This window comes from Colossoma macropomum, unplaced genomic scaffold (assembly GCF_904425465.1).
Source record: "Colossoma macropomum unplaced genomic scaffold, Colossoma_macropomum, whole genome shotgun sequence".
Classification (NCBI taxonomy): Eukaryota; Metazoa; Chordata; class Actinopteri; order Characiformes; family Serrasalmidae; genus Colossoma; species Colossoma macropomum.
In genome coordinates this window covers 7,619,238-7,763,416 of record NW_023494785.1, presented here as the reverse complement: position 1 = coordinate 7,763,416, position 144,179 = coordinate 7,619,238, and the positions used below count along the sequence as shown (strand labels likewise).

The 144,179-nt window shown below is 39.7% G+C and overlaps 2 protein-coding genes across 4 annotated transcripts in view; both read left to right on the top strand.

Annotated features, from left to right (window-relative positions):
• Nucleotides 1–5,597, top strand: part of si:ch73-206p6.1 (phospholipid scramblase 1) — a 9,663-nt gene extending 4,066 nt beyond the window's left edge. Inside the window, exons 6-8 of one of the 2 annotated variants that reach the window (XM_036582198.1) lie at nt 1–160; nt 3,004–3,162; nt 4,454–5,597. The exon at nt 1–160 is cut by the window's left edge and continues 2 nt beyond it. In XM_036582198.1, coding sequence (XP_036438091.1) covers nt 1–160; nt 3,004–3,162; nt 4,454–4,483 — 349 coding nt within the window. In that variant the 3' untranslated portion in view covers nt 4,484–5,597. The remainder of the gene's footprint in view (nt 161–3,003; nt 3,163–4,453) is intronic. The other variant, XM_036582205.1, reaches the window with a different exon arrangement.
• A 33,639-nt stretch (nt 5,598–39,236) lies between these two features.
• On the top strand, nt 39,237–100,322 carry plod2 (procollagen-lysine, 2-oxoglutarate 5-dioxygenase 2). 2 transcript variants are annotated; one of them, XM_036582175.1, is made up of 20 exons: nt 39,237–39,715; nt 59,948–60,039; nt 61,158–61,294; nt 65,286–65,449; nt 72,674–72,786; nt 73,020–73,083; nt 73,380–73,477; nt 76,971–77,072; nt 83,851–83,976; nt 84,084–84,205; nt 85,528–85,632; nt 88,010–88,135; nt 88,497–88,638; nt 92,352–92,414; nt 93,797–93,910; nt 94,180–94,245; nt 94,545–94,649; nt 95,949–96,095; nt 96,610–96,735; nt 98,150–100,322. In XM_036582175.1, exons 1-20 carry the CDS (start codon nt 39,616–39,618, stop codon nt 98,303–98,305), a joined length of 2,268 nt encoding a protein of 755 aa, XP_036438068.1. In that variant the 5' UTR covers nt 39,237–39,615; the 3' UTR covers nt 98,306–100,322. The 2 variants fall into 2 exon arrangements, with proteins under 2 accessions (XP_036438068.1, XP_036438079.1); XM_036582186.1 differs by lacking the exon at nt 92,352–92,414.
• The last annotated feature ends 43,857 nt before the right edge of the window (nt 100,323–144,179 follow it).

Below are 144,179 nucleotides of genomic sequence, written 5' to 3'. Positions count from 1 at the left end.
GGAGGTCCAGTCTCCTCCAGGGAACATTGTGGGCTATGTGCTCCAAGAGTGGCATCCCTTTCTACCCAAGTTTACCATCCAGAACGAGCACAGGGAGCCTGTCCTCAAGCTGCAGGGGCCCTTCTGTGGCTGGAGCTGCCTTCCAGACGTGGACTTTGAGGTACTGTAGCTTTGCCCAAATATCCCACCATCATGCTGGCACTGTGTCTAATTGAAATGGAGAGCGCTCCAAGCCTCAATGGATGAGCGGAGCGTGTTCCATATTTTGTTGAGACCTCAGATGTGTTTCAAATCATGGGATTCCACATCCAAGGAATAGAGGTTAGGTGAAAATGTCTCAATTCAGTGCTGGAACAGCCATACTAGCCATATTAGCTGCATATTGGGTTGGGTTAATTAATAGTCTTTTCTGTCTGGTTGTATTTTTTTTCCTTTGCAAACTGCATCTCAAAACCAGGGGTCATTTATCTCATCTGAAAAATAATATGTGGAGAGTGCAGCAACCATGTGTTTATTCACTGTTTATTTTTATTTATTATATATTATACATTATTTTAGGTGTTGTTTTAGTGTGTAACGTTTGCCGCTGCACTGAATCAGCCCTGATGTGTTGTATGGCTTTACAACATCCTGTAGCTCAAAGCAGCAATTTTGTTCCACCTATTGTCATGCATATTAAACTGATATAGTGATGCAGCAGCCTTCCACATATGGAATGGCTTCACTCACAAACGTACAAATATTTTCACCTTTATATTAGTTCTATTAGTTATTAAAACCAAAAACTCACAAAAGCTCAGAGTTACAGTGATACTTCACACAGTTATATCATTTTTATGTTAACAAGAAACAATATACAGGCTGTATGTCTGTTTCAAACACACTATCTCTGCATAAAATGAGTGACACGGCAGCTTGACTGCTACTGTTTGGATGAACTGGCCATTTATACACACAGCAGTGCAGCGTTTCTGCAAACATCCTTTTATCAAATGGATAAACAATCAAATCAGTCACTTTACTAATAAAAATATAATTTTGTAAAAGAGCACGATACATGTGTTTACCCTCAGCAGCTTTCTGACAGGGCAAGTGTTTCCAGGTTGGCAGACCCAATGGGAAATCTGTGTGCAGAATGCAATGTTTACCTAGTATTTCATATGATAACAGTCATGAAATGATAATGGTCATTTTTTCAAAAAAAATATTTGGGCTTCTGTTTCATTTTTGTTTTTTTTTATAGCTTATTTTAGCATATTTTGTTGTGTGATGTGTGTGGCACATGGACGAAGTAGGCTCCTTACTTATTCTCCTAATGCCTCACCGCTTTAGTGCCACGTCTGGGACGCTCTGCTGCTCTACTCGTGTGGTCTGTGTGAAATCTCCAGTGGTGGACGAAGTGCACAAATCATGTACTTGAGTTAAAGTTGAGTTACCCAAGGTAGAATTACTCCAGTAAAAGTAGAAGTTCCTCCCTTTAGACCTCCACTTGAGTAAAAGTACAAAAGTATTTGCCTTCAAATGTATCAAAAGTAAAAGTACTAAAAGATTAATTATGGCTCTGATGACCTATTATCATTTTTGTAACAAGACTCTGCTTCATTAACTCATTTTAGGTGAAAATTAATTATTAAAATTAAATATAATTATTAATTACTCACTGATGTCTATCAGAATTATCATAAGCACAAAACACTGACGGCAAACAATTTCCATTAGGTGTCCATGAAATAACTTTTTGCAAACAAGCAAAGTTTCAGTTTAAGATTTATTTGCAACTTATTTATAAGTTTAAGTTTAATAAAAACTTGCATTAAACTCAGGTTCACAAATGAGTTTCCTTTACTAAACTGCATCTGTAGGTCTCTGTTAATAAACATAAACTAGCCAAAACAAATTTACTATAAAATGAAAGTGTTTGTATAAATTCAGAAAAAAAGACACTTCAGTCACAACTGCATACAAGTTCTACAGTTACAGACTGTAGTCCATCTGTTTCTCTGCATACTTTGTTAGCCACCTTTTACCCTGTCCTTCAGTGGTCAGGACCCCCATGGACCCTCACAGAGCAGGTACTATTTGGGTGGCTTTCTTCTGGCAGCCGTTCCAAATAACTTGTGTTTATGTAGCCTCCATAATTGTGACACACATAGATTTGAGAAAAATATTTATTTCATAAGATTACATCTTTTTCTTTCAAGCATTGTTCTTCAAACAAACATTAGATTTTTGTTAATACTTTGAGTAAAAGATCAAAAGGACATCCAGTAACAAATGTTTTTCACAGCCTATTTTGTTCATGTTTTGCAGGGGTGCCAGTATTTGTGTAGGGTACTGTATTGGTCTGATCTGTCTGCCAGTGCAGGAATTGTTTAAGGCTTGAATCAGGAAAGCTGGCTTAAAGGCATTGCTTAAGTTAGTTATATTCCTAAACAAGGCAGCGATCATTTACTGTTGTTATCTACAGGCTAACATAAAGCCAGCTAGCCTAGCATTACAGTTTCCAGTTAGCTAAAAATAAACAAACTCTACATATAAATTAGTTTTTATAAGAATTTGAAGCTGTGTCTGCTCCTTCTCAGGTATCTCCTCCCATGTCTCCTATAGCTGTCGTGGGCGGAAGTAATTATACCCAACAAATGTTTGCATGGATGTATATGTATGCCTGGATCTGTCGTTATAGTGTGTTTACAATAATCTTATAAACAGATATTATGACTTTCACAAAAACAAAATTTTCACACAATGTAAAGGACAACGGTTGTGCCCCAGCGACAGAAATAGTGATAAAAAAGCTTGATACTTTTTTTGACAGCAAAGATATTCTTGTTTTATGAAGTGTTTTATGAACTGTAACTATAATGCACATAAACAATTATACAAGCTTATCCCAGTCATTATAAGGTTATATAAATGCTATATGATGCCTTATAAATGCATTTGCAAAGCATTATGAATACAGGATTCATAGGAAGTGTTACCAGTTATCCTGTTTTCTGATAGATTTTGACAATGGATGAAGTCAACATCGGAAAGATCAGTAAGCAGTGGACAGGGCTTCTGCGAGAGGCCTTCACGGATGCGGATAACTTTGGAATTCAGTTTCCTTTGGATCTTGACGTCAGAATGAAAGCGGTGATGATTGGACTCTGTTTCCTCATTGTAAGTGATGATTTCTCTAACACACCCAATTTAAACAACACCAAAATGACCTGCTCATCTGAACCAAGTCTGTAAAACTCATAAAATATGAATCTGTAAATTAATTACAACTACACCCTGGTCCTGGAGAGCTACCTTCCTGCAGAGCCCAATTCCTATCACAATCTGCCACACCTGCTTCAGGTAATCAACCTCTTCCCAAGACCCTGATTGGCTGGATCAGATGTATTAGAGTTAAGTAATGGGTGGGGCAGCTTACTGGATACAGATGTGCTAAACTGGTAGCTCTCCAGGACCAGGGAGGCCACTGCAATAGAGACTTAACTGTGCGTAAATGATTTAAGTAATCCTCAAATTGAGTTCAAATCAAGGAACACGTTAAAAAACAGAACAGTGAAGTCAGTGAATTCTGTCTTTTATTTGGAAACATGAAACCAGATTCGAAAGGTAAACACCAGGGGTGCCCAATCCTGGAGATCCACTGCCCTGCTGAATTCAGCTCCAACCCTGACACACCTGATCCAAGTAATGAAGGCCTTTAGGGGTATCTGGACATTAGAGTCAGGTGTGTTGGATCTGAACTCTCCAGGGTGGTGGATCTCCAGGACAGGGATTGAGAGCCCCTGGTCTACACCATCCACTTTGTGTCAATTCTGACAGCCATTAAATGCAAGTTTTTCATATTTTAGCATTAAGAAAAAAAAGTCAGAAAACGTATTTGACAAATAATTATAGAGGCCAAATATAATATCATTTTTTACTATTTAGTGTTTTCACCCTTTGTTTTTAATACAGCTTCTGTTTCTTTCCACAAGAGTAGCTTTTACTTATTTTATCAACCTCCAAAGTTCAGTCTTAGATATTGCTTGCATTTTCTGCTCCACACAGTTCAAGTGATCACAATTACAAATCTGTACTCATCAGTCCATCAAACCTTGTTCCACATCTCAGATGTCCAATTTCTCTGTTTCAGAGCATTTTTTTTCCTTTTTTCTGTTATATATATCCTTTTCTCAATAATGGCTTCTTGACAGCTACACATTCTTACAGACCAATAGTGCTGAGTTGTTCTCCCACAGTGGAATTAAATATATATAATGCCCAAGGACTCTACATTTAGACTGATTCATTGATGTTCCCTAATCAGAAATGTAATCGTTAAAAATAGTCATATGAAAAACGTATATGTTCTGATTTTATAGGTGAATTGATCTTATTACAAGTACTTCATCCGTGTAACCACTTTACATAATACTACTTTTAATTTGTGCTGTCTAATGTCTCTTTACAGGACTTCATGTTCTTTGAGACTAACAACTAACTGCTGCGCAAAACCATGGAGCCATTATCCTGCAGAAAGGAAGAGAGCAGAAGACCCTCAATCAGACACACGTCCTTGTCCCCTAAGCAAATGCATGCTAATATATCTTGTAGGTGTGATGGCATAACATTAGCTTAATAGGGGTCAGCCTCGCAAAAGCATTGTGTTATTTAACTTATCAGGATAAGAGAAAAATTAAAAAGAAGATTGAAGTGATACTCATGCTGCCACTTCTATGATATTTGAATAGCATTGCTTTTGGTGAACTTGCCACACAAGACCATACACTGGCTTACCCACCCGCCTGGCTCAGACTCTGAAGAAACTATAGGTTTATTTGAAGCCTGTAAGTGTACAGTGTAAAGTGTAGTGTTTTTTTGGTTTGTATCGTCGCTTCACAGAAAATATCCAAACACTTAAAAGCCCCTAATATTTGTGAAGATGCTGATACCGTATAAGTGACCAAAACTACATGGTTTATCACTCATAGTCAAGTGTCAAAGTACGAAAATTAATTTTAACATGTATGTACATCTGCATACATCAGTCCTTGTTTTAGCCATATACAAGCTGTGGAGAAATGCAGTGCAGCAATTCAACATGTCAGAAAGACATTCAAGCAGCCAGTATATACGAGAAAGATGTACACCTGTCGTAATGTATTGATATGCAAATTATTTATGTTTTGTGTTCCATTTAAACACTGTTGGTTAATCACTTTTGTTCAAGCTCTGTTTATTTAAACCTGTTTAACTTATTGTTTTTGGTTGTAGAAAGTGAATTAGCATCACTAGTTTACCGTAAATGTGAACATGTATAGTAGTACCTGATGTTTACAGTAGATGGCAGCAATAGCCTGTTCAACACTCTCTCCACCCCTGTTTTTTTTACACATTCACACATGAATCAATAACACTTTTTTATGACTCAGGAATGCATGCATGTAACTAATGCTTGCACTTTAAACATATCCATAGGACGCTTGTCTGTGAAGCTCTAGTTCAATGGATGCCCGTTGTGGTTGTTGTTTTTACAGTGATATACAGAATGTAGTCTAAGCAATGCCTTGTTCTGATGGTTATTTTTATTAAAATAATTTATTTTCATCTTTCAAGAGACTACGGGAGGTTTTTATCCAAAGATATCGCTGACACAAAGTGAGTACCAGTTCTAAGCACCAGCTTAAAACACATGTATTTATTAAAAAAAGATATACAGCCCTCTGTGAGGTGGTCTTGGTTTAATACTTAATGTATATCAATCATCAAAACTGGAGCCTCTCACAAAACCACTGCGGACTTAACGGCGATAAATTGACTTACATAAGCCTGATTCTGACTTCAGATCAAGGAAAACATTGAGCAGTAGAGGAAGGAAAGTAGCTGTTGAACTGATGATGTCAGTAAAGGATAGCGATCAGTAAATCTTGTATTTTATATAAAACTAGCTCCAAAATGTTGCGCTAATCCAGTATAGCAAAGATGGAAAATGAGCGAAACGGTGGTGGAATGTAATCCAAAATGCTGCTGCCTGAATATTAACTGGTTCAAAGAAACAAGATCACGTTACTCCAGTGTTAGCATCTCTTCACTGGCTCCCAGTTTACTACAGAATCCAATATAATATGGCTTTGTTTGTTTTTAAAGCACCTATATATTATGGACATGCTCTGTTTATATGATCCTTCAAGATCTTTAAGGTCAGCTTCTCAGTTACTACTGATTGTCATTCAGCCTCAGCTTAAACTATTAGGAGATCAGGCCTTTTCTGCTGCTGTGCCAAGGCCTTGCAACAGCCTACCAACTCACATCAGACAGGCATCCTCAGTGACCGGTACTAATTCCATGCTCTAAATGCATTTTTAATGCATTGATTGGCTTTTACTAACTGTTGAATGGATTGATGTTGAAGGGAATGAATTGTGCTGGTTGATGACTGGGTGTGGTAGTGTTCATGTGTTTTATGTGTAAATAAGACTGATACAAGTTGAAAACTAATACTGGGATAAATTTTGTCCATTAATCGTAAAGTGTGTGGGTTTTAAATTTACTGCCTTACTTCAATTTGGTGGTACAAAATATAAAGGTGATAATGGGAGAGTAGATACAGGGGTGAATAATACTTAAGTAATTGTACATTTTTACTGCTTATATTTTCATTTAGACCTTTAGAGAACTTGTTACAGATGTCAAATTATAAATTAATAATAATAATAATAATAATAATAATAATAATAATTTTATTTCTTTATTTTATTAACCAACCAAATTCATATCAATGTAAAATTAAACATCTCAAAATTATTCCAATATAACTTTGTGCAAAGGTGCTACACTTCTATACTCATTCACAGCATTACACCAAAGAAAGAAAACTGATTTTAATTTTATGTTAGAAAAAAATTATATAGTTTGTTTATATATGATTTTATTTAGTTTGCTTAAACATAGATTTTTTTTTTTTTAATGTGACAAATTTTTGACTTTCAGGTATATTTTTGCTCTAAGATTTTGACTCAATACTCATACTTTCACTTAAGGGGGAATGCCACCAGTATTTCAAAATTTCTGTGTAATTAAATGGTGAAGATGTAAACAAAGTCATTCAGAGTGGTTTGATGTAAAATGCATCATACTAGAGAAAGTGAATCAGAATTGTTTACATTGGTGGTGATAGGAACCAGACGTCTGAAGTGTTTAAGGCCTATAAAAGATTTTGGCCTTTTTGTTAATCTAGAGAGGTACATGCAGGTTGTTTGGCAAAACATATTAAACATATTAAAGACTTTGCCAATCCAATTTGCAATAGTTTAACATATTAAAGTCGTTTATTTTGAGGAAAGCAAGATCATATAAATGTTAGTGATATTGACTCTTATTCATCAAAGATGCATACATTCAAATCTGATCATAAAATGAGCACAGAAAGAAAAATCACAGTTTTCTTATTCATCAGTTTCATGTTTGGCATATCTGTACGATCTTAATAGCATAATAGTTTAATAGCTTTAAAATAAAAATGTGTGGTTAACTAACCAAAGCAATTAACTGTATATCTATAATACCAATAATATGAATAGAAATAGAAAATAACAATTATACTAATAGTTTGTGCACAACTAATACAAAAGTGGACATATTTATTTTACATACACATTGGTATAAACAAATGCTGCAACTATTCCATGTTTCATTTGAAGACATTACACTGTGCTTTTGGTTTACAGTTCTGACACAGCCCAAAAAATAAACAATACAAAACACAACTCATACACTGCAACATACCACGTAATCACATTCTACCATCTTAAAAAGAACTAAGATGTTTTATTTATTTCATATTTCTTTCCAGTCATCATAAATTGAACACTATAAAGTTTGGTCAGTAGGGGGAGCAGTGCACTCAGTCATCGACCTCAAGCTTCAACTACAAGAACAGCCATTGGCTCATGAGCTGCCATTTTATTGGCTCCTTACTAAAACTCCTGCATGAATTAGAACACAGTTAATGTAAATGATATGTAAATGAGGTGCTGGCAGGCTGGCACTTGATTTCACACACTGAAGCCATTTCATCATTTGCAGTCGAATCTCTGCTCGTTTCCACGTCATGCAAAAATTTAATGAAGCAGACGTAGAGTAAAGACTAAAGAGGCTGTCACATCTGTACTAGTTTTATATCATATTTTATCCTCTTGTGGGGATGTCAGCACTCAAACCTATCAGGAGTTGCAATATGTGCAATTAACAATAGTTTGGAAAAGAAATCTGTCAAATCATTATTTAGCGGTGTTGAAGATAAAGACTAGCAAACAGCTCATATCTCAACAACACATTTGCGGGTATTTCTTTCTTATTTAACTGAAAAAAACAAAACAAAAATGGTGAAAGTCAAACATTACCTGGAAGACTTTAAGAAAAGGGAAGGTGTCCCCAAACTTCTGCTGGGCAGAGAAGCGCCTCTTCTGAGAACACAGTGTGTCTGTCCTTTAATAAACAGTGCTGAGTCATTCTACTATGCCAGCATCCCCCCTAATGTTATATTGCCTTGTTGCTTATTAAGTTAATTAAGATGCTAAAATCCAGCCAGCGTAATGGAAACAAACATATGGCTCTAAATGATGAAGCGTGGCAATGATGAGGGCTGTTTGGTCCTAATTGCCTTTGGAGAGGTTGAGATCCAGCTTCATCTACACGCTCTGAGCACTCTGTTTCCTTCCCTTCCACAGCAGAGTGTCAATCTAATGCTAATAATAGGCTTTTGCAAGAAGCCATAACTCTGAATTCAATCAGCCATTTTTGCAGAGGGATAAATCTCTACTCCTCAGTACGATCTCTCCTAACAGCCAGGGCCCAATAACCTCTGACTGTGCAGTTCAGGCAGAAAGCTGCGGTTCTTAGCTGGCCGCTGTCGTCCTGGCCGATCTTGGCGAGTGAGTTTTGTGGTCGCAAGTGAAAGAAACAGAAGGAATTGATCTAATGGAGTCCAGACTGCGGTGCCCACAATGTAAAAGAGGAGGCGGAGAAGACAGCAAGAGAAAGGCGGCTTAGTAATGTTTCCTAAGCAGTAAAGTTCATCTGCGTTTGAGAATCTTACCAACCTGTTGATACCAAGCTAATGGTAAGTAAGACATGCAGTATTTTACAATGCAACTGGTACAATAAGACTACTCAAATGAGCTATGAATGGTTTAAAAATGATTAATAAACAACTTATTAACCCCTCAACATTCCAGGCTTATTAATACTAAGGCATATTATTAATTAACTACAGCGTCTTCAATGCAAACTAAAGAAGGGAGCTTTTTTAGGTTATAGAAGTGAGTAATAAAAAAAGTGGGCCCATGGCTTGGTAAGGGGTTAATGTGTGTCATAAACACTTTAATGAGTGGATGACCCAAAAAAAACTATACAAAGCGGGCCAAAATGACCCATTTTGGAGTCAATGGTTTTCTTCAAAGAAAAGGTGTCCTGTTTTTATTTTTACCTTCAACTTAATAACATAAATAATTTAAGAATTTGATAATAAATAAATTTATTAATTTTTATGTTTCAGTCATGATTAGATGATTATCTCCCATGTACATATACAGTACAGAAAGATTCAACACTGGTCAAATGCATTAGAAATTTTCCTAACTGCATTTATTTATTTATTTATTTATGTATTTATGTATTTATTCTCTCAATCCATTAATCAGTTTCTCAATAATATGTCCAATACAGTAGAAGCAACACTCAACATTTGCTAGCTAGCAGGCTAGTGTTAGCAGTTTGTTAGCTGATTTAGAATATCTGAATATCTATGTTTTGAAATCTATCTGAGATTTCCTGAGTTAAAATCAGTGTTGGACAAGACCCTGTAGTAAATGAACTGACCCTTTTACAAGAAGTTGTTACACAAAAATGTCACATGCATTTTTATTAATTCATGGAATATCTTTAGACCCATACTTTGCACAGGTTTACAGGTATGACTGTGTGTGTGTGTTTGAGTGAATGCGTGTTTTATTTTATATTTATTTTATTTTATTCACTACATGTAAAAGTTTGTTTGATACTGTGCACTGTGAGCTCCTGTAACCAAAACCAAATTCCTTGTATGCGTAAGCATACCTGGCCAATAAAGCTTGATTCTGATTCTGATTCTGAAGGATCAAGGAATAAAATGTTTTTATTGATGAAATGTATCAAACCTACCACAGTGAGTCAAAATTCTTATAGATTCCCTTTTTGAACTGTAGGGTTAAAAAGGCATTAATGAACAGTTATAACCTCTGCCAGGTTTAATGCTGACTGATCAAGAAGACAAAGGAAGATAAGTAACCAGCAAGATCTGCGGTTTACTAGTATAGGCGAATGTGGGCTCACTATTTGGCAAGCACCAAGTCACTTAGTGATGATTAAGGTGTTTATGACCTAATTAATAACATTAATTAATTTTAATCTATTTCACTCTTTAAAAGGGTAATCTTGTTGTGAAGTGGGACTGTGCGTTTAAAGCAAGTTTTCCTTCTGAGGATAGTAACACATTTTCAAGGGCTGCACTTATAAGGCTACATGAAACCTACACAAGCCTTTTATGATAACAGATATAAACCTATATCAGGAGTCAGCAACCCAAACGTTAAGAAGAGCCATTTTGCCCTTTTAATAAAATCATACCACCTTGGGCACTACAACATTTAATGTTCATTTTATTGAAGTAACATTTAACGTCATTGGCTGAAAATATGTCTTAATATGTGCTAGCTAATGTCCTAGTATAGACTAAAAAATATAATAACAATGAAAACATTGCTCTGCTTTGCTCTGCTTTAAACTTTAGCTCAGCTATAGCCGCTTTTCTTGCATCTCTGCCATGAAACTTCTCTTCAAAATTAGAATAGTTTCTTGTAAAATGTCTCTCAACGTTCGGTTTTTATGAGGCTGAAGTCGTCTCCTCATTCGCCAAATTCTTGTTCTAATTTTTCCGTTCCACCCTAAATGATGCCTGAGGTGCCAGAATGCAACTGCTTCCCCATTTAAGGTGAAACTGGAAAATTCGAACAAGAAGCTGGTGAAGGAGAAACTCACTTCAGCTTCACGACTTTTTAGTGTTTGACCGTTTCTCATTGCAGATTAAACGTTTCAGAAAACCAGCTGGAGTGATTATGAATTCTATTAGTCTCCAAATTATCGATGGTAGTCTTAAATCTTTCTCTTTGCCTTTTCGTTAGCTACAAGCTAGGCAAGACTTATCTGTGTTGCTATAGTGACCAGCAGTCTTTGTGCCAATCTTCAGGGTTAAAGGCTGAATCAGTAGTTGTACTTTAACTCCAGCATTTAAGACCATTTATTGTTAAAAAGTGTGTTGAACGATCAGCAGAGCTTTATTTTACTGCAAAGGAGGATTATTTTATTTTAATTTAATTCTGCTGTGGAGCCGCATGTTGCCACCCCCTGCCCTATACAGACAGTCATAAAGGCTTATTCCACCAAGTGTCAGTGTCATAACAGTTGCTGAAGTGAAATGACATCAAGTTCAACTAAGTTTCTGAAGGGCTTTTATAGGTGTCTTGTAGCCTATCAGCAAAGTGTTGCTTTAAATTTTAAAGACCGAACTGTCTCAGTGTCAGCTGGACTTTGCTTCGCCCGCTGCCCTTCGCCAACTAAGGAAAAGGACTTGTTTATGTTCAGTCCATTTGTTTTAACGATCTGTAAGGTACAAAAAACATTGAGCTGGTCTTTGGCTTTTGTTGCATGTGCATGCGTGGCATCATGAGGTTTGGTGGGATATTTTTAACATGCGTTTCCGAAAAATGGAGGACAAAAAGAAAATATCTCTAAAGAGGATGATGTAATTGTTCATTCTTTGAACGAGCCAATTTTTCCTGGAAAGGGGCGTTGACTTACCATCTAAGACAAGTCAGCAAGTGTAAAAAAGGTCCATGCTAAAAACTGCAGAACGTTTTAGCCTTAATTCATAACGATGCTTCAGCGACTCAGATTTCAAACAGCGAGCTTTTTTCAGGGCTGAAAATACAAGCATTCAGCCACTGGTTTGAATCCCAGTCCAGTATAGGAGCCATTTGAAAGTATGAAGGTCATCATGATAAAAGAAGCTGAAAGTTGGCAGAGTTGTGAGCTGCAGCCCCCGGATTTGAGGTTTATCCGCAATTCCGCATCATTATTCATAATATTCCCCTACCATTTAACTTTTGTAGGTCAGTATACTGGAATGTAAGTCAATTTTCAGGGTAAGAATAGCTTACATTATGTTTAAACAAACAACTCCAGCACAGGATGGAAATTCAAGACTGAAAGAACAGCAAGAAACAGTTGCAGTGGGACATTTTGAGAACTCTAGTTCATGTTTGAGCCTAAAAGGAAGGTATACACGGACTGTTTGGTGTGAGGACAGCTCGAATGACGTGTTTATTTAAGCAATGATTGTTGGAGAGGAAAGATGAGGCTCCGAATGTCTGTTTGGTACATTACTCCATTTCCAGTGTCCTGAGGTGATGTTCCTAAACAAGAGAATCCTCCTTGGACTCCACTGTACATGGGAAAATGACTAAGCATTAATAAAATTTTCTGCTGTCCAACTCTGGAAGGCCAGATTTAAAGAGATAAACATTACTGTTGACCCTGACTCTTCAGTGCACGCTCAACTAACCATGAACTTATTCTAAGAACTGAAGATTTTCTGACCGTTTCATTGCTCATCCAGATGTATTCAGAAGTCACATTCAAAGGATGCCTTTTCTCGCACTACAGCACTGTGACTTCACTAATTTGAGAGATTTCTTATCGTTCTTGATGCTCTTTGTTTCTCACGCAACAATACCTCTGTTCAGTCAAGTGAAAGCTAATTTATACTGTTTTGTCAAACGCACACTGTATGCATATGCGGCCTGTGCTTACACAGCTGTTGTTTTGTCTTTACTCTAACTTTACTGAGGAAGGCAGAGTTAATCACTGTAACTCCCCAACATACCAGAACCGAAGCCAAAGTCCACTCGTACAGAGCTTCTTTTCCACTGAATACTGTTAGAGAATAACTCCGCAGAGCAGTGCCATGTTGTATGAAGGCGTGCTTCTCTCATATGGTATAACAATATTTTTATTTATTTATTTTTTTAATTGTGTAAAAACACCAGTATCAGTCGTATGCAAAAAATGGGCATCTATGGTCAAATGATGTTTTGTTTATTTTTTAAGTGAAAATAAGCTACACATCCTCTACAGAGAACACACTTCTGCACATCTGATAACAGTCACTGTTTATTTGCTGCATTTAACATATTGGGAAGAAATAAATACTGCAACCTTATCTGGATTAAGCAGTTAAAGATGATGAATGAATGAATGAATGAATGAATGAATGAGTAAATGAAAGAATAAAAAAAACATAAAATGTGGCATGTGCAAAAGTTTTATTTTTTGTTTGTTTGTTTGTTTGTTTTTTCATTTGTTTTTTACTCCACAAATAAATAGAAATTGTGCAGAAAAATGCCATATTTAATTTTGTTCCCTCTAAGGAACATCAACGATAGATAAATAAATAATTAAATAGATACAAATAAATACTGTGACCCTATATGGATTAAGCAGTTAAAGACGGTTATTGAATGCATGAATGAAAAAAAAAAAAATCAGGGATCGTAAGTCTTTTTTTTGTTTTTTTTTGATCAAACAGGGAGGTTCTTTTCACACATAATTTGCTAAAGTTCACACCAGTCTGAGTTTTTGTGACACTGTATTTGTTCATTAACCTCATTGGTTCACAAAGCAACAGCTAAACAGCACCGAATTACAGACGTGGGTTTTTGTTCATTGACCAGAAATTGTGCAGAGAACTTTTGAGCCATGCTACGATACATTCATGCACTAATGACAGTGTTTATGAGTGCACAATCACCCCACCCTCCCCCGACACACACCAATAACATTATTAGTTAATATTATTGACCCACTCATGGGCAAAGGTCATTACACTTTGATCTAAAAGAATTTTGTCTTTTAAATGATTTATAATAAATCAGGTTCTGTCATGTCAGAACATGACAGGGTAAAAAAAGGTTAAAGGTTGATTTCATGTTGGACAGAAAGCCAATCCAGCAAGACAGTTTTTATTAATACAGCTTTGGCTTGTTTCTGCTGTGATGGCTTTGCAGTGTAGGTATGTGTAAATATAAAGGCTCAATATGTATTATTCAGGCTTTAAATACATGTTGGTACTTGAATACTTAAAATCACCCTTAAAAGCAATAACACTTATATTTCATAATCAACCATAATCAACCATAATTCAGAGTAAGCCAAATGTGTCCTGAACCACATCAGCAATTTTGTATAACTTTAATAAAGACCTGGATGTGGTTTGAGAAGGTTGAAAAAGAGGTTTGGTGATGTATTTTTTACAGAAATAATTTGAGCTATTTGGGTGACTACTGACTTCTACTGTTTTTAGCAATGTTAGCCTCGTATCTTCAGTTCTAGACTAACAAAGCAAAATTTGCACTCCACACCGCTTTGGCTGATTGGCACCATCTGTGGTAAATGAAAAAATGGGTAAATTAGATTTTTCACCAGATTATTTCCTGCAATAGCATAAGCTGGTACTTTTTTGCCAAATATATGAGGAACATTTCAGTTTTTGGTCAGGTTTCAAAGTGGCTTTTGCAAATGTTTTATTTAATATTTCTACATTTTTAGGAAATCTATGAATTATTAATTTCTATATTCAATACTTAAAGCTACACCATGAGCAAATGGCTAAGAATCTAACTTACAGGCCTTTTTCACTCTAGATTTTCACAAGAGGGAAAATGATGAAGCAAAGCTAAATTAATAGCTTTCTTGTAAATAGATGTAAATTTGCTTAATGAAGGCATCTTTGTTGTTGTTGTTGTTGTTGTTGTTATTGTTGTTGTTTGCATTGTTATGTATCAGTGTAATGGTAGATGGTAGAATGCATCTTTTCCTGTGTATAACTAAAATTATCCACACACAGAGAGAGATAACATCATCTATTATGCAGCAAGTGAAGCCATTACAAGCTGTAACTTGCAAATTTTCTAAACCCAATTAAACACAGACTCAATAGGTATCACACAGAGACATAGTACAAATATCTACCTATGAAATAAAACCACTGAATGCAATATAACAGCCAGTGAAAAGTACAGAAATGTAACTATTTCAATAACACCTTACTGTTACATTTCAAGCAAATTCATATAATTGTTCTTGGGAAAATATGCAGACAAAATATCATAAAGTTAATAAGGCTATATTTAACAAGATCTGTGGCACTCAGCTTTTTTTATGCAGGACCAAATAACATCTAGATGTGATAGAGCTGTGCTAAATCTACACAGAATCAAAATCTGGTTGTAAGAAAGTGAAAATTAGAGGAGATATTAATTTTTGAATATTAAAAAAGTCTTTGTTTGGGTATCAAATATTTTATTTTTGTAATTTAATTACAGCACAACAATTTACATGGATATATGTTGCAAATTATCCTTAGGATTTTTTGGAAGGTCAGTACAAATTTTAACTCAATCCAGCAAAAAATAAGCAATGAGTGAGGCTAAGAGTGCACAAACAAAGAATAGCAAAAATGATGAAAAGGGCCAGATTTTAAAGATTCATAACTAAAAAAGCACCTGGAGTAGAGCTACAGGATTTTGCGAGGTCAAATGAATTTAATAGAAGTTTTCACAAGATTTTTTTTTTTTTCAAGAAAGTCTATGACATGAACTGAGTTGGTATAAAATAACCCTAATGCTTTTTATTAAAATTTCAAACCCTACAAGATATAAAATACTGATCAACAATTATAACTATGCAATTTGCATAAAATGCTAATCTGGGGGGACTGGGAAGCACTGACCAGACTGCTGACACAGTGCAGGAGAGGAGAGGAAACAATGCCTTTATGACCACTTTTTTGGTCAAATCTTATCAGAGAGTCAGGGGTGACCATTTTTTATATTCTACACCAATTGTTCAAGGTGCTCAAAAAACACTCTATAGCTGAATATAAAGCTCAGCCGTGTTGTTCTTAATACCCTACGCAGCCTGACTAAGTGTTTTTCTCCTCTGGGACAGTTCGGTCGCTAAAGCACTTTTGTTTATTTTTCAGAAATAAGTGCAGTGGAGAGCAGGATAGCCAGCGATCCAGAGTAGTAGGATAAGCATTTAGACTGAACTGGACAATTAAAACAGACGTATATATTAGAGCTCTAATACAGACAGTTAGGCCCTCTGACTGCTGCTGAGACCGCAGCTGTGACAGGACCAGGATGGTTTTACTCACAGGAAAACAAGCAAATCATAAATTGCTGTCATTATGTGCTGGCAGATTGTCCTGCTCTCTTTATATGTACAGCTACTACACACTACTGGTGACTTGCTAGGGTTTAGCATCATAAACAAAACTTTGTTTCCAGTTGGACTTTTAAGAAACAAGGCATGAACGTGCATGCTTCCATTAAAACATGTAAAATCATTGGCTGTTCAAACACCTTTTTTTTGTTTACAGGTATTTTTTAATTACAGATTTATCAGATTTTATAGAATAATCTTTGCAGCCCTAAAATACTGCATGCAAAAATGAATACAGGGAAACTGTATAAAGCCTTCATTTTGCAAAAAACCAAGTTTGGAAACTTAGAAAGATTGCATTTCAAAGCTAAAACACTACACTGACATAAAACAGTACATCCTCCAACAAATTTACATATTAGCATAAAAAATATTGAAATATAATGGTTAGTGTTTTATTTGCACCGTGTTAATATTTCAGCTTAGTTCTGCTAATCTATAATCAGTTAAATGTAGCATTAACTTAAACATAGCAGTATCACAATAAAAACCTACACTTTGGTTACCTTTTCCATTTATATTTTAAAAGGATTCTGGAAGTTCCTCAGGCTTGTCAGGAATTTCAGGAGCTTAGGATTGATTTTGTAGTTCTTTATGCCCTAAGATTCAGCTTTTGAGCCATGTTCAGGGATGATCCCTACAGTTACAAGGAAGCTAAATAGATTTAGTATGATTATTTATTACTCATCCAGAGAATGATTTTTGTTAATTACAGAAAAATAGACAAAAATACATCCAGTCAAAAAAGTGCTGAAATGTCTATCCTGCTCTAACACACCTGCTTCAGTGTGTTAGCTAATTAGGTCACATTTTATTTGCATATTTCTCTATAGATACTTTCTAGTGATAGTCAGTTGATTATCAACAACATTATCATTAAGGGTAGGTGTAGATTTTGCCGTGAGGTTAGGGTTAGGGTTAGGTTTAGGGTTAGGTTTAATAGAATCTTTCACACACAACTTCAAGTTCAGTTGCATTTAATAGATATTTAGTTGAATGTTAGTTAAAGATAGACTGAGCATCTACAAAGCATCTTCAGTGGACCATTCAAATAAAGAATTACTGCTAATGAACATGCTCTGCAATTATAGGCTGTGGTGTCAAGTGTGAAAGAGAAAAAAAAAAACAGAAAACCATTCAAGACTAAAGTCTAAAGGGCCTTTTCACACTGAGTGCGAGTTATTTGGACAACAGTAAATTCATTTGAGCATGTGCATAACTGGTGTCTTGCCACCAAATGTGATTGTTCAGAAGGCAAAAATGCAACCTTATTTTATACACCGTCTGTTCAATTGTTGTGACCTTTTGTCAGCGACATTAACTCTCTTACCAATCACGGTCATCATGGTCATGGTGTTGGCATGGCGACACCCAAGGATGACAGAGCAGTTGTTCCCACAAATAGAACGCTAAAAGGATCAGAATCTCCAAAAGCAGCTCCAACTGGAGTACAAACATCTGTGTGGAAGAACTCAATGTTTAACTTCTGAATGAAGCAATGCTACTTTCACCTTTCCAAAATGGACACTAGCCCAGTATCACCATTTGCTTGATCTGTGGGGATCTTGTCTGCACTTGAAGACATTCAGCCCATTTGTTTTGTGCTTCGTCTCTTGTGGAGATGCATTCCAAAATCAGCTCAGAGTTATAGAGATCCGAGCTGTGAGTGAAAGAGGTCATGAAGTTTTAGCTCCTGAAATGAAGTGGAGAAGCTCTCCGTTCTCCATAATGCTATAGGATGTCTGTTTTGTGAGGAGCAAAGGACCTTCTTATAGACATGCCCATCTTTTTTCAGCACAAATGTTTAATAAATAATGAACAAATAACACTGGCCTTTCATAAATATCTATAAAAAAGTATGTTTTGATAAGTTTATGCTTTGATAAGTCATGTCTCTTCATGCTAATTTGCCTTTTTGCATCATGGAAAGCAGTAGTGAGGGTGACATACAGGCCAAGTTGAGCTCATAGCCAAACTACAGAGAGTGAAGCAGAGGATTGAGGAGCTTTTGGAACTAAAGGCTTGTCTGATATGACAAGGAAGTGGCTTGGCAGTATCTATTCTCAACTCATGCAGAATGACCTCCTGGACTCATAACCGAGAGGACACAGGCTGGGGTGAGTGTGTGTGTGTGTGTGTGTGTGCGTGCGTGTTCCGCTGTAAGTACGCTGACGCAATATGGCTGCCGCTTTACATCGGTTTTCTGTTAGCTTTGTATTGTTTGTGTGTTTGTTTTGATGTTTGCCTGAGAAGTTTGCCATCATATCCACTGAGACAGTGGCTGAGAGCAGTTTTCCAACTGTGGCTTGGGGGCTTATTGGACTGACTGCTTGGGTGGCGCTGCAGCGCGGCTGCGGGGCTCTCTGGACTGGGGACCTGATCGATGTGACATCGCATGACCTGGATTGGCTGCTTAGTTGACGCTGCACTACAGCTGTGAGGCTGCCTGGACCGGTAGTGTTCGGCTGCATGAGCAGCGCTACGCTGCAGCCACGAAGCCTCTCGGGCTGGCCGCTTGGGTAACGCTGTGAGGCTGCCTGGACTGGTGGTGTTCGGCTGCAGGAAAATGCTACCCCTTTGCGGCGAAGGACATCTTCAGTCTTCGAGGCTTCCCGGGCCGGCCTCATGTGTGATGCACCGTAGTTGCAGCGTGAGACTTTCCCCCGCCGCTAACGACTCTTTCCGGGCTAGCTAGCTGAGTGACTCTGTGCTGTGGTCACTGAAATTTCTTCCGCTAGCCGTGGGAACCATGGAGGGAGAGTGTGTGTGTGTGTGTGTGTGTGTGTGTGTGTTCTGTGTTATGTATTGTGATTATGTATTGATTATAAAGCGTCCTTGAGCATGGGAAAGGCGCTATATAAATAAAAGTGATGATGATGGTGATGACAGGCTGCAAGACAGCGACCACTGACATTGTGATTAGTTCCATAGTTCCTCTCTATAATGCAGCTCTTCACCAGGTGAGTGGAGTACCATTCAGACAGATGCTGGCAGCACCAGAGTTCCCTCCTCATCATTGCCAGAACTCACCATAACAAACAGGTTTGAGGAGTTTTACTTGGACTGAAAAGCCAAGAAGTGTCTCACAATGGTCAAAAAGACCTGGGGCTTAAAATAGGGCCATTTTCCATGAGTGTGTATATTGGTTTTTTCATAGTTAACGTCCAACGTTTTCCTGTAATATGTCTCCTTCATTAGTTGCTTTACACATGCCTCAGGTAGCAGATTTCCTCTGTGAAAACTGCACTGCTTAATCTCTTTGTTTTCATTGTTTTTTACTGGGGGTGGCACGGTGGCGCTGTCACCTCACAGCAAGAAGGGCCAGGGTTTGATCCCCTGGCCAGGCGACTGGGGTCCTTTCTGTGTGGAGCTGTGTTCCACATGTTCATGTTCTCCCCTTCTGTGTGGGTTTCCTCTGGGTACTCTGGTTTCTTCCCACAGTTCAAAGACATGCAGTCAGGCTAACTGGACATGCCACTAGGTGTGAATGTATATGGCTGTCTGTCTCCCCTGCGGTGGACTAGTGACCTGTCCAGGGTCTATCCTGCCTTCCACCCAATTACAGCAATCCCCGTGACCCAGAAGCATAAGCGGCTTAGAAGGTGTGTGTGTGTGTGTGTGTGTGTGTGTGTGTGTGTGTGTGTGTGTGTGTGTGTGTGTGTGTTTTCACTGGATGGGAAGGCTGCCATATTTGTCCATATTTGGACTCTCTCACCTGCTTGTCTACTCAAGGTCTGGGCATGTTTGTCTTAGGTAATTTTAAACACAGTTCTCCATTTGCAGCAGCAAAGAATCATAATTGCTTCTTACAACAATATCTCCATTGACATCAGAGAAAAACTTTGGAATCACTCCACTATCCGTTGGGCATCTTGCCTTAATAATGTTATACCTGGATGAGATCCATCACCAACCAAAATGCAAATGATCTCTCTTCTGAGAGCTGGCATTGGCCTCTTTTTTCATTCAATGCCTGGTCAAGTTGGCTGTGTAGATTATACCAGGGAATTTGGAATGACTCACTCAGTGCAGCTGTAGAAGGTAATATGGATATCAAGAAGTCAAACAGAGCTGCATCAAAACCTGGGTGATTACATAGTTCCAAATTACTTTGTGGTCCTGAAAGTGAATAAATAGAATATTTCTCTTACAAACTGGTTAATTAATTAATGAATCTAAACAACTTTAAATGCAATTTTACACATTCAGAGTATTTCTGCTGCTTTTTGGTCAAGTGCAGTACAATAAATCCAGCCACACTCTTTAAACAATTTATGAATACTATTTTTTCATAAAACACAATCACCAATTTTGAGAGATTTGTGCATCAAAGTTTAAGCCCTTTCAGAGCCCACTCAGAACAGCAGCTGGTTTGTTAGCATAAATGCTTTCACCAGGAAAGCATGTATGCCTGTCTTTAAGACATTCAACTCAACCAGTGTGCTTTGGCAAAACCTTGCGGGGACAGTGCCAGACAAAATCAACTACACCCTCAAACAAACCATGGGCAATGCAAGATGGTAATCCAGGTTGACATATGTAAATGTCTCAACCTGTGGGACACTATTGGCTTTAATTCCTTCACACGAGATCTCTTCCTGGTAATCAGCCAAAACATGCATTGACTCATTGTACCTGTTTGCATGTCTCTGTGATGCACAGAAAAGCATTCAGCTGATAGTCCTCTTTTGTTATCAGGCTGAATCTGCCTGAATTTTCTGAATTCTGAAATTTTCAGAACAGCTAAAATGTCTACAGAGGCCACTAAAAAAGTGTGACTCAAGGTTGTCCCCAAACACACAGGCAACTTCTCAATGTTTTGCTGTCCACAGTTGTGTCAGTGGTCTCCAACTCACACCAGTCAGGAAGTAATATTTCAAAGACTTTGTCCACACTAAAAAGTCCATTTCTACACATAGCAATAATAACTGAATCTGACTGACAGTTGAATGACTCAATAGATATAAACTGCACAAAGTATAATACACTGCAGGCATCTTATTCTTTTGTCTAGCTGATCCCAGTAGGTTACAGACTTCAAAAGTATTCTGGAACAACATCATGTTTAAAGCTGGAGTCTGAGCCAGGAAGAGGGCTGAATATTTGCTGATGTGCACTTCTGTCTTTTAAATTTGCTTTCAGGCTTTCCAAAACAGGAACATAGTGAAAATGCATTTTCTTACCTTAGTCATTATGGCCCAATGTAATCTGCAGTGGCTCCACTAAGCTGAAGTTATTCTTATAAAACTGAATCCTCCTATGGCACGTGTCAGGCTCCAGTCCTTGTGGGCCAAAACACTGCAGACTTCAGCACGTTGCTTCATTAAACACACCTGATTCAGCTCGTCAGCTAATTAGCAAGGCCTTCATTAACTGAACTCCAAGCAAAACAGGCCCTCAAAATAAAGCATATTGAAGTTATAGTACCGTTGAGTAAGTCCGAAGCAAAAATGTTTATTAGAGTTAACGCTATCAAGATGTGGCAGGACGTGTGGGATAAGGAAGCAAGAGGGAGAAAACCTTTATAATATTTAAACACAAGTAGGGCGCAGAGTGACAACTGTGAGCAGAAGGAAGGAAGATTCTGTAGTTGCAAGGTTACATATCAAAATAAATCATTCTTGATTCAGGATTGGGAAACAATTAACTGGTCAATGTACACACTGTGAGCAGCCTGAGATGGTGGAGCATGTATTAATACATTGCAAAACATATAAAAACAAAAAGCGTTTGCAGATTATAAGGAAATTGATAGGCTAACAATCAAGAAGTGCAAGGAGAGTTTATAAGGTTTCTGAAAATTACAGGGTTGTTTGATAGAATCAAGTGTGTTTTTTTTTTAATGGATAATTCTCCCATGATGTTAAAGTCTTGGTTTAATGACTTGTTAGTCTACTTTAGGCAGTAAAAGTCAATTCCTGATATCGGTGCTCCATGCTCCAGTCCAGTAAGGGGTGGTAATGCACTACATAACAGGTTTGCCAACCACCAAAAATCTAGAAGTACAAGAAAAAAGGAAGAAGAACTGAATTCCGAGTGTTAGACGAAGGTAAACCCTAAACTCCACAGCACTTCCGCCCGGAATGTCCCCAGTCTGACATGACTGTCCTATGGTGTGTTGCTATTGTGCCATTAGCAGCTAATACTCTTTGCAGAGGACTGTCATCATAAAGCTTTTTGCCAAAAAAGCATGCTGTGGCACACAGTCCTCATATCACTTGCAACGTTCTGTTATTAGAGATGCATGGACCATGTTCTTGACTTGCAAACCCAGAAATAAGCAAAGTTTTCAATGTATTTATTAGGGTGCATCAATACAGAAACAGGTATCAGGTATCGGCATAATACCACACACATTTTCTCATACTGACAAAAAGCTAACATATGATACTGACCTGATACCATGTGACAGATGTTAATATGGTGATTTTTTTTAAAACTGTCTTTGTAAAACAGGCTGTGGAGAGACCGTATTGTCCTACCATGTACATCACTGCCTGCTTTTATTTTTAGTGCATAATGTTAGCAAAGCTGCTCAGTTTCTCAGCATTTCTGCTCATTAATCGGCACACAACGTGTTATTTTGAATGAAACAGCTTTATTGGGAATTTGTTCGTAGAAAGAACTGTCTGTAGAGGCTGCGTTTCACATAACACGTCAATTGCACTGAGTGTTGTCATACAGAGTGAGGATGTAAATCGTAAGCTTTGTCCGCACACAATGGTCTGTTCAAACATACAGTGTGAATCACTGTGTATGCCAGGCTTTAGAGGACATTTAACTGCAGCTCGACCAGCCAAACAAAAGACTCCAACAAGGCATAAAATCAAAATGTGTGCTCTTTGGGTGAAATAGCCTCGGATGTGAGGCAACAACTACACTGTTTTTCAAAAAGACAGATGACGATCAAAACTATGAAACATACGTTACTTACAGCTGTACAGAGGCACTTTTCTAATGCAGAAACCTGCTCTTCTCCACTGCAGCGCAACTCGATTCAAGGTAACTACTGTAGCAGAGCTAGCTAATGCATCAGCTAGATTATAATCATTTAACTGTGATAGTACATTGCATTCATTTATCTAACAAATACTTAATACTAAGTAAGTTACTCAGTATGTTATTGTAACCAGTATCGGCAAGTACTAAAAAACATGTACTGTCTGTAAAAAATGGCATCGATGCATTACTAGTATTTATCAAGGGGGTCAGTCCCTGGTATTCCAAATTCAGCTTCAACACATGGCTGTATTGCTGTTGTCGGAAGAAAACCTTGTATCTCCATTTTTGTCGTTTTTCAGTTTTTGACATAATTTGAAAAGGCTTGTTGCCTTTTACATTGTGTGTAAATATCATGATGATTGGACCAAAAGAAATTGCCAAAAATTACTTTCAAAAAAGTCTGGTTCCATTGACTTACATTAAAAGTAAAGTAGTTTTTTTTCTTCTCCTGTGAAGTTACCATTTTGGAGATACGAGGTTTTATTCTGACAACAGCGACAAACAACTTTTACATCATTTTCACTGATTTTCGGCTAGATGTTCTGTTGTTTTAGCAAGATGAGTGGAAGCAGCTTGAGTTACAGGCCAGTTTTTTTTAATTTTCTTTTGTTTTGTTTTTTTAATAAAAAAGGTTTTGTTTAAAATAAACCTCTACCTCAGGAGTGTTCTGCAAAACTAGTGTGATCTAAATCCTAACAAATGCCTAAGCTTCCCTGTATTTAATAAGGATATGAATAAATGAATGAATGCTCAAATATTCGGGCCAGTCTCAATAAATACGTTATGTATTTATCATGTTTCGTCTGCTTTAGTCACTGTTGCACCCAATTTTCTGTTTTTTTTTGTATATGCTACATTTTTCTCCACCTAGACACAGAGTTGCCACCAATCCTAAAAGTGTGTTTGGAATAACTGGTCTTAAACATGTGTAATTGTGAGCTATTGTTATCTTGTCTTAAGAGGTATTTCTGTTAAGCACTTTCCAAGTCCTTTATCTCTCCCTCTCTTTCTCTCGTTACCAAATAACAGTAGGTGTGTGGGGGTTTGATGAATGTTTACGCTGTTCCAGCTTTCCAAACTGGGAGGGTTCTGGTTGTGTATACTTTCCTCTGACTTATGGGCATCAAGTAAATTATACTGTCTGAGCCTGTCACAGAGTGGTAGTGTGAACGTTGCCGTGTACTGAAAACATATGCTTTCTGCTCTCTTTCCAAATAACTGATTATAAGATAGGACCGATAATGGCTGCCACATTTACATAATGAGCCTTTCTGTCAGTTTTGGGACAGAAGGCTGTTGAAATTGCAGCAATTCTGCTGAAAAATAGTCAAAAGCAGAAAAGTCACCATATACACTGATTACACAGCTCTTTGGTTATAGCATGTGGAATTTCCTGAACCTGTGTGTGACGTTGACACAGTGCTAAACAAAAGTTTCTACAAACATCTGTGCAAACACTACTGTGATGGGGTCTACAGTTCAGGTCCAAAAGCTGGGGGGCTGGGTGGTTAAGGCACTCTGGCATAAGTATTACAGATGTTTTACCCCTCTTTATCTAGGAGTTACAGTTTGATAGCTCAGTGGTAAACAGACTCTCAAAGGGTAATTCCAGGCCTAGAACAAGAGTTTAATGTTATGCAATATTCAGTAATGCAGTATTTTATCCCTCAGCCTCATTGTTTTATTGACGTAGTTCATGATTTTATATTGTTTCCATATTTTTATTCATCAATGTTCTCCTACATCCAGCATGCATTGCACAAATGCATCATGCAGCCACTGATGTCAACAAACCCTGACTGCTAGCCTAGCCACTGATATATAGGATAATAAATACAGCCAAGCTAGCATTAGTGTGACAGTTAGTCAGTCAACAAGATTTTTCTTTTTCAAAGACTCACAACTCTGCAAGGGTGTAGGTCTCCAGGCTTGGGACCCCTGGTCTAGATGCTTGTCTTTTACGTGCCTTGAATGATGGTGGCTCAAGCCGAGCCACAGTTCAAGCTCAAGGGGCTCAAGGATTTGACTACTGCCATCATGTAGAGAGGGCCTGGTCCATTTTTGGCTTTGTAGGCAAGGATCAGGTTTTTGTATTTGATACAGGAAGCTAAAGGACAATAGCAGAGTAACATGAGTGAACTTAGGAAGATTGAAGACAGGCCATTCTGCTGCATTCTGGACCAGTTACAATGGCCTGATGGCACACATGGCAAGACCAGCCAGTCCCGAGGTGCAGTATTCTTGAGGTGACAAGGGACAGGCACCTGGGTGGCCTTTCTGAACAGCAGGAGTCTAATCTTCTAGATGTTTGATTCAACACACCACAAGGTCAGCTGGACAAGACGCAAGTAGGCACCTGAGTGTTTGAGGTAGGGAATAAAAAGGTGAGTTAAGGGTCATCAGCATTGCTATGGTAGGAAAAGCCATGTAAAAATATTACATTACCAAGAAAGCAAGGAAAGGCACATTTCAAGTGGGAATTTAAGGGTCACTTTTAACAAGACCTATAACCCCTCATTACAAGTTCAGCATGTTTTACACAACTGCTACAGCTTAGCAAACACACCAGCTGGAATCACCATTCAGCCCACAGGCTGATGTAGTCAGGATCTCCCATGCTTTCCCATGCATAGCAGGCAAAAATGACCAGAATAGCCTTGTATGCAGTGCACATAGTTTCTACTGCTTTTTTCTTTCTTTTTTTGATCTTGAAGTCAATGATGGCTTAAGCGTATAAGAAGCCAGCTTCTTTATCTCTGTCTGATCTCAGTCCAACTTTCATGGCCAAATGGGGGTATTACTTTAAAGAAGCATTCCAGTCTAAAACTAGCATTTAATTTTATTTGCTGTGTTATGTAGTATTGCATCCTGCACCCTCATTAGTTTGACAGAATTCACAATTCTGTGTTTCGTTTGTTTTTATCCATCAATGTTGTCGCACTACAATAGCCAGCATGCATTGCACAGATAACCATTGGAAATTTCCCCACAGCCATTGTTACAACCCTGCATTTTTTCCTGGGGTGCTGTGGGATCAACAACATGTGGCATTAAAGGCAAAAGGAACAGGCAAATAAGAGCTTAGGAAATAATTTTATTAAAACAAGCCGTGAAACGCTGTGCTTTATCTAGTACCACTCTAGCAGAATCAAACTGTGGACTGCACCAAAGAAAAGAACAAAACATAATCACACTTACTTACTCTGAGTCAAAAAGTACTACAAGCTACAAAAAATGAAACAGAAGCTACTCTATGCTTCCCTGATCAATAACCAAAAATATGAAACTAGATAGTAGAATCCTATGTGGTGCAAATGTATAGGTGAGTCCCTCTTACCCGTTTGAAGCCCCAGTTGGTAGAAATAATCTGGCAACTCTTGTAAACAGAGTTAGGAGTTGGCTGGTAAGATTTGTCCAACAAAAGCACACCCCAAACACAAAAGCCTAACCTAAGCACACCCCTACCATAAGAAAAGCACAGAGTTGGGCAAAATACTTTGAAAAAGTAGATGGCTGAGTACTGAATACACTGTTCAAATGTCCTCAGTATTCCATTCCATAAAAACTCTGCTGTAATTTTTACTTAATTCATGCTGTTCCTCACTGTTACTGGTTGGCAGTTTTTGTATGTAACTGTTCTGTTAACCCTCTCAAGTTGTGACTCTGTTGCGATCATATCCCTTTCAGGTGTTTTGTAATCCGGCCATGAACTGCACTGTCTTTTTGGAGACTTTGTAAAATAAATCCATAATGACAAATCCACCACCGAATGTATGTCTTTAGCATGCAGCATTGGTGATCATCACATTGATTTATCAGTCTACTCAGGCTTTAGCAGAGCTCAGTAATGCTGAGATTAATAACTGATCATCACATTGATTTATCAGTCTACTCAGGCTTTAGCAGAGCTCAGTAACACTGAAATTAATAACTGATCATCACATTGATTTATCAGTCTACTCAGGCTTTAGCAGAGCTCAGTAACACTGATTTATAAGTCGACTCAGGTTTTAGCGTAGCTCAGTAACACTGATTTATAAGTCGACTCAGGTTTTAGCGTAGCTCAGTAACACTGAGATTAATAATTGATCATCACAGTTATTTCCTCTTCAGTGTTCTTCTAATGAGCATGTTTGCTATGCGCAGTGTGCTGATTTGAAAATAGTCAATAAACAAGCATTGATGGTGTTTCTTTTGAAGATGCATTTTTAATTAGTGGGTCAGTACTTAAAGTATTCTCCTAAAAATGTAAAAAGTAAGCAAATGACATCACACATGTGATAGCTGTCCCCTAACCATCTCCTGATGGCATTGATAGCAGGCTACTCCCTTATTTTACCTACCAGGATGGATTCTGATTGGACAGAGATCCTCATCATGTGACTGAGGGCAAAAGCAGGTATACTTGTAAAGAGAGAGAGAGAGAGAGAGAGAGAGAGAGAGAGAGAAAGAGAAAGAGAAAGAGAGAAATATATATGTGTTCACGTGTAAGAATGATGAGGAAATCCAAGGATGTGGCCCCACTATAGGAGGCGAGTAGGCATATTTACAACACCCAGCCTACACTACACAAATACATCATATAACCATTGGGAATCCCTGTGGTGTTCTGACTGCTAGCCTAGCCACTGATATACATGCTAATGTCACGCTACCCGGCTCCTCCAGCGTCTCCGATTAACCTGTAAACCCCAACTGCCATGATTTATCGGGTCCTGACGTCATAGTGACACGCCCACTACCCACCAATCACAAAGAGTTTTTGTGCGTATACATATGTTTATTCACTCTGCTCTCTGGTTCCCCATGTACTTGATTATTGCTCTCATGGTTCTGACTTGTCCTGATTTATTGACTACTCCTCTGTTTTGCCCCTTTGAAAATGAAACACATGTATTGTTTCACTTCCGCAAGCATCTGGTCTGTCTGCCTGTCGTGACAGATAATAAATACTGCTAAGCTAACATTAGTGTAACTCTTACCTTGGTCATCCGACAAGCTTTTTAAAGTTGGAAATCTCTCTAGTCTTTAAACCTGAAAATTTCACTCTAGAAACTAGAGTGAGATGTAGTGATGGTTGAATTTTTCATTTTGCCCCTTTATTGAGAGGCCACTCATTATGTAAACTCACTGAAAAACTGTCCCTCAAAAATTCCACCTACACCCACACTGCATACGCCAATGGATGGCATGGATGTCTGCATGCCTTGCCATTAAATCTGAACTGTTCACCTAAGATATTTTGAGCTATTTCCTTTATTAGAACTTTGTTCTAAACTCTTAGGGCTTGGATTAAATCTAATCTTGAACTAAATTGCAATGTCAACAGTGTTTCACCATTGACATCCTATTCTGTCTAGGTTTAGGCTTAATCTGGGTTTGAGAAACCAGCCATTAGTGTGTGGACAAACTCCACCCTTGCAGTTTGGAACGCCACCATCAATTTGGAATGACTCGTATCTCGGGCACCTTCGCAGTATGGCTGCCTTCGGATGCAGCCTTTCGGGAGGGAGATAAAAAATGCTAATTTACTTGCTGTGGAGGTCCAATCCTGTGACATTGGCCTGTAATTCTCCCATCTCCCAGAAGCTCTCTTCTAAACAGGACAACCGCAGAGGTTACAACTGTGGTCAAGGGAGAGTGAGGGCCAGCAGCGGAACGCCTCAAGAGGGAAGCAACGTGACAGACAGAAAGAGACAGGAGTGTCCTCCATCGGTTCCAGCTTTGTAATTAGCCTAAAGGAAAGTAGCATGATCAAAAAGAGGGACTGTTTGAAAATGAAAAGGAAAAAGCTATTTCAAGTGAGCAATTATGGGAAAGGCTTCATCAGGGTTGTGGTACCTTGGCATCTTGGACGAGTGACTCACTATTGTGATTGAGAAACCATGTGCCATCGACGCTAACCCAAGGGCACGGTGTATTTTGAGTAGGAATAACTAGGTGGGCTATGACTTCAGAACATATTGTACTGTCATCTATAACAAAAGGTTCCATAGCCTCTGGAAATCTCTTGGTGACATTAATTTATTGGACCATATCATATTCTCCTGACCAATACATGCGTCTAATGCCAAAGACATACTCAATCTGTGTTTGACATTTGCAGATGAATGAAAATTAATGGAGACACTAGAGCGTTACAGAATATTCATAGCTGTGGTTTCGTTGAGCTTGTGGTCTCCATATTCTGATTTATTTGGCCTCACAGCATATCAGGACAGTGTTACTAAATATATGAGCACCACTGAGGCAAAAATGAGTAGAATGGAAAATGGGCATAGATGATAATGGAGAGGCTTTTCAGACACACATTGAAACAAATTTTGTGTTCAATTTCACTGTCCAGAAGAATTGTCCCATGAAAATCCTTTCTAGTCTCAAACTAAGCTCAACCCCTTTTATGGCCCTGCCGGCAAGTCCAAACTTACATAATAAACTGACTGAAATTGTTTTCCCAGCTAGTTTGCACTGTAGTCCATGTAGCTAGTGAATGATAAGCCTTTGATCATGTTTACACCTGGTTGTTTCATGCATCTTGAGTATTTGTGCTCAGTTAAATAAAACACCTTAAGTTGAATTTTTCCCTTAAGATTACCCTTAAGTATTTCTTATGGTTAGGTGTGTTGCACAGAAAAAAACTCTTAGGTGGTATTTAAGAGTTTCCTAAAGTGAAATCATCATCCACCCTTACATTTTCCCTTAACAATCAACTTTCTCTTAAATAATCCTTCAAGCACAGCATAGAGTTTCTTCATTGTGATTTTCTTTATGATAATTTAAGGTAAATGCAATGCTCCCTTATTGTTATTGGTCAATGTGAAAAGCTGAAGATATGGTGTTTAAAGGTGAGAACGTACTTGTTCTTCACTATATTGGGCCTCATTCACCAATAAGTTTTTTCTTACATTAGTTCTTGAGAAAGGTCCTAAAAAAAGCTCTATGCCAGATTCATGACATGCTCTTAAAGTGCAGAAAGTTCATCTTCATGAATACTGTGTAAGTATTCTTAAGAATGGTTGGTAAATGAGGCCCATTGAGAAGACACAGATTGTATCTTTCAAAAATGTCCAAATAGCTAGCAAGTTGCAGTATGACCTCAACTGCCACCATTAGCTAATAAATACTGTATTCATTTCATTTTTTTGACTCCTTTCATCAAAACTTTGTACTGAATGTCGGGCTATGTATGTACATCGATCAGGCGTAACATTATGACCACCTCCTTGTTCCTATGCTCATTGTCCATTTTATCAGCTCCACTTACTATATAGGTGCACTTTGTAGTTCTACAATTACAGACTGTAGTCCATCTGTTTCTCTGCATACTTTGTAAGCCCACTTTTACCCTGTTCTTCAGTGGTCAGGACCCCCATGGACCCTCACAGAGCTGGTACTATTTAGGTGGTGGATCATTCTCAGCACTGCAGTAACACTGATGTGGTGGTGGTGTGTTAGTGTGTGTTGTGCTGGTCTGAGTGGATCAGACACAGCAGTGCTGCTGGAGTTTTAAACACTGTGTCCACTCACTGTCCACTCTATTAGACACTCCTACCTTGTCAGTTCACCTTGTAGATGTTACACTAATAATGCATGCTCAAACTGGGTATTGTGAGTTAAGGTAGCCTTCCTAGCTTTCACAGTAGCAACCAAGAAATCAAGGCATTTTTTCCAAAAAAAAATTGTTAGCAGCCATTCCATAATGCAACATATATTTCTTTTTTGAGAGATTTCATTTTAAGCTTTACTTTCCTTTGCTCCACCCACATAGAGACTGGTAAGTTTGAAGATGGTGCCACAGATGGCCGTCTCGGTAAGATGCTCTTAATTTTTGTGTTTATTTTCGTTCATTAATGTCATCTGTTGTACATTAAACTCAGTTAGTTGCAGCAAGGATCAGCTACTGACCAACAGCGGCAATGTTTCATCTGAAATCATTCCAGAGTTTATTTAAAAACTTTTAGAGTTTTTGGAAATCCTTTCAACGAGTGTGATACCTCTGCTCAGCCCGGCAAGGAGACGAGGGAGTGGCAGGCCTCAGATAGTGTGGATTTTGCACCCCTTTACCATCTTTATTATTCTCCAATCTGCCATCTCTAAGCAACAAAGCAGAAGAACTGCTTCCATTGCTACATCGCTAGTAAAAGTGCTTATTGCGCCTCCATGTGTGTGGCTCTTGGGTTTTCTGACCGCAGTTTCATTCACCTCATGTCTTCATACAGGGAAAAACACAAGCCTGTTGTCAAAACAGTGAAGAGGTGGACCAACACAGACACTGAAAAGCTACAGGGCTGCTTTGAATCCACAAACTGGACTGTTTGAAGCATTTGAAGGGGTGACAAACAGGCTAGATGAATACACGAAACAGAGTGACATCATACATCAGTTCCTACAAGGACAGTTGCACTTCAACTACAGTGACAGTGAAATACAGCAACCATAGTTTTCAGCTGAACTCAGACAGCTTCAGAGGCAGCATTCAGGAGTGGGGACAGAATTCTCTGCAAAGAGGCCAAATACAAGCTGGAGAAAGAGATGAAACCAGCAAAGAAAAGATATTCAGAAAAGCTGAAAAGCCACAATCCTGCTAACAACCCAGCTTCAGTTTGGAAAGGCCTACCAGAGACCACCAACGTCAAGTTAAGAAAACTCCCCTTCTCCTGAGTGACCGTCAGCTCATGAATGAATTGAATGAGTTCTAAAGCAGATTTTGAATGCTTCTCCCTCCGTCCCAACCCAGCTTCTCTCACCTCTGCCTCCACTCATCTCACCATTAACAGGCAGGACGTTAACAGGCTTTTCAACAGACAAAAGGTGAGAAAAGCTCTGTGGCCAGACTTAGGCCCCATCCCATTTCAGCGCTCGCCCCTACCACTCAGCGCTTAACCCTCTGTTTTGTGCATTCACACCTAGGGTGTCCCGATTTTTGTTGAGATAGAGGGGTAGGGCGGAGTGTTAGGGCCACACGGCCCTCCAAACAGAGGTTTTTCAGAGGCACACTCCAAATGGAGTGTTATAAGAAAAAACGGCAAGATGGCTGTGCAAGTGACCAAAGAAACACACAAATGTGATTATGTTCTCTGTAAAAATTATGATAACCATTGTAATATCTTAGTTTAATGTCATTTCAATGTATTATGGTCCTTTTCTTCATAAGAAGCATAAAAATCATAGTATGCTAATGTCTCAGTAGCTACCTATGGTACTAAACTGTCACTGGGGCAGGACCCCTCTTGTCACTGGGGTGGTTCCCTCAAGGGTACATCTCAGTACCTTTAGTCAGGGAACATAACTGTACCATAATCCATTGAAATTATATTTTCTGAGTTGTACTGACTCCACACACCCCGTCTCGTCTCCAGGCTTTTTATTTTATTGTTCTGTTTTAAAACATTCGGTTATGAAAAGGTACAAATATGTACTTTTTAACTGGGAAAACTGGGGCACAATTGGACCTTAAAACCACTGTTGTACTTTTAAGGGTATATTTACATTGTTCGTACCTTCATGAATGAAAAATGTACCTGCAGAGAACCTTTATTTCTAACAGTGTAGCTAATTTTCCCATTCCACTTTAATAGGCCAGCAGTACTGATGCCTGAAGTGCCAGAATGTAACTGCTGCTCCATTTAAGGCGGAGCAGGACAACTGGAGTGAGAAGCTGTTGAATAGCTGACTTCAGCTTCACATTACAAACGAATTAGTGGTGAGAGATAATAAATAATTGTCGCACCCCCCCCCCCCTTGAAAGCATAAGACGCCTTAAATTTAACTAAAGATTTAACTAAAGCCCAGCAGCGAGGTTTCTGAACTTTAGGTGCAAGGTGACACTCAAAAACAAGGAGTAGGTATGAAAATAAGAAATGGGATTGGGCCTTAATCTCTCCATTCACCCTAAAGCACTGTGGTCAACTGATAGCACTGACTTTCACAAACAAATCACTGGAATTTTGATCTGTTCCTACATGCCTCAAATCCTCTATAATCATTCCAGTCCCCCCCCCAAAAAAAAGGCCAGTAGCCATGACCTCTGTAGTTATGAAGGTCTTTGAATGCCTGGACCTAGCCCACCTTAAAGCTATTACAAACCCTCTGCTGGACCCCCTGCAGTTCACATACAGAGCAAACAGGTCTGTTGATGATGTCATCAGCTTGGCTCAGCACTTCATGCTACAGCATCTCGCCCGTCCTGGGACCTTTGCTAGAGTTCTGTTTGTAGACTTAAACTCGGCTTTCAGCACCATAGTGCCAGAACTGCTGCAGGTAAAACTGTTCCAGCCATCTGCTTCAGATCCCAATTGCAGATAGATCATGGATTTCCTCACAAACAGGGAACAGCAGGTGTAGCTGTCACAATGCTGGACTCTCACTACTGGAGTACCACAAGGTTGTGTGCTCTCACCCTTTCTTTTCAGTCTCTACTTCAACAACTGTGTCTCTAAGGAACCGGCGGTGAAGATCCTGAAGTTTGTAGATGACACCACCACGGTGGACCAATGGTGATAAGTCTGGTAAATCAAAAAGAAGTCAAGGAGCTGGACATGCAAAAGACTGTAGAGATTGTAGAGATGCCCCCTCAACATCAATGGCTCTGTGGCTTCTACTGTGGAACTTAAGTTCCTGGGCACCACCATATCCAGGGACCTGAAGTGGCAGAGGAACATAATCTCCATAGTCAAGAGAGCGCAGAGGACAATGTTCTTCCTGAGACAAAAATTCAACCTGCTGCAGAGCCTGATGATCCAGTTCTACTCAGCCATCATGGAGTCCATCCTCACATCACCCATAACAATCCGGTTTAGTTCCTCCAAGAAATAGCCAAACGCATAATCCAGCACATAATCAGGACAGCAGAGAGGATCATCAGATGTGGTCAGCCAATGCTATAGGACACCAACAGCAGGGTGACAAAGCAGGCTGACCCATCTCATCCTGGACATCACCTCTTCCAGCCACTACCCTCTTGTAGAGGATTCAGGGCCATCAAAGTCAATACAACCAGACATAATAACAGCTTTTAATCCCAGAGCTGTATAGAATTCTGTATAGAATTCAAGGTGGTCAGAATCCCTATCGATACCCAGCCCTACTACTCATGGTTTTATCTGAAACATGAATACCCTGTCGCTCTTAATAAGGGTGATGCAATATATAGTAAATTAGATTCTATTTAATTCATGTTCATGTTGCCCCCCCCAAAATATCTGTGTACGGCCCTGACTGTGATGATCTTCTAAAAAGTCTTCTTGTAAACATATGGTGTTCAGAGATGAATAATGGCATGCAAAATTGTGACTTTGAAGGCATCACTGATCTTTTGAATACATCAGGAAAAAATGAAGAACAACACAAGCAACTGGTTGTTGTATATGAGCTGATTGCAAATGACTTACATAACAATCAGATTTCAGTTTGTCACACTGAAGATGCAATTGATTACCAAGTATGCATGTGGTTAACATCCAGATAGAAGTCACAGGAAACAACTAGGTGTAAATAGTTTTAGGATGTAAGACTGGGATTTTAAGGAGTTAATATGCATCCAGGCCACTGAGACAATGGTCACGGTGGCTAAATTAACACTCATGCGGCATTTTCTCTGCTTTGACATTACAAAGAATAACAACTAAATCAGACAAGATTTACCCACATCTTAGGAACAGTTAGAAACCTTTTTTTCCCAGCTAAATTATTTGCAGTCTGTCTGTGTGACAGCTCGAATAGTACATAACATTTAATAGCTTCATATTAAATGGAAAAATCTAATAAGGCTGTTTTTATTTACAAGTAATTTCTCAGCAAATTTCTTTAAGCTTGATTTTTAAAGCATCCAATGTAAGTAATTTTATCCCTCATTTTCATCCATTTTCCCACAAGTTCTTAAATTAAGGCTTTCCATAAAAAAGGGGGAAAAGGTTTCCATATAAAACCATCCAACATGTTGCTTCTAGGAATACAAATATAGAACGAACTGTCCTCTTAATCTTTTATTAAGTCTGTGTTCTGTTTTACAGTAGAGTCAGAATGCAAGTTTACATTAACCGCCCACTGACAATGAGTGTGATTTGCACATACATGGCGCATGTACTCCCTCTCATCCGACTAACCAAAGGCAGATGTGGAAGGCAAACAGCAGGCTGTTTGTTTCTTATTGTCTAAACCCACAGTGGATCCAGATGCAGAAGGACTGGCGGTGGCCCCCAGGGGCCAGCAAAGCTGTTAAATTCATTCAGAAATGGGATGAAGTCCAAGAGGACATTTTTGTCATTGCAATGTTTCATATTGTTACAGCACAGAGAAACTGATAGTGTTGCCAAGTAGAGTTGCCTGGGTTCCCAGGAACAAAGCCAGGCCTGATCCATCCCAATACAGCTTGGAGTAATTCTTGACTCCTATAAAGCACTGCACTGTACTGCGCAAGAACAGGCCTGTGTTTAAGAGACTTTCTGTAATGCATAAACAATGACGGCACATATACATTCCGACATAAGCAGCCTCCATTAATGGCTTGGCAAGGGAGTCAAATTACTTCAGTACATGGTTTGCTGAAAAAATACAATATTTCCAAGAACTTGGAATGACAATGAAAAGCGTGATTGGCACGGTCACAGGCCAAGTGTGCTGGAAAACATACGAATGCACTGAGTACTCCCTTTGAGGACTATTTTATCCCAGTCATAAATGTACTGTAAGGCCCACCTGCTTGGGGATGGCTTACATCACTCACCTCAAAACTGCTCACAGGTTTATAAAGACAAAGTGGATTTATGTTTATGTATACTTTCTCACACAAGCATGATACGTAATTCAACTTTTTTTTTATATCATAACTTACAGATGTCCCGCACAAGAAAGGGGAAAGTCAATGGAATAAGAAGTGAAACAACAGGAGGTTCCACATCTGGAGTCCAAAAAAATATTGAAATATACAGAGAAAACAAGCATTCTAAAAAACACAAAGACCTGGTAGACCACCAGAACTGTCACCACCAGATAAACAGCACTCAGCTTTCATCTTTGAGAGAGAGGAGAAAATCAAGCTGCTTTAGACCTGAAAAAAACATCCACAGGGGTTTCTGTCCATCCTTCCACTGTGAGAAGACAACTCAGCGCTATGGGTCTGAAAGGATGTGTAGCTGTCAAAAAGCTCTTACCGAGAAAAGGAAACAGACAAACAAGAACATTGCAACTAAAACCAAGAAGCGGCTGGGGTTCCCAGAACAATGGACTGACCACTCCAAAGTCACGACTTCAACATCACTAAATGTGTTTGGGTTTACTTGGATAGTGAGAAGCAGAAAATGCGAAACCAACTACTTAGACTGAACTTTGGAGGTGTGGGAAAATATCCCCACAGATTTCTTTGAAATATTCAAAGCAAGTCTCCTGAAAACAATGTAAGCTGTAATAAAAAAAAAAAACAAAAAAAACAAAAAAACAGAAATTATATATTAGATGTTGAGATTTCAGTGTTATTTCCTGTTAAATATATGTTTTGTGTTTGTCCATGAAAAATGAATATCTTGTACTTAATATCTGTTATGACACTAACTAAATATATGAATGATGACCTCTGACTTATTCAATCATTTAATTTATAACAACCAAATATCAGAGTCAGTATCTTCCAAACCTGTGTCAGTGAGAACATCAGTAGCCAGAATAAAACCTGTTCTGTGATGCATTTGGTGGACCAGCAATAGTTATTAATGTGCTACCATCAGAGAAAAGTTTATACATTTATATAACTACCATGCAGTACCTTGAGATATTTTTATTAATCTTATTATTACTAAAGGATAGGCTTATTTAGTGCAGGGAATTAAAGTATCTAGCGCTACATAAAATGTAGGTCTGTAAACTGCTGTGTGTCCCACGTGTCCCTCTCTCTGGATGAACATGAGAACCAAATACATTAAAGAAACCCAAGCAGCTTTGATGGAAGGATGGCTAAGGGGATGTGGACACATTCCACTAAACAGAGATCATTTCACTGAATCCTTAAACATACATTATGTGTCATGATGTGTTTGAATAATATGTTAGTATGATTTAGTTTTGGCGGTGGCTTCAAAAACTTTGACAAAGTTTCCCGAAATTATTCCCTTGACCCTATACTGCATGCTGAGAACAATAACTGTTTTTGTTATTACATTTTTTGTCTGACTAAAACATAAAAGTCATTTTTCTTGTTTCGTATTAGTGTGTCACGCACACATTTGCTCATGGCTGGGTGATGAATGCGTCTGTGTCCTAAGGCAGTGCATTGTTTTACTGCCATCATATGCATTGCAGATTGCAGCTCCACTGTCGCAAGCTGTTGCCATTTGGCAACATGCAAATGCAAAGTACACTCTCTCCCATTTGTTCCCCAATTGCAATTAATTATACCATGTTAAATAAGTAAAATCAGTTAACATCATATGTATTTGATAACTCATACAGTAACGGGTGAAGTAAAAGATGCAATAACTGTAAAATAAAAATAATCTACTGTACAGTTGATTAAAGCCTACCTTACCATTTTCAATGTAGCGATGTGAAGGTGGCTTACCAAAGAAGTCATCTGTCAGATGGGCTGAAGGTGGCACAAGATATCCATTTTATATAGGTACAAATGTAAGTAGTGTTTTTTTAGTTAAAAAAGTAACTAAATGCTGATATTAGTAGGGATAAAACACTTCGTATTTTATCAAATTTATCACAGTGTACTGTATTGTGCTGCTATATTGTTTTTTATACTGGGCATTTTAACTTGTGGCTAGGGCATTATACACCGACCAGCCATAACATTCAAACCACCTCCTTGTTTCTACGCTCATTGTCCATTTTATCAGCTCCACTTACAATGCAGGTGCACTTTGCAGTTCTACAATTACAGACTGTAGTCCATCTGTTTCTCAGCATACCTTGTTAGGCCACTTTCACCTTGTTCTTCAATGGTCAGGACCCCCATGGACCACCACAGAGCAGGTATTATTTGGGTAGTGGATCATTCTCAGTACTGCAGTGACGCTTATGTGGTGTGGTGACCACTGAAGAGCAAGATAAAAGTATGCAGAGAAACAGAAGGACTACAGTCTGTAATTGTAGAACTACAAAGTGCTCCTATACAGTAAGTGGAGCTGATAAAATGGACCATGAGTGTAGAAACAAGGCGGTGGTTTTAATGGTATGGCTGGTTGATGTATAGGGACACACACCTGCCCCCCCAAAAAGCAGCTTTTGTTTCAAAAATTGAATGTGAATGACATAACACACTGAAATATTACCATAAGGCACATTTTTTTGCCACTGCACGTTTTTTTGTATCGGAAAATGCACTGAACCAAGATATCAGACCTAAAATTTCAATTTTGTGAGCTATTACAGCCCTAAATATTAGATAAGCGCTACTTAGGCTTGAGTTGTCAGGCTGAGGTTAAATGAGGCAGATTCATTTTTAACTTTCTATGATCCTATATTTGTCAGTGTAGGTGTTTATTAGCTAGCTGGCAAGTTAACCCTGAAGTTCTGCCTCAGTGGATGCTGGTTAGCTGTTTAGCAGCCAGTGACTGTACCTTATGTGCTTATCTCATCCACATTTTTACTGGTTTATTCAGCTCAATTGCACACATTTATATTTATATTGCACATAGACAAGGAGAAGTGAAAGAGTGAAAGAGTGAATTTTTGGGACCTAGAGCCAGTGAACGATGTTGGAGTGACATTAACAAAAAATCCGAGTTAGAAATACTTAAATTTCAGCGGGATAAACGGCGATATTAATTTTATAAATTTAGCGTTGGCTAATCTGTGCGCCGTTGGGGGGCGGGGAGGGCAGCTGAGGGGAGGGGAGGAGGAAAGCAGGGAGGTGAGAGGGGGGGCGTCTCACACACAGCTGTACTTGTTCTATCACACTCACACACTCTTGCCACCTCGGTTTATAGCAGGGGACACTCCGGCTCTCCTCTCCAAAGCTGCGCAGTGAGCGGTGCGGAGAGACATCAGCCGGTCAGGGAGGCTCTCCTCTGCGCTCATTCTGCCTCTCTTGGTCCAACCGGCATTTTCTTCGGTGTTGCTTTGCTTTAAGGACTATTTTGCTTCATTATTTTATTATCGCGAGAGTCAGTGGAGTCAGTGCGCCCTGAACAGCGCAGCTGAGCCAAAGAGAGGAGAGGAAAAAGGAAAGGACACTCGGGGCTTGTTCTCTTGTTCCTGCTCCTCTGCCACTTTCACTCTCTCACAGACGACTGTGTGGACCCTGGAGAGGCGACGATGGAGGGTCTCCAGCGACTGTATCTTCTAGCTTTCCTTCTGATACATGGTGGCCACCAAGCCTGGAGCGCAGGCAGCGATCAGCAGCAAATTCCAGCAGGTAAGGACAATGTGTGCTTTAATTACTCGCTCCTTTCTTTAGGACCTGTCCATCAGTGGAGATACTGAACTGGTTTTTATCACTTGTGGGCAAACAGGGCGAGTGGACGTGTCATTATTCCAGCACTGCAATCTTCTGGCAGTACTACTGTATTTGGAAGTGCCTTGTATTTGGCAGGACCCCTTGTGCTCAGAGAGTTGGGGGGAGTCTGTTGTAAAGTATGTTTGCACAGTAAAACACATAGAGGGCAAAATGACTGGGCTTTGAGTGGTCCAGCTCTGAGTTTCTCCATAAAAAAGAAAGTTTGTGATACAGTTCAGTTCTTTCACAGAGCATCTGGATACTTGGTTCTTCAGAAGAAGCTTGGGCTCCAAATGTTTGAAGAACAGTCTGTGGTACAGTGACTTTTTCTGGAGAGATGCCTGAAGCATAAAAGCAAAATTTAGGATTATGAGAGCCCAGTATCTTTATTATAATGGTCTTTTTTTCAGATAAGGAACGAAATCTGCCCTTTCTGCCAACCCAGCTCTAGCACAATGTAAAAAGGCGATTTTATTAGGTGGGAAAACCACCCCCCCTCCTCATTTTTCTCTGTAAAATCAGAATTACAGCACAGACTGTTCTGTGCCATCTCTGAAAAAAGGGGTAAAGCTGAGTCTGTGGACAGAAGCCAGGCACAGCCCGCTGAGCTGCACTGGAGGTATTCTGTGACATTTGTAGGGCAAATAAAGCCCGAATATTACAGAAGGCTTCAAACGCCCTACCTTCTGAAAAGCCCTTGTTTGGTAAGCATGCCAGTGTGACTGGTTTAGCCTACTTTCTCATTAACTAAACACAGCTTTGTGGACAGTAGAGAGCTGTATAAAAGTTAAAGCCAAAAGCCCACAAGTGCAGCATTATGTTGAGTCTGCCCTGCTTGATTGCTATGTTTTACATCTGAAGACACTCACCAAAGTGTGCTGCGGTTTTCTGCACAGATAAGAGTGTGTATTTTTGAACGTTGTGTACCTTTCGGTGTCCTAAACATGGCTTTTATCCACCCGACGTCTAACGAGCTTGTGGAAGACAACTGTGCTGACAGCGTATTACACTGTATGATGGAAGATATCCATCCTCATTTTGTGTGTAGGAATGTAGTTGTTGTGCTTGTAGTGTTTTTACATTAATTTACACACTGTGTTGTAAAAAGGGGATTTCGAATAGCATTTATTTTCATTTCGTTTTCATTTACACCCCTTAAATGAGCAGTTCACACTTATACCAAATGATCAATGTTCCGGTCTCTCACATAGAGCAGAAGAAAGGGAGGATCACTCCTCCTCATTTCATCATCAGATACCTGGTTTGGTTAATCATAGCTTTTTTAAATTAAATCAGGTGTGCTGGTGATGGAATTTAACAAATCCACGTAATGGCTGGAGTGCAGTGAGGAGACATCTGGAACCAAACCTGTGTTCTCCTAGGTAGCTCAAACTGCTTTTATAAATACAAAAAATCTTGTTAAGTTTCACTATATGTTTATTTCTATGTAATATGTAATTTAATATTATATATATATATATTGGCAAAAACACACTTACTGCCAAGATAAACACTATAAAACTATATATATATATATATATATATATATATATATATATATATAAATATATATATATATATATATATATATATATATATATATTGTTTTATAGTATATAAAATATATAAAATATCGCAGCTGTCGGAAGAAAATCTCCGTTTTTTTCCGTTTGAAAAAGCCTGTTGGCCTTTACACGTTGTGTAAATTCAATGAAGAATGGACCAAAAGAAATGGCCCAAAATGAATTGGGAAAGAAAAAAAATGCATGTTTTGTCCTTCTCCTTTAAAGGTGTATATATATATATGAATCTAAAATTGAAATACATCTCAGCTCAAAGTGCAACTCATTGTTGTTTTAACCAGTCTGAATGTTTTATTCTGCACTGAGACACCTTGACCAATCACAAACCTTTTCAAACAAACAAGTTTTCTATGTTTAGATGAATCAAGGCACTTGTGTGAACATGCAACACATCACATTATCAATATGCTTTCAACATCTTGCAAGGTGTGCTGCAGTTGCAATATGCAGCAGTATGTCAACACTATGCTATTTTGTCCTTATGGTGCAATCCTCATTGCATTACATCATCTTCGCATACGTACTGCTGGGAGTGCTGTTGGTACAGCTTGCGCATGAGCCTGTGTGGGAGAGTTCAAGCTCATCAATCTCAGCGTGTTTTCAGCCTGACACCACCAGCCTCCACGCCTTGTCTTTTCCCTTAAAAGTCTGTGGAAGCAGCTCTATAGGTTTGTGCTGCTCCCTAGAGTCCCAAGTTGCAGTAAATCAGAAGTCTTCATATCAGAGCATAGCCAGAACATAACATTCTCCATACAGCTAAACTGCGGGAGCTGGCAAGCCAACCCTGCAATTGGCTTTTGTGGAACATGGTGATGGACCGCCACGTCCTTGATTGAAATGGCCTGCGTTTGTGTAAACAGCCGCAGCCCAGCAAGGCCCTGTTTGTTGTTCCTGTCGCATTTTGTACAAACATGCACATGATTGCGAGTGGCACTATAATGAGCTGGTCATTCTCATGGTGGTCCTGAGCCAAAAGTCGCAAAACGGCAGACGGCACTACAGTGTTACCATGTAGCGTCAGACCTCCATTTAACGTGCTGCAGTAAAACTTTTCACCTTTGTCCTCACCCTTGCCCCTGTGTCCTCTCTGTCCTGTTCCGAGATAGGACTCAGGAGAGCAATAGCAGCTGCTCAGGCTTGGAGGAAAAGATCATACACTGCTCTATGACTTTCTGGCAGTTGCTTTTATTTCCTATGGATTATGAGCTCAGAAGGCCACTTTAGCATGGCTGCATGAAAGTACATGAAATATAATATCAGTTGAGGCTGAGCAAATCAGCGTTTCCAGAGTATTTATTATTCATAGCATTTCAGAACACAGAGCACTATAGGTTAAAGCTTTTCTGAGATGATATAAAATTAAGATGCAAGTAGAGAGAAAAGTAGTGGTCAGGCTACACTATATATATGGGGTTCTGTTCCATTAGACTCCTGGTAGGTCATTGTGGAAGCTGTCTGAGGTATTAACAGGATTAGTTCAGCAAAAAAATCACTTCGCCTTTAATAAATGTGCCAAGGCATGCAGTGTCCAAGCTTTTTGTTGGAACCAATCATCTAGGTTGTCCCTTAACCATGTTATTCTTCATGTGCGCAAACCTGAGAAAAAGTCAGCTTGATTTGTTGCTTTTCATCTGGTCGCCATGTTGTTTGTGTGCTCCTCTAGAAGAAGACTGGTGGCCTGTTGCTCTGTCACCTCCTAATGTGAATGCAGGGAAAGTGCAGAGCAAATCATCACACCCTTGCCTCAAACACATGTTGACCGATTGTCTACATTTGGAGTAGGGGGGTGGGGGAATTGTGTAAATTTGATTTTCACCAAATTATTACTTTAATAAGATTATACAGGGAGATTCACTTGAAAGAGGCCCCGAATATTCTGTTGTAACTCCCGTTAGGATGAAGCAATCTGAACCAAACAAATATGCTACATACCTTGACATATGTGTAATCAATTGTATTACATGCGATGATGGAAGTGATCTCTGTTTTCTGCCAGACACATGAAGGGGTACAGGGATATGCACCCGGAACCTGCAAACGGAGGTTAAAAGTTGTGACGGCTGTCTGGCACCTACCACATCGCTCCAATGCAGGGGCATTCAGGGCTTGTTCGAAGCTCCATATACTGAGGAGCACATTGCACATTGTTTAGTTCAGATTGCTTCGTCCTAGCGAGAGTAATTACAGATTATTCGGGGCCTATTTCGAGTGAATCTCTCTGTAGTATCTCAGTGCAACTGCAAAAAAGAGAGAAAAATAAGTCTTGGCTGTTGAGCTCTGAGCTGTGTGTTCCATCAAGCTTCTGGTAGATTGTGACGGTAGCTGTCTGAGGTATTAACTTGTTTTAAACACATCTATAACCTAAGAAAAGCTCCATTAGTTTCCATTGAAGTCCCTGTAGTTAATGAATAATAAGCCTTAGTATGTAATAATCCTGGGATGTTAAGGGGTTGAAATGCCTGTTTCTGAGCAAGGTAACACAATGAAAAAGCCTTTGTTTGTTCTGTCCTGCTTGCCTTTTTTTATTATAGAGAATTTGCCCATGACCCAATTTATAGGAGGAAGTGACCACCATAATTGCCATCATTACCCCACCGCTGACTAAATTACATGACATCAGCCAATCTCACTCTTTTTTAAACTTCTTTTTTTTGATCCTGATGATTATTTTTCCATCCTGGAAGAAATAAATAAAGGCGGTGAATGTGTTCCAGCCTGTTGGGCTGAGGCTCGTATGTTATAGCTCTGGCAGATGGAGGTGACATCACGCAGAGTTCTCACTCAGGGTCTTTATGGCTGTATTGGAGATGTTTAATCAAATGTGCATTCCTTTACACACTACAAGGTTCCTCTGTTGTGGGCAGGAGCGCACGTGTTTTACCGATCACGAGAGCTTCTAGGGCGTACTATTTTAACCGTAGACAGCTGAAATAATGTCTGAACGATGATCTCCCTTGTGACTCGTTTTCTCGGGTTTATTCCGCACCCAGCCTTCAAATTGGGTTACCGAAGTCCGGAGTGAAAACACATGGACCACTCACCTTGCTGTAGGATGGAAGGCTTTGGAGGTGTAAAGGAATGTCTGTTTGTCTGCTGGTCTCCAGACTCGCAGGTACAGTTTCATTGCCGTTATGCATGAGGCAGACCTACTTGTGGTCACATTAAAATTCTTCCAATTTGACGCTGTCATTTTTTTCCCTTTCGCTCCTTCAGTAGTCTAATAGTAGGTTGGCCTGAAGTGTGGAGGACATGGATTCTAGTGTGAATGAGAGAGTGGCTGTGTGTATTTGTTTGTGTTCTTAGGTATAGCTTCCACAGAGGGAGGGGGGCATATCCTGCCCAACTTTTCCAAATTAAGTTTTTGTCCCCCTACATTCAAATTTAGCTGAAAGTTGTGGGGTAAATTGATAAATAGGGTAGGTTTAATGCTCAGCTGTCGTAATCCAGATGATAGACATTGGCTGAATGAAAAAAATCCATCTGAACTAGAACGACACCACTGATACGTGGATCAATGGGCTACGCTTACATCCATGGTTCCATTACTACCGAGTTCTAAGAAGACACGCATAATTACTTACGTAATATAGACTGATGTTATTGTGAAGAGGCAAAGAAATCAGTTTAACATAGTTAAAACTATCGTTAGAAAATTCAGAGTATAATCCATTCTGTCAGCACTAACCTCAGCAACTCTTGCAATGCATTTTCAGATAAGAAGGGTGTAATAATCAGCTTTGATACAATTTTTTAATGTGAGATCAAGATTCAATTCAGTTTCCAATACTTTGTTAGTGTCATGATTGTACAGAACTATAATTTTTATGCTGTATACTACAAATCCGTTTGGCTCAGATATATCAAAGTTCTCAAACAGACCTCTTTCAAAGCTTGCCTTGATAGCCTCTATAGAATAAGCCCACAAAAAAACAGCCCTTAGAACATTTAAGCAGTTTTTAAAGAAGAACCCCAGTCATTTGAGCACATTTGCATGCTTGACAAAAGCACCTCCCCCTTCCCACCCACTTTATTCTGATAGGATGCACACGGATGCCTGACTGTTATATTAATTGACAAATAACATCAGCCTGGGATGTTTTTTATTTATTTATTTATTTATTTTTTATTAATTCTTAGTGTAAATTTCACTTTAGCTACATCATCAGCTGAATTCAAACCCTTAATCTCTTGACAGCAGGGAAAAATCTTTGCCATTGGGCCCAATGTGAGTAACTCTTTGTTCAACTTGTATCACAACAAAACAGACTGAACTAATGAAAAAAGAAACTAAAGAGATAATTTACAGACACCAAAACAGGAGTAGCTTCACCACCAGTACTATATTTATATATATTTTACTAATATATTTTTATTTAGATTTTTAGCTCAAAAATTGTGACAATCATATCAGTCAGTAAAGCACTAATTAACTAAATCTATCAAAGTATAAGATTAAACATTTAAAATATGATTGTAGTATTTACCCCCTTAAAATCAGTACTGACCAAAATGTTCCTATTGGTCGGACCAGTTTCCACAAAAGGTGGCGATTTGTTGATACAGTTTTAAATTTCTAGCTACAGTTACTCACCCATAGGAATGATTTTGCAATGTTAATTAATTATTAGAATTGTAATACTTGTAATAATCAATGTTTATTTATTATATTGTTCAGTTTTTTGTTTGTATGTGCATGTAGTGTGTGTGTGTGTGGTGGGTGTGTTGACATGGGTATGTCCAAGATATGGATGCCAAATGAGGAGATAAAGGAATGCTGGAGTAAGACAGTGACACAGTTTCCGAATCTGTCTGCATGGGCACTGGGCTAGACTCCGGCTGCAGACGGATAAGCGTTTTAATGAGGTCAGTTATGTGACTCAGTAATGTGACTGCATTTCCCCGCACAGGCTGTGAAGGAATACAGCCACTAGCTGTGGGCCAAACCTTGTCGTGCCACAAACATTTAGCGCACTTTTCGGTTGACTGGGTTATAAAATTACTAGAGTTTTTTTGCCAAGCATGCTTCAGATGCCTTGTTTAATCTACTGCTTTTTCTAGACTAAGCAAGATTCCACTGTTTATTTTTTTGAAACATGAAAGGATTCTTTGTCCCATTGCAGAATAGGGCTTGTACAATTTATTGATTTAATCTGCAGTAATAGTACAAAAAGATGGTTGTTCATGAAAGAAAAGAAAGTGATTCTATATAGAACCATGAACACTCAAGGAACCTTTTGCATGATTAAAGGGTTCTTTGCATCATGAAAGAGTTCTTCAGATTGATGGAGGATGTGATGTAGATGGTTCTGCATAGAACCTTTTTGAAAAGGGTTCTATATAGCACCAAAAGAGCTTTCTTGATACTATGTAGAACCCTTTTTGCTAAAAGTGTAGTGTGTAAGTAAGTAATATTTATTTCTATAACACGTTTAAAACAAATGCTGTTGCACCTAAATGCTTCATACAGAAGAAATCATATCATATGAAAGGGTAAATGTGCTTAATGCACACTCAAAACAAGATCTCTGCTAAGAAATTATATACACAGTACTGTGCAAAAGTCATTGACCACACTTTATTTATTTAATTTCTTGTCAAAATGGACATTATTCCATTTTTAGGAGATTAGATATAAGATAATCCACTTACAAAAGAAAGGAGAAAGTCAAAATAATGGAAAAAACTGGTAGACATTGGTCATCCTCTAGTCCTTCATCAGTGGTCACAGGACGCTGCCCACAGGATGCTGTTGGCTGGATATTTTTGGTTGGTGGACTATTCTCAGTCCAGCAGTGACACTGAGGTGTTTAAAAACTCCAGCAGCCCTGCTGTGTCTGATCCACTCAGACCAGCGCAACACACACTAACACACCATCACCTCATCAGTGTTACTGCAGTGCTGAGAATGATCCACCACCCAAATAGTACCTGCTCTGTGAGGGTCCATGGGGGTCCTGACCACTGAAGAACAGGGTAAAAGGGGGCTAACAAAGTATCAGAGAAACAGATGGACTACAGTCTGTAACTGTAGAACTACAAAGTGCACCTATATAGTAAGTGGAGCTGATAAAATGGACACTGGGCGTAGAAATAAGGAGGTGGTCATAATGTTATGCCTGATCGGTGTATAATTACTTAGATTGTGAGAAGAAGAAAATACAGCCAACTTCTAAGAGTGAACTTTGGAAGTGTGTCTGCAGATTTCTTTGAGTAACTGAAAGTGAGTCTCCTGAAAAGAATGGAAGCTGGAATTAAGGCAGGTGAACGTGGTGAAGGGGGTGAACGTGCAAAAAGTCAGAAAAATGTGACATACAGTATTTAGTTGTTGTGGCTTCTGTGTAATTGTGTGTTAAATTAATAAATGGAGGCATCTGACTTTCAAACATGTATATGCCATATGCAGAGGTCTAATACAGCCCAATTTAATACGTTTACTAGGTAGAATAAAGAAAACTGCAGCCTCTAAAGCTCATAAATTGCAGCCCATGTTGCCTCAGAGGTGCAACCTTCTGACACCTGCCCTGAACCCAAGGCTAACTATACTGAACGCTGAGGTAACTGAGTAAACGTTAAAATGTCTTGTATCTTGTTAAACTTCTAAAGGGATTTTAAGCTCTGTGCAGGCTTTACGAGAGACTCTTGTCTTTTTTAGCAAGAGCCTATTTACTAATGTTTTTGTGCATTTCCTCTACAGAAGAGTTCAGATTTATGATTTCTCAGATGAGCCTCATAAAACTTAAGTGCCATAATGATGGACACATGCTGTAGCTGTCTCTGCACAAAGCAGCCACAGAACGTCATGTCACACCAACACCTGCTGTATGTCAGACTAAGGCGGATCTACTGAAGAGGAGTCTGAGGAACTGTGGCCATGTTATTGTTGGCTACACACTCTCTTTTCAAACATTCAGAGGTGCTGGGAAACCTAAGCATGGAGAGGAAGTCGAAGCAGACCAGGGATGTAACCAGAAGTAAAAGACAACACATTTTCAGTCTGTCTCTGTGTCTCTATATCTCTTATTTTTAAATGTTATGTCTCTTAGGTGTGCGCCAGTGATGACGAATTGAGTTGAGAAGAATTTCTTAAGAGAGATAATTATCTGGTCTTGATGAATAAGATCTTAAACTCAGTCACATTTGAACTAAGCAAGTTTTGTTTGAAAATTGTTGTCTTTGGACATCATATTTGGAATAAAGCCAGATAAAGGCAGTGTTGTGTACTTTGTGAGTACTTCTGTTTCTATAGAGTGATCTCACACCCAGGCTACAGCAATGCTAACGTTTACACAGATGGCTGTGGCATGAGTGTGTGGGGGGAGGAGGTCTTTTGGCTTGTAATCAGGGCAGAGAGACAGTTAGCCTCACTAGGGCTGTATCTGTTGCATTAATCTAGACCAGGGGTGCCCAAACTTTTTGTCTTGGGGGGCTAAAAAAGAGAAAACAAATGGAATTATGAAATATCCAATGTTTAGATCCATGCTTGAAGCTCCATCTCCTTCCAATCTGACACTTTAAAAATCACATCTGTACTTGCCACTTACTGTGAGAAAGTTTTCACACCCCACCACCACCTCATCTCCTCCCTGTTCCTCAGTCTTCTCTTGGTCCCACTCGGCCCTACCTATGTTTATCAGTCTTCTAGTTTAAAGCAGAAACTGCCTAGAACTTCAGCTCAAGTTCTTAGAGTTCTCCTCCCTCTTACAGTCATTCAGGCTCTTTTCAAACTGCAAATATATGGCGAATTCAGACCGAGCTAGCAAATGCAAATTAAGAAAGTTGATAGGTTTCAAAACAGTTTTTTTTTATTTATTTGTTTAAATCATGCTACATTTTGCTACAAACAAATACTTAAAATAGAAAATAAAAATTGAATATGTCTGTATTAATTTGGGACAGTAATCTTTTCGAATATAGCAATCTTTTAAATGCTTTGCTTTTATTTAAACAAATAAAATTATTACCATTATTCTAATTTATGGTCAGTTCAAAAAAAGTATACAATAGAAAAGGTTGCACCAAATGATAGGCTTTGCAAACATACATACATCATCTAAACCGCTTATGCTTCTGGGTCATGGTGGGGTGCTGGAGCCTATCCCAGCTATCATTGGGCGGAAGGCAGGATACACCCTGGACAGGTCGCCAGTCCATTGCAGGGCAGACAGACAGACATACACATTCACACCTTACCACATTACCAATTAACTATGCATGTGCAGACTTTGAACAGCAAAAATGATTATGTAAATTTTCAGTCTGGCAAAAGAATGCTGGGGAACATGCAAATGAGGGACAAAAACTATTGTACTTGAGATCTGCTCACTGATAGAGAGAAAAATAGACATGGAGAACTGGATGTTGACAGTGCTGCATGCCATCTGTGCAGAACCTAGTCATGATCATCTGGAGTAACACTGTAACACTTCCACAGAATCGCTGGAAACTATAAAAGTGCACATCAACAAGTGTTCAGCAGGCCTTTACAGAGAACTGCTGAACATAGTTTACTTTGTATTTGCCCTGACTGGACATTTATTTCCATTGCGGCTACATTCTTTCGACACTTGTGATCTTTTTATTGTGATAGTATCTCCGCATATGCGGACAGTTAATCCATTCTTGCACCAGTTTCGCAATTCATTTCAGATTCTGGGAACAAGCCACGTCCACCAAGAATCCTCCCTTCATGTGTAGGAAACTTTTTCTTGTCTGTTAAAGCGGAGGTTCTTCCCGTTGGAGTGCCTCATTCAGCAAACCCCAACAAGGGTATTCTATGGCCATTGACCCGTTTTGAGTCTTTATAATGAGACTGCAGTCCATTAAACGCCATCTGTAGACTCCATTAGAATGCATAATTTCTCTATAGGATAAGAGCTGTCGTAAACAGACTGTGCCTCTGCTTTACCCTTAATGACTTTGCATGAAGAAGGCACATGGGAAAATCAGATTTCAAACAACCAACATGAAAAGCATATAACATAAATCACAAAACCAACTTAAAAGGGGCCCAGTTTCATAAGTAGGTTTGCTTTGTACCATGGATAGGACTCATATTGGTGTTGGTGGAGAGCATCTGGCAAACAAAACCTGAGACTCAAATCATTCCACAAAAGAGACAAATTATTCAGCATAGGCTCTGTATGCTGTGGTTTGGCCACAGTCAGATGTGGCTTATAGTCGCTTAAGCAGATATGCAGGGAAATGTTGCAGTGAAAGTAAACTAACACTAGAGTAAGAACTGAGTTTGAATGCTGATAAACAACAGTGTCAGACCACCGTTGGAAAGTGAAGCAGCCAGATAGTTAGGGGTATAAAAATGCATCGGTCTGCATAGATTTTGGAAAGTTTGAATCAGTTTGCAAAGACACATACAGTACTGGTGTAAAAGTCAGAGACCCCCCTTTTATTTGTTTAGTTTCCAGGCAAATGGCCATTAAGCATAAGCTTTTCATTTTCCAGGCAATATTTCTGAGGAGTTTCCAAAACTAGTATTCAAAAAATTGTCAAAAATTACAGAGAAAACGGGGCTCCTATCAACCGTGCAAGACCTGGTAGACCAGCAAACTGTCCTCATCAGATGAACAGTACTTAAAGCTTTCATCATTGAGAGAGGAGAAAATCGAGCTGCTTCAGATCTGAAAATCATCCACAGGTGTTTCTGTCCATCCTTCCACTGACAACTCAACGCTATGGGTCTGAAAAGATGTGTAGCTCTAGAGAAACTGTTACTATGAAGGAAACAGACAAACGAAAGAGGAAGATTTACACTTAAACACCAAAACTGGAAATGTGGAGGAAGGTTTTATGAAGTGATGAGTCTACATTCGTAAGTGAGGTTATTTGGATCATGAGAAGCAGAAAATGAAACCAACTTCTAGGACTGAACTTTGAAGGTGTGGAAAAGTATCCCTGCAGATTTCTTTGAAAAACTGAATGCAGTTCTACTGAAAATAATGGAAGCCGTTAGAATGGACCCACTAAATGCACAAAAAATGATATATTTAGTAGTTGAAGCTTTTGTGTGTTTTTCTGTTGAACATATGTTTACTGTTTTTTTCCTGATGCTGAAAAATGAATAGTGCTAGCTAAAGGCTCTGAGGCTTTTCGTTGGTATACCCCCCCTTGTTTTCTTGTGAAATCTACAACCACTTCCAGGAAGCTGGCAGAACTTGTGGGGAAATTCTGAAAAATCCAGTTCATCTCTGGTCAGTCTCAAAATCAGGCCTCTAGCCAAGGGTCAGCTGGAAGGTGGTGGAACTCTTTATGGGGATGAAAGGGAGGATACATGCACCTAGTTGGTCAACTAGCTGGCTAGTTCCAAGCTAATTGGGACACTAAGGGTTGAGTTACAGATAAGATCAGCGCATATTAAAGGTCTGTAAAAGCATGAAATTGAAGCGCTTACCTGACCTATACTTATGATTTTGAACCAACCAGGCCTGAAGTGCTTACAGTGCTTCGCTTTTTTTACTTAGTGTTTGAGTCCATCAACAGAGAATGACCAAAAACTCTACACACTAATTTAACCCCTGCCTTAACCCCTTAAATGGCCAGGGCTTGCCGACAGACCCAAAGTTTCATTACACACTTCTATAACCAAAGAATAGCTCAACCAGTTTGCAATTAGAGTACCTGTAGTTACTCAATAATAAACAAGGTTTTATTAAGTGATGAGTCTAAATTTGTAATTGGGATTATTTGGATCATGAGAAGCAGAAAATGCAACCAACTTCTAAGACTGAAATTTGAAGGTGTGAAAAAATAGCCCTGCAGATTTCTTTCAAAAACTGAATGCAATTCTACTGAAAAGAATGGAAACCATTAGCGTGGGCCCACTAAATGCATAAAAATGGTATAATATTTAGTAGTTAAGGCTTCTGTGTGTTTTTCTGTTGAACATATGTTTTCTTGCACGTTTTGTCTGGAAATTAGACAAATCAAACGGGTCAAAATCAAAATTGCAAATCAAAGTTTTTAAATGTAAAAATCCAGAAAATTAGTATTGTTTTTTTTTTATTCATCTACATTTCATCACTATGTAAAAAGTATGTCCAGTAACTTTTGTGTCTTCGGTATATATTTAAGAAAAATTCTGATTAGTGGCAAAATAATTGAACTGATTTAACGTTCGAAATTTCATGATACACTGAATTGCTTTCGAGAGAATGGACTCATTTTGAGGTTGGAGATTCACACATTCTCCACAGAGCACATTATCTCACAGTCATTATCTGTCGTGATCTTATCTTCTCCTGGTCATTCATACTGTCCACAGGCAGTAATCCCTCATTTGAATGGCTCCGTGTCTCTTTCCCTCAGTCCCCTCATACTTTGCGGAGATGGTGCCATCCCACCGCTAAGAAAGCCTCTCCAGCTGCGCCAGCCTGGTGCATGTTTTTACCTGTCTCCAAGGCAACCGGAACCTTGGCAGAGACTCTCAGATGGGCTCGGTCACTGCTGTGATCTGGGAAACAAAAATGTCTAACAAAGGTGGTATTATGATGAGAGAGTGTGCTCAGGGGTTGCTTCTCTTGCTGGGTGTTTGTTGTTTACTGGTGTGGTCTGCTGATTTATTGCTGTTATCTGCAGGGATCGCTGGTGGATTAGGTCACGCCTGGGTCAGAGCAGTTGGTGTTGTTTGTCGGCCTTAGGGAAGGTGTGCATAGGGGAAGAGAGAATGGCTCTGTTTCCCCCACCCTACTCCACCCCCACCACTGACCCATTTGGTACGACTCCGGAATGTTTTAAGAGGAATGGGCTAGAAATTCCCAGAAATTCCTCAGAGATTAGATCAAATCAGGTTCTTTTACTGTAAGACATTCTTTTGTGTGCTCTTATGCCAAAAAAGGAGAACCATGTTGGGCTCCTTAAAGAACATTTCAGTTGAGTGTTATTGAGTGTTTTTTAAAAGAACCGTGCACTGAAAGGCTCTCTTTATGGAACCAAAGGTGGTTGTTCTATGGCATTGTTCCAGACCCTTTTTTTTGGCACTTTCAGAGACTTTGGCGTTGGCCACTTAAACTCTGCTGCCAGAGAGGCTATGTCACTGTTTGCCACTGAAAGCTATATTACTGTGTAGAATCAGAGCTTTCTGAGTGCCACTGCGTTTTCTATCACTGTATAAAAGATGCACAAGGCTTCCGTTACTATTGGATGCACTGTGATTTTTTCCAAGTGAGCGTGTGAGCTCAGTCAGTGTAGTTCAGATCAGTGAGTGCTTATTGTTGGTTTGTTATTCAGAGTATTGATAAAATGCGACTGATGTTTGACTCACAGTCGTTTGCAAATGTTTGGATGCCCTGGTCAAATTGCTTTGTTGATTTTCTAAGTGAAAATAAATATACATCCTCTACAGCGAACACACTACTGCACATTTTGATGCACAATTACTGTTTTTTTCTTTTTTTACTGGATTTAAAAATTGGGAAAAATATAAAACAATGTGGCCGGTGCAAAAGTTATGAGGCATTATATATTTTATGTTTCCATTATGTTCAGTTCAGCAAATAAATAGAAATGGTGCACTATAATTTGCAAAAAACTTGCCATATTTAAGTTTGTTCCCTGTAGAAAATGTCATTTTTTCACTTCAATCAATAAAACGTAATTGTTTAAACAGGGTGTTCAAACTTTTGCATATGACTGTGTATTCCTGTTCAAATATTTGTTCAAAAAGGTAGTTTGTGACACTTAATCTATGATATCTGTACTGTGAGATTTTTATGTCAAATAAACATAACAGCATTGAGAAATCTTATTATTAACAGAGGAGAAGTTTAAACAGCCACATTTTTGCGTCTAGAGAAGAAGACATGAGGGAAAGTGTGTAAAGCAGTAATATTCATTTTCTAGACGTGACAGTGACTGAATTTTTTCACCTAATTTTTCATCAGGACAGTTTCGAGCCATGTAATATTCACCCAAAATGACTCCATTGACAAATGAGGCATGGCAGTATAAATGCTAGTCTTAGTGCACCTCCAAATCCCGTGTTGGCAGAGTATCGGGTCTGCAGTGACTGATGAGTGAGTCTTTTATTCCAGATGGAAAGTGCCTCCATATACATTTACACGGCGCAAAAAAGAGAAGGAATCACTTTTATGGTGTAATGGTTGTGCTTCCCTTCCAGAAAAACGAGTGGTATTAATGTGCCGTGATGAGGTAGCATCCCGGAATTACCCTTAACATGTCCCAGGTTTAACCCTATCATTGCGATACGGTCTGAAAAAGGATGAAATGTATGAAATGTCTCCTGTTACAGTGAACCCAGCTGTTCAGCAGGACTCACTTCTCCAGATGTTATTCACCCCCCGGCTCTGGCCTTTTCAAGGCTTTCCTAGAGATTAGAACAAGAACGGACACCTGAGATTTGAGTAGATGCCCAACGCCAGCCAGCGTGACTCACACCTACACTGTCTGACCACGGTCCTGCTTTCTCTGGCTGTTATATTACACTCCATGCTTCTCCCCGTGTGGGAATGGAGTTACCTTATTATGGAGCTGTGTTGTAATACTCTCTGAAGTCAGTGCTGTAGGCTTTTCTATCCTTGAGGGAAGAGAAGTGCAACACAGCCAGGAAACAGGGAAATGGGACTCCAGTGCTAGCTCTGAGGCTTTTCAGTGGTATACTCCCCACTTCTTTTCTTGCGAAATCAGCAACTGCTTCCAAGAAGCTGACAGAACTCCGGTAAATTCCAAAGAATCCAATTCTTCTTTGATCAGTCCCAAAATCAGGCCTCTAGCCAAGGGTTCAGCTGGAAGGTGGTGGGACTCTTCATGGGGAGAAAGGGAGGATACATGCACCTGGTTGGTCAACTAGCTGGCTGGCTCCAAACTAATTTAGATACTGAGGGCTGAGTTACAGATAAGATCAGCACATATCAGAGGTCTGCAAGAGCACCGAATTGAAGTCCTTACCTGACCTATACTTATGATTTTGAAGCAACCAGGCCTGAGAGGTATTGCTAAATTTGAAATCTGAATCTGAAGCTGCTCACAGATGGATTATCACCAACGCATTTTACAATGCTTCACTTTTTCGCTTAGTGCCTGAGTCCTACAACAGAGAATGACCAAAAAAACTAACTTATTTAACCCCTAACTTAACCCCTTTAAATGGCTAGGGCCTGACAACAGGCCTAAAGTTTTATTACACACTTCTACAACCTAAGAATAGCTCAGCCAGTTTGCATTGAAGTTCCTATAGTTACTGAACAATGTAATAAGCCTGGGATTTTAAGGGGTTAATTGATCCGAGAAAGAACTCTGGCATGTTTCTGACTAGTAGCTGATGTTGAACATCTACGTCCACGGTAAATATGTTGCTGAGGAGACAATGTGCCGGTCATAGCTCAGATTGCGGTCACAAGTGCTACACAGTGTCCATTCTTATCCACAAAGGCCAGGCGCAGCTGCAGGTGTGTATTCCAAATGACCAAGAGCACACCTGATTCTGCTTGTTCAATCAGTTGCTCAGTCTTCAAACTGATCTTGTGAGCTTCTGCTTTGCTGGACTGAAAACCTGCAGCCACATTGGTCCTTTGCTGGTAAGATTGGACACCACTGCTCTGCACTATACAAGGCCACTGTGCTTTTTATCTGATGGAACAACCAGGTCATGAAGTTTCCACAGTGAAGATGCTGCGTTTGATGTAACGTAGTGGGTAATACCGCTGCTTTCAACTCAGTAGACTGGGGTTTAATCCCCTGCCTGTGCAAGCGCACCACATCAAATAGAGTCCTTGAGCAAGACTCCTAGTGCTACGTTTTGTGATGGGTTTATGGTTCAGTGCTACATTTTATTTAATGCTACTTTTAATTAATGATTTATGGTTTAAAATGAGTTATTACTGGTTATTATTTAGCGCCTTAAAATCAGTAATATAAATGTATTAAAAATAAAAAGGTGATCTGTTGCTTGCCAAATAGTGAGCCCACATTCATCTATGCTGTTAAACCTCAGATCTTGTTGGTTACTTATCTTACTATGGCTTTTCAGTCAGCATTAAGCCTGTCAGCTTCAGCAGATATTCATATTCATGAAACAACAGCTCACTGTTGCCCTCTCTATTTATGAGTTATAACTGCAACATTCCTTAACGCTTTAGAAGGATAGTTTTATTGTAAAGTGATACTGAACTAAATTGTAAGATGCTCTGAATATGTGAAAATGTAAATGCCCCTGAGTCATTTGGACTTTTAAAGAGTTTCTTTTTGTGAGCTTTATTTTATCCATGACAAACAGTTGGCAAGATTAGGCTTATTGTACACATTTTAGACTCTACTGGAAAGACAGAAAGACAGTCCCGACCTGAGCCTGATGTTCTATCTGAAAAATCAACTGTTCTTCAGGCTCAGGCATTCCTCTCCTACATACAGTGCTGTGAAAAAGTGTTTGCCCCTTTCTCAGTTTCTTCTGTTTTTACATATTTGTCACACTTTAATGCTTCAGATCATCAAACTACTTTTAATATTAGACCCAGGTAAACATAAAATGCTGTCTGTAATTGATGAATTCATTCACTGAAGGAAAAATGGCCCTATATGAAAAAGTAATTGCCCCCTTAGCTTCTAAATCAGCCAGTTAACCAAATTCAATTGGCTATTGGGTTCAATTTCACTGGCCACGCCCAGGCATGATTACTGACAGACCTTTTGATCTAAATTTCACTTAAATAGAACTTGTCTGGCAATGCAAAGCAGGCTAGAAGGTCTCAAAAAGCAGCACATGATGCCACGTTCAAAAGAGATTCAAATACAGATGTGAAACAAAGTCATTGTAATTTACCAGTCTGGAAAGGGTTACAAAGCCATTCCTAAGGCTCTGGGACTCCAGCGAACCACATTGAGAGCCATTATCTACAAATGGAGAAAACATGAAACAGCCGCTTCCCAGGAGTGGCTGGCCTACCAAAATTTCACCAACAGTGCATTGATAACTCATTCAGGAGGTCACAAAAGAACCAGGAGAACATCTGAAAGAACTGCAGGCTTTACTTGTCTTAGTTAAGGTCAAAGTACACAACTCAACAATAAGAAAGACACTAAGCACAAAAAAAGGGCATCGATGGGAGAGCTGCAAGGCACAAACCAATGCTGACCGAAAAGAACACAAAGGCTCATCTCACATTTGCTAAAAAACATGACCCCCAAGAATTTTGAGATAATGTTCTACGGACTGATGAGTCAAAGGTGCAACGTCTTGGAAGACATGAGTTCCATTACATCTGGTGTAAAGCTAACACTGCATTTCACCATAAGAACATTGAACTTCAAAAAAAAAGAAAAAAAAAAGGTTTGGTTAGATGCACTTAACCCATCTCACCAGCATGGATAGAATCAAGTTCATTTTAGATGATTTTGCACTGCTTCCAGTCACCTTGTGTTTCACACAACTTTTATAGACCTACAAAACTTTCCTGTGAATACAGCAACACTGAATTAGGTTAATAATTCAGTTCAGTTATGCTGCAGGAAAACAAGAAATGCTCTGGAGAAGAGTGGTGGAATCTACATTACTGAAAGGGTGCCAGAATGCTGTTCTAGGTTGTTCTGGTCCAAGTTAACCCCTGCTTATACCACATTCTTTCCCAACTTCAGTTCTGAAGTTAGAACTGGGCAATATGACAGTATTACTCATTATTGTGACAAATTACATTACAGTATGTCACAATATGCTTTTCTGAGCATATCATGAAATATTGTGAGTGCTTAAAAATCACTTTCCAACTACATGTTTGATTAAAAAGAAAGCATAATTAGTCCTGTTTAATTGAATTTAGTGCAGTGAAATGTTGAATACAAGTAACCAGATTCGTATTTTTTGACAGTATTTTTAAAATGCAGTACTACTTTGTTCTAACTTATCAGCTTATATAACTTCTGAAGCTATCATAATACTACATTTTGCCATATCGCCCACCTCTACCTTTAGTACATCCAACAGTATACAGGCTTTGTCACTTCCCCTCCTCCTCCCCATGGAGAAAATGCAATTAACAGCTACAACGAACATGTGTAGTGTTGGGCGTAGTCCCAGTTGGGCTTGAGAAACACTGTTAACATAAAGCAGTGCGTCTGCCGAGTGGTGACTGGGTATGTTATTGTTTGGAGTTGGGAATCCAAACCCATGTAAGTAAAAGGGCAAAGAGAGGTCACTTGAGTTTGACAATCTAAGCTAAACAGTTCTTAGACGTATTTATAGAAACAGCAAACTTTGACTGTCCGTACAGAAGGTCAGCATTCAGCTTTGTATGCTCAATCCAAAAAAGGTCATTGATAAGAAGTGATTTCAGAATAAGTTTAAGTTTGAACACTTCTGGTCAAATGATATGTTTTGTTGTTTTTTAACGTATTGGGAAAAAGCTTGGGTGCTTTCGCTTAAAATTGAGTCTGTGCTAAATTCCTATTTTAAATTGTACTTTTTTCTTCATGAAGAGAGTGGTTTTCTACATTTTAACACCTGGGTCAGCACATATGGACCTGTAGCGCTAAATTCTTAAATGGCCCTGTTATGGGCTGAGATATCCGGTAACTCCCGCCATCATTCCTCGTCTTGAACTTGAGACTGAAATGCATTTTTTTCCTCTTTCCTAATGCAGAGCATGGCCGAAAAGTTCATCTACAACCATTTCCTGTTCAAGCTGATTTTTGCCAGCGCTGTTTTGAGACCCACCCATTCTGCTGCTTCTGTAATGATATCAGAGAGTGGCTGTATTGTAACTTGCCCATGTCTGGATTATGTACAGTGTATGTTTGTGGTCGTTTCTTTTAGGAAATGTTTTACAGTGAGCACTTATTTTTTATGTATTTAGTTTTTAACACAGTATACAGTCATAGACGTCCATAGATAGTGGTGTAGCGTTAGTGATGATTTAAAAATGGCATGTGTTTGGTTTAGTTTGCTTAAGATTTCTGTGGGACTGTTCTCAAACCTCAGAGATGATTGACGATAGGGTCTGCTCAGCTCTCATCGCCCCAGACTGAGGTTTGTTTTTACACGCGGCTGCGACTTTCCTTTGGTCTCGGGTCCCGGCTCGGCGGCCTGGCCAGCGGAAATATAGCAAGGGCCTGAGAAACTCAACCCCCCTCCTTTTTCCTTACCACCTCCACCATGTCTAGCACCATTTATAAGCTTGTTATTCTGAGAATTGAGCTTCTTATTATTTGAATTAATTCTGTGAATTAACCAACAAACGTTTTCACATCATAGTAATCATGATTGTTCTTAATGTTTGTGCATACAAGATGATGGAATGCACTTTCTGAATCAGTTCTCGAAGTGTTGACATAGGTTTGAGGTTTCGGTTGTAGTTTGGTCTGGAGTAACTCGATACCCTGTATTTCGTACTGTAGGCAAAAGGCAACACATATATTTTGGTGAAGTGGCCAAAGGATTTTGGCAAGACTAATAAGAAAGCATGCTAACTGCTCTAAGTCAAGCTTGGGTTAAGAGCCACCAACATACCAAACACTAAAAACTGACATGCTCTACATTGTACTCTATGACTGCTTTAAAACTGTCGTAGTACTCTGAAATTGACTGTCTTCTTTTGCTCTCTTCCACTAGAAAAGCTGCTTGTCCTGACTGTGGCCACACAAGAGACTGATGGCTTTCTCCGCTTCATGCAGTCAGCGAAATACTTCAACTACACTGTGAAAGTAAGACTCAGCCTCCAAATGTTCATTCCTCACCAGTTAACAGACCTCATTTCACCTCACACACTGACCTCATCTTAGTCTTAATTCTTGGAGCCTTTGGTGTTGTGGAGATGTCTGGATTTGTCAGTGGTGAATGGGAGAATCATAAATAAAAAGTGAAAAAAAAAAAGGTTCTGCGTCATGCTCCAGTGGAAATTTAATTCTAGAGCCTAACCAGCATAACCAGAAACCTTACAGTTGTGCCACTGGATAACCCAATATGAGTCTAATATATAGGCTGAACTGGGCGGAAAACCACACGAAAAAAAAATAAAAATAAAATAAAATTATGAAGAAAATGAAGAAAATGTGTTCAAACATAAATTTTAGCATGATAATAATAATAACACAAAAAAATCTAAGAGAGCTAATTAAAAAGCAAGAAGAAGTGGTAATTACTAGAGACTTAAATGCTGTTTATTTGAGTTTAAGAAATGTGACCATTTAGAACAGATGGTCATATTACACTATTCACATGTGGTTATCATAGTCTACATAATGATATTGGTCGTATTTAATTTACACTATTGGCACATAACATTGAATTGTAAGATAAGTGTAAAATTAAACCAGTTGATATTATTGATTACTTTAATTTTTCAACCCCTTAAAACTGTATCGGCCTCAAAATGTTCGTACTGGTTGGGTCTCTATTGAATTTGTATGTAAAATATACTCCAAAGGTTGTAAAGAAATGGTCAGTAGTTTATCATTCCTAGACTTTTATTGAGGCTAGATGGGACCACCACTGTGTTATAATCTTTGGTTTGGTGTTTACAATCAAATTCTATGATATGAATGATATGGATATGCTAAACAGGCCCCCCGTCATGTGGCAGCATTTAAGGAATAGGTCTGAATAGATCTCATGCTACTTCTGTCAGAAGACAAAGAGGATTTACGATGACAAACAATGCATGAAAGTTTGAAATGAGATGATTCTGATCTGTTCAGAAATGAGATTCTGATTAGATTGAAATCATGTCGGTGATTGCAGTTTGTTTTTGGCCTACTCATATATAGTATAGCATTTTGACACAGGAAGATCTAGACTCATCATATGCTCTCGTCTGTTTCAGGTGTTGGGGATGGGTGAAGAATGGAAAGGAGGAGATGTGGGACGCACCATTGGTGGAGGTCAGAAGGTCCGACTACTCAAGAACGCCATGGAGGATCTGGCTGGCCAAGAGGATTTAGTGGTCCTCTTTGTGGACAGGTGAGGTTTAATAAGGAGACACCAAAGGCCGCTGCTCTCTGGATGCACTATGCAGTGTCACACAGCATCACGTAGCATCACTTAGCAGATATAGAACAAAGTGTGGAATGTGGTACAGTGAGTTTGCTGATAAACGTCTACTCATTTAGACTTAATGGAACTAAACTTTGGTAACATTTTATTTGCTACATAACATTGGCATAATACCATAAACTGTCATGGCAGATGTCACATGAGTTGTCATGACAGATTTTGTTCAGTAATGTAACAGTGTCCTGTTACTATTAGTGGTGAATGTCTCTTATATGTATCTCTTACACTCAAGTTTTCGTCTACAAGCATCAGATGCTGCTGAAACTTAGTAACTATTACAAGTAAATATTACAAGCAGGCTCATGTCCATGCAAGGCTAATGGCTAATGGCTAACAGCTAACCCCAAGAGACTGGCTGTTCCTTTCAGTCTCTTTTCCCCCTTTAATTCATTGCATGATGTTGTCTGTGCTTTCAACAACACACCAAACTTACTTATCTCAGACTGCAGCAATATTGAAGGTGAGGACATAGGCGTGTTTTGCACTCTATGTTGTGTTATCTGCATTTATTTGGACCATACCAGCATAAAGGTAATGAAAAAATTAGTAAGAAGAATTTCAGCCGACATACCGATACAGCCTTATTTAAAAGTTTGGGCATGCTTGCTTGATTTAATTTTGTTGGTTTTCTAAGTGAAAATAAGTTAACGAATTCTCTACGAAGAACACACTTCAGCACATTTTAATGTATTTAACATATTGGGGGGCGAAATAAAACAAAATATGGTTTATGCAAAAGTTCTGGCACATTTTAGATTTTATGTCAATACGTTAAACTCAAATAAATAGAAATCGTGCTCTGACATCAGAAGAAAAAGTGATATTTAAGTGACCGAAACAATTTGACCAATTTAAACTTTTGCCCACTTCTAGTATCAAGATTATTATTTAGCGTTAAAGTTAAGGGGAAATTAAGGATACACTATTACTGGCCAAAAAGGAAAAGGCTCCGACAGAGAATTTATTCAGACTCACACGTTGAAGGCTCTTGTGCCAAGGCCTGCATTCCCACACAACGGATGTACTGTACAGTAGAATGGCTGGTCCACTTCCCATGTCCATTCTTATTAAGCCCTTTTGGGTCAAAGGAGGGTCGTTGCTTTTCTTTGCTTTGTGAACTAGATGTCCCGTGAACAAACTTGGCCAACATTTGATCTGTTACTTTATGATTAGGACTAATATGTGGCTAAATTGTGCTTGGCCAAGAACTTTATATATTTGGCAGGAATGTGGAATGTATTTTTTTAATTAAGTATAGAAAATGGCTGTAAAGAACACTGAATCATCTTACACAACAGCACAAAGGCCTGTCTTCTTTTTGGACTGGCTTGGCAAGAGAAATCCTGATACAGCTCTTACTGACATTCCTCAAAATAACAGGGGAATAAGCAACACATTTAAAAAAGATCCACAGCAGTTATACTCACCTCTACTGAAATAGCACCTTCTTCTAAATGTTGGCGTTTTTGTTTGGTTAACTTAATCAGTTAGAATAAGTGGGCTTTCATTTATAGCCATTACTCAAGTGAAATTATGGCATGTCCATTTATAATGAGCACGTAGAGATGCCTTGCAGTTCTGGCCCTGTGTAATAGAAACCCATGTTAATTATCATGATCACAGTGCAGAACAGACCCAGTGTTTTCAGCGTTTTTCATCCCCTGCAGCTTGCATTGTTTTTGTTTACCTAAAGTTGATGTATTCAAACACCTTTCCTTCATACGTGGAAAGTTCTCATTATAGAACTCTGAAGTTTCGAGACTGCTAATTACGAATTCACAGAACTGGAATCAAAGTTAGATTCCAGGTCTATTTAAGGGCTTCGAGTTCAGAGGAAAGTTTATACCCAAGCATTACTCACTAGGCTGGTGCAGAATCAAATTATTCAGAGCGATTATAGTACGCAGCATTTACTTCTCCTTAGTCTGCTCCTCTGAAGTGCTGTTGAGATGCATGGGTGTCTACTAGATAGTGCAGCGCTGGGTGGTTTGCAGTAACATCTCAAGTCTGATGATTTTCTGAGAGACTGAGAGCTGAGTTGATCATCCTCTGGACCTCTGGAGCTGCTGTCATGTTTTCTTTGGCTGAACGGTGGGGTATGACACAGGGACAGATGTGCATTTGTGTGGACAGGTGCAGGCCAGATGTGTGTAAGTTTTGCTTCCCGACTGTAGTTCACTTCCACTTGGACAATTATGGTGAAACATCTCATCGGGGGCATTAATAATGCCTGTAATGTGAGCCTTTAACACTTTTGAAAAGCGTTTTAGCCCTGACAGGCATATCCATGCGTTCTCCCACAAGTTCTGCTCCACGTCATGCACCAGTGTTAGCAGGTGCCGTCCAGTGGGAATGTGGATGTTGTTTCATTCATTCATTCATTCATTCATTCATGCAGTCAGTCATTCATTCAGTCAGTCGGTCAGTCAGTCATTCAGTCATTCATCCCTATTATTCTTCCAAGGGAAAATCACACTTGCAGCTCAGATCATCATAAAGCAACAGAATCAACAATGCAGCTATAGCAAGATGGACACAGCCTATACAGTAGTCATCCCATCCATATGCATGTATACAATGAAATGAAATAATGTTCCTTCAGAGCCAGCGTTTACTGGACCACACAAAGCAAGTGACCATACAGTACGTACTAATGCTGGGTAAAATGGGGTATATATTTTATACAGTTAAACAGTTTCAGGTAAAATGTGCTCTGGGTCATCTTCTCATGTTCCCATAGCAACATCATGTGCCAGTTTTCACAGCAATCAGACAGATATTTCTCAAGATCCACTAAAAAAACTGTTTTAACTGTTTTGTGTGTATTTTTTGATTACTGAACATCATGTATAAATCACAAAATTGATCCATATCCCCCATATGAACTCAGTGTTAAATTTTTGGACCAATTAATCGAGGGTCTGTCAGTACAAATAGCCCCTCAGCTTGTTAGAGTTAACCTCACCTATTGAGTCATGCTAGTCATGCCACTTTTGGCTTAACTGTTCAATAACAGTAGGTTTATGTTTTCATTTGTAGCAGAGATGTGCAGCTTTTCTTGTATTTTGCTCTATTTTAAAATGCTTTTAAAATTGTCTCCCTTACATATAACAGTACTCAAAGGCCCAACTCAGCTCAGAGCCCAACACTAAATACAATACAGTAAATATGTAGGACAGGACGATATGAAACACACACTAGCCATAATATTAAAACCACCTCTTTTACCTATACTCCATTGTCCATTGTATCAGCTTCACTTACCATATAGTTTCACTTTGTAGTTTTACAATTACAGACTGTAGTCCAACTGTTTCACTGCATACTTTGTTAGCCCCCTTTTAGCCTGTTTTTCAATAGTCAGGACCCCCACAAGACCACCGCAGAGCAGCTTGGTGCTAGTTCCTCCTCAGAGGATTGGTGTGTCTGGGCCCTTATCTGGTCAGTAGCGGTCCTATGGTGGTCCACTTACAGTGATTGTCAGGGTAGAGAGTGACTGACAAATTGTGCAGCAACAGATTATGGATTACAGTCAGTACTTGAAGGGGTTTGTTCCATAAAATAAGTATCAATGTTATGTTATAATTAATACTACCTTTATTAGAGAAATAAAAATGTATTTTCCCTATGCGCCAGCTTTGATATACTTATGGTCATATCGCATTTTGGAATAAAACTCTTCAGTTGTAACCCTACAAAGTGCACTTCTGTGGTAGGTGTTTCTGATAAAATGTACAATAAGTCGAAGTACAAGGTAGGTGTTTCTAATAAACTGTGTACACTGACAACTTAGTGTATGTTGACATGGCTGATTGCTGACAGGCACGATTTTGCTAATATGTTTCATCCCTCTTCCTCTCTTTCTGCTCTTTCCTCTCTCTTTTATTTCCCCTTTTAGTTATGATCTTATCTTTGCGGGAGCGCCGGAGGAGCTCCTGAGGAAGTTCCAGCAGGCCAATCATAAGGTGTTGTTTGCTGCAGAGGGTGTGATTTGGCCAGATTCACGGCTGTCAGAGAAGTACCCCTACGTCCGCAGCGGGAAGCGCTTCCTCAACTCTGGAGGTGGGTGATGGGTTCACTTGGAAACAGGGGGATCATGAGAAATAGGATTTATTATTTTTCTGGCCTGTAGTGATGTTCATGGATTCTTCTGTCATATGGGAGGAATAAAGCACTCTGTTTTGGTGGTGGATTCTCCCCACAGGGACGCTGCTTGTAATGACACATCACCGTGTTTGTCGTGATGAACTGTTACGTGATCAGTCAGTAGTGGCCCTAATAGAAGCAATGATTTATAGTGCGCATATTTTCTTTGGCAAAGCCAACCCTTCACTCTAACATTCGCTCATGTATACACACTGCAATGTGGGAGGTCGTGTTTTAATGTAACATATCAGGGGAATGCCTCTCAGCCCACAGGGTCACGGCCAGCAGCTATTTTAGCTTTACGTGCCCAGTGCAGCTGTGTGCATCTGCAGGGTTGGGCAGAGTAATATAGGCGATGTGATTATATTGAACACACCAAAACACTGTTTTGAGTTCCATTATCTGCATTCTTGAATACAATAAGAGAAAGAAAATGTTTTCTCTGTAAACTGCCGGCCAGTGGCCAGTCACCCTGTGGTATTTCCTGAGAGACACCAGGCATACTGCTCCATTCATGTCAGGGCACTGAGTGAATAGCGTATTCATCTGAGAGAGTGAGTATGTGTTTGAGAAAGAGAGAGAGAAAGAGAGAGAGGCAAAGAGCAATGAAGAGAGAGAGAGAGAGAGAGAGAGAGAGAGATGTAGAGAAAGAAAGAGAGAGTGGCGAAGCTAGATGAAGAGAGGGAGAGGCTCAGAGAGCTGGGGAGAGAGAGAAAAATAGGCAATGAGAGAAGAGAAAGAAAGTAAGAGAGAGAGGCAAAGAGAGGAGAACATGAAAAAGAAAGAGGAGCGATGAGGGGAGAACGAGGAGAGAAAGGCAACGAGAGGAGAGAGAGTGGCAAAGGAAGAGAGAGGCAAGATAGATAAGAGAAGCAAAGTGAAAGAGAGGAAAGAGAAATGAAAACATGGAGAGAGAGCGAGAGGAGAGAGAGAGAGAGAGAGAGAGAGAGAGAGAGAGAGAGAGAGAGAGAGAGGGAGAGAGAGAAAGAGCGCTTTACTTTGCCCAAGCCTGATTTCTTGCCAACCTCTGCCTCTCTGCTTTTCACTTTTATCTCCATCCCTCCTTTCCTCATCTCAATCATTCTGCCGCTAATCCTTAGAAGCTTAACTATGAGTATCAGGGATGCACTGAAATTCCAGCCACTGAAAAAAGTTTGCAGGAAATGTTCAAAGATTGCACTTTAAACCTTTAACAGAAAATGAAAAAGGCCAAAGAATTTCAACTAAAAAAGAAGATTAAATAGGCCTACAGTGACCTGTCAGTATCTAAGACTTTATAAATAAACGTAATAGTAATGAAAATGGGAAATAGGGACTGTTTTTCCCTTTGCTTTGCTGGGCTGGTCATCACAGACATGTTCAAACAGTTTGAGTGGCAGCAGATCAACAGTGAAATCATGATCATCTCCACTACATGTTTGATACCACTTGAAAACATGACATCCTGTAAGATACACAGAATACAGCAAAACAACAGAAGCAGAGAACCAACATCATTTGTAGCCATCATTTTTGAAAAGATGGAGAAAAAAATGTCATTGCCAAATTTAAAATGCAGGACTTAAAATACCCCCCAAACTACATGTTTTGCTGATGTTCTTTAGGGAACAAACTTAAATATGATATTTTCCTACAACATTTAGTGCACAATTTCTATTTATTTAATAGTTTAACATATTTAAATAAAAATATAAAATATAAAATGTGCCATAACTCTTTTTTATGTGTTTTCTTTCAGTATGTTAAATTCAGCAAGTAAACAGTGTTTGTGCAATAAAATGTGCAGAAGTGTGTTCTCTGTAGAGGATGTGTAACTTATTTTCTCTTAGAAAATCAACCAGGGGGGCCTGAATTGATGACCATAACTAAATGTAATAGAATGAAATGCAAAGGATGATCAGACATTCTCTGTTGTCAAGGATTTCATGGCACATACTGTAATAATTGTAGTATTTTTTTATGCAAAGTTTTTATTTGTCTTTTTTTCATTTTTTGGCTCAGTATGTTCTGAAATTTGATTTCAGATTCAGCCAAAATTACCAATCAAATATGATTACACTCTTCATTACATAGCGAGTAATGCAGTTAACCACACTCTATTTAAATTCTGTAAAAATTCTGGCAAATAATGTAGAGGATTTTTTTTTTCTTTCCACTAAATAAGACTATATGCACGGCAGTAACTTCTCATTGAATTCTTTTCTTAATAAAATATCTCATCTTCTACTTACAAACACAAATTTGGTATCGATTGAAAGTTTAGAATCTGCACTTTCAACAGAATTTCATTTGTTTCAATGAGCTACGAGCAGGAAATTACTATAAAATGACAACATCCCTCTGATATTGCGAGAGATTACTGAGACTTTTAGTGGCAAACTAAAGAGCAGTTCCATCAGGGCCTCCGCGCTCATCAGGCTGTGGTCATAGCTGCTCTGAAATCACCATGTTTATCCCGTCTGCTATTTTGAACAGCGGAATTACTGCTTAGACTGCGGCGGTCGGTGAGTCTTGTGCAGCCGTTTTGTGGGTCCACCTCCTGTCCGGTCTGGACAAATCCGTGGAATTAAAGCGAGGGCCTTTATTTGTTTTGGGCTTCCTGTTCGATACGCTGGACCTTGTTGGAATTGAGGGTTGATTGTGTCCCTGCAGCGATCTGCCAGAATGCAGTGGCAAAAGTTGTATTGCTTTTGGACTAGAGTCAGTAAGGCCACATAAAGCATAATTGACCCGTAGGTTTCTCAGGCCAGGAGTGAAAACTGGAGGCCGTGTGTTTGTGTGTGTGGAGGGGGGTCAGCTCTCTTTTTGACTTAACCATTACAGCGTACAGGTGTTATGCTGTTAAGGAAAAAGGTCATCCTGTTATGAGAGGGGAAAAAATGTATTGAACCCACATGTCATGATGCCCTTCCATCTGCGCTTAAGGCTCCTGCGGCAGCTCTCTGTGTAGCGGTCTTCACTTTATTACTCAGTAGTAAAGAAAAATTAATGTCACCACATCTAAAATAATGTTTTGCATAGTTGGCGGCCAGTTTAATTAAGCAATTGCTGTGGTGCTTGAATTATTTCCTCATGCGCGCAAAGGCCTTTAGTTTTTATTGTTTCTTTCTGTTATCTGAAGACCACAATAGAATAAATCCCACAGTCAGTTTGTCTGTGCTTACATACAGATGTCATGACTGACTCTCTGCACAGGGATGGGCTTACTTACTCTGTCTTTTCTTTACACCAGCAGTTTGTTTTTTGCAGTAAGCTGCACCCCACTCTCCTAGGGTTCTTCACCAAATCCCATATTTAACCAGTGGATTCCCCTATTTGCTAGCAAGTCATTAACCTCACCTTCCCCCTTTTTTTCTAATTAAATGGCAAACAAAATATGAAAATATAATCAAATATGTATGTTTTTGCTGTCAGAGCAAAACCTCCTATCTCCAGAAAAGTAACTTTACAGGAGAATGGAAAAAAAAAAAAAACTTTCAATGTAGGTTCATGTAAGAAGTTAACATTCTCAAATCATTTTGGATTGTTTTTATTTGTCCATTCATCATGCAATGTTGACACAATGTACGTGACAGCTGGCGTTTTCAAACTATGTCAAAAAATTAAATCGACAAAAATGGAGATACAGAGTTTTGTTCCGACAGCACCGATTTGCTTTTTCGCTGGCTATGATAATGCTTACTTCTGCTAGTGCCCCAATGACTTTTCCCATGTCAAGCTAACAGGTTTAATACTGCACAGCTGTATGAAAGTTTGGGTGCCCCTGGTCAAATTACGTTTCATTGATTTTCCAAGTGAGAATAAGTGAACACGTCCTCTGCAGAGAACACACTTCTGTATTTTAATACCCAATTACTGTTTATTTGTTCCGATGGTGCCGATTTGATTTTCCATGGCTACGATGATGCTTACTTCTGCTAGTGCCCCAGTTCCTTTTCCCATGTTAAGTTAGCATCAAGATAACAGGTTTAATACTACACATTTGTTTGAAGCTCTTAATGGACAACCAATTTTTTTATTTTGTATGTTACAGTCAACTATTCTGTAAACATTTATACTGGAAGCCTAAAGGCTGTTATACTCAGAATGTGATACAAAATAAGAATTAAAGGGCAATAATTTTGCTGTGTATTTCACAAAGTGAACGAACAAAACTGTGTCTTCAAGTGCATAAAAATATCCTTCATGAAATGGGCGACGGTGACTTTAGACAGACTCCTTTCCATTTAAGTAAAAGTAGTGTGGAGAGGTCCGTAGCCCAATTTGAGCTGCTTTTGGAGATGCTAGCACCACCCACAACAAAGCAGAAGGCTTATTCTTTTAACGTCTATCAAAAATACGTAATTGCTGGGACACGTCTGACCCGTCATCCATCAGCAAAGACAACAGTGATTGGCTGGGTGAGTTCATGTCGCCTGTGTACAAGTGTGCAAAAACTAACCGGATAGTGATTGAAATAATGTTGCCTCCACCATCTGCATCTGAAAAATCACACTTAACGCACAAGATGTCATCAATTATACACATATTTCAATTTATTTATTGATGTCTGAATAAAACCAATTAATTAATTGTGCTTGGTGTGTAAAGGCCTTAACTCTGAACTGGATTAGCTTGTCATTCTGTTGGCAGTCTGCTGAACTGGTTGATTGTCAAAACCACATTCTTACATAGAGCATGTTTACTATGGTTCCGTGCATTCTGCTTTATATACATGGGATTTGTGAGTACAAACATACAATTGTGTGCAAAGTTTGGGTGCCTCTGGTCAGAAAGCATTGATTTTCTGAGTGAAAATAAAATCAGTACATGCTCTATGGAGTACGGTTCTGTACTTTTACTACCGAATTACGGTTTATTTGCTGAGTTTAACATTTTTTGGGGAAAAAAAAACAAACATAATGTGGCCTGCACAGTACTTTTTCTAAATATTTTATTTTTTAGCCTTTTTTTCAATATGTTAAATTTCAGCAACTAAACAGAAATTGTGCTGTAAAATTTACAGAAAAATGCCATTTTAAAACGTGCTCTCTATTCAGGATGTGTTAACTTATTTTCATTTAGAAAATCAACTAAACATGTGTTTTGACTGGAGCTATTTAAACCTTTGTAAACAATTGTTTCTGTATTTGTAAGATCCTGCATTTTTTCCCTCATTCAAGTCAGGTGGGCTCTAAACCTAGAAATGCTGTGGTTACGCTTGCTGTGATTGTTTAAATCTGTGTCTCTGATCCTCTCAGAGGATGGAACATTAGAGCTTGTGAAACCAGAACTGCTGTGTGTCTCTACAAACCACTGTTAGCATGCCTGTTTAATACTGGGCTATGTTCGTTTATTGAAAACCAGCAGATGTGAAACATTTTGACAATTTTAGGCTGTGCTGCCAGTGTGTAGATCAGTTTATGCTGGATATATGTGTCAACCTGAGGTGAAACAGCCAAGGATTTAAGGGTTAACATGGATATGAGAATGACAGGGAATATGACAAGGAAAAGCCTCAATATATCCCCATTTATAACCTCTCCGAATATACATGGCTCCTCTCTATCTTCATCCGTTCCAGAATGAAATGTGAATATTGTCGAATATGTATGTTTATACAGATTAAAGGGCATGCCTGTCAGAATTATGGCTCTGTTTATTCAGTGGCTTACCTAAACATCAGGAATGCCTACTAATACTTCCAAAAGTCTATTTCTGAAGCAGAGTTCAACGGCCCATTTAGAGGAACATTTTGAGTCCGTAGATGGTCTAAGTGAGGGTCCAGAATCCGTTTTTTTCTTTCTCTCTTTCTCTGTTCATTCTGCTTCTCATGCGCAACACTCATCCTACAGACTATATGCATGGAGATTGAGGCCATCGTAATGATGGATCCTAAACTGCACACTGACCAACAACATAGCCAAACCCTGCAATTTTCAGTTGTGGTCGGTGTTCTTCAGGAAGATGCGGAGAATGGAAAAAAGCACATGGGTCGCTATGGAGAGTGCAGAATAGGAATGAGTACTACTTGACTTATTTTTCAGTTCACCACCAAGTAATACCAAGGCTAGTGTTCAATATCAGTATGTCTTCTTGTGCACATTGAATTGCACAAGAAGACATACTGATTTGCTCAGAATTGAAAACAGAGTTCCACCAGAAAGACTCCAGAGATGAACGCGAAGGAAGGAAAATAGTTTTTAATCTTAATAATATTTAACAATTGATAGATAACAATTTTTTAAGTTAAAGTACTTGGCGTGGGCCCCATCGTCAGCCCAGGTCGTATTTGATTGACACTAATTTCTCTGGGAAATACGTACCACTACCTTGAAAATTCCAATTCCTTTTCTACCATCCTCAAATCCCCAGGGCTAACTTAATGGAGGGATTCTACAACACTGTAGACTTCAGGCAGTGCTATGTCTTGAGACTCATTGAGTTTTTGTCACAACCCAATGGCGAAGAGCTACTCTCAGAGTTAATAGATATTCACATGCTACGTACCTTTATGTTATATATCCATTCAAAATATAATGTTCAAAAGCTGGATCTGAGCCATCTGTGCATGGCAATTTCAAATGATTTCAGTAAACCACCATTTCTTGAATCTAGAGTAAGTGCGAGCTACCATTAACTAATGTTAGCTCTTCTTACCCGATAGCAGAGTGGGCTGGTGGTAAGCTAAGTGTAGTGCAAACTGCTAGGATAGTAATCTGCCTGTATTCTGTTTTACTGTACCTCATTCAGTGAGCACTCAAGCTATATTTGTATGATGCATTAATTCGGGAGAGTGGAGGGGAAGTCTGTGAGTAAAAGAAATGCAGTTGGGAGCTGAACGAGTCTCAGGACCTTCAATTCCAGCTCCACCTTACTTAAAAACATAGTTCTTCAAGGGTTCTTTATTAAAGTGTGTACTTTGCGGTGCCTTCCAGCACTTGTTGCTCATTTTCTCAGCGCTGTCCATGAGAAATCACACTACGGGGAGGCTTTTGGGCCAGCGCCAGGGTTCACCCTGAGACTGAGGCATTTCCACAGCTGCCATAATTGACATATAGGAACCGCTGCGTCTGGCCACTCTATAACTCCAGCTCTTTTAAATCCTAAACTTTCCTTTATGGAGTACACACCATAAAGAGGCTGTGATGTTGTTTGCAGGCTTTATCGGCCACGCCCCATACATAAACAAGCTGGTGAAGCAGTGGAACCTGCACGACAACGACGACGACCAGCTCTTCTATACCAAGATCTACTTGGACCCCCTGCAGAGGGTGAGTGTACAGTGGTGGACTCTGAAAGTCCACAGCTACTCTGAGAGCCGGCACTGTAAGCCATGCTTGTAACTTAACCACATGTTGTTATAAAACGCACGAAAACACATCACACTCTCGGAAAACAAACAAACAGGCTAAAAATACACGGCTCTGCTGGTCGCCTGAGGATAAGGGTCACGTGGTCACGCTGTTCAAGCTTTGGCTTCATCTTTTGTCCATGTGTGTTTTAGGAGAGCCTTAATATGACTCTGGACCACAAGTGCCAGATTTTCCAGAATCTAAATGGAGCAGTGGGTGAGTGAATTCAAGAAAATGCCTAAAATGATCTAAATTGTTTGTAAATAGAGTGGAGAGTGTGCCTTGATGTACTGTACTACAGTGCCCATATCTTAAAAAGTTATTTTCAAGTTATTGTTTTAGGCTTTAACTGACTACAACAGTGTGGTGCATGCGGTCATAACATTGTCAGATCACCTTTCAAAGTAATTGCTGAGAAGGACTGTTTTCATGTGGAAGTTGACCACTTCTTGGATGGCTGGACTGTAAAGAATAGAACTAGACTGTAAGTCCACTGTTTCGTTTACTTGCAGACGAAGTCTTGATGAAGTTCGGCACTGATCGCGTTCGAGTCAGAAACACCGTCTACGACAGTCTTCCCGTGATCATCCATGGCAACATAAACACCAAAGTAAGTGGCTGCCTTCCTTCTTAGGTCAAAGAGCACATTGTGGGTGTAAAAAGCAGACGCTAACCAAAACAACTGACCCATTTCCTGTGCACATCAGTCATGCGTGAAGTCTTTTCCCAAACACTCTGCAGTCTTCATGACGTGCGGCGCAGATTTATATGATTCCACTATTAAAATATCCCCAGCCAAATCTGGGGGCGTATGATTTTGACAGACTCCGAATGAAGTGAGGGCCTTTGAGCTGCCAGAGAATCCAGCTGATAGTTTACTGGAGGGCGAGGGCCTGGGCCAAGAATGCAGGCTTACTGCCTAGCTCTCATGTCGGACCCCGGAGTTGTCCAGGAAAACAGTTGGGGTAGGATGTCTGGACGATAGAGTAACCTCCTCCCCCAGACCAACCTTAGCTTTTCTTCCCGAGACACTAGCCTGCTGTTTCCATGATAGCTTAAACAAACCTTGCACGGTGTTGAGTCATCTTCTCCAACCCCTTAAACATCTGTCTGTATTGCTCTTAATGACTAATCATTGTTGGCCAAAGGATGAACCTCCACACCCCCTTATTTAGGGAGGCTGGTTCTTATGAAGGTAAAGGAATAATTTGGGACAAAATCAAATGAACTTCACAGGTCTGAGTCAAGTCTCGAGTCTCTGGGGTGCGAGTTCAAGTAAAGTCACAAGTCTTTAGTAAAGATATTTAGTTTAGTCTTGCTTTTAGCTGCTAACATTGCTTTGTACAAAAGTAAATACCTATCATAACCTATACCTGTTGACACAGCTTCAAATAACAAGCCTTTCATTATAGAAAAACCTTCAATTTAAGGCACAGAACTGAAGCGCTACACAGAGTAAATGTGTGTTTAAAGTTTAAAGAAAAAAAAGACAAAACAGCTTGAAATCACTGGTCAGTCTGTAGCTTGTATAGCAAGTAATATAATAGCTAAGCCGAAGGTTTATTAAGTTTTAAAGGAATATGATCTGTAACTTAATACAACTTAAGCAAGTTGACAATTTCAGTGAAATTTAGCTACCGCGCTAGCGAGCATACATGCTGACTACATGCTAATTTCAAGATATTTTGCCTCTTTATTTAACACACTGCATGTACTGCATGTAGTGCCTCATTCTGTCCATCAAAATGAAGGTTTATCTGTAAGGAAAGCCTTGTTACTTGAAGTCATATTAAACCTGACGTCTTTAGTGTTGAGTCTTTAGTGTTGTGTCACGAATCAGTTAAGGGTCAAAGTGAAAGTCCAAGTCAAGGCACGAGTCCATTAATGTGACTTATGTGCACCTCAAATCCAAGCCATTGACTTGAGCCACCATCTCTGTTCACAGTTTACCCCAAATGTAGTCCATCATCCAAGGTGTTCCAAGTTTATAGATAACATACTCATCTATAAAAATGGACAAAACGTGTGTAGCATAGCTAAAACCAGTAGTCACAGCCTTCTTGAAACCTGAAGTTTGACTGTAGTTTTGTCCATATTCATAGATTTGTCCATGTTCATGGCTGACAGTATGTTGGACAGTGAGATTACTTAACATGTTCATCATGGTTTGAGACAAGCATGTGATAATTTAGGCATGAAATCTTCAAGTTTTGAGATAGTGGCTTTCATTAATTTTTGGCCGCATTGGCCTCGTAGCCGAAGAAGCAAACCTCAGACACTTGCTGATAAACTACATTTGGGATAAGTTGGAACTTGTGTAAATTTGATTTTCTGCCAGATTATTCCTTTAAGTGGACGTGCAGTCCAAGGCAGGCCTCCGGGCTCTGCAGGTTTCCCTTAGGGACAGTTGATCTTTTACTGCTGTGTAAATGAGAGTTCATACAATGCCTATAAATGTAAGTGAGGCTGTTAAGAAGAAGAAGCAGCAGCCGTGAGTTATTACTGCAGAGTGAAGACAGCTGTCTGGTTTATGTCTTCTCTCTATTTCTAAACATTGAGAGCCTCCCAGTTTCCCTTTTACCCTGTTGACCTCAGTGAACCCAAGATCATAATAATAATCCAGTCGCTAATACGGCCATGTTGATCTGTAATTGATGCAAGCATAATCCAGGATTGCCTGCAACATTAACAAGCTTAACTGGATGCAGATCCTGAAAAGAGTTGCATGTGTAGGCCATCTGTCATTGGCTTTAGAGTCGTTGGACTGGACGGAGGATTCCCCCTTTTTTAGTTTTACAATCCTGGCGTCTAGTGATGAAAATCAGCACGGTAGTGTAAGCTTGTCGGCCTGTACTGGATCAGCATCCAACCTGATCACACATGAGCTTAAACTACTGCTGTTTCTGCCACAGAGCAGCATAAAAAGCCTAAAATAAATGCTTCAGTGACTGTCACTCCTCTCATCTCTTTCTTGTTTCCCTCTCTTCCTCTCTTGCACTGTCTCTGTCTGTTTAAAATGATACGAATGCTGCTTTCCTTGCGTCTACCGTCACCCTTTAATTCTGCTATAATTATGTCTTGGCACATCATCCAGGTTTTTTTTTTATATGCTTAAATGTTCCAGACAGAGATAGGCTTTGGCTCTAAACTTGAACACAGTAGTCGAGACCCAAACATAGTGAAGCCACTGGCAAATCTTGCCACTGGAATTCCAGCCTCTTTATAGGGAGGTACCTCAGATGTATTTAAGGCTCATTAGCTCACCCTGACTTCCCTTCCCTGGCTGGCTAAATCCGCCGCGTCGATACGCCGTAAATCCACGCTTTTCCTTATGTTAAAGGTTACGGCTGCACTGGAAAAAGCAGCAATGATTATAGGCCAGTTTGTCAATATAAATTTGACAGGAGAAACCATTTTGGTCTGCTGTCCTTTGGTGTGACCTGAGAAAAACCCTGAGAAAGGGTGGATGTATCACTTCCTACGAGAACTGTAAATCTGCATCCTAACCACCATGAATGTATATACAGTTAAGGTTCACACGAGGCCTTTCTTTTGCTATATGGATGTTTTTGAAGCAATATATATTAAATGAATAATTAAGCTGTGGAAGCCTGTAATTTTGTCATGGGAAAGGGATGTTCTTAGGCACAAAGTGATGTGCCTAAAACCCAATTATCTGTGGTAAAAATCAGCATAAAATATGATAAAATGCTCTACAATTTAATAAATAATTTGTTATAATGAAAAAAACATTTGCATAAATAAATAAATAAATAAATAAATAAATAAATAAATAAAATACTTCCACCAAGAAATACAGTTAGCTCATTTAGAGATTTTTTTAGTTCATCTTATTTTTTTCCCCAAATAAAAAAATAGAAAAAAAATAAAAGTAAAACATAGAAAAATAGAAATAAAAAGTAACAATTAAAAATGTTGCACTAAAAGTTGCTGAAAAATATCATATTCAAATCAGCTCTCTGGAAAGTATGAATTAAATTACTTTCACTTAGAAATTTTTTTCTTTTTAAAGTAGATGACTATTGAGTTTTTGCTGTGTTTCCTCTTTAATCTTCTAAAACAAATTCCTTCTATTTTTTCAGATCTATTTGAATTACTTGGCCAACTACGTCCCGAATGCCTGGACCTACGAGCGAGGCTGTGGTGTGTGTGACCAAGACATGGTGGATTTGTCTCAACTCGCAGTGAGTAAACCAGCAAGAACCACGACTGCTTTCTCTTCCCATCTCGCCACAGAGATTCCTCTAAAAATGATCTCAGCAGCTGAAATTTGAGAATGAATTTCTCTTTCTAGGTGCGTGCATGAGGGCATGTACATTATATGTTAGGCATAAGCCAGGGACACGGTTATTTCTCAATTTGAACCTTGAGATACACCAGGACGAGGGAGCTTCGTCCATCAGGTCCAACAATAACAGCTGGCCCTGTCCTGCCTCCTTCCACTCCCTTCTTATAGGAGCATAAACCCTCCTGAGAATCCTCTCTAAGAAAGAGGAAGCTCTGCTGTGCTGTGGTGCAGGAAATGGCTTTCTGGTTTTTAGAAGGGCTCACTTAAAGGGGTGTCACTGTAGACCAGGCCGCCTTTTTAGTGGGCTACACAGTATGGCTTTTCATGCAGAGGGTAAGTTACAGTGGTTGCCCTGAAAATTTGTTCAGGAGGGTTTGGCCAAGGCTGGCAGAGAGGGGACCTAAGAGAGGAGGAACTGTTCTGTTTAGGCCTATCACTCTCACAACTGTCTGCTGCTTAGCATCCAGCCTCCCCCCTCAGCTCTGACTGGCTCACCATAGGATAATTGCTACCACATGGCAGGAAAGTTAAACTTAACCAGCACAAATTCAAGTCTCAGGTCAGGCAGTTCATATCTTAGAGGACGTCATCAGTCCAAAAATGCTAATGTGGCTAACAGTGATTAGGACATTCATGGAGGACATGAGGACATGATGTTGTTGGTGTAATTCCAGGTGATGCCTGCTGTATTTCTTCCAGTCATTCTCCTGAATGTTTATCAACATACTTTTGATATGCTGCTTGTAATTAAATGGTTAAAATGTAAACAGAGTAGCTCAGTGGTTTGATGTGAGGTGGTTCACCGTAGAGAAGCTTACTGACTCGGGTTTCGTCACAGTGGTGATGATAGGAACCAGGAGTCACAATGTCTACACTGCATACATACCAAATGTATTTACTTTCCAAATCCACAAGTGGACCTACATGCCTGTTTATAGTGTTTGTATATAATTTTGATGCTAAAATTGTAGTAAGCCTTAAAAATAAGTTTTCTTTGGGGATTGTTTTTAAAAAGATGGGTGGTCAAGGGTTAGTAAAGACAGCGGTTCTATATAGAACCATGAACACATTTTGCGTGCTCAAATGGTTCTTTGCATGGTGAAATCGTTCTTCAGATTGATAGAGAATGTGTTGTATATAGTTCTATATAAAATCATTTCGAAAATGGTTCTTCTGTTGTTACAAGCTTGACATAGTAACAATAGCAGAACCCTTTTGGTGCTATATTGAGCACTTTTCAAAGAATGTTCTATAAAGAACTATTAAACCTTAACTCAAAACTAGCATATTTTAAACTGCGAGGGAGCTTTTAGTGACATTAATCTGTTTTGCCGTCTGCTTCTTATCAGCACCACTGTGAACAATCCTGAATTAGTGAGTTCTCTAGAAAAGCGCATTTCACATCAAATCATTCTGAATTACCTTGTTTGCCTCTTAAAGCTTTAATCGTACCAAAATGGCTACTTAAAATTTCATTTTAAAGGCTTAACATACACATAACAATTAAAATATTTAAATATTTTTAGTTATTGTCGGTCTCAGAACAAAACCTTCTGTCTCCAAAATGGTGACTTTGCAGGGGAATCTCAACTTATATTGAAAGTTAATGTAACAAGATTTAAGTAATTTTAGAGCATTTCTGTTTGTCCATTCATCATGAAATTACGACACAATGTAAGGGTAGCTGCAATAACGGCAGTGACAGCTGGAAAAAATATCCAAAGATAATATGTTGCAAATGCTGCAAATGTATAAATTATGACTCACACATGATGCCATAGCTAGAATAATATGGCATATCAAAAATAGGAGCTAGAAATATGGCTGACTATCAGTTGTGTTGCTTGCAACTTTGTTTTTGAATTTCTTTGTGTAACATGGAGATTATGTTGCAGGCAACAGTTGCATGAAAAGTTGCAGGAAAGTTTCACCATGTAGAGCCAGCCTTAGGGGGCAGGTTAATGCAATTGAGTGACAAACAGGTGAACATTAGACAGCAATTTGAGAGGAATGAAACCGAGACAAACACAGAAATTGATATGTATAATAAAAATAAATAGAAAACTCTTTTTCCACATTCAGATTGCGTTGATCTTTCTGTTGGTGTTATACAGCTCCAGGTGTTCAAACACAGAACTAAACTAGAGACAAAACTAGAGATCAGGCATAATTAATAGTGATTGGTCAGCCAATCAATAGTCATTCTTCTGTGGTGCTTGTTTTGACAGTTTTTCAACTTAAACACAGTTTAAAAACATTATACATGTTAGAGGAGTGCTATTTAGTCATGATGTGCTTAGCTCTGTAGACAACTTTGAAAATAAGTGCACTTTGGAGAGGTAGGTGTCATTTGAGCGTCCCCTTCCCTTTTCTCATGCTCTTAATTTTCATTGGTGGGATTCAGATTGTGTCATCGGCCTGGTAGCACTACTAGATTACATACAGAATCAGGTTAGAAAAATCAGATTTGTTTGATATACTCTTGACTGCTCTGAAACATAATTGAGGGGCCAAAAATCTCAGTCTGCCCCTCATACACTACTAAATTATCTCTCTGTCATTGGTCAGCTCTAACTGCCCCAAAATCTGCAGGCTAGAGCCAACTTGCCCAGACTTAGCCTGACAGAGAATCAGAGCTAAAATCTTGGTGAAAATAGTGAGAATCCAGCTTCAGTCACACTTGAGGAAAATGTTCCTTTTCTTTCCAACACATTTTGGCAAGATGTCGGCAGGATTTGGGCAGCATGCATATTACAGAAATATTGGTAATGTAATATGAAGAATGATGAAATGTGAAGTTCAGAGCTTCTATAGAAATTACAGTAGATGACCTCTCTGGAGTTCACTGCATCATCCTTGCCATCTGTTGCATTAATGAGAATTCAAGGACAGCCATAATAACCACTTTCAACCTCACCGCAGCTGTAAGGTCTGGATCATTTTACAGAAGATTGTGAATGTGTGGAATATTCGCGTAGATGACTGCCACGCTAATGAATGAGTGTGCTGAAACACATATGTGTCTTTTGCTATAAATCAGTTAAGACAGAGTGTTGTCTCTTTTTCCAGTGCTTCAGCAAAACCTTGGTTTTGCCACAGAATTATGGAACTGAACACAATGTCTTATTTCTGCAAAGATTTGTGAACATTCCCACTCAAATCCAATGAAGCATCCCTTATCTCTCATCAGCCGCTGGTGCATCCCATTTTGGAGCCAGTTATTTCTCATTGCATTTTCAGACACAGAGATTGTGCACATGTTCTTCTCCGCTTGCAACAAAGAGGTGAAATCAGAGTGTAACTGGAAGGGAAGAAGGTAAAGTAAATAAAAATAACTATACAAATAAAAACAAGTGAAAAGAAAAGGGAAAACCTGTAAGGGCCCAGCCTGCACCGCCAACCGCCAGCAGAGGGTGACGGCGGTGAGATGCCATAAGTTCAGGGAACTCCAATTCCCAGAAGCCCTTGGGCTGATTAGGCCCAACCTGGCACACCTGTGGACTCCTCTACTTAAGGCTGTGGCAATGAGTAGCCCTTTGTCACACATTTGTAGAGGGGTGACCGGTATGGTACTTAGCCCAGGTGGGTATTTAAATGGAAAGGAAAAGAAAAAAAAAGGAAAAGAAAGAGGGCTGAAAAAAACAAAAGAGAGAAACTGCCCCGAAACTGCTTGAAAATCAAAAGAAGGCTTGAGCAACAAACGGCTCCAAGCTATACAAAAAGTGTTTACTCCACAAAGAGCAGACAGGTGAAACAAAGTTGACTCTTCTCATAATCACAGAGGAAGTCTTTTTTTGTTTTCTGATTATCTTTTATTTCACTTTTCTATTTCAGCCTTTGTTTGAGCACGCTGCTTTCAACGTCCCCTTTCTTTGCCTTTTTCCTGCCTTTTTTTAATTTCCCATTCGTTGAGGTGTTTTTCCCATTTTTGCCTTCCCGGTGGTGAAGCGGTAACTCCTCGGACTGCCAATCAGTATATCGGGTTTTACTGTTAAAACATTAAGGTGCTCTGGAGCCTTATAAAGCCATTAGGCTACAGTAGAGAAAATTCCCCACTACTGCAGAGTGTGATGTACCATCTAAGAAAAAAATGCTGTATTTTCCATTCCGGTTAAGTGTCTAAGGGGTTCAGATGGGTTTCCAAAGGCATCTACAGCTGAATGCTAGAGTTACTCCCCTATCATGAATGCACGTTTGCAGTAACATCTATGAAAATAACAGGAAGTAATTTTCAAAAGATGGGTTTCTTGGTATTATATTCAAAATGTGATTTTTAAAGATTTTAATTACATGGTTAATGTTTCAAAAACAAATAGGATAGAAAGTAGGTCACAGGCAGTAGACTGCATGTAGTGGGTTTGGGGGGGGTATAATTAATAATCATGGGGCAATCGTGGGCTGGAGGTTAGGGAACCAGCCTTGCGACCGGAAGGTTGCTGGTTCAATCTCCTGAGCCGACAGTACATGACTGAGGTGCCCTTGAGCAAGACACCTAACCCCCAACTGCTCCCCAGGTGCTGTGGGTAGGGCTGCCCACCACTCCGAGCAAGTGTGCTCACTGCCCCCTAGTGTGTGTCTTCACTAGTGTGTATGTGGTGTTTCACTGCACGGATGGGTTAGATTGCTGAGGTGAAATTTCCCCACTGTGGGACTAATAATCACTTAATGATTTTTAGCTAGAGAAGTATCTACTCTGAGCACAAGACAGAACATAGAACTATAGAGAAGGAGTGATACAGAGAGAAAAAAATGTTCCTGTACCGCTTGCAGATGGAACCAGATACTGTCAGACGAGGCTAGTTTTGTGAGCTTTATTTACAAAGTGGTGATCCAAAAGCACAGTCGAAAACCAAAAAGACAAGTTCATAAACCAGAGATCCGCAACAGCGCAAAGGATGAAGCAAAGAGCAGAGTCAAAAACGGAAATTACACAGGAACTGGCTTACAAAATGGAGAAAGTCTTGGTAGACACAGAAAACAGTGACTATACTTCACAAAGAACAGATACAGACAGCTTAAATACACGTGTGAACAGGTGTACATGATTAGAAGTCCAGAGAGGCTGAACGGTGATAGGTGGATCTAAGAGTCCTGAGTCATGTGAGGGAGCGAGGGGTTCTGGGGAATGCAGTTTGAGGTGGTTAAGTTCGGCTGAAGTTCCAGCCGGGCCGGAGGGAGGCGTGACTCTTCCAGAATAGCACTGCCTATCTTCTCTGAGTTTGTGTGGTGAGGCAGAGCTCTGCAGGTGTATTCAGAGCTTGTGTCTCAAGGCTGTTGGTCTAAGGCAAGGCCTTAGGTGGACCATCAGTCATCTTTCAGCTTTTTTACTGAAGGATCACGAAAGACTGGTCTGGATTTGCAGAGATTGAAGGTTTTCTGTTCATGACCCGACTCCAAACACCAAACCTCCTTACTTCCTCCTCCTTCTCTTCTCAGTGTCGCACTCTCTGTCAATTACAATTTAAGGCACTTTGGCTAGATCTCCTTACGGCCTCAGTCCATCCCAGGAGCGCAGAGCCATCATGGTATGGGCTAATTACACGCCTATGCTAGGCTCTCGTTTAATCCAGACCCAGTGCGATGGCCGAGTGGCTGGGAGAGTGGCTGTGATTGAGCCGCATGGCCTTCAGCTCCGGTCATGGGAAAATATCGTCCACCGTCTGACCTGAGACGGCCTCCGACTGCTCTGTCACTTCTCCCTTGAGCCGAGAGTTAGTGGCAGTGACAGTTTGTGGAATATAGGCTGCATATAAAACAGTAGGGTTATTACTCACACGAAATTTTGAAAGACGATCTCAGAGGGGCAGAGATATAAACAGCGCATGCAGCTCAGTTCAGCAAGCACGCTGTGTCTGATCCACTCAGACCAGCGCAACACACACTAACACACCACCACCACATCAGTGTTACTGCAGTGCTGAGAATGATCCACCACCCAAATAGTACCTGCTCTGTGATGGTCCGTGGGGGTCCTGACCACTGAAGAACAGGGTAAAAGGGGATGGTTGTTCAAGGGTTCTTTAGTAAAGAAGATGGTTCTGTATAGAACCATGAACTCTCAAAGAACCCCTTGCATGATTAAAGGGTTTTTTGCATCATGAAAATAGTTCCTCAGATTGATAGAGAATGTGTTGTGTATATGGTTCTATATACGAAGGTTTTGAAAAGGGTTCTATGTAGCACCAAAAAAGGTTCTTCTATTGTTACAGGCTTGACATTGTAACAATAGAAGAACCCTTTTTGGTGCTATATAGAACCTTTTTGTCAATCAATCTGAAGAACCCTTTTATGATGCAAAAAAACTTTATTCATGCAAGTGAGTTATTGAGTGTTCTATATAGAACCATTTTCTTTACTAAAAACATTGAAGAACCATCGTTTTTAATGTTTTCCTAGAATGTTATCCTTGATTTAACACTGTTCTAGAATGTTCCTCCCTCATTTACACTGTTCTAGTGTTCTCCCTTCATTCACACTGTTCTAGAATGTTCTTCCCTTATTCATGCTGTTCTAGAGTGTTTTCTATATTCATACTGTTCTAGAATGTTCTCCCCTCATTCACATTTGTAGAGTTGGTGGGCCTTAAATGGTTTGAAATCTCCACAGAATACAGAATAGACGTTGAATAGTTCTCCTCCAGTGCACAGTGTGAAGGCTTCTTTCTATCTAAACAGGAATTCCCGCGAGTGAGAGTCGGGGTGTTTATCGAGCAGCCCACCCCATTCCTGCCCGAGTTTCTCCAACGGCTCCTGACCCTAGATTATCCCAAAGACAAACTGGACGTGTTCATTCATAACAATGTGAGTGTGCAGCTGCATTGGAAGTGAGAAATAACATTTCTAGACCTTCTAGACGGTGTTCTAGTCTGACCTGTCTGTGACCTCCCACCTCACCCATCTCTCACCAGGAGGTTTACCATGAGAAGCACTTACAGGCTTTCTGGGAGGAGAACAAGGACGTGTTCCGCAGTTTTAAAGTCGTTGGCCCGGAGGAGGACTTGAGCCAAGGGGAGGCTAGGAACCTGGGCATGTAAGCCTCTCTTTTCACCCTCGATAATTTCAGAGTGCCACTGAGAAATATGTAAATTAGGGCCAAATTACAGTGAGAATGAATCCAACTGACTCTAATTTGTGTTCAAAGAAAAACACTAACGTTTCTTACGTGCCAGAAGAGTCAGACCACTTGTAAATAAGGATGACAGCATCAACCAATAAAAGATTGGTCATAGTTGAAACAATATTATTCAGAAACCAATATTATTTACTCTGTAAACACATCAGATTTACCCCTATCTTTGTGCAGTACTCCACCCCATGCTATGTGGCTCATTGAGCTCTAGCTCAAGCAAGAACCTCTGAGCTGTTCTTGCATTCCTGCTCTGATATGTGGTGTGTAGGAGCGTAAGCCTGCAGCATGTGGTGGAATAGACATACCCACTTGGTTATGCAGGTGCAAGGACCCTTTGTGTGTAAGTAGCTGGTTGTTACAACCACATTAAGTTTTACAGAGTCAGAAGTCAGAAACCATGTCTAAAGATGTCTCAAACCAGCCATCAGGGCCACCAGAGTGTCCTTATTTTTGTTCTATCCCTGCGTGGGGAACACAAATATGGACAATTTGGGGGTCCCTGAAAACAGTTTTGAGAACCACTGTATTACATCAGTGGGTGTGTACCTAGGGAGGGAGGGGGTTGCATCTGAAGTCCTCTGGAGCACTGATACAGCACAATGATCATCTGTGCCTGCTGCCTTGATGACTATGGAAGTGGGTCAGCAGGAATGAAAAATCTTCAGCATGGCTGACTATCCCATTAAAAAAGTGCTCCTTTCACGTCATTCTCTGGTTTGACTGGTAAAATAGAAAAGATGGACTTGTAACAACAAGCAAAACCTGACTGGTTTCTGGGATGGAATAATCCTTGACAGTTGTGAATGCAATGCATGTATGATAGGCATGTTTCTATATTTCTTGCCACATATTCTAAAAGCTGCCTACTGATGATTGAGTGTGTTCAAGGAGTAGTTAAAGAGAACTCAGTCAAAACTTGGTGAAGGACGTGTCTTCTAAAGGTTGTGAGTGAATCATCTACTGTTGTCATCCAATCTTCAACAGTATAATGTTCATTTAGCATTTGAGACCTAAACATGGAGCCAGACCTTCTTTTTGATCCTGTGCGTGGGAAGTTAATGCGTAAAGATTATGACGTAGTCTGAAAAACTCCTATTAAATGCAAGCCAACACCCTGACTTAATTCATTAATCTGGTCACCCGAGAGTCCAGTGCAAATTAATCTGTCTACATCACACACTAAGACTGTTTGTTCTATGTTTCTCTGTGCTTGTGCTGAGCAGGGACCTGTGTCGGAGGGATCAGGAGTGTGACTACTACTTCAGCATCGACGCAGACGTCATGCTCACCAACAGGCAGACACTGAAGCTCCTCATGGAGCAGAACAGGTAATGCCACTGAGCTACCAAGCTTGTCATCATCCTGGAAGCTTCCACAGAGGCGTCTTTGGTGTCTGGTGGAAGACTACTATCCCAGCAGTGCGAAACTCCCTCTCTCTGTGCAAAAATAAGCCCAGACGGCTTCCTGTTTTGCTTTGGCATTTGGAAACGAAGCAAGGCTGCATCTTCCGAGTTCTAGAATGCCAGTTTGCATCAAGCCAAAAACTTTTTTTTTACCTATACCCTGCTGCCTTGATGAGCAAATGTCTGAGACAGCTGCTTTCACCATGTGTCAATATTTAGCACTGTAGAGAAACCTCTGCTCAGATATTTTTAAAGAAGCTGTGGGAATTCTCTGTGTTGGCATTGAACTGCGGGGCGAAAATGTAAATCGCTAGAAATGCGGGGTTTTATTGTCTCGCATGCACATTGTCACAAAGGCCTCTATAATTTTCTGTAATGTTTTTGCAATGACATGTTTCCCTCACGATATAATTTTTTATGTGTATATTTTTATGTGGGCCTGCTCTGGAAAAGTCTGGGAGTACAGAGCTGCATCATTCTCAGTATCACATTTAAGAGCAAACCGTCCCTAAATGGCAAATTGAAACCAGCACTTGTTGAATTCATTTAAAAATATTTCCCTGTATGCCAAGTGCAGCTGTTTATAAAAATGCATAAACAAGTATTTTTCATACAGTATTGTGCAGAAGTGAGAGAGAACACTTTCATTTGTTTCATTTCTGATGAAAATTATCAAGTTATTTAAAAGGCAAGAATCACATATTTAACATATAATTCCACAAGTGTAACATCAAACTCTTCCATCCAGTCTGTGACATTATATACCTGTCAAAGAGACACTAACATTCACACAAACAACTACCCAAACTCCCCAAAGCTGCCTCACAATGTGCATCTAAAATGGCTAAAGGAGATAATTCTAAGGAGATTGGATATAAAATAATCCACTGGTATAACAAAGGAGAAAGTCAAATGAAAGTAAGTGGGGGGAAAAAAACAGGAGATTTAAAAAATATTTAAAGATTATGCAGAAAATGGGACTCCCAGCAGCCATGCAAGACCTGATAGACCACCAACACTGTCACCATCAGATAAACAGCACTTAAAGCTTTCATCTTTGAGAGAGAGGAGAAATTGGAAAAAATCCACGAGTGTTTCTGTGTATGTGAGAGGACAACTCAGCGCTAGGGGTCTGAAAGGATGTGTAGCTGTCAAGAAGCCATTAAGAAAACAAAAGAAGTAGAACATTTTGCACCAAACCTGTGATACCACTTCCTATGAATGCCACATTTGGAAGCATCTATAAACACATTCATAATATGCTATAATGCATTCATAAGGCATCTTAAACATGGCTATAAATATTTATAAAAATGCATGACATGTTATAGCCATGCTTATTATGTATTATGAATTGTTAACATTCATTATAAGTACTGTTCATAACAAAGTATAAGAGCTCATGAGTTGTATTTGTACGCTCTAAGTAAAGTGAAGCGTACTGCACTAAAGCCTCCTCCAGTGTTAAGAGTGAGGAGCCCTAACAGCACCAGCGGTGAGGAATAATGTGCTGGAAATCTGAGGGCATAAATAAACTTTGTATCTGTCTTTACTTTATGCTCTCCAAGCTGGGACTCACTTATTAACACTAATTATAATGCGTTATACTTTACAATTCATAATGTATAATAAACATGGCTATAAAGTGTAATTCAGTGTAATTACAAACGTGTCATTCATAGAAAGTGTTACCAAAACTGCAATACATAAATTTATATATATATATATATATATATATATATATATATATATATATTTAATTTATATAAATAAAGAGTATAGAAATATAAACATATGAAAAGTACACATTTACAATTGATTACTTGGATCGTGAAAAGCAGAAAATACAATCAACTTCTATGACTGAACTTTCCAGGTGTGGAAAAATATCCCTGCAGATTTCTTTGAAAAACTCAAAGCAGATCTCCTGAAAAGAACAGAAGCTGTAGTATTGTATAATAAACTGTATTATATATGCAGTACTGTACTTCACTTTTGAAAATAATAAGTGAATACTTAATACTATATTTAGTATTTAAATACTATATTTAGTATTTAGTACATAAACCCACAGAAATGTCGTAAGTGGACCTCAGGGAAAAATCTAAAATATGGACCATTTTAAACCTTGCTTGAATCTTTATTTGGTTGCTAAACGCAGTATCTGTTAATTGGGGTGAGTCGACACTGTATAGAATCAGGCTTTGACACCGATTTAGTGTGACTGCTTGTGCACAAAATGTCACTAATTTCATCATAGCTGAGATGCACTTTCGCTGCCTTTCTGCTTATGTTCCCTCAGAAAAATAATTGGTCCCCTTGTCACTCGCCATGAAAAACTGTGGTCCAACTTCTGGGGGGCTCTGAGCTTGGATGGCTACTACGCCCGATCTGAGGACTACATTGAGATTGTGCAAGGAAAGCGAGTGTAAGTGTGTTGGGAGTGCTCCAAGAGGACTCGTAAAGACAGAAGGCCCTATATTTTCTAATCTATACTACAGTACAGTGGTCTTTCTTTGATTAGAAAATGTATGAACTCTCCCATAATTGGACTGGATCAAAATCACAAGCGGCCCTTCTGGCTGCAAATTTGGCAAGCTGCTCATGCACATTGCATGTTGGAAAGATAATAATTGGTGATTATGGATAATGGATAACATGTGTTCCCCAACATACTGCGGACTAACACAGATGGCAGGATGAATAGCCTGTAATGAAGAAGTCATCCAGCTATCGAACAAAATAAATTATCATGGTCCCTTTTGTCTATTTCTTTTTTCTCTCAACAGCGGTGTGTGGAATATTCCGTACATGGCCCATATATACCTCGTAAAAGGCGAGGCTTTGAGGAACGAGCTGAAAGACAGGAACGTGTTTGTCCTGGAGAAGCTGGATCCTGACATGGCTCTGTGTAAAAAGACCAGGGAACTGGTGAGACTGATGGCACACAAGCTCATCTAAGCATGCTGTAAAGACTAGACTTAGCTTAGAGCATCTTAACAGCATTAGAATGTGAGAAGGAGCTATTTAAGTGGCTTTGTTGTCTTTTGAGGGAATAGTTTGCCAGAAAAAACATTTACATGATTTTCCTTAGATCCCAAATGTGGTTGATTAGCTAGACATGTTTGCTGTCCAAATTTTACTTCTTTCATTTGGCACTGGGCATCCAAGGCTAACATAAGTGTTGAAACCTTACACCCCACCAGTTTGCATGCTTGAATCATCACTAGCAATAATTTTATGAGTAACGGATGATGGCAGGAGCGTTCGATCTTATCTGCAAAGGGTCGGAATGAAAAAGCAGCTGATCACAGTTGTTTAATCAGTTGGTCTCAGGCTTCAACAGCTGTTCACGCATGCTTCTGCTTTGTTGGAATGAAAACCTGCATTCACACCAGCCCTTTGCGGATAAGAATGGACACCCCTGGATTATGGCGATGCAGTCATTAGGAATGCAGCGATCCACTAGGCTGGCTTTACATGGTGAGACTTCCATGCTACTTTAGTTGCTTGAAACCTACATTAAAGTAAGGATGCTAATTATTACAGAGGAGGACACCGAGATGCACTTGTGCTCATAGAAAAGAGAGTGAGATACCTAGTAGGCTATAGTCGTAAAGGCCATTTAAAGTTTTAAAGACTTGTACACACAACAGTTTAAAAAAAATTCAAATATATAGCAAACAACTAAAGATATATAGATTTACAAAAAACAGCAAAGACAGAAAAAAAGATGCAGGCTGCCAGTTTGGCTAACTAGTTGAATAATTATGTGTTTTGTGCAACTTTTATTGTCTTTGAATTGCTTAGTGTAACTGCCAAGTTGCACTGAAATTAGGTTGCAGGCTACTCAAAACATGCAACTAGTTGCATGTAAGTTTCACCATATAAAATCAGCCTTAGATGCTATGTATCACAGTGCATTTCATTTTATAACTGGTGATGGATCTAAAACTCTTCACTTTGGGGTGTACTACAAAGTTGCGTGGTTATCTTCGTACGTAAGAAGGAAGCAACTTTTAATTTACAAAGCTCCATTGAAACATTTTTCCAGTTTTCCATCTGTTCGATTAGAACAGATGAAACTCAATGATTGGCTGGTATCACTCTCGTTCCAGTGTGGAATATCTTTCAGTTGAGTGCTAAAATACAACATCTTTTACCTTTCAGTCAATTTAAAATACTTCTAGATAACATGAAAGATGAGAACTTTGTGTTTTCATTAATTTCATCCATTTTTTGCCTTATTTATTTTATGTTTTACTGGCTCAGATATTTTATTGTTGTTTATTTCAAACTTGTTCCCATTTTATAAGAAATATTCTTTTATTTCTGTTTAATATTAGCTTTATGTAAAATTTAGAGGCTAATTTAAATGACGTGTTGTTGATTTTCTAAGTGAACATATGTCAACACATCTACAGGGAACATACTGCTACCCATTTTAAGGCACAATTACTGTTTTTACTGTATTTAACATACTGTGGATACATATTATAAAAGGTTATAACACTTTTTATATTGTGCACTAAAATTTTTTAAATGCCATATTTAAGTTTGTTCTCTGCAGAGGACGTGTTGGCTAATTTCCACTTCCACTCTGCATGGAGTTGGACAAAAATACAAACAGAATTCAGGCTTCAAGATGGCTGCTTCTACTGTTTTTAGCTATCTGATAAACCTTAGTCCATGTTTATAGATAACAACAGTGTGTCATTCAGTGTCAGAAACTACATAAGCAAGACTTTGAGATTACTAAACAACTTGACACAAGTTTTGAGTGAGTGTGTGATGATTTGTGCAATTTAACTGACTGGAGAGGTACAAGCTTCCGTTACTCGTTAGCTACGCTGGCCTTGTAGCTCCAGTGCGAAAAACTAAAGAACCAAACGTCTTGGAAGCTCAATTACATTGAGGTAACGGGAAGAAAACTGTGGAATATTTTCCAAACGACTGTGTTAAGGATGCGGTCTGAATCATGCAGTCAGGCCGATGTCCTACATTTACTACATTTGGGATAAAGGGAAAACTGTGAATGGGATTTTTTTGCCAAACTGTTCCTTTTTATTGACGGATATTTCATAAATGTTTATTAAATTATATTTAGTGTATTGCATGTGCATTGACATTATGTGCTAAGGTTTAAGTACTTTTTGGAGGCAGGCTGTAATTTTCCTCGATGTAGACAGACAGTGTCAGTTTGTCAATGCCATGTTTCTTAATGTCTTCAAACATCTGCTGCACTTCTGTGACAAGGAGATAACTGGCAAGTATGCGGCTCAGTGTATCAGTGTGCTGTTTGCGTCCAAGGCATGACGGCTGTGTTTACGTTAGAATCTGTGGTGCGTTCAGTTTCTTTCCTCTCCACGTGTGCCCCGTCATCCTCTCCTCTCCACACTTCACCTGTGACCTTTGACTTGTGAGAATGGAAATGTCTGGCTGGCCACCTTTGTTCTCCCACACTTGTGTCTTAACTGAAAGCTTCCCAGTTCGGTCCCTAAAGACTTATAGGCAGTCTGCTTCCAACTCCCAGGGCCTGATTTGAAGGCAGCTGGATTAAAACTGTGATATCACATAAGATGTCTATTATGGGAATTTTAATTCCATCCTTAGTTGCCTTGGATACAGGGAATTCTTCACATCAAACCTGCAAGTTACAACTGGGGGAAGGCAAGCATGCAGCCACTAAAGCTGCATTTATTGTATTTTTATTGGCATCACAATATGTGTTTCCACATAGACACATCATTAAAGGCTGCAATGACAAAATTGATCAAATTACATTAAAAAAGAGTTTTTTAGTAAAGAAAATGGTTCTATAATGAACCATGAACACTCAAAGAACCTGGGTTTTTTGCGTGGTGAATTGGTTCTTCAGATTGATGGAGAATGTGCATGGTTCTGTATAGAACCTTTTTGATAAGGGTTCTGTATTTCACCCAAAAGGGTAGAAGAACCCTTTTGGGTGCTATATAGAACCCTTTTGAAAACATCTACAGCACATTCTGAATAACTCAGATCATGTAGAGTTTTTTGAGCGTTAATGGCTCTTTATAGAACCATTTTCCTTACTAAAAACCCTTAAAGAACCATCTTTTTCACAAGTGTAGCATTGTATTTTCTGTATATCGTGCAGGCCTGGTAATTATGTAGATATACATGCTTTTTATTGGTCATTTGAATCCACCACCCCCTTGAAATTTCACTAGAATTCGACCTTGGCCAGCTCCCATCATTAAGTGCTGTTTTCTTGGCTCAGGCTTTTGCATGTTGGGAGCTGGAAAAGAGGAAAAACATGTGGACCAGCTGCAGATCTTCAAGGACTGGGTTGGGAACTTCTCCCCATATATTAACATGTAGATATTCAGCATGCTTATCACACTCTAACCTAAAGCCTATCACTCTAAGCTTAGCAGAGTGTGAAGCTTTGCATAGATCTTCTCACAGTCTCCTCCTAGCATGTGAAAGAAATCCAAACCTTCTAGTTCTTTACAGGCCAGTCTTGCTCTATCTGGCACAAGCATCTCCTCTATGCTGAAAGGGCGTTGCACTCAAGTATCTGACATACCTACTACGTTTTCCCTGTCGCTCTCTTGTTTTCAAAGCAGAATTGGAATTTACATGGTGCTTTTCCTTCATTTTAGACAATACAGAGAGAGAAAGACTCTCCTTCTCCGGAATCATTCCATATGCTCAGAGCCCCAAAGGTTTCCATATATTTTTCTGATTTCTCTACATCATTTCCACTCATTATTGATCTCAAACATGCTTTTTGCTGTTACATATGAAAGCATCACTTTTCCAAACGGATCAAGTTACCCAGTTCACAGTTGACTCAGAACTAACCCGTGATGTGTATTTTGTTTGTTCAGATGCATTATTGTGTTTTATCCCCTCATTATATTTGACCTATTGTTTATAATATATCAGAATATTTGCTCAATCTGACGATATCAGTGCTAAATCTGCTAAAGCCATTTAAGTGACCTATCAACGTGCATGCCAACTGAACTAAATTCTACTTTATGATGCCCATAACATGATTAGATTTGACTTGCATGTCCTTGTAGACCTACTGAATGTTTGATTTAATGCTGAGATCATTTTTGAATGCAGTCTGATCTGTCTCTGCCAGATATGACAGATGTATTCGGAATCTCTGCCAAATCCCTTTGTGAAAGTGATGCTGCTAGCTGAAGGGTTAAAACTGCCTTTTTTTTATAGAGATGGGAAAAAAAGCACCTGTTTTCAGTCATAGATTATTCACAAAAGTCCATAAATTTGCCCCTTTTTTGAAAGAAGGTCCGCAAAGATGAGGAATCAATCAATATCAGTAATGGTCACCTGTCTCCAAGAATTCCCCACAGTAACTGCTTTTTCCAAAGGGCAAGATCATAAGCACACCAGTAACATAAAGCTTATCCCTCCCCACACTCCTTGACCTATCTCAGCCTAGGCCATAACACCTGCCAAAGCAATAAACTCCAATGCCGATGATGTTGTCGGTGCATTGGTCAAGCTAAGAGACTCACTTTGTAGAGCAGGTAAAGCGTAGACTGATAGAGTGTCTTGGAGGCTTATGTGCCCAAATGCCAGACCCCTCACCCCCTGCTTTGTAGTGGAAGGGAATGACGATTCCTGGAGTTTGCTCTGTCCCCTCCTTCAAACACAGCACCAGACTGTGTTCCTGTTCCCTCCCTGCTCCCTTCCACCCTCTAGAAATAAGCGCAGATAAATTAGCGTAGATTATTTCTTTTAACCCCTTAAATGGCCAGGGCCAATCGGCAGGCCCCAAGTTTCATTACACACTCCAATAACCTCAGAATAGCTTAGCATTGCATTGACGTCCCTGTGTTTACTGAATAATAAGCCTTAGCTTGCAATAAGCCTGGGATTTTAAGGGGTTAAAGTAGTCATAGGTTGAGTATTTCCTGTGCTGTTTCTTCTTTAGTTCAATGCAGTGTCATCAGTGTTAAATGCAATGTCCATGGTGTTAAATGTAATGTCAATGGTGATTTAGCTTAAGTGCTATTGTTGTTTGCTATTTTCTGTTTATGAAGTCTAACATCTTTGTCTTCGTATGCTGCAGGGCGTTTTCATGTACGTTACGAACCGTGAGGAGTTTGGAAGGCTTATTTCTACAGCCAATTACAACACCTCCCGTTTAAACAATGACTTATGGCAGATATTCGAGAACCCAGTGGTGAGTGTCCAGATGTTCCTCCTCCTCATCATAAATTGTTTGTATGGAGACAGCACTGAATGCTGTCAAGAAGATAAACTTTGCACTGTATGTTTAAGCCACTGGGAATGAAGCTGTTGAACATAAGAGGCCTCTCTTGGTGACTTCTGAGTGACCTCACTCTCAGTGACTGATAACCACTGTATATAATGCTCACTGCAAACACATAGGCTAAGCTCTGCTCGGTATGCGGGGAAAAGACAAACTCAGTAAATTCCTTTTTTCCACAGGATTGGAGGGAGAAGTATATCCATCCCAACTACACACAGATCTTTACAGAGAACCGTCTAGAACAGGTAGAGGCATGGCTGTCTGGGTTACTAGATAACGATCAGCTATTTGTTCATATCTAATTCCACTTCACTAAAAGTTGAGAAACATGTCAAGACTACTTTTGGGAAAAACAAAATACTCTGGCTAATTCCTTCTAGACTGCCACTTGTTTTATTTTACTTTGCTGGAACTGCATGTACCCTTTATTTGACGGTCCCCAGCTGTCTGGGCCAGTCCAGATGTGCTGAGCCTCACTGTGTATGTGTGTATGTGTGTGTGTGTGTGTATGTGTGTGTGTGTGCGTGTGTGGGTGTGTGTGCAGCCATGTCCAGACGTGTTCTGGTTTCCCGTGCTGTCGGAGCGGGCTTGTGATGAGCTGGTGGAGGAGATGGAGCACTTTGGGTCATGGTCCGGTGGAAAGCATGAGGTCAGTTAAGGCTGTCATTGGAATACATTGCTCAGACAGACTGTTAAGACCTACAGCAGGCTTGATTAATGCAGTCATAACTCTTGAAGGAAGTCTTGTGGTTTTAGTCAGTCAGGACTATATTTGAACACCATATAGATGGCATATTAGAGCATGGATGGAGAAATGAGGTGTGAGTAACAAAATCTGGGCTTTGTCTAGTAGCAATTTCTTGTTTTATCCCAGAGGTTATGTGGCACAGCTGTAAGTGTTGCTGGGTGCTAAACACAAAGCTGGAGAGTTAGAAGAGTTACATATAATGCCTTCTCCTGGAGATCTAGAGCTATTATGATGATTGTAGTCTATTTAAATGTAATTACATAGTAATTATTTAATAATTGTATCCAACATTTTTTTTTTGCAAAAATGTAATGTTTTTTGTTTGTGTTTTTTTTTTTACTTTCTGCAAAACTTTGGCTGCCCCTGATCAAATGACATGTTTTGTTCACGGCAACTACATGGTGGGTGAGAGAATTAGCGTGTCTTGCACTATATTTATTTGTGGCATACTGGTATAAAGGTAATGAGAAGAATTTCAACTAAATTATGTTTTTGTTGATTTTCTATTTAAAACAAGTCAACACATCCCCTCAGAGAACAGACTTCTGCACATTTTAATACACAATCACTGTTTATTCACTGAATTTAACATATTGGAAGAAAAGTAAGACATGTTAGGTGGCTTATACAAAAGTTGTCACATTTTGTATTTCATGTTTTATTTTTTACGAAATTAACTAAAACGTAATACAGTTGAAATTCTTCTTCTGAATTTTGTCATTATCTTTATACATGTATGCCACAAATAAATGTAAAAATGTCATACTTAACTTTTTTCCTTGTAGAGGTTGTGTCCCTTTTGCATACAACTGTACATGCACAACCATAAAATATTCTCAATTAACCCTTAAAATCTTAGGCTTATTACATCCTAAGACTTCCTTAATTACAAGGATTACAATGCAAGTTATTCTTAAGTTATGAGACTGTATTAGAAGTCTGAACCTATTTGGTATATCCTGGAAATGTTAAGGGATTTAATAGAATTTCCACTTGTTTCAGTGAACAATGAGTGAGAAATGATGTAAAGGGCACTTATGGTTAAGATGCCTCAAAAACCTTGATTAGCCAGAGTGGATAGGTTGGGTTATGTTAGAGTTGGAATTGAGAGGGTGCATTAGTGCAAGGACAAGCAGTAGAATTGGAGCTCCTGCTACAGGGACAGACCTCTTATGCAATGGGAATGTTTTCCCTCTACAGGACAAACGCATCACTGGCGGCTATGAGAGCGTCCCCACCGACGATATCCACATGAGACAGATCGATTACGACAAGGAGTGGCTGCACTTCCTCCGGGAGTTCATCTCGCCTGTCACTCTGAAGGTTTTCTCCGGATATTACACCAAGGTACGCTGGGCCCTTTTGGGCTGGGCTCTGGAAGGCTCTGTGGCCATCGCTTCCAAGTCTGCTAGTAAAAGCAGTCAGGGATGGTGCTGTGTGAAATCATGTCTGTGCTGCTGCGATGGGTTTAAAAGGCCAGTCTGTCAGATTTAGCAGCCATAAACCCTCTCTCACTAGCTCTCCACTGTGCTTTGTGTGCTTGCTGGATAAGCTCTGTGAGCTCTTTGCTTGATTTGACTCATGGAATGTGCGCCACAGTACGCACAGCTAGCCCGCTGTTATTTTGGAGCCATGAATTAAGAAAACAGTAAATTTCAGAAAGGAACAAATAAAGACGGCCGTTGCTTTTCAGAGCTGCTGTTTGCACAGGAACCTTTCCTTTGTGGAATGTGCTTGTGAATGGAGAATTCCTCCAGAGCTCACACAGGCACGGTTCACTCTCCGTGCAACAGCAAGTCTAACAGCCATTAGAGACTTCAAATGTCAGACTTTGATGTTTGCTTTCTTCTGTGTGTTACAGGGCTATGCTGTCATGAACTTTGTGGTGAAGTACACTCCTTCCAGACAGGCCTACCTGAGACCTCACCATGATTCATCCACGTTCACCATCAACATAGCACTGAATCAAAAAGGAATAGATTTCCAGGCAAGCACAGGATGACTTGTTTCACTTTCTGTAAAGCCATATGAAAATCGCTAAACAGATGCTGCCTCTGTCTGCAAACAGAATGATCACAAATACAAGTTTCTGAACTAAAAGTTCAGCTTCAGCTTGTTTTTAACTTTTGGTTGGTGGCTGGTTACTGAGCAATGGTCAGCGGTAGGTCATTCATTATTTGTCTAAATGCAATTTAATAGTAGTCACAGATTAGGTCTTAGACATGTGCTTACATCTATACCAGCTGGCCTACATTTTTACAAGTGGTGAACTGTAGTTATAGCTTAGCCTTCGGTTCTAGCCATAAATGTCAAAAATTTTCATAAAATCAGGGAAAAACATCTGTAGAAGAAAGCTACTTTCAGCTAGTGCACTTATGGGAATTTCCAGTGGTATGTTAGTGCTGATCTAACAGTGGTGTACATTAATTTTTTGGCCATTCTAGATTAAACATTGACATTTGAAGCTTGTAATAGATATTCCGTATGTTTTATTTAAAGCTTGAAACAGGCATTAACATATATTTGAAATTAAATGTTGTACTTTTACAGTGCCTCTTTAGTAAGGAGTCCTAGCATAGAGCTGCCATCACTGTTCTCTGTTCTTAACAACTGACTGAAACATGGTTAAGCTACAGCTCTTAGTCACAGTCAGTAACATATCTAGGACTTCCAGAAGGCCTAGAATTACATTATTATTTTTTTTTAATTGGTCCTATTCATTGTAAATCAAAACATGACTGGTTGATTCCAAGATTTTAACCCTATTTATTTATAACCAAAACTTGAAAAATACATTTGTATTACTATAAAATGTGCAGAATTTAAATACAATAAGAATGATGATTCTTTTAAATAAACATTACACCCAGTGTTTCTTAGTTTCCTGACATTACTAGGCCTTCTCCGAAGGCCTAGAAGGGCCCTCTGATTTTTTTTCTACAATGGGGGGAAAATGTTTGGGATAAATAAAAGTAGATCAGATTAACTAACTAACTTAAGTTAGCAGTACATTTATCAAATAGGCTCAACTACCAAATAGGTTAGAGCACCACCAAAACATCCACTATGCTCAAATGACCTTTTTGCCATTACCATGTCTAAAGATTTTAGTCAGTTGAGCTCATATTTGCAGTCGTTGCTCACCTAATATTTCCTTTCCACTTTATCCGGTACTGAAAGTTGAAAAATACTGTCGGTTTTCCCAAACATGTACAACTTAAAGATATCCTCTGTGTTTCTGACTACAAAAGACATGAACAAAAAGACTTCACAAGTCAAGAATTACAGCTTAGCAAGTCAGAAATGGGACCATCTGATATCAGCACTGGAGATATTACTGCAATTTCAGGTCTAAAACAATTTTTCCAGTTGTAGTAATGTTTCTTTATGTGTTTTTCTAGGGTGGAGGCTGTCGATTCCACAGGTATAACTGCTCTATAGAGTCTCCAAGGAAAGGCTGGAGTTTCATGCATCCAGGAAGACTAACCCACCTTCATGAAGGACTACCCACCACCAACGGCACACGTTACATCGCAGTGTCTTTCGTCGACCCTTAACTTCCCTCTTTGGCTAGGAAAGTGTTAGATTCTGTGTGTGTGTGTGTGTGTGTGTGTGTGTGTGTGTGTGTGTGTGTGTGTGTGTTCTGTGTCATTTGTTTTGTTGACTTTTTGTTCGTTTCGAGTCAGTGTTTTTGGTTTGTGTCTTTTGTGGCTTTTACTACTGCGCGAAGAGAAAACGAGTTCAACGGATGGTCACAAAGGGTTTGTGGGGAGTTCCGTACCCACATGCACACAAGTCAATCACACATACACTCCTGCACACACATACACACATACATACATTAGAACACGGCTACAGTAATTAGCATTATATGCTTTGAAAAAAATCAACACTGCAGGGAAATAGATCCGATTTTCTCCACTGTATTATCAATACAATCAGGTCAAACCATAAAGTCTTTATTCAACCTATAGTCATATTGATTGTCCAGAAGAGAAAAGACCTGCAGGTGTGGTACACAATGGTGCTGTTTTAGTGTGATATCCTGAGATTTTTTTGTAATGACGAACGTGTTTTGTTGTTCTTTTCTACCCAAGAAAAATACAGTACTGTGCAAAAGTGCAAAGCTACCCACCCTTCATGTATCAAATGGCCAATAAAATGGCCATTAAGTACAAGTTATTAATTTTTCTGGGATAAAGATAAGATTAGATAAGCTAATCCACTTGTGTAAGTAAAGGGAGAGTCAATGGAAAATAAGTGAAAAATATGAGTTTCTAAAACTGAAGTTGATTTAAAAATGATTAAAAGATACAGAGAATGTGGGATTCCTAAGTGTGCAAGACCTGTAGACCACCGCAACGGCCCCTTTCAGATAAACAGTACTTACAGCATTTATCTTTGAGAGATCTGAAGTGTTCAATATTAAATGTGTCCATTCTTTGCCTTCATCACAGCTTTGTTTTCAAATTGTTTTCAGAGAAATCTACAGGGATATTTTTTACATAGCTCCAAAGTTCAGTCTTAGAAGTTGCATTTTCTGCTTCTTATGATCCAAATAGTCCAAACACACTCACTGATGTTGAGATCTGGACTCTGGAGTGGTCAGTCCTGAGACTGACCACCCCAGCACCACCTGAGAACACCAGCACTTCTGTGTTTGTCTCCTTTTCTCAGTGAGGCTTCTTAACAGCTACACATCCTTTCAGACCCATAGTGCTGAGTTGTCTTCTCACAGTGGAAGGATGGACAGAAACACCTGTAGATGTTTTCAGATCTGAAGCAGCTTGATTTGCTCCTCTATCTCAAAGATGAAAGCTTTAAGTGCTGTTTATCTGAGGGGGGACAGTTTTGGTGTCTACCAGATCTTGCTTGGTTATTAAAGGTTCCATTTTTTCAAATCTTGTATCTGTATCTATATTTTTGTATCTTATAAACTTCGGTTTTAGAATCTCCTCTTTTTACACTTATTTTCCTTTGACCTTCTCCTTCCTTATGCAAGTGGATTATCTTATGTTTAATTTCCTCAGAAATGTCGCCTGAAAAATAAATAACTTGTACTTAATGGCTGTTTTAACTGGAAATGAAATAAATGAAGGGTGGTCTCTGACTTTTCTGCAGTACAATATATAAATATATATTTTTTATCTTTGCACATCAAGAAACAGAAATGACCGCAGGATTTGATTTGAATTCTGGTTGAATGAAGTTTGATGAAGACAAATTATTACTTGAAAGGCTAGTTTTCTGGACATAACATGAGCTAAATTTTGGAGCCAATCCCATTGGCAAAATTTTTGATAAATTATCATTATTTCAGAGTCTCCATTTTTTGGTCTTGGTCTAGGGTCAACATGTGCCCAGAAACTGGCCTAAAGTGTTTTACTGTAAAACACATGGCAGAATGATGCCTGTTACAGCCTCAGTTCCTGAATCAAACTTTTTGGAGATGATAGATGTTGTACTGTCACTGAAAGTTGTTGCTTGTGAATGAACTTTGAGCCTCAGCCAGGTCCATCTGTTTTAACTTATTTTGAAACTGTTGAAAAACATAATAAAAGATATTTTAAAAAGGAAGTTTTTCCATTTTGAATCTTCATGCAAATCAGTTTACTTTGTAGATAACTGTGGATGAAAAAGCTAAAGTTGGCACATGCACCAGCTGTGTGTCTCTGCCAATCAAGATCGGCCTGCTGTCATCAAAATAACTGCAGCCAGCAGTAGCCCTGTCATTTAACTGCTTCACATGGGAATATTAGCTGTTTTTTCTGCCATTCTTTTCTCAGTTTTATAGCAGGTTTCAAACTTGACAGCACAAAGAGCAGAGGTTTTGATGGACGTAAGATGCAAGTCTAGCGCAACCAGTGGACTACAGGACAGGGGTTTCTAATAAAGTAAACAGAGCTACATGGCAAGGATTTCTAATAAAGTGTCCAGTCCTGAAGGACAAGGGTTTCTAATAAAGTGGCAAAAACTACAGTGCAAAGGTTTCCAATAAAGTACCAAGAGCTACAGGACAAGGGTTTCTAATAACATGAGCAGAGATACAGGGCAAGGGTTTCTAATCCAGTGAACAGAGATACAGGACAAGGGTTTCTAATCCAGTGAACAGAGCTACAGGTCAAGGGTTTCTAATAGAGTGAACAGAGATACAGGACAAGGATTGCTAATCCAGTGAACAGAGCTACAGGTCAAGGGTTTCTATTACAGTGAACAGAGATACAGGACAAGGGTTTCTAATCCAGTGAACAGAGCTACAGGTCAAGGGTTTCTAATAGAGTGAACAGAGATACAGGACAAGGGTTTCTAATCCAGTGAGCAGAGCTACAGGTCAAGGGTTTCTAATAGAGTGAACAGAGATACAGGACAAGGGTTTCTAATCCAGTGAGCAGAGCTACAGGTCAAGGGTTTCTAATCCAGTGAGTAGAGCTACAGGTCAAGGGTTTCTAATCCAGTGAACAGAGATACAGGACAAGGGTTTCTATTACAGTGAACAGAGATACAGGACAAGGATTGCTAATCCAGTGAACAGAGATACCGGACAAGGGTTTCTAATCCAGTGAACAGAGATACAGGACAAGGGTTTCTAATCCAGTGAACAGAGATACAAGACAAGGGTTCCTACTCCAGTGAACAGAGATACAGGGCCAGGGTTTCTAATACAGTGAACAGAGATACAAGACGAGTGTTTCTATTACAGTGAACAGAGATACAGGACCAGGGTTTCTAATACAGTGAACAGAGATACAAGGCAAGGGTTTCTATTACAGTGAACAGAGATACAGGACCAGGGTTTCTAATACAGTGAACAGAGATACAAGATGAGTGTTTCTATTACAGTGAACAGAGATACAGGACCAGGGTTTCTAATACAGTGAACAGAGATACAAGACGAGTGTTTCTATTACAGTGAACAGAGATACAGGGCCAGGGTTTCTAATACAGTGAACAGAGATACAAGACGAGGGTTTCTATTACAGTGAACAGAGATACAGGACCAGGGTTTCTATTACAGTGAACAGAGATACAAGACGAGGGTTTCTATTACAGTGAACAGAGATACAGGACCAGGGTTTCTAATACAGTGAACAGAGATACAGGCAAGGGTTTCTAACAAAATGGACAGAGCTACTGGGCAAGAGTTTTTAATAAAGTGGACAGAACTAGAGGGCAGTGGTTCCTAATAAAGTGGACAGAACTAGAGGGCAATGGTTCCAAATAAAGTAGCCACAGACAGAGTGCAAGGGTTTCTAATAAAGTGTCCAGTGAATATAGATATAAATATTAATATATTTATTTTCAAAATTCAGCTGGGTAACGTCACAGTAATTTGTCAGCAGCAGCAGTATAGAGGTCAAGGAAGTTTCTGTGAACGTCCATCATGATAACGCTCGGTTCCATGTTAGTTTGCGTTCTTCTGAAATGCCTGTGAGCTGCACAGACCCATTAATGCTTCTGATTGATAGATCCATTTCTTGCAATAACACTCGTCCAGGCATGCTTAATGCAACATGCACATCCCAGACCGCTCAATCTTACACAAGCTAGGCCTTCGTGCCTCTTAGACTGGTGAAGATGAATGACTTCCTTGGGGAAGAGTAGAACCACAGTCATTGTATTTTTGGAGGGGCCTATATTTGACTGAAATACCTAAGAGAGCTCTTTACCCCAACTGTTGCTGTTTAACATCTAGCAACACATGCAGCGAGACGTTCTTCTGCGTGAGATTTATGTGCTATCTGGGGTTGATTTCTATGGAAAGAGGGGGTTGAGATAGTTTTGAGGAGCTGGAGCCAAATATAGTGTACATTTCCCATGAATCTGGATCCATTTACGAGAAACAGAGATGAGGTCATACTCGCTCATTTGTCAAATCAGCCTTTCTCAAACACTGCAGATTACTTATTCACAGAGCTGTTTTCTGCATCACTGCTTAACTGATAAAGAAAGAGAATGTGCCAAATACGTACAAACACAGTGGTTCTGAAAAGTATTTGGACGCTTTCACCATTGGTAAACTTTAAAGAAGTTCTGTAGGTCATTTCATAAAATGTTTAACACTGTGATATTTGTTTCAGTGAAAAACATCAGACTCTTTGTGTAGAGAGCAAATTTCTTCCAGACTGCATCCAGACAGATGGAAATGTCAACATCTGGGGCTTTTCTTACAGTGGTGTAGTTGAGCTTGTGTTCATTGATGAGATCATGAACTTAAAACATGTACAAAAGGCATTTTGAATGCAAACCTGCAGAAGTGGCTCTTTTAGCAGGATAAAGTCTGTTTAAAATAAATGCCACATTTTCCTAACACAGTGTACTTATTATATTTTAAGTATGGCATTTTAGGTGTTCAAATACCTTTTGGATCCTCTATATGGTAGGCAAACACAAAGCACATGCATATAGGAACTGTGTGCATAACCTGCACCTAAAAGCCTTCCTACAGTGGCACACACAGGACTGCTGACAAGCAAATGGTCAAGGACTCAAGTGCTGGCATATTGAAGAAGTTGTAGGCAGGATATATGGCACAAGTATAAAGGATCTGGAAACACTAGGCAGAAATGCCAATGTGAGAAATACAGCATAGCTGTAGAACTGAACGTTGGGTGGTGCCCTCTGGGACACTAGCAATGTTGTGGAGCTGAGTGCTGGTTCAGTGGTGCCCTCTGGACCTTCAGAGATGCTGTAGAGCTGCCCACCAACTCAGCGGTGCCTTTCAGGACACTAGAGCTGAGCGTTAGCTCGACTGTGCCCTCCAGGACCCTTGGCGGTGCTGTGGTGCTGGCTGCTGGCTTGGCGGTGCCCTGCGAGGCACTAGGCGGCACTGTGAAGCTGCCCTCCGGGACACTGGGCAGCACTGTGTGGCTAAGCGCCGACTTATCAGTGCCCTCTGAGGCACTAAGTCGAGCTGTGGGACCCGGAACCATCTTTACAGGGCCCTCCAGAGCTCTGAGTGGCACTGGTTCCACAGTGGAGGCTGGCAGATCAAGGGACTCAGAGGCCTACTGGTCAAGTGCAGTAGTGACATCTTAACCCACTAATGGACCAGCTTCAATATTCTCACTGGCTGAATCTGCTGTGGCCATCTTGGCAGGAAAAAGAGTAGGATCTTCATGTTTGATGAGGGAAACAGTGTCTGGTCAAATGGAATAAAGGTTTACATAACATGGCTTGTTCGGAAGGGCAGCGGCAGCTGAGAACTCCGGCTGAAGGAATAAGGGCAGCCACCAGAATGTGTTCACCAACCTCTGTCACAGTCAAACAAGCGAGTGCGAGCATGGTGTGACATTGTTTGATGGCCTGTATTTAAAATAAATGGGAAAGTTGTTTCAGTTGTTATTGTACAAGGTTGTACAAAATAAAACATGAAATAAATAAATAAATATTGAAAAAAGGTGGAATGGTCAATATATGGTGTTTCACTGGAGGGGCTCAAAGCCAGTTTGGCCCATTAGAAAGCAAATAATGTTTATGTTGTGACTTTGGCTAATAGAAAATACTGGAAATGTGATTTTCATATATTCATTAAGCCAACACAGTGTGAGATTCAAATTATAAAAAGGCCAATTTAGCTGTAAAGAAATTTGGAATTGACCATAAAAATTCCCTAATATGAATCAGCTTTTTGAATGTTGGAGCTTGTGGTGCAAGATAAATACCCATGACAACAGACAATGAAGTAATACTTTATCTTGAACTTGAAATGTATTTTGGCACCAGCAGAGACTCCCTCAGAGATTGCTCTTTCCCCTGGTGTTGCTCAGAAGAGCTCCCTGACCAGCCGCACGTTCTCCCAGCTTTTTCCGCCCACGTCTACATGTTTGAGGAGCTGCTGAGAAGTGCGGGGGAAAGGGGGAAGGGCTGGGGGTCAGCAGCGGGCATACAGCACCCAGCTGCAGAAAAGTGTCTTTGTGGCCGGCCGATCCCCCACCCGCCCTGGGCCTCTGAAAGGTGACATTGATGCTGTCCAGCAGCACAGGAAACCTGCAGAGCTAATAAGCTAACAGTTCTGCAAAGCATGACTTATCAAACAGAGTGGAGAGGGAAAACCTGTACCCTCAACTCTAAGAGATCGCTCAGAGGAGGGTTAGAGAAGTGTAAAGTCATATCAGGCCACAGGGCCCAATTCAGGTTTCAAACATTCCACATGAGGCCCGAAATCCGATGATAGGCCACGGATAGTAACTGCAGCATGTTAGCAAAGCTGAAGAAGTGGCCTCTTGCGGTATGTATAGGGTGTTTTACATGCACTGAAGCGTTTAAGGTCAGAGGCTGGAAGGCAAGCTTGGTGAAGGATATAATATACAACATTTAAAGTGAACAGAAGTGTCCCTCTAACTGCAGGGTGTCCAGTGACAGATAGTGATTACTTACTGTGTGACACTCACTTAAGACATGACCACACATACTACTCAGCCTCCCAGCAGTTCAGTGTCAGGACGTATATATACATATATATGATCATTTTGACTAGCAGTAGCGCTGCGTCTCTGCTTCGTAGATTTTTATAGCTTGTTCAACAAACATTTCTCATCTTTTCTGGAATGTAAAAAACCCAAAAATGAAAGTAAATCTGGCAAAATATCATATGGTGGCTAATGTAGTCCACTATAATTGCAAATAAATCTTAAATAAATAAATAAAGTCAGAATACAGATACAGATATTTGGAGCACTAAACATTCAGGTCCTGCAAATGGATTATTGGATATACATTTTTGGCACAAAGAACAGAAAATATTTAATGTCAAAACACATTTTTATGCACAAAATGAGTGAAGCATATTTTGGGTCAAAACACTGGTTCAACACTAATTCACGTCCCTCACCTGTGCTTTCAAACTCCTTAGCATTCCAGGTTTATTTGATACTAAGGCTTATTATTCAGTAACTACAGAGACTTCAATGCAAACTAATGGAGTTATTCTTAGATTATAGAAGTGTGTAACAAAACTTTGGGGCTGCCAGCGAGCCCATGGCTTGTTAAGGGGTTAATGAATTTTAAAATTACAAAATGTAGTTTAAACTATATTATATCAATCTTACAATAGATGCTAATGGGCAGGTGCTATATATGAAATTTATAACGACATTAATATATATTTATTTATTATTTATATATAAAACTTAAAAAAAAAAAAATATTTCTTCTTTAAAGTTACTTTTTTGGATATGTGTGTGTGTGTGTGTATGTGTGTGTATATATATATATATATGTGTATATTATATATAATATATATTATATATAATATATATATATTATATATATATATATATATTATATATATAATATATATTATATATAATATATATTAGACACTGAAAGAAAGATAGATAATTTTGGATCATTTCTATCTCTGTAGTATTAAAACTGTAAAGAGCAGCTAGAATTTTCAAATTATGTGAAGAAAAAAAAACAACAAAAAGTAAGAAGTAAAGGTTTTGTTCTGATGATGAGAAGTTTCTGAATCTAACTCAAATATTCCCTCGAAGTACAATTATTTTGGTTTTTCATCTTCTGGTATGTGACACTGATACTTGTCACTGAGCTTCTTTTGTCAGTAGCATTTTGCCCTGTTTTATCTTTCTGCACACACAGCTGCAGTGGATCCTCCTGTGTATCTAGATCACTGGCATGAGATTGTAAGTCTGATTAGGGGCTCGTGTGCCGCGTTTACTGTACGGGGGACGTTTCATCATCATTTGGCCAGCAGCAAAAGGGAATGGTCAAATGATCTAACCTATTCTAAATCTAAAGCTAAGGGTAACCACATTAACCAAAGAGAAACAGTTTAGAGCTTTCAGTTTTAAACAAATGAGAGATGCTAAAAAAGCAGTTTACAAAGTCGGGATATTAGGTGATCCTGTAGGTTAGTCCTCTGATTTTACTACAAAGTCAGGACAGTTTGTCCTGTAAATGTGTATAAACAAACACACACACACACACACACACACAAGCACACGCACGTGCACACACATACACACACACGCACTATGTGAAATTCTGTGGAAGAGGCTTCATGGCCCGAGGGCAGCTGTGGTATGTGGCCACCCTGTTTACTGTGGCATCCGGGTGGAGCCCGGCATTTAGCAGCAGCTGTGATTAAAGGAAGCGCCTGGAGAACGGTGCCAGCCATCTGACCTGGCACCAGCAGCCCAGTCGTACACGCTGGCACACACAGCAGGCACAGGAGCTGCACTGTATGACTGCTCACCATTCTCAGACAGAGCAAATACAGAGCACAGCACAGCACAGCTACCTCTGCTCCCAGCCTTCATTTAAACTGCAGGAGATCTTCAGTATTTGCATCACTTTATAATGTTTGCCACTGCTTTTCTACAGAGTATCAAAGTTTAAAGGGGAGGTTTTTTCACAATGTCTGCCTAATTCAGTGGTTGAGGTGTAAACAAAGTCAGTCAGAGTGGTTTGATGTGAAAAGCTTCACTGTAGAGAAACTTACTGACTCAGATTTCTTTACAGTGGTGCTGACAGGAGCCAGGGGTCATAATGTCTACAACACAAATATAGCCATTGTATTTACTATCCAAAACCACCAGTGAACCCACATGTCTGAAAATATTTGTCTACCTTTCCACCGCGAATGTGTGTCAAAAAAGCTTGAGGCCAAAACCTGATATCAAAACTATTGTCTCAGACATCAGGCAGCATATTCATAACCCTTTTAGAGGCATTAAACCAGGGGTGTCCAGTCTTAGCTGTAAAGTGCCGATGTGGTCCAAGAAAGCAAAATTACAGCTGAATCCACTTGCCTAAACAATTAGCCTCAAGTCAAACAACTGATGATCTCCTGTAAGCTCCTGCACCCACACAGGCCCTTTGCAGATAAGATTGGACACCCCTGCATTAAACTCTTCAGACATCTGGTTACTATGACCACCACTTTGGACAATTCTGACTCGGTAGGTTTCTCTAGAAATGAATATTTCACATCAAGCCACTCTGAGTGACTGTTTACACCGTAATTATGCAGATTTTTTTTCCACAGAAAAATCAGTTGAATTCTACTTCAGGCCTTTATATGACCAGGGCCCAAGTCCAAATGTTTGCTACACAATTCTAAAATTTCTCAGTTTGCATTTTAGTCCATGAAGTCACTGAATAAATAGCCTTAAGGGGACCAGACCACGCCTTTTTAAATGGCAAGTGTGCCGCCTCTCATGCTAAAAAAAACCAGTACACTTTTTTTGATTGACGAGGACACTGTGAAATGGTTCATTAGATAAACCTTAAAAAATTACATTTTTTTCAACCTAAATAAATACTCTGAATAAACTTTTCTTAAAAGTAGTTCAGCTGCGTGTTACCAGAAAAAGTGTTTGGTTGCCAGTTCCACTTGTTTGAAGTGTAGGTAAGCACAAGAAAGTGATTTAACAGAACACGACAGACCGAGATGAGCAATAAAGTTTTGAAAAACTGACTGTAAAAATTTATATTTAAAGATGTTACTTTTGAGTTCAGTTAGTGTTCATCTTTGGGGGTGTAAACCACGCCTTCAGTGGACTCTGGAGCAGTGGAAACATATTCGGTGGAACGATGAATGATCTGTCAGTCTGATGAACGTGTCTGGGTTTGGCGAATGCCAGAAAAACGTTACCTGCCTGACCGCATTGTGCCTGTAAAGTTTGGTGGAGGAGGGATGATGCTGTGGGGTTGTTTCAGTGGTTGGCCGAGGCCCCTTAGTTCCAGTGAAGGGAAATCTTAATGCTTCATCAGACCTTTTGGACAATTGTATGTTTCCAACTCTGTGTGAACAGTTTGGGGAAGAACCTTTTCTGTTCCAGCATGACTGAGCCCCAGAGCACAAAGCAAGGTCCATAAAGGCCTGGCTGGGTGAGTTTGGTGTGGAAGAGCTTGACTGGCCCACACAGAGCCCTGACCTTAACTCCCTTGGACACCTTTGGGATGAACTAGAACAGAGATTGTGAGCCAGGCCCTCTCGTCCAACATCAGTGTCTGACCTTACAAATGCTTTTCTGGATGAATGAGCAAGAACTTCCACAGACACTCTCCAACATCTTGTAGAAGAGTGGAAGCTGTTAAACCTGCAAAGGGGGACCAATTCCATATTAATGCCTATGGATTTAGAATGGGATGTCATAAAAGCCCCTATGGGTGTCTCAATACTTTTGTCCATATAGTGTTCACAGAGCTTAGATTGTGCTGATAGGGGCTAGAGGCATTTTTATCCAGGGTGTGCACTGCTCCATAGAGAACAAAGAAAGGAAGTGTGCTTCAGAGAGCTTGAAAAGGCCTCATCTGAACGCCCCCTTAAAATGTAATATGCTTGGGATGTTATAGGGCTAAAACTTACTTTTTGCTATAGTGTTCAACCATAATTAGACAATACGGTGATTCATTTGCATTCTGTATCGACAGACAGTTAAAAAATCAAAAACATGGCAAAACTGTAAAGGATATTTTTTCCTTCAGCAAAACAGGACTGCATACATAAAAATACATTTCCATCCAATCCAAATCATAATAAATATCTTCTCTTCTACTTACAAACACAAATGTGGTACTGATAGAAAGTTTAGAATTTGCACTTTCAGCAGGGTTCCTCTGCTTGCACTACAGGAAAGAAATAATAGATTAAATGACACCATGCTTTTGTTATCGCTGGCAGTAACCCCGACTAGTAACCCTAACCATGACTTCTAAGGGTTAAGAGGCTCTCAATAAAGATGTCTGACAATATGAGCCTTAACAAGTCTTGTCCTCAGTGTGATCTTGGTTAAATAGTACAGACTAGTGAACTGGTTGTGGCTTCTTTTGTGCATTTTTACTCTCCTGGTTTCTTTTTATTAACTATATTTTTTTATACTTTTAGCATTTTTATTGATATGGTGTAAAGCTGAGTCACTCCGTTTGGAAATGTTCTATGAAACAATAAAGAACACATGGAATAATGAATGAATGAAAGTATCAGGTTCAGAGAAAAGGCTGATTAGTTACAATATGAATATTTCATCTGTGTTTAGACCCAAAATTCAAACATCTTCCCTCACATTCCTCTACTGCAGACTCATATATTTATTTCACTTTGGAGTGCAGTTGGCCTTAACCTAGCACTGATCCCTGCTGCTTAAGTTTAGTCTCTAGGAAGTGGCTGAGATGTAATGGGTCTCGTGGGAGAGGATTCAGAGGTATGAGCTGAGGGTGGAGGGAGGAACCATCATAGTGATACAGCACAGCTTACATGATTTAGTGATCTTTTCTAACCTACTACAACATACCCAAGGACTGTGATCATAGGTTTAAACCAGAATATGTGAGCAAAGTAATGTCACATTTATAATATTTCCTTTTTTTTTTAATTTTAAGCAAAACACACAAAACTTAAAACAGAGGATGAAGGCCAAAAATGCATAGGGTATAATTTGTTTTGTTTATTTGCCTCACAGTGAAATATTCTTTTCAAAGCTACACTAAGTGTAAGTTTTGGGAATTTGGAGACCTCTCTGGTGGAAATGTGTAATTGCACAAAACATGCAAAAAAGACAATTTTGTAACATGGGTAGTGCTTCCATCCCCTTCCCCAAGTGGATGAATCTGATAATTGGGAGCACGTTGAAAGAGATTTCAAAGTGAACTCAGTCAAAACTTGCTGAAGGACATGCCTTCCAAGGATATGACTGAATTATTAACTATTGTCATCAAATCTTCAACAGTATAATGTTGATTTAGCATTTGAGATCTAAACATTGACCTCCTTTTTGTGTCTGTGCATCTGACATTAATATGTATGATTTGGTCCGAAAAACTCTCGGGAAATCCGACCCGAATGACTTTTAAATGATTATGTCAGGCTTTACAGGGCGACTCAAAGCAGCTCACACACCATGTTTCATTGTGTTATTTGTCTCCTGACTCAGTAATGCTACTACTTTCAATGTTAACACAAAAACTGACAGTTTTGACTTCCTTTTTTTTTTGGTTGTTTAATTTTTGATACACAAGACTGACACGTAAGTGTCATTTGTAAGCAGACTTTTTCCCGTCACTGCTTTATTTTTCTGCACACGCAGCTGCAGTGGATCCTCCAGTGTATGTAGGTCAGTGGCATGAGAGTGTAAGTTTGATTAGGGGCTCGTGTGCCGCGTTTACAGTAAGGGGAAAGTTTCACCATCATGTGGCCAGCAGCAAAAGGGCTGAGGGAGAGAGTGAGGGAGCGAACGAGTGAACGAGTCAGTGAGTCAGAGCTGCTTTTGAGCAAGTGGAAAAGTACTGAGGAGGATGTGAGGAGCAAATGACAGAGGAGAAGTCTTGCAGAAAGAGAGAGAGAGAGAGAGAGAGAGAAGGACAGACAGACTGACAGAGAAAAAAAGATTTAATTTAAGTTTTTGGTTCTACTATTTAATTTTGAACATGAAAGAACTGATCTAATTTCCCAGTAAAAGCAATGATGTCACTCTCGAGACTAACCTTTAACTATATCTTCTTTTTTGAATGAAAACTAGCAAAGAGCTATAAATCGTCATATAACTACAAAATACATAATACATAACAGCTAGTTTATCATCATACCAGTAAACATTTTACAAGCCTCAAAAGTTATATGATACAGTTAATGACACATAAGAAGAAAAAAATGACAATAATGCACAGTGCCATGAAGAGGTATTGGCTGATTTCTTCTATTTTTTTCAAATTTATTGCACAATTTCAAACAAACTTCAAACAAAATGTAATATTGAACAAAGGCAATATTAGTAAACACTCACAAAACAGTTTTATATGTTCATTTCATTTATTGAAGGCCTTTTGAAGAGTTGTTACTCAATCAAACCATTAACCAAGTTTAGTTGATAATTGGAATCAGTTAAACTAGACAGGCCAAGGCTTGATTACTGCCACTATTGAATCTAAGAATCAGTTAAATAGAGCCTTTCCAGCAATGTGAAACAGACTAAAGGGTCTCAACAAGCAGCACACTGTGCTGCAATCAATTTTGGAAGAGATAAGAAGGAAAGTTATTAAGCAATATATCAGTTGGTAAAGGGTTACAGAGCCACATTTTAAAGCTTTGGGGCTTCAGAGAACTACAGTAAGAGCCATTTTCTCCATATAGAGGAAACTTGGAAGAGAGGAAAATCTTCCCAGAAGTGGCCGGCCTACCAAATTCCTCCAAGAGCACAGCGACGACTCATCCAGGAAGTCACAAAAGAACCCAGACGAACATCAAGGAACTGCAGGAACCTAAGGTCAGCATTCATGTTTCCACCATTAGAAAGAGACTGGGCAAAAACAGTATCCATGGGAGGGCTGCAAGAGAACCCAAAGAAACATAAAAGCTTGTCTCACATGTTGACCCCCAAGCCTTCTCAAATAATGTCCTGTGGACTGATGTGTTGAAAGTGGAAGTCAGGGGTCAAGTCAACGTTTATTTATACAGGGCTTTTTACAACAGGTGTCATCACAAAGCAGCTTTACAGAAAGATCTGGGTCTAAGCCCCCATAAGTGGCTACAGCGGCAAGGAAAAACTCCCTAAGAGCAAGAGGAAGAAAGCTTGAGAGGAACCAAGACTCAAAAGGGGAACCCATCCTCTTCTGGTTGACACCATATAGCAAACAGTTACAGCAGAGAATAAGGTGTGACCATCAGTATAGATATATAAACAGGAGAAGCAATGTCTTTGATTAAAAAATGCAGCAGTATCATCAGGAGAGTCGGTGGTGTGCAGGTGAGGTTTGCACCGCGTTCGGTTACTTCTGCTGTAAATCTTCTACAATCAGAATGTCATATCAACAATAAAACACAGTGTTGGTAGTGTGATGGCGTAGAGATGCTTTGCTATTTCAGGAACGGGACAGCTTGTCATAATTGAAAGAACCATAAATACTGCTCTGTAATGGAAAATACTACAGGGGAATGTGTAGATATCTGTCTATGATCTGAAGCTCAAGAGTAATTACGTTATGCAGCAACAGTCAGAAGTACAAGAGCAAGCTCATCTCTGAATGGCTCAACAGAAACCAAATTAAGGTTTTGGAGCGGCCTAGCTAAGTTTCCTACTTGAAATCTATTGAGCTGCTGTGGCAGGGCCTTAAATAGGCAGTGGATGCTTGAAAACCCTCCAATGTGGCTGTGAAGAGTGGGCCAAAACTCTTTCACAGTGATGCAAAAGACTGATCGCCAGTTCTAGGAAGTGTTTGGTTGCAGTTGTTTCTGCTAAAGATGACACAACCAGTTTAGGAGCAATTACTTTTTTTCACCTGGTGACATGATCATTTAAAAACTGTGTTTTGTGTTTCCTCAAAAGACTCAGCATTTAGAAATCATGCTATTAGCAGAGAAGCATAGAACTTTAACATGGCTTGACAAAAAATGTTTGCTATTATAAGAGGTTGCTACGATGTTGCTAGGCCATTGCTATAGTTGCTAAGGTGTTGCTAGACTGTTGCTGTGGTGTCCCAGGTAGTTGCTAAGGTGCTACTTGGCCATGCTATGGTTTCCCAGGTGGTAACAAAGGTGTTGCTAAGGCATTGCTATGGCATCCTAGGTGGTTGCAAGGTGTTGCTATGGTATTGTTATAGTATCTCAGGTGGTTGCAAGGTGTTGCTTGGCCATTGCCATTACCCTCGGTGATAACTAGGGTGTTGCTAGATCATTGCTGTTACAGTAGGTGGTTACTAAGGTGTTGCTAGGCCATTGCTATGGCACCCTAGGTAGTTGCAAGGTGTTGCTAGGCCATTGCTATGGCATCCCAGGTGGTTGCTAATATGTGCATGTCTATATATACGTACTAGTACGAATGTGAGTTTGAATGCAATGTCTGTGAGTGACAGTGTAACAGGCATCCTTTATGACATCAATTCTGGCAATTAGATTGGAATTTTCTCAACATTTCACTATTTGTTTCCTATGGAGAAAAAAGTTGTGTTTTTTGAATGCTGTACAAAAACGTACATGCGGCCATTTCCAAAAGCAGAACAGTTGGCTTTGTCCAGCCCACATGAAAGAAATGGCTGCTTTTTTGTGTTGGCCTTGGAAGGTGAATCCAGGTTAAAGCCTAATCGTTGTTGGTGCAACCCACTGTAAGAGTTTCCAGGCTCAAAGCAGTCACAGATCTCTATAAAACCTCGTCATCTGGGAGAATATCCTGCCACATTGGTTATTTAATTAGTGTCTAATTCAAGTTAAATTTAATTTCAGGTCCTTATACCCATAAGTAGGTTCCTGGCCACACTGCGCTGCAATCTGGCAGCTTTACTCCTCAGAGATGAGTTTTAATCGAGGAGTCTCAGACACCGAATTAAATTATGCTACATAATTAGTCTACTCCAGAAAGAGAGAGAGAGCGACTTGTCTTTATTTTTTAAACGTATGCATTTGCTCTGTCACCAAGCTTCATGTGGCATCCTCGTCAACGCTATCTGAGAGGTCCTGGGTGTGACATCCTGCAGACTTCCAGATGGTTTAAAGTGTGTTCTGCCTGTGGGCGCTATGGCCAACACCCAACACCCAATAAACCTTTCCTCATTGCGTGTGTATATATACGTTCCACTGTAAAAGAAATGCAAGTGGGCCTTAAAGAACATGTACCAGGCCAGACCAGGAGACCTGAAGGCTTTAGGGTTTAAGGTTATGTGTCAAATTCATCTCTCATCCCCCGAAATAACAGACGTGTCATTAGACCTCTGCAGTCTTACTCATAAGTAGCTTTTTTTTCAGGTGTGTAACGCCCCGTTCTCCTAAACAGCAATTAGAGTTGATTGTATGCTTGTCTATTCCCCAGTGCTGGGCCTGTTTACCAGGGCAGAGCAAACACCAGCCAAGCTCCATTTAGACAAATTACACAGCAACGCCCTGAAAAAACAATCAGAAGCCCCAACACTTCCAAGCAGACATTTATTGATTTGTGCCGGAGAAAAGCAGGAAAACCCAGAAACACACTTCTAAGGAATCTGACCTGCAGCAATGCCTTGATGGATGCTTTTGTAAATTATCCTCTCTGATGCAAAATTTATGGAGTCTGGTCAGTTGAACGGAGTCAGATGGACCGTGCCAATCCTAGTGTTTATGATGTTGACATTGGGGTGTGTGAGGGGACGTGCGGGACGTGAGTGTGATTTGAAAGGCATGAGGCCCGTGGAACAGCTTGAACAGACTACCAGCTGCCTTGCCAGGCCAAACACTGACATACCACTGGCCTACCATGTTTGTATGTCAAACAGTCTGTGTTTCATGCTCAAACTCACACATACATATGCACTTTTTTCCTTCTTTTTTCTTTTTATACCATGTTAGGATGTGGGGTCATACATATAGTGCTGTATTAGGCACATAGAAAAGTATATTTTAAAAGCTATTTAATTAGGTAGTAAGCTTTTATTTGTGTGTGTGTGTGTGTGTGTGTGTGTGTGTGTGTGTGTGTGTGTGTGTGTGTGTGTGTGCGTGTGTGTGTGTGTGTGTGTGTGGGTATGTGTGTAAAGTTGTATCAATTTTTTTGATATTGGCCCATTTATCACACCATGAGAAATTATGAAATTGAATTTTTTAAAATGAAAATATGTACAATTTACAAAAAAGTAACACTTTCAGAACAAAGACTAAAAAAGTACAATATGAATGGCTCTTACACATAAAAACTATATATAGTGTAGTGTATGTGTGATTTTGTTACCACCTGATTCAGAACAAGTCAAATTGCAACAATATGTAGCTAATTTATGGATACATGTGAGAGTTTTGAAAGCATTGTTTGAAGTATTTTTGGAATTTTTACTCATTTTGGCAATATTCCAACTTTGATTTATATCAGAAATCCAAAAAAAAATTAGTTATTAAAAATGTCAGATATTGGTCAGATATACACACAAAATTTTGCCCCTTTTTTGTCAAACAGACATGATTCTGTGTTCAGTTTCCTTACTGTACAGTCTCAGGATGTAAAACTGGTTAAATCAGAAATGAGAGTGATGAATTGAGGAGAAGTCAGGAACCAAACTTTGTTCTTCTAATTCAATAAATTCTTGATGTTTATTTTTATTTATTATAATGTTATATGGTGTTTTACAAGGAAAAACACATTTACTGCTGCAATAAATGGTTTTAAACAATTTGCTTATGTGCCTAAGACCTTTGCACAGTACTGTGTGTCCCATATGTATTATTATTGCTGTTGCAACAAAATTTAGTGTCCTCAAACTAGCAATATTTCAGGAGAAAGAAAAAAATATTCCACATTTTCATACTGAAATAATTTTAGATTATTTCTATTGGCCAGTTCATTATGACAGTTCCATGCATTGAAAAGGGCAGTTGGGTAGTTTATGTGGTTCATGTGGTTTACACAGGGTGAATAGCAGCAGTGAAACATCTCTCTTTGTGAACTAGCAGATATGGATCGGGAGAAAGGTTTTTGGGGTGGACGTATTTTCAGAGCTCATGCTGTCACTCCTAGAACTCCTTTATCAATTTATGCCTCAGACTGTAATGGAGCCATTACTCTACAGAGTAAAGTTTTGCGAGCCAAGATGTGTGATTTGTTCCACTACATGATCCTGCCCAATATGTCTTCTGGCCAAATCAAAGACCAGACAGATCTACTGTACATCAATCCAGACTATTAGTGCTGGATTTGTTTTGAGGTGATGGCACAACGTAATTTGTCAGGATTTGACTGGCCGATTAGTGCAAGATAAAGTATCTGTGTAGTTTTCGTTTGAGAGCCTTGTTTGTTTGGTCATAGCCTGAATGTTTACATAAGCATTACACCACAGGACAGATTCAATAACAATAACAACACACCAGACACAGTTGTGTCTGTTGTTATTCTATTAGTATGAGGTGGACAGGAAAAATGACTCCAGCTCCAGGCTTAGACAATCATACAAAACCATTTACTCTATAATTATTACCATCAGACTATAAAAACTACACACTGCAGATTTATACTGGATTAAAATCGCTCCACAATTATTACCATCAGACTGTAAAAACTACACACACTGCAGATTCATACTGGATTAAAATCACTGCACAATTATTACAGTCCGACTGTAAAACTACACACACTGTAGATTCATACTGGATTAAAATCACTGCACAATTATTACCGTCCGACTGTAAAACTACACACACTGCAGATTCATACTGGATTAAAATCACTACAATTATTACCGTCCGACTGTAAAACTACACACACTGCAGATTCATACTGGATTAAAATCACTACAATTATTACCGTCAGACTGTAAAAACTACACACTGCAGATTTATATTGGATTAAAATTACAGATCTTACAGAACTTCATCAGGTAAAACTAATCCAGCTCCAGAAAAATGCTTAAACTTCAATAGCTGCAAATTCAGTGCAAACTTCTTCTGCCATCTGTTCAACACAAAACAAGCACAACCTAATGAGAGAGAGAAAATATGTTCTGCTAACTTTCTTCAAACAGGATAAATGTTGTGATTAAATCGTACATTCTGTACAGTAAAGCTCATCAAAGGCAGCAACACAGACACAGCATAACTCGCCTGCCTGATGCCTCTGACAGATATCTCATCGTTGGCAGTGGACACCCGTGGGAAAAATCTCACCCCTCGTCATGCTTTTGCCTGCACTCTCATGTCTGTTTACTGTCACTGTCCAAACACTCACATCCAGAGAGGTCAGTTTTCATTTTCCTGAAGTGCAGAGCATAGCCGTCTGCCCATTGTTTATTACTTGTTACTGCTGACCACCCAGAAGCTCATTCTCTATTAAGAGCCCCAGCTAGAGCTGCCTTGGTCAACTGTAAGAGGGGTTATTGTAAAGTGGAAACATCTGGGGCACTGACTGTCAAACCAGTCCAGAGTTTTGCTCAAACCCAACTCACATCAAGCAAAAATGGAGGACCGGGTTGAGAAACACTGGAGCAACAACAGTCGGCACAGGAACGAGTCATCTGAATTGAGTTTCTATGGTGTCCAGCTGCACACAAGCCAAAGATCAGTACATGCGATGCCAAACCTTAGCTGGAATAGTGTAAAGCACACTACCATTGGTGTCCAGCAGTGAAAATACATTCTCTGGAATGACAGATCACACTTCACCATCTGAAAGTGTGATGAACAGATCTAGTTTTGGTGGATGCAGGAGAGCACTATTTGCCCAAATGCATAATGCCAAAAGTTTGGTTGAGGAGGGATAATGGTCTGCGGCTTTTTCTCAAAGTTTTGGTGGGTCTCTTAGTTCCAGTGAAGGGAAATCTTAAATCTACAGTAGACAGCGATATTTTAGAGAATTGTGAAGTTTTCAAATGTTTAGGAAAGGCAGCAGTAAGAGTTCCATAAAGAATCGTTTTTCTGGGTTTGGTATGGACAAAATTTACTAGGCTGCAAGGAGCCCTGACCTCAACGCATTTGGGATTAACTGGAATGTTAACTGTAAACCAGGCCTTAACCCAACATCAGTGCTTGACCTCGTTAATGTCCTTCTGGCTGAATGGAAACAAATCTCCAGTCATGTCCCACCATCTAATGTAAAGTCTTTCCAGATGAGTAGAGGCTGTGAACGCACCAAAGGGGGGACAAACTCTATTAATACCAATGGTTTTGGAATCAGATGTTCAACAACCACTTATGGATATGACATTCAGGTGTCCATATACTTTTGACCATGCAGTGTATGTGTATATAGGCATAGACGCACATTACTAAATTATAATACGATAAATATTTAAGGCTCAAATGCCAGCAATAAATGCAAAATCAATAAATATGCTGAGACAGACAGTATAAAGTATATGATTGTGGGTTGTGCAAAAAATAGTCTGCATAGATTAACTGTGCAAATTAAATGTAATCCCTAACAGCAGCATAGCTTAGTGCAGGTGATGAGCAGCCCTTTGCAGATAGCAGCATATAATATATTATACCAGCAACCTAATGACCAGCCCTTGAGTTCAGTGAAGGAGACTGTGAGCTAATAAAGTGGCTAGTGTGAGTACAAAGTTTGAGTTGTGGTTGTTAAGTGGGAGTTTGAAGGAAGAAGCCCAAATCACATATAAAAAAGAAAAGAAATACATAAAATTCCCCTCCCTTGGTTGAAAGCTAAACCAAAGGAACATTCCAGTATTTTTCAGTACAATCTGTATCTGCTGCATCTGTACTATAGTTACAAAAGAACTAAAAATCCTGTTGTCACAAAACTCACTTATAATAAAAGCCATTGGGCAGTTGCTGAATTCAATGAATAAAAATAAAAAAAAGTATTGGGACACTTACACATTACACCTACAGGAGCTTTTGTGACATCTCATTCTAAATCCATAGAAATCCAGAAGTGTGTCTGCGGGAATTTTTGCCCATTCATCCAGAAGAGTGTGAGGTCAGACACTGAGGTTGGATGAGAGGGCCTGACTCACAATCTCTGTTCTAGATCATCCCAAAGGTGTTTGATGGGGTTGAGGTCAGGGCTCTGTGAGGGCCACTCAAGTTCTTCTACACCAAACTCCCCCAGCCAGGCCTTTATGGACCTTGCTTTGTACACTAGAGCACTCTGGGTCTTCCCCAAACTTTTAACACAAAGTTGGAAGCATACAGTTGTCCAAAATGTCTTGGTCTGCTGAGGCATTAACCTTATCGGCCCTAATGACGGATTTTGCGTCATAAATCACACCTTGTCTTCTCAGCTTTATAACTCAGGAATGCTTTACCGCAGCGGTTCACTACGCACATCCTCAGAAACTGCGGAGTCTCCCGCTTCTAAAAACAGAGGCCCCATCGCGGTCCGACGAAGCGTCTGTGAGTAATCCACTGTGGAAAAACAGTCACATAGACGCTCCTTCACAGTTTCTGTTTTATTCTTCTAGTAAATCTCAGTTTCTGAGCTGATAAACTCTGCATTTCGCTTTATTTCCACTACTATTATTTATTATAGGGCTTCTGAAATGTTTACACGGTGTTTCAGATCTAATATCTGATTAGTTGAGTCAGTATTATCGACCGAAAACGCCTCTTCAGCGCCTCTCAGCGCCTCCGCTGATTAGCCGCTCTGAAGCTCCAGGCGCGTCTTTCACTGCCCTCCGCTAAAAAAAAACGCTCTTTCGCTCCGCTCCTCGCGCTCTGATCACCGCGTGCGCGCGCATCTCGCTTTATTTCCACTACTATTGTTTATTATAGGGCTTCTGAAATGTTTACACGGTATTTCAGATCTAATATCTGATTAGATGAGTCAGTATCATCGACCGAAAACGCCTCTCAGCGCCTCCGCCGATTAGCCGCTCTGAAGCTGCGCGCGGCTCGGCAGTGTTCCTGCTGTGTTTGTGCGCGTGTTTCCTAGCAACGGCACGTTGGTCACGTGACGCGCATCTAGAACAGAAAAGCTGCGCGCGCACCTTCCGAGTCTTCCGGCGTCTGTCCAACCCCGTTGGACTGATCCAAATTTCAGGTTTATATTACGGTACAGACTCTTTATTGTGTATTTTCTAGATAAACTAGTGTTTATCTGATCATTTCTGGAAGGATTCTTTATTATAGGAGTCACCTGTTAGTAATGGGAGTGGCTGAAATACTTGATCTCAATTAGGAGAAGTGTTCCAATACTTTTGTCTATATAGTGTATCTGAGAATGTAAATTAGAATCTAACAATAAAGGCCTTTCAAATACAGATTTATTTACAAATGGCTTTGACTGTAGAAAGTTCTGCAAAAATATTTCTTGGATAAGTGTTTACGGATTATAATAGTCAGAGCACAAAATGAGTAAAAGAGGAAAAGATAAATTAACAAGACAAATGTAGGATCTGGGGCCTTTAAGATGACTTCATTTGCTAAGATTTGCCAAGCGACTGTGTGCTACAGGTGAAAAAACAGTGGAATATTCCCTTAAGGATGCATTTAAAACCTCTCTGAAATTAGAAAGTGGGTCATGGGTTTGCGCTCTCTGAACTGATGCTCAGAGGATGCCACAAGGGCCAACCCAGACTGTCAGCATGCTCTGAATGCAGCCCTGCTATCCGTGACTGGGGTTGTTTCAGCCACACCTCCATGCTACTGGCACGGCTCTCCACTGGCCATTCCTCTAGATGAGATAATTGTACGCTTCCCCTGGCACTTGCCTTGGTGGATTTGTACTTAGCACATCTTCTTGGAACCATTGCATGCAGAGGGGAGGCCTGGGACAGATGTGTTTTTTTTTTGTTTGGGATCAGTTTGAATGAACCCACTGCACTCCAGTCCTCCTGGAGAATAAAAGAACAGTCCAACTCTGCTGCCTGACCACAGAGGGGCCGGGGACACAAAAGCTGGCCACAGCTCTTTGGCCATCCCACCCTAATCCCAGCGCACCCTGGCCATGTCTCCAAATATGCTTTTCTTCTTTCTTTACTATTTGCGTTCCTATGGAAAACAGTGCGAGGATGTGTTCTGGGATTGAATTTCCAAATGTTATATGAAATAGCCCACACAGTGCTATGGCATAATATGAAAATGTGAAACTTGCACCCCACAGACTCGAGTCTCGACTCAGACCCACACCCCAGAGACTCAGGACTCGACTCAGATTCACACTCCACAGACTCAGGACTCGACTTATGCTAACCATACACTAGAAGACTTTGAAAAGACTTTTGAAAGACTAAAGTCTGACACCCTCTCACATCTAAAGACAGTGTCGTGTTTTTTAGTCAGAGACTATGATTTTGCAAAGACTAGGAATCTTGCAGTGTCACTATTTACAAGACTGCAACTACATTTTTGAGATTATTCCCCATCATGCACCTGGTGGAAATTTACAAGCAGATAAACACTTTTCCTTCCACTCTATAGTGGTACAGATGGGAAGATACGTTGGCTGGGCGTGTACAGATTGGGACTCAGATTAGTTCACTGTAGAACTGTGTACTCTGGCAGATCATCACCCAGAATCTTTTAATTAACCTGTAAAATGTGCAGTTACGTTTTTAATTTGATAAGATTTACACATCAACACAACATGCAGCGATTCAGCATTGTCGATTGGGTGTCATGAACTAAACCATAAGAAACAAACAAACAAAATAAGAAACCAGTGTAACAGAAAACAGAAAAAAATAGAAAACAATTGATGATTCTTCAATAATGGCATTCTTAAAGTCCTCTGCACATTTCCTTACGTGTTACAGGCTCAGTGAACCTGAAACATCAAAAAGTCAGTTTACATTTTAAGTTATTATGATTATTATATTGAATTGCCGTTTTTTACAGAGATTTCAGTCAGTGACGCCTGCATTCTCATTCTCTCATTCTCTCTCTCTCTCTCTCTCTCTCTCGCCCGCGCCCCTGGCACGTCATTATTTGCATGAGCCAAGACTTAAAACGTACGATAATATTAAACACGGTTGATTTTGTCGCAGCGTCAAGACGAGAAAAAGACTGACTTAAGACCGCCATCTTGACCACCTTATACCAAACGATCGAGATGACGCGAGCGCTACACGACTCTAACAAGACTCTCGTGATTTTATTCCGACATGGATGTTTGTCTGCGACAGTGAAATCGCTTGAAAAGTCGTTTGGTGTAAGGCCGGCATTAGACTCACACCCCACAGACTTGGGACTCAACTCAGACCCACACCCCAGAGACTCAGGACTCGACTCAGATTCACACTCCACAAACTCAGGACTCGACTTAGACTCACACCCCACAGACTTGGGACTTGACTCAGACACAAACCCCACAGACCCGGGACCCGACTCAGATTCACACTCCACAGACTCAGGACTCGACTTAGACTCACACCCCACAGACTTGGGACTCGACTCAGATTCACACCCCACAGGCTCAGGGCTCAACTTAGATTCACACCCCACAGACTCGGGACTCGACTCAGACTCAAACCCCAGAGACTCGAGACTCGGCTCAGACTCAAACCCCACAGACTCGGGACTCGACTCAGACTCACACTCCACAGACTTGAGACTCGACGCAGACTCAAACCCCAGAAACTCGGGACTCGACTCAGACTCACACTCCAGAGACTCGAGACTTGACTCAGACTCAAACCCCGCAGACCCGTGACTCGACTCAGACTGAAACCCCACAGACTCGAGACTTGACTCAGGCTCAAACCCCACAGACTAGGGACTCAATTCATGCTGGCCTTACACATAATGCCACACATGACTTTTCAAGTGATTTCACTGTTGCAGACAAATTCCCAATGTCATCTTTCTTTCTGTGCACACCACTCCTTAAAACTTAGTTAGCATCAGACTCAGGACTCAACACAGACTGAAACACAGAGACTGCAGACTCAACTCATGCTAACCATACACTAGAAGACTTTGAAAAGACTCTGAAAAGACATTCAAAAGAATGAACAAAGTGTTATAACAGAGTTTTTAGTAACAGACTATGATTTTGCAAAGACTGTGGATCTTTCAGGGTATGACGGCCAGCGAAGGTGCACTGTTCCTTTAAGAGGCGCTCAAGTAAGGTGTACAGAAACGTAGCACTGCTGTGCAGTAGAGAGAGAGACTACTGGACCTTGATCTTTTCCTTTCTGTCTCCGGTGATGCTGGTGAGAATGAAACCTCCGGAAGCAGACTGGCATTCGTTGGCAGTCATGATTGTTCAACCTCTGGATGAGCCACGTAAGGCATTGTTCTTTTGCGCATGCGGGTCAGTTTAGAAGCTGATCTGTTCGGACTGATGTCACATACAGATCACATTTAAAAGATACAGTGAACAGCCGAACAAAAAAATCAGATTTGGTAAGAAAATGAGATTTGGTCCACTTTTACCTTGAGTGAACGTAGCCTTAATGTCAGATTTGAGTCACTTGCCTCAACGACTGTGAAACATCATGTTAAAGAGATCAGATTTGGGTGAAAAATCTGATAAATGATGCTTATAATGTGAATGTAGCCAAAAACATCTTTCAAATTTTCTTCTATTCTAAGAAGCGTCGTCTCCTTAATGTGATCTCCTTAAAAGCTCTTTTTTGTCTTAGGTTATTTTTTTTCTCCATTTCTATGTTCTCTTCAAACTCTAAGTGAATTAAACTGAAAAGCCTAATGATTAAATCCTATTTAAATAAATCTCTCACTATCTATGAATGTCTGTGATTGATATACTCTCAGATAAAAGGTATGAAACTGTCAAGGGTACATCTCAGTACCTTTAGTCAGGGAACATAACTGTATCATAATCCATTGAAATGATATTTTCTAAGCTGTACTGACTCCACACACCCCGTCTCGTCTCCAGGCTTTATTTTATGGTTCTGTTTTAAAACATTCGGTTATGAAAAGGTACAAATCTGTACTTTTCACCTGTAATTTACATTTTTGTACCCTGATGAATGAAAAATGTACCTGCACAGACCCTTTATTTCTAACAGTGTAGGCTGTCTTAAGGTTGTTTATTTTTTCTTTTTTTTTCAATAACTGCGTTCAAGAACATTCATATGAACTTTTCGATGTTTATCTTACAATCCTTTCTAGTTATTTTCTTTAGAAAGCTTTGGTCAATGTGGCTCCTGGACTCCGAGCTGAGCTTTCTGACCTGTGGTTCTTCTCATTTGCTTGCGGCCTCACTGCCTTTGCCTCATTTTCTCCATTTCTCATCTCTCCTGCCATCTCTCTCTCAACCTCTGCTCAACCTCCTGCGCTCTCTCTCTCTCTCTCTCCTCTCTCCTCTCTCTCTCTCTCTCCTTTCTCCTCTCTCTCGTTTTCTCTCTTTTTGTATATTTTTGTTGCTTATTTATATCCAGAATGATGTGCAGATTGTTGCTGGCATTGTTTGAGCTGTTTAATGGTGCTTATAATGATAAAACCAGTTGCATTTTCTTTTTCTCAGGATTTCCTCCATTTCCCTGTCATTCTTATGACAGTGGCTGCTATATTTAACCCCCGCCATTACAGAGGGCTGAGGACAGATGCCCTGGGCCACTGCCCTCTTCTTTCCAACCGCTGTAAACAGAGCACAATAGCTGGTGGAACCCAATGCGCCATTCCAGGAAAGAGAGGATGGAGAGAAAAGAGGAGAAAGGATCAGTTAAACTGAGCTCCACAGAGGCAGCGAGGGAGCTAAGGGCTTTACCTGATACAGCAATGGGGGCAGATGGGCAAGATTGTTTGTTTTTGTTTGTTTTTTTTTCCATCTTCTTTCTGTCAGACGAACAATAAAGTTTAAAGAAGTGCAAACTGCACTGGGACTCGGAGAGCCTCGGGCTTTTAAGCTCTCAGCCTCAACCCTTTAAACAGGCTAAACAGCCTCTTTTCCTTCAACTGCTTCCAGCATGGGCCTGCCAGAGCCCAAGATAGAAAGGGTGCATGACTGCTGCAGAGAAGTTTAACAGCACTGTCTCCCAATACAAAGACAAAGCAGGAAGAGCTTCTTTTTTGCACTGTATTATTTAGTATTTTCCCTGCATTTGATCCCTTTCCTTCAACTTGTCAACTAATTACCAACCCTTTTTACAACCCGATTGTCTTTCAATGTTAGTCATAGTAACTTACCACCCTTCATCTAAGTCTTCCCAGCTGTAAGGCAGCTGAGCTGGGAAGATGAAGGCTTTCGGTTACTCTTGTATCCAGATGACATCTTTTCAAGCTACTGTTTATACAATATCACTGGACAGCCAAGCCTTTATTAGAGCAAAGTGCTTAGTATTGTAAACATAAGCTAACATGGTCTCAATTGGCCAGTACATCTCTAAAATTGGCCAGCATTGCTTTCCAGTACTCAGTACAGAAGCAAAACACATGTACAATTAAGTTGTCATACAAAAAGTAAACTGAATATTCACCCCTTTCCATGGTCAGTGGTTGTGACCAGTATATTAGAGGAGGTGTAAGGAGCAGACATCGCCACTGGTCCTACCCAGTATTAGAATGGTAGTCCTAATACAGGGGCTGGTGAGTATACGTGCAAATATAAATGTAAAATTGTGCCCAAAGCCTATCTTGACAATGAAATGAGAGGATGCAGGTACTTAACTTACATGTGCAGAGAATAAAAAAAGTTGAATCTGATTGTGCAGCATAATTAGGTTTTAGTACAACAGAAACAGACGATACCCAACCCTATCCAGGACTGATAACCCAACAACCTACTGCATACCAGTTTCTGCATTAGGCATATAACAACAAACAATAGGTGTAATAAGATGTTACATTAAGGCAAGGTTAGTGGCTATTTCATATCAGAACTTACTGGAAACATCTGATGATGCTACACATCCCTCCGGCTCTGACGTTTGTAAGGACACTATTTCCCAAACCTCTCTGGGAGATCACATGACAGATGAACCTCCATAATCCATCAATCACCATTCCAGTACACCTGAATACTAACCTGCTTCACCTGTTATGTTTATCATACGACTAGATCTGGTTATTATTCCAGCCCAGGCTTTAGAACAGGTTGTTTGCGAGGTATTGCTTCTCTCTGTAGACCTACTCAGCATTTCTGTCTGTCAGTATGTGTATTCCTGACTGTATTTTGGACTTCCTGACTTTGCCTTTTTATCTTTGCCCTTCCTGATCTGGTTGCCTGATATTGTTTGTTATGTTTGTCATTCTCTATATTTTGGCCTTTTTTTCAGATCTGACCACCGCCTGTATACTGACTACGAGTACAGCCTCATTTCTTGTTGTTTACCGCGAGTGTCTGGCTGGTTCTGTCCTGTTACAGATGACTTGATAGTCAAATATTAAAACCTTAATTTTACATTAAGTACTAGCATATGCAATACAGGGAACTGCAGTGCAGCTCATATATTCCATTACAAAGATACAATAGCACTATACAGATTAAAGGGATGGAAAGATATGCTTGATTTATATATGTAGTTGTCCATCATTCTACATTTCTACCATTTGGCGCCTCCTGAAATTTAGAGTTTACTCTCCTTTTTTATCACTACATATTTGCTTAAATTGCTGGGTCAGCTGACTTAGACTGGAAATAAAGTTGTGTAGCAGTTATATTGATGCTGGCTCTTGTCATTGCTGTATGCTTGGATTGTACCTGCCTCACTTGTAAACTGCTTTGGATAAAAGCATATGGGCTATGTTTTTCCAGTCTCCATCTGTCCGATTTTGTTGAGCCTGTGCCCACTGCAGCCTCAGCTTTCTGTTTTTGGCTGACCAAAATGGAACCTGATTTGGTCATCCACTATTGTAGCCCATCAGCCTAAAGGTTCAATATTTTGTGCATTCTGGGATTCTTATCTGCTCACCACAATTGTACAGGGTGGTCATTGGAGTTACTATAGCCTTTTTGTCAGCTCAAACCAGTCTGACCATTCTCTGCTGACCTCTCTCATCAACAGAACTGCTGCTCACTGGATGTTTTTCTTCATTGCACCATTCTGAGTAAACTCTAGACATAATTGATTGAATAAATAATTGAACAGAACTAAAAGGAAAATAAGCTGTTTTGCAGATTGCTCTGTAGATGGCACTTTACACTGGCAGTCATGGGCAATCTATTGTTTTGTCAAAGGTCAAAAAAGAGAGCAATTCAGCACATAACCAGAACAGCTGGCACACCAAATAGTGTTTGATTCCTTTGTTAATTTGCAGCTAAATCAGCTTATAACCTTCAAATATGTTTCTTAAACTAACAAACTTTAAGTGGGTTACACTACATGACTTTTGCCTTGATTTTAGCCCTGATTATCAGTCTGACTGAGTCTGTGCTGGTTGGCTTTAGTCTGCACATTTTGAGTCAATCAGCGTTGACAGGTAGGGAGAGTAAACCAAGTGTGTGAGGGGCTCAGATTTCTTGCCTCTCAATCACATTTCAGACCAGTTGGAGTATGTCAGACATGTTTAATTTTTTTGACCTGACCCTGAGCGTAATCTAGTAGTATAGATGATACAATACTGGTCAGCGACAGAAAGAAGCAAACATGTATAGCAAAGCTTTTTAATGAACCGAGTTTAAGGCACAAGTACAATGGAGTGCATGTACATCTAAAACTCTGAAAACCACCAGACTGATCACATCTTTACATCCATGACCTTCAATTTGTTTATCTGCAGCTTCTTTTCTGTGTCACGGCAGCATAACCGCAGCAGCAGTGAGCAGCTCCACTTTTGTTTATTTGCGTTTCCTAGTAACGGGAAAATACGTGAGTTCGGTGAGTTTGGTTTTGGTTCAGCAACAGCTTGAAAGTTGACTAGAGTCTGATCCCAAGTCGTTTAGTGTGTGATCCTTAATATTTCGGGCACCCAAAAAGATCTGCAGAAATTAGTCGGATGGTGTGAGATGCCCTGTCTTTTTATAATCTGTTAGGACTTTAAAAGTTGCGTAGTGTAAAACCTACATGGAAAAAGTGAGGAGCACAAGCTGAACTGTTTTGCTCGAGTTATACAAGTAGATGGAAATGTGTAGAGCTTGGTTGAAACTCACACTGGATTAATGTTCCAACTGAAATAACTGTAGAGTGGTATATTGTTTCATTTCTGTAACACATTCTTAACTAAGATGGTAGTGCCTTTTGTATGTAAAAGGTGCTGTCATTGAAAGATGGTGATAAAAATCCCCCTTTGAGGTTGATACTGTTTTAATGAATGTGCATCAATGACATGATGTGTGTTTATTTAGATGTTACAATAAAAAGTATACGAGTTTAAAAGCAATTTATTGTAAGTCAGAACTAAAAGAAGAACCCTTTAAATTAACCTCTTAACATTCTTAACATTTTTAACTTCTTAATATTTATTTCATACAAAGCCTTATTATTCAGTAATTACATGGACTTCAATGCAAACTAATGGAGCTATTCTTAGGTTATAGAAGTGTGTAATAAAACTTTGGGCCTGCCAGCAGAACCATGGCTTGTTAAGGGGGTTAACCTCTTGACATTCCAGGTTTATTTCATATTAAGCCTTCTTATTCAGTAACTACAGGGACTTCAGTGCAAACTAATGGAGCTATTCTAAGGTTCTAGAAATGTGTGATAAAACTTTGGTCCCTCTGGCGGCCCCATGGCTTTAGGGGGTTAATTATGTTGAGGGATTATTGGAATGTTTAATCAACTGGAATTTGATGTAAATCAGAGCAGCTTACACAATAAATGGTGTCCAGTTCCCTTGTTATTTTGCAGTTCATCCCAACTCAGGCACCCCTTGTCTGAGAGTGGGGTAGCATTAGCCATAGCTGGGTAATCAGACTACAAATGCTAGGATGGAGCTCTCAGACAGAATTTAGTTCAGCACTCAGAGAACTCCATGCACTTTTACTTTACCTGACTTTACCTCCTCACCCTTCACCACTGGAATTTCCCTGAACTCATGCTAACTACTTTGAAACAAGCAGTCTCCTTTTCCTCATACTGCAGAATTGCTTCTTAAAAGCATTTCTTTCCATTTTTACCATATCCATTTAGGCAGCAGATATGTGGAAACTGCGGGCTTTATGAGAACGATTATCTTCAACGTGTTATTACATGCAGGTAATGAGGCGCGTCAGGCAGGTAGCAGTTAGCACGACTGCAGCTTAGCACAATTGAAGGCCAAACTAATGCACAGCATGACTCTCTCCACCTTAAGTGAGCATAAAATTAGCCTTCGAAGGTCGGAGTACGGCTTGAGTGGACAAGGCTTAAATCTTGACTGTCAGAAAGTGGTCAGTCTTGACCAGAACACACACACACATACATAGAAAATGAGAGGGAGGAAGGACAGCACAAAGGAAGGAAAATAGAGGGATCTCTTGGGAACCAGAAACTCGTGGTTAGCTGCTGCTATGCCACAAGCCGGTTCACAAGGTCAGCAACGCACAAAAACACATACATACACACCCTCAGACAAGATTGAGACGTTTAGTAAACTGTACAGCTGTGTCCTTTTTATGGCACATGAGGAGAGTATAAAACACAATTGTCCCAGAGAAAGTTATCCATGCAAAAATTCTTATAGCTGGGCTTTCTTAGTATACAACAGGGTTATACTAGAGATGATCACCAGTTGCTTAATGTGAGTCTCAAGTCTTTGAAGTTCAAGTCTAAAGTCACTAGGGTAGTAAAATTTGAATTTAGTCTCAAGGCCTTTACACACAGAATGCATTCTATTTGTGTAGTTATGTGTATAATTGATTATTTTATTTGTCCTCTGTTAAAATTTTGTGAACTTTCTTTGGTGAAACAAGCTGTCTGAGCAATTGTGGTTGTCTCTGGCATTGACATAGCGACAACCAACATGATGGATCAGCAACTGGAATTTCTTTGCAAACGTTAAAAAGGACTTGAATCTCAGAAACCGATTCAAACTGGGCTACAAACATTTGAGTCAAATGTGGAAGAACTCATGAAGTTTCAGCTTCTGAATTTAAATTAATCTCTTCATGCCACTTTCACTTTTCCAAAATGGAAATTAGCCTGTCCAGTGTCACTGTTTGCCATTCTGTGAGGAGCAAGGGATGAAGAAATTCTGCCTGCATGATTTGTGCTTCATCTCATGTGGAGCTACATTTTCAAAAGCAGCTCAAACTGAGTTATGTGAAAAAGCTCATAAAGTTTTAACTCCTGAATGAACCACGAAACACTCAGCCTTTACCAAAATGAAAGAATGCACATATTGCGATGAAGCAAAGGTGTCTTTCTGATAGAAATTCTGCCTGTTTTTTTGTTTATTAGTATCGTATTCAGTGTGTAATGATCTTCATTATTAGCTGCAGGCGTTGCATTGCACAAAAATAAACTCCTACAAAAAACCTATTAGGTTAAACACACTTTCTTTTAAACTGTCTTTCTTTATTGGAAAACCTTCAATCTTAAGGACAGAACTGAAGCGCTACCTGCAGTAATTAGCAGATTTAAAGGAAAGAGACTAAACTATTTGAAACAATTGGTTATTGTTATTTATACAGCCTGTATGAAGTATGATACCTAATACAACTGAAGTTTTAGGAAGTTGTAAAAGCATCTCTAACTTGCTACAACTTCAGAGAACTTCTGGTAGATTAGCCATTGCACTAGCTAGCATACTTACCACCCAAACAACATGCTGGCCAACTGTTTCACGTTGTTTAGCATCTTTAAATACCACATTTACTGCTTGTAGTGATTTGTTCTGTCCATTAACCTGATGCCACTGCCAGCTACAGGACAAAAGCATTACAGCAGTGACTGAGTAGTAATGGCTGTAACCAAACTGACACAAAGTGGCTCACATATAGTAGGAAAGTCCCAGTAATGGAGTCCCAGTCAAGCTGTAAGTCAGTCATCATGGTGTCCATACTGAGGGGACAGGACATTGCTATACTATCCAATCTGAGGACATTTTCACTGCTAAAACCTTCTACATCCAGAAGACAGATGCACTTTTCAGGAGAGAAGAAAAATCTCTACGCCTTCCAGTCCGTCTAATTATCACAGAACTCGATGCTTAGAGCTTATTTAGAGTCCCAGTGCTATGAAATGCCAGTGGTCTATAAAGGGGACGGTAGGCATTTAATTTAAAAAAGGATTTAAAAACGTAAATGGATTTTTCTCATGGCAGCAGTAATTTCCTTAAGCCTCCTGTACCCCTAAGGCCTTTATTACCAGCAGTAGGTCGTTCTGACCCTGAGTTGAGATGCTATAAACAGAGTCACTGTGAATATCAAGTGGCATGAAAACTACTTTGCTGATGTAAATCTCTGCTGCGTGAAAGAGCATTTATCTTGAATTACAGTAATAATAGTAAAAATACATTACAGTGGGCCTCATGGTGTGAGGTTTGCACAGAGCGCAGCGAGAACGTGCCTCCAATTCAATTTTCAGAGCCGCCTCCCCAGCCGTTATCTTCCAAGCCTCTGAAAAACTGCAGAACTTACTTCAAGAACTAGCTCATGCCCACAACTGTATGTGGTAAAAGAATCATTGTGGGCCAGAAAGTATGTTGGCACGGTTTTATGCGTGTGCTTTTTGTTGCCAGGTCCTTTAAACTGGGCATTTTATACAAGCTTTAGGTTCATTAGCGCAAGCTGAGAATGAACACATGAAGAGTGACTGAGGTTAAACCTCTCTTTTCTGGCCAGATTAAACTCTAGTGCTGGACAGCATGAGGCATACAAAATAGAACTGGGTGTGAGAACATAATCTTAGCTGACCAGCTATTTTTTCCTCCGCTGGGCCTCTGCTCTAGTGTTACAGCGCACATTCTCAAAAATAAAGGTGCCAAAAGTGTCCTCCAGAGCGATGGATAGAGAATCCCCTTTTGATTCCCTAAAGAACATTTCAGTGGGTGGTTCCTCAAGATCGTATTAATACCATTTGATATGTTTTCTGTCATGTTATGTAATATTCTGTAGCAGAATTGCAGCCATTAGCTTCTTTGTTTTGACTGAATTTATACTTTTGTAACCTTTTGTGTTTCCATCCATTAATGTTCTCTAACTACAATTCCCAGAATGCTTTCCCACAAATATATAACTATTGGGAATCCCACCTATGGTGATAAAGGAATCCTGACTACTAGCATAGCCTGCTGCAGGTGCTAATAAATATAGACATGATATGCAGCTTCTTATCAGTAACATGTTCATTAGCCAGCTGGCAGGAAGAAAAAAGCATTTCAAACAGCCCACCTTCATATGACAGCGTTAAGGAATAGACTTTGAGAATAAAGTCATAATATTTTGAGATCAAAGTTGTATTTTTAAGAATAAAGTCATACTATTTAAAGAATAAAGTCATGGTTTTTAGAACAAAATCCTAATATTTAATGAATAATGTCATAATATTTCTAGAATAAAGATGTAGGTGCCACTTTAAAATAAGACTACCCTTAAAAAGCGTTTACGAATGGTTTAAAATTAGTTTGTTAATGGTTATTAGTTAGGTCATAAACATGTTAAAATGCATTACCTAACAGTTATAACACATTAATAAAAAGGGCAAAAGTGAGCTGTAATATTGGATGAATATGAATGTGATGAAGCTGATGAGTTTAATGCTAACTGATGAAGAAGACAAAGCAAGATCGTGAATATCAAACTTTTATAAGTGTAAATGACTGAGGGTTCACTATTAGGCAAACAACAGCTCACTGTTGCCCTTTCTATGTATGTGTTGTAACTGCTTATTAATGATTTTAAGGCCCTTATGACCTGATTAATAACCATTAATAAACTCATTTTAAACCATAAGGGTAGTCTTATTTTAAAGTGGTACCCAGACATAATATTTCGATAATAGAGTCATAAAGTTACAAGAATGAATTTGCGATATTTTGAGGTTTAAAATTGGTTAACTGTAGGGGGGGCAGCCACAACGCGCAGAGGCCTCGGTTGCGACGACAGACGAAGACGGCAATCCTCTTTCGGGATCAATCATTTTGATTATTTTCTCACTGTCTACTGTGAAACTACATGCCCTCTTTGAATGGCACGGAGGTGTAACCACTGATAGCCTTGTAGATGACAACTGCCACGAGTTATCCTTTAAAAAAAAAACAGAATTTCCTTCAAAGTCTGTCTGTTTTTTTATTCTAAATAAACACAGTTTCTTGCACAGCTGTTTCAGCCGTTTCTTATACTGTAACAGTCTGGTGCTGATGTGCGAGGAGATGGGGAGAGTGAGTATTTCTTTATTGGTGAAACCATAATGAACGTATAACTCTACCAACTTCTCAACGTCTCTCATTTTAGCACGAGGAGGTGCTGCCTTCCCTTTGCAAACCTTTTGGCCACAATACAGCACCTTTCCCTAGTATTAATGCCACTTTAATGTTGTAACTTTTTATCTCGAAATATTATGACTTTATTCTCGAAGTGTACTATTTTTAATTTTTTTAACGGTGGCCCTAAAATGCTGTTGTACCTTAAAGTATTCAGCTCAAAGTGCTTGTAGGGTTTCAAAATGTCCTCCCACTTTTAAGATGTATCATCAGAAATGGATGTTCCTAATCTTTTAATTGGACAGTCTCGCTCTAGAGACTGCTGTGGAAGTGCTGTAGAAGACAAGTAGGCATGTTTACAGCATATTAGAGATGGTTACGTTTTTCATTTTGGCCAGAGGGCCCCTTTAAAGGAATCCCCCAGCATTTTTAAGTATGTTTTAAGCCTGTTGACTTTAAATGTACTTATAATGGAGGCGAACCGCCAGCTGTAGCCTCCCTGTTCTTCTACAAGAAGGCTTTTCCAAATATTTTCTGTGGAAATATATGCTACAGATGTGCCAGATAGAGATTATGGTGACAGTATTTAGGAAGCATTTAGTATATCTTTAAATAATCCTCCACTGAAAGGTTCTTTAGGGAACCAAAACTGTGGCAATGCTCCAGAGAGAACTCCTTATTTTTAAGAGTGTAGACGCTGCTGGTCGAGAAAGCCGCCAGAGGCAGAGAGAAGCCGGATGGAAGCTGAGACAGTTTTCCATTGTACTGTATGAGTAATGAGTTTCATGACAAGGGGCATTCCTCCTGAGATGATGTCACCAGACTGACATGGATGGGGTCTGCTGCTGCCCTGCCTGTGAAATTCATTAGAAAGAATGAGGTCATATCAGCATGTAGCATCACATTACACAGGAAGACTGTAGCCAGCAGTCTGACCTTTTAGATTAAAGAGGGAGAGAGAGAGAGGAGAGAGAGAGAGAGAGAGAGGTAGAGATATTCACCGTATTGCAGTGTTGTTCTATCTATACAGACTGCTTCATCTGTACAATGTGGTTTAAAGTAAACACTGGGCCTCATTCACCAATATCTTTTTTGAAGTTTTTTCTTAAATTTGTTCTTGAGAAAGATCTTAAGAAAAAGTTTACATCAGATTCATGACGTGTTCTTAAACCGTGGAATTGTTCTCAGCTTTGTGCTCTTGAGTGCGCATAGATTCTGTTTTTAGAACAAAATCCAAATAAGAAAATATTGGTGAATGACAGAATCTTTGTGAAGACTTCCTAAGTAGGTTTCAAGAAGACATTTCGTCTTAGGAACGGTTGGTGAATGAGGCCCATTTTCAGTCGACAGTGTCAGTCAGTAGATACTGTAAATCCTCATGACTTGCACTAATTTTATTTCACAATTTTTTTCTGCATTTATGCATAATTCAGTCGTTAAAATGCAAACAGAGTAATTCAGAGTGGTTTGATGTGAAATGGTTCATTGTAGAGAAACTTAAAGACTTACAGTGGTGGTGATAGGAACCAGGAGTCGCAATGTCTGCAACACAAATATAGACATTTTATTACTCTCCAAAACCACCAGTGAACCTATACATGCCTTCTAAGTTTTTATATGTAGTGTTGATGGTATGTAGTGGTAAATCTGCAAAATCCATTTCTACATACCAATTTTGCCTTAGAATATGTTGCATGTACCTCTCCATCATAAATGTATTTTTTAAAATATATATTAGGTCAAAACTTTATCCCAAAACTAACTGCATTACTCAATGCATGCATAACCATTGGTTGGTATAGTGTGGTGGGTAACACCTCTGCCTTCTATGCTGTAGACTGGGGTTCAAGCACCCTACACTATACCAATAACAGTCCTTGGGCAAGACTCCTAACTTCGCCTACCTGTGTAAAATGATCAGACTGTAAGTTGCTCTGGATAAGAGCATCTGCCAAATGCCATAAATGTAATGTAAATGACCATTTTTCTGTGGGGAACCTATTAGAGGCATTAAAAGCTTCAGATGTCTGGTTCATTTCACCACCACTGTGAACAACTTTGACTTGAAAGTTTCACTGCAATATATGATACCACATTAAACTACTTTGAACGACTTAAACCATATCTTTTAATTATGCAGAAGCTTTGAAAAATTGGTGGAACTCCCATTTAAGAGATTGCCGTGCAAGTCGATGGTGTATCTTGCCAAATTGTCTCTTAACTGCCTCCAGTGTAAGAAATGAAATGTGGTCTATTTAGTGCAAAGGAATGAAGTTCAGCTCTCTCCAATGCACAATACCTTAAATATGTCATGGGGAGAGAATTACAACCATGGCGTGCAGAGGAGAGTTAAAAAGTAGACACTTTTAAAGCCATTTTGAAAGGTATAACAAGCAGGAGTTCAGTTGCTTGAATGTAGTGTGTTTTGGAGATCCTCAGAGGAGTCGTGGCGTCTGATGAGGGGAAGAGAGGGCCAGCACTGAAGGATGAAGTCATATAAACCAGGAGGAATGAGTGACGGAAGGCGTTTACATGTGGCTAGATGAAGAGAAAGAGAATTCTCATTTTCTCCTGCTGATTCACCCTCAGTAGAGTCACTACTGCACTGCCATCGGCCCTCCAGAATGTAGTCTCCTTTAGTTTTCTTTAACAAGATGCTGACACAGGGCAGAAACACTGAAGTTGTCCGTGAAAGACCCAATTCTGACAGAACCTCTGCCCAGACAAACCACACACAGAATTAAATATGACAGAAAAGGAGACAGTCTGAGCTGTGCTTCGCTCCGCAGTGGGAATAACACATTTATGAGATGACAGTAAATCACAGGCTCTATCGTCTGTGCTTTATCCTACTCAGAATGTTCATCTTAGCTCCAGTTCGGGTGACAGACATCCAGCTCTAGGCCTGGCAGTCTGGTTTCTTAGTTCCTTGTCCTTTGTCCGGTTGGAGCAGTCTTTTTTAAGCTACTCCTGGGGACCCATTGTCCAGCACAGTCTCAGCCACTCCATTCCTCTGATCCAGCTCGTCCACTGATTGTCAACCTCTTCATGAGCTGGACCAGGTGTGTTAAGATAGTTGAAACAGTTCATCAGCACCACATCATGAAGTCATATACGATGTGGCCAAAAAAAAAGTATGTGGACACTTGACCACCACACCTGTATGAGCTTGTTGGACATCCCATTCCAAAACCATGGGCATTGATATGGAGTTGCCCCCTTTACTTTAACAGCCTTAACTCTTCTGAGAAGCCAAGATCATGGAGTGTGTCTGTGGGAATTTGTGTCCATTTGGTCAAATACACATTTGTGAGGTCAGACACTGACATTGAACAAGAAGGCGTGGCTCCCTATAGACATTTCAATTCATCTCAAAGGTGTTCAATAGGGTTGAGGCCAGGTCTCTGTGCAGGCCACTGGAGTTCCTCCATAGAAAACTTGTCAAACCTTGTCTTTATGAACTTCACTTTGCACCCAGAGGCACAGTCATGCTGGAACAGGAAAGGGCCTTCTCCAAACTGTTGTCACAAATTTGGAAGTATATATTTGTCTAAAATCTTTTTGTATGCTGTAGCATTAACATTACCTTTCAGTGGGACTAAGGGGCCAAGCACATACCCTAAAATCAGCCCCAGACCATTATAGTACAAGACCCCGATCACCTACTGCTCTCAATCTTCACTTTACTTCCATCAGGCTGGAGATATAGAGCATTAGTAAAAAAGTCCACTTTGCAAAAAGCTTTGTACCTTCAGCCATATCAGCCCTTAACAAGCTACACAGTTGAAACAGATGTTCTAAAGCCTGCTTTCAAAGAGAGTAACTGATGTATGTATGCAGGCTTCATGTGAGTAAATGTGCAAAAACAATCCGCTTTAATCATTTAACTGTATTCACTGTAAATTTGTACGATAAGAATATTTATTGACAGATTATGTCTGTTGAAATTTTTTTATTAGAATTTAAAAGAAGTTAAAGTGACTATTAAATTATTTTAAGTTATATTTAAATAACTTCTTTATTTTACTAAAAAAAATCTGTATTTTGATGCATGTTGTAGATTAGTTAAATAATTCTATGAGTATTTCCTTGATTTAATAAATTTTAGAGATGTTTTTAACAATGGAAATTTGTAATTCTACAAAAATTTGGCAGTGAAATTATACAGACTATTTACAGGGAAAAGCTGTAATTTTACAGTAATCCACTGTACAGTATTTTATTGTAAATTAATGGATACTGTTTGGCAGGTTTTGCTGCCAGACATTTTACGTTTTTTTTTTTTTCATTTTACAGTGTTGCTTGTACTTTGTCTTGATAGTATTTATCGAAATGTATGTAATTTTTCAAAGGTCTAATCTTGTATGTCCCATAACAAATCTCCACCAGGCTCTGCTGTTGCCACAATGTATTCTGGTAGGTAGTGTTGTCCTGGCATCTGCCTAACCCACATTTGTCCATCAGACTGCCAGACAGTAATTCATGATTTATCAATCCAGGGAACACGTTTCCACTACTCTAGAGTGGTAGTGTGCTTTACTCCACTCCAACAGATGCTTGGCATTCGGCAAAGTAACCTTAGGCTTGTGTGCAGCTTCTCGGGCATGAAAAGCCATTTTATGAAGCACCCAATGCCCAGATCTTGTGCTGATGTTGCTTCCAGAGGCAGTCTGGAACTCTATAGTGAGTGATATGACAAAGGATAGCACTCAGCAGCCCTGCTCTGTCAATTTTAGTGGTCTACCACTTTGTGGCTGAGCTGATGTTGCTCCTGGATACTTCCATTTCACAGTAATGGCACTTATTATTGACCAGGGCAGATCTACCAGGGCAGGAATTTCACATACTGACTTGTGGCAAAGTTTTATTTAAAGTTGCTGAGCTTCCTAGTATGACCCATTCTACTGTCAGTGTTTACCTATGGAGATTGCATGGCTATGTGCTTGATTTTATACACCTGTTAGTAATGAATTCTAATTAGGAGGAGCGTCTACATACTTTTGGCCTTTGCATTAGTGGACCCCCTTTGTTAACAGGTGCATAAAATCAAGTAACCAAGCTATACAGTCTCTTCTGACAAATACTGGCAGTAAAATGGGGCAGTGACTTTCAACAGGGTACTGTATGACCCTAGGACTGTTGTAGGACGCCACCTTTCCAATGAGTCAGTTCATCAGTTTCTGCCACTCAACTGCAAATCTGTTATTGTGAACTAGAAAGCATCTCAGAGCGCCAACAGCTCAGCTGAAGAGGTAGAACAAACAAGCTCATAGACTCCGACCACTGATTGTTGAAGTGAGGAGCCTATAAAATTAGTCTGTTGATTGCAGCATTCATTGCAGTTCCAAACCTCCTCTGCTACATGGTTTGGGTTTCAAAGCCTGAGCAGCCACACACAAGCCTAAGATTGGTACAATGCCAAGCGTCAGCTGGAGTGTTGTAAAGCACGTCACCGCTGGGCTCTGCAACAGCGGAAACGTGTTCTCTGGAGTGAAGACATCTGTATATGTAAATGAGTTAGAAAGATTCATTTCGTGTCTTCTGTACACTTTTTTTGATGCAGCCTGTAGACATTATGTGTAGACATTAGCAGCAAAAAAAAAGGCTACTATCAAATTCTATGCTATAACAGACATTTTCATTTGATCTGCTTTGTATTCCCACCACAGCTACCCTCAAAGGGTTGACCTCCTGTTTTTGAGGTCTTCCTTTCTGGGGCTCTGGAAGTGGCCACCCAAGCTGTTGTTGAGAAATAGACTTGAGGCACATGCAATATTTGATGTTACATTTATAGACCCAAAACCCAAAGCGAAGTACTCATATATTGCAGCTAATGTGCTCGTGAAAATCAGCTGGCGTGTGAGTGGTGAATGAGACCGAGAAATCAATCGTCCCATTCTCCATCTCGAAACATGGCCTGTTTCCACCCCAGGGGCCTCCCGGCCATGGAAAACGTGTGATCCAGACTTAATAACCTTTCAGTTCCAGTCATATGGACAGGTGGCATGCAGCCACCATGCTCAACCACTGATGACTCATTTAGAAGAGGAGCAGGGGCCACTGAATCATGAGTATTAGATTTCGCATTCTTTGAAGTTAAAATCAAACTTTTTGCCATGGAACAGTACATTATGTGTTATTATCCTCTACAAAGAGGTATTGGAAAAGCCCCTAAGGCAAGAGCTACACTGTATTTTACATATACACAGTACTGTGCAAACATTTTCGGCACTTGAAAAAAATTGATTTGAAAAGCTGTTTACACCAATCAGGCATAACATTATGACCACCTCCTTGTTTCTACGCTCAGTGTCCATTTTATCAGCTCCACTTACTATATAGGTGCACTTTGTAGTTCTACAATTACAGACTGTAGTCCATCTGTTTCTCTGATACTTTGTTAGCCCCCTTTTACCCTGTTCATCAGTGGTCAGGACCCCCATGGACCCTCACAGAGCAGGTACTATTTGGGTGGTGGATCATTCTCAGCACTGCAGTAACACTGATGTGGTGGTGGTGTGTTAGTGTGTGTTGTGCTGGTCTGAGTGGATCAGACACAGCAGTGCTGCTGGAGTTTTTAAACACCTCAGTGTCACTGCTGGACTGAGAATAGTCCACCAACCAAAAATATCCAGCCAACAGCGTCCTGTGGGCAGCGTCCTGTGACCACTGATGAAGGACTAGAGGATTGCTAGTAGCAGCAGCACTGCTATGTCTGATCCACTCGTACCAGCACAGCACACACCCACCACCACGTCAGTGTTACTGCAGTGCTTTTCCAAACTTCTTTAACCTCATAGCAGCCCACTATGATTAGTATGTATCAACAACACCTGGTTTGGCTAGGAAATACTTCATAAAGTGTGCTACTTGTGGAATATATATACATATGTATCCATATATTGATAGGTTTCCTCCCATGAACTGCTTGCTTCAGGTCCTTCCACAGCATTTCTATAGGACTGAGGTCAGGACTTTGACTTGGCCATTTCAAAACATTAACTTTATTCTTCTTTAACTGTTCTACTGTAGAACGACTTGTGTGTTTAGGGTGATTATCTTGCTGCATGACCCACATTCTCTTGAGTTTCGGCTCACGGACAGATGTCCTGACATTTTCCTTTAGGATTCACTGGTATAACTCAGAGTTCATTGTTTCATCAATGATGGCAAGCTGTCCCGGCCCAGATGCCGCAACACAGGCCTAAACCATGATACTACCACCACTGTGTTTCACAGAGGGGAAAGATTTTTATGCTGGAATACAGTGTTTTCCTTTCTCCAAACATAAAGCTTCTCATTTAAACCAAAAAGAACTATTTTCGTCTCATCCGTCCATAAAACGTTTTTCCAATATCCTTCTGGCTTCTCCATGTGATCTTTAGCAAACTGCAGACAGGCAGCAATGTTGTATTTGGAGAGCAGCAGCTTTCTCCTTGCAACCCTGCCATGCACACCATAGATGTTCAGTGTTGTCCTAATGGAGGACTTATGAACATTGACATTAGCCACGGTGAGACAGGCCTTTAGTTGCTTAGAAGTTACTCTGGGTTTGTTTGTGACCTCATGGACTATTACATGCCTTGCTCTAAATAAATGCTAAATAAATGACCAAGTCTGTTATTTTTGTCTCATTTGTTTAATTTGATTCTCTTTACTCTCTACTATTAGGACTTGTGTGATAATCTGATGAAGTTTTAAGTCAAAATATAAAAAATAGAAACATTTCCACCACCACTATATATATATATATATATATATATATATATATATATATATATATATATATATATATATATATATATTATACACATCCTTGGTTCCCCTAGTTGAACAACCCAAATGACATGTTTTGTTGATTTTCTAAGTTAAAATAAGTTGACACATCCTCTACAGAGAACAGTGTTATTTTCTCCAAACTTCAGTGCACAATAATTTCTATTTATTTAATGTTTTCCTGGAACCATACATGCAAGCAAAGATCAAGTTAAAAATTAGCAACTTTTATTTTTAAGACTGCTTTTTAAATCTGTAGAAAATAAACCTTGCCTCTTTATTTTTCCATGGGAGCTCTGAATCAGCGGGTGTTTACTTTTACAGAAACGGAGCTCAGTAAAACAGTGAAACTAGGTTAGTCTCTATGACAGATGAGCAAATGTGTGCTTCTTTCTCACCAAAATGAGTTTCCCATCTTTTTTTTTTTTCATTTTTTTCTTCACACAATAAAAACAAGTGAGATATTCTGTCTGGGAATAATACAGTTCCTGGCACAGAGCAGAAAACTCCCTCAGCAGGAGCAAGGGCAATGTTTCAGAGCCTCTGTTTCACCACAAACACACCACACTGAGTCCACCTTGTGGCTCTGATCAGTGTGAGGTCCTAATGGAGTCTTGCTGACGGGTTTTTAGTGAACCTCAGTGTCTATCTCCTCCACACAGGCACTCTGAGCACAGTGTCCACCAGGTGGCACTGTTTGATGAGCTATACAGCAGGTGCCTCCACTAGGTTTCAGGACCAAGAGGCGAAATTCGAGGCTGGTGTTAGAAGTGACACTAATAACACCCACACATTTAAGTATTTTTCCAGCCCCCAAGACACATGACTCTGCTCAACAACGCAGCTAATGTGGGGTATTCGGCATGGAAAATGCTAAAATGAGCAGTGTGAGAGCTCTTGAAGGACAGCATTGGGAAACACATAAGCTGTTATGGTGTCTTGTATGAAACACAAGAGCATTTTGACACCAAGGGGACATTCGGCTGCTCCCCAGGGGCATCACTACAGTGTAAAAAGTCTGGCAGCCAGGTTGCCAAACAAAACCTGGTATTTAAGAGTAAAAGTATGTTTTCTCAATTATGGTCTGTAAAATGAGTCATTTAATGTCTTAGAAATACTGATCATAACTGTAATTCAACAGTTTCACTAGTTCAACTACACTCTGAAAAAAGATGGTTCTTTAAGGGTTCTTTAGTAAAGAAAATAGTTCTATGTAGAACCATGAACACTCGAAGAACCCTCTGCATGATTAAAGGGTTTTTGCACCATGGAAGGGTCGTTCAGATTGATGGAAACCGGACACAGCACCTCACCTGGGTTTGTGAGGTTGCTAACTGGACCGTAGAGGACTGGCAATATGCGGCGTGGTCCGATGAGTCCGATGGGTACCAATTGTTTTGGGTGTGCAGACCCTGTGAAGCCATGACCCCAGTTGTCAACAAGGTACTATGCAGGCTGGTGGTGGTTCCATACTGGTGTGGGGTGTGTTCTCGTGGCATGGGTTGGGTCCGCCTGAACACGTCACTGACCGGTGATCGCTGTGTTTCACTGCTTGGTGACCATTTGCAGCCCTTCATGGACTTCATGCACCTCCACAATGATGGGATATTCCAGCAGGATAATGCAAAGTGCCATCAGGCCCAAGGTGTCCAGAATTGGTTTAAAGAGCATTCTGGACAGTTCTGACGAATGATGTGGCCTGCACATTTCACCCGACATGAGGGCATGTGGTGGAGAGGTCCATTCCCACTTGAGATCCTGCATATACAAATACACTAAAGCTGTTGGTGGCTATCCAGACAGCAAGGCTCAACATCCCTTCAGACGTCTTCTGTCCATTTGCGGAATCGATGCTACGTCAAGTTGATGCACTTTGCCGTGCTTGAGGGGGTACTACACGATATTAGTTCCTGTTTTATGTTTCAAGTTTTAAATTGCTATAATTTGTTTTTTTGTTTTTGTTTGTCAGAAGAAAATACAAATCTGTGTTGCTCAAACTACATAAACATAAATATGAGCATGAGCATCAGGTTTATGTCACTTTTAAGGTCTTAGCTTTTTTTTATTATGTCATTGTTATTGACATATGTCATTGTTAGAGTTCAGGGGCCTCCAAAGATGCTTGTATTAGTCATAGATGACTTGCTCCTCAGATGTCTGGTTCCTATCGCCACTATTTTAAACAATGCTAAATAGGCAAGTTCCTCTGGAACGACGCATTTCACATTAACCCACTTTTAATAACTTTGTTTACATCTTAGCTATTTTATTTTGCCGACATTATACAGAAATTTTGAAACATTAGGGGGATGTCCCTTTAAGGTTATGGACAGGATACATAATCTAGTATTTTCAAATTATGTATAAAACTGAAAAACATCAAAAATGGAGATATGAGGTTTTGTTCTGACAACAGTGATAATAATGTTTCCAAACAATTGTAGGCCTATTAAGATTTTATCATCTGATCTCCTGAACTGATTTCTTCAAGTTGATATTTATTAGTATTTCATAACTGATAAATATTGAAGCAGTCGAGTGCTGTTCACTCTCAGCATGATGAGAGAAAGTGTATAGGTGAAAATAACCCTTCCACATCCTGCCCCCAGTGGACATCATTAAGAGCATCTAGCTCTGAGATAAAAAAAAAAGAAAGAAAAAACACAATTGCTGTTAGGATGGAGCTTTACCGTAGCCGAGAGCTTTCCTCTGCTGTACTTGAACGATTATATTTTACAAAAATCAGACTCTGGCTTGAATATCGAGCAGCTCATATCTGCATTCAGACAGAGAGGAGGGTCAGAGTGCAGTCAGGTCTGGGACGCAGCAGGTGAAGAGCTGTGATGAAGGCCAGGAAACAGCAGGTAGGGGCAGGTTGTGCTGGATGACTCACTGGCAGTGCTGGGGCCTTGGATCACTGAGGTTTTGTGTTCTGCTGCACGTCCCTAACCGTAAGGCCACCAACCCTGCCTGCTCATCCCTCGCTTAAACGTCGACCGCGCTCACACATTCACTGCATACTGTGACACATCGTCTGGAAGCATTTATTCCATCGCTTGCTTCCTCTCTCTTATTACCTGAACATCAGCTCTCTCGATTCT

What these genes read in the sequence shown, in the direction of transcription:
- plod2 (XM_036582175.1), top strand. Translation starts at nt 39,616, where the DNA reads ATGGAGGGTCTCCAGCGACTGTATCTTCTAGCTTTCCTTCTGATACAT. An exon ending in CTCCTCATGGAGCAGAACAG is followed by an intron (nt 85,633 to 88,009) that starts GTAATGCCACTG and finishes ATGTTCCCTCAG; the next exon opens with AAAAATAATTGGTCCCCTTG. An exon ending in GGTCCGGTGGAAAGCATGAG is followed by an intron (nt 94,650 to 95,948) that starts GTCAGTTAAGGC and finishes TTCCCTCTACAG; the next exon opens with GACAAACGCATCACTGGCGG.